This window comes from Vipera ursinii (genome assembly GCF_947247035.1).
Source record: "Vipera ursinii genome assembly, chromosome: 1".
Lineage (NCBI taxonomy): Eukaryota > Metazoa > Chordata > Lepidosauria > Squamata > Viperidae > Vipera > Vipera ursinii.
This window is the reverse complement of record NC_139512.1, coordinates 91,587,538-91,731,716: the sequence shown is the minus strand read 5'-3', so window position 1 is coordinate 91,731,716 and position 144,179 is coordinate 91,587,538. Positions and strand designations below refer to the sequence as shown.

Genomic DNA, 144,179 nt, shown 5'->3' with positions numbered 1-144,179 from the left:
TGTGTCTAATAAGGATGATGGCTTTCCAAACCACATGCTGTACATTCAAGAACCCAAGAGGTAGTAAATAAAGGTTTAAAGTAGCCCATTTAGACAAACATATGGGGACAAAATATTTTCCTTGTGGTGATGCAAAAGAAACACAATCTTCTTTAGGTGGTGGTGTGGAAAACTGGCTAAGCACATGTCTTTTTTGTGGTTACCACAATAATTTGCATTTATTATTATGTGTGAGGAAATTTCCTTTGAGACCAGATGCCATAAAAAAGACAATAGAGTCAAAATGTGGGCTTAAAAGATTATACATTGATTGTTACAAGAAGAGCATTTGGGATCAATAAATCCAATTTCCTGAGCTCCCAAGCAAGGAATTAAGAACATCTCCCTATGCAGCTCCCTGTTAAGAAGCTGTCCTCCATCCACAGTCATTCATATACATCTTGAATGAAGAAGAGTGACAAAGAGGGCAGAAGAAATCTCCTCAGCAGTCAAGAGGCCCTGATTCTGGCATTGTCTCCGAAGCCCAGAACAGCTAGTTAGGTTTTTTTTTTACTTTCCAAATATGACTGGAGGCTATAGAAAGGGATACTTCCCCACATACAGCACAGAGACTTTGTGGACTAGACTGCAAACTATGTTTAGTTGCAAATCATTATGATCAAAGGATAGTTCCAACTTGTGACTATTGTTGTTAACCATTCAGTTATGTCTGACCCTTGGTCACTCTATGGATCAGCACTCCATGCCCTTAAAGAGGAAGTGTACTAAAGTCATTGTGTAAACAAACCTATTCCTGTCCTTAGGTGATCAAGGTAGCCATAATCCTGTTAGCGTAGCTGCACGTATTCCCCTGCAACTGTCTTATGCAAACTGTCTTCTGATAAGAATGTGTACAATTTAACCGTATAAGGAACAATGTACAACCGGGAAATAGGGGGGTATAAATATGTCTGTTCGTACACCCCTCGGGGTTCAGACCCTTTGCTTTGTTTAAGCCCTCTGAACCTGCGCAATAAACCTTTCCTTTCCTGAAGAGCTGGCATGAGACTCTTCTTTCTACAACACCCTTCTGTCTCACACTGACTCCTTCAGATCTACCATGGTCATCCCGGTGTCAGCCTTTCTAGTGTACAATAGTGGGTAATAGGATGCCCATTCTACTTTTTCCCCTGATTACTCCCCGCATGATTGACTTTTCAAGCGAGTCACTCTCATGATATGACCAAAATATGACAGCCTCTGTTTGATGATCTTGACTTCAAGTGATATTTTTGGTAAAGTTTGGTCTAGGACTTCGTTTCTTATTTTTACAGTCCATGGGATGCATAATAGTCACCTCCAGCACCATAGTTCAAAGCTGTCTACACTGCTCCTATTTGCCTTTTTCAGAATCCAAGTTTTGCAGTCATAAGTAGCTATTGGAAAAATATTACATTCAGTAATCTGCATTTGGTTGCGAGGCTGATGTCTTTACTCTTTCAGGTGTTATTCATGCCATACATTGCAGTTCTTCCAAGTGCTATGTACTTTTTGATCTCAGGGCTGCAGTCACCACTTTGGTCATGCTTAGAGCCCAGGAGAATGAATTCCTTTACTGATTCAATGGTCTCATTGTTGATCTGCATTCTGCACATGTGTTTTCTCTGCAGTTGTCATTATATTTGTTTTCTTAATGTTAAGGCGCAGTTCAATTTTTTCATTTTCATCTTTGATTCTCAGGATTAGCCAAATCCAAATCCTTCTTGCTTTCCACGAGCAATGTTGCATCATCTGTATATCGGAGGTGGTTGATATTCCTACCACTGATCTTAACCCAAATTCCTCCAAATGTGTATTTCTCATAACTATTTCGGTATACATATTGAAGAGTATAGGTGACGGAATGCAACCTTGCCAAATGCCTTTTTTTCCAGTTCTGAACCAATTTGTGTCTCCATATTCCATTCTTACGGTGCCTGTCTGTAGAGTAGAATGACTGAATGAGCTGGATGTGGTGTGCTAATATTCCCAGTTCTTTGAGGCAGTTCCAGAGCTTGTCATGGTCAACACTGTTGATGGCTTTTGTGTAACCAATGAAGCACATATAGAGGTCTTCTTTTGCTTTTTCCCTCATCCAACATTGATTAGCAATATGATCACACCTTCCTCTACCTTTCTGAAATCCTTTTTGTACATCAGGCAGTTCTCTGTTGTTGGTTGGATTTAAACACTGCTGGATTATTTTCAAGAGAATTTTATTCATGTGTGGTACCAAGGCTATGATTTGGTGGTTGGAACAGTCTTCCGTATCATCTTTCTTTGGTATTGGGATAAATATTGACCTTTGCTATTCTTTTTGCCATTGACCAGACTTACATACACTTTGGCAAAGCACTATCAGTGCTTTTGCGTTCTCTGCAACTCTGCAGAAATTCTATCAATTCCTGGGGCTTTGCAGTTAGGCAAATGGTTGAGTGCACATACTACTTCCTCTGGTTCCATTTCTGATAGGTCAGCTTCTCCTCTTATGTCTTGGCCTTGTTTTTCATTTGTATAAAGGTGTTCTGCATATTCCTTCAATCTTTCACCAACTATCAGCCCTACCCAAGTGCTGCAGTAGACCAGAAGTAGTAGTCAGCTCCATGCTAGGTGGCCAAAATGGCTTCTCTTTTACACTTGCCACTTTTGCAAATTCTCTGTCCACCCCATAGGACCAGTTCTTCTATCATGTTTCCCCAAAAATAAGACCCTGGGGAGTGTCTTTTCCCCTCACCTCGTGGCTGCAGAACAACAGCCTTGCCTAGCCAGCTCACTTTTTCTGAGGCCAAAGGAGCAGCTTCATTCTGCAGCTGAGAATGGAGCTTTGGCATTTCACTGTCAGAGCCCTTTCTGGAAGGCTTCTGCAGCTGACAACCGAGCTACAGATTGAATGCATAGCTCAGTTCTTGGCTGAAGAAGCCTTCCAGAAAGGCCTCTGACTGCAAAATGCAGGCCAGGGATGCCACAGAAGAAGTGGGCCGGTGAGGAGAGACAGGTGTCAGTTCATGGGAAGCCTGGTAAGTGGGTGCAGTCCCTTAGTAAGTCCTAAGGGACCATGCACTTTTATTATAAACAAATTGAATATGAGTAGATATTTAGCTATCTAGCTATCATTATCACCATCTATATCACATAAGTAAAATGCAATAGAGGTGATAACTAGAGGGTGAGGGGTAACTAACTGAAAATTTCTTGGCTTAAACAAATAAATTAAGCCAAAGCCCCATTCAGTCCTACAGTCTGTTCAGGTATTTATAGAAAGTTCACAAACATGACATGTTTGTGTAGTATTCTCACAGTCCAGAAATGAGTACTGAGAAGTATCCTTCCCTAATCCTGGAAATAATGTAGCTGCTATGACTAATAACCAAGACATTTATTCTAGTTGGGTTTATTTAATATGTATTTTAAAAATTTGGTGAGTATTACTACATCATGCAATAACGGGGTCCATACTTTCACTAACCATTGCATAAAGCCAAAATTATGCTTCTGATATCCTGGTGGTCTGAAAGAAATGGGGAAAATGCCCCTAACTCCCATCTCAGCTGAATTGTCCAGGAACATATTGTGGTCAATAATAAAAAAAGTGGTTAAAATATATAGCAGAATCAACAGGAAAGCCAAGTCCAATAAATGCTTACACCAGAAGTGCTAGCTGAAATTAGTGGCAGCATAGGAACATACCTAAAAAGTGATGCTACAAAGTAATTTTTATTTAACACCTTTAAAATATTTAATAGAAGAGGTCAAGTAGAGTGCAAAACTAACTTAGCAGTTCTTCATGTTGCTTAGTAACCAGGTAAGAGGAAAGAATTGTGCATCATATTGTTATTTTAAAATGAGCCTCCCCCCTATTAAAAATTTTGGGAATTCCAGATAAAGATACAGTAGCAGAAAATTTATTTCATTTCTTTGGATTTTGTTGGGGTTATTATTTCTAAAGCCATGTAAAAATTAAGTAAAATTTGTTTAGTTATTCTGTATTCAATAATTATTTTAGAACATAACTAACATCTAACTCTGCTTAATTGTAGCTCCTTTCTTCAGGACAGATCTGAACTGACTTCTTTTAAAATGAAATTTTCAAGAGATACTTTGTTGCTTCTTTTCTGAAATTCTACAAATGTAAACTCAACATATACAGTATCTACAGAATTATTCTTGTGGCAGCCAGAAATTGAACTAAGGAGAGTTGTTATTTATAGTTGTTGTTGTTAGCTGCGAAGTCGTGTCCGACCCATCGCGACCCTATGGACAACATTCCTCCAGGCCTTCCTGTCCTCTACCATCTTCTGGAGTCCATTTAAGCTCATTTATAGTATTTCAGTTATATAGTCTCTATGAATAAAGATCCCCTTCATGGATTACTGCCTTGTCGTGGCGAAGGGACTTGCGTAATTCAATGAAGCTATGAGCTATGCTGTGCAGGGCCACCCAAGATGGAAAGGTCATAGCAGACAATTCTGACAAAACGTGATCTACTGGAGAAGGAAATGGCAACCCACTCCAGTATCTTTGCCATGAAAACCCTATGGACAGTACCAAAAGGCAATATGATATGATGCTGGAAGATGAGCCCCTCAGGTTGGAAGGCGTCCAATATGCTACTGGGGAAGAGCAGAGGGCTAGTACTAGTAGCACCAGAAAGAATGAAGCGACTGGGCCAAAGCCGAAAGGACGCTCAGCTGTGGATGTGTCTGGTGGTGAAAGGAAAGTCCGATGCTGTAAAGATTTTTTCTCCATAGGAACCTGGAATGTAAGATCCATAAATCAAGGAAAGCTGGATGTGGTCAAACAACAGATGACAAGACTGAACATCGACATCTTAGGTATCAGCGAACTAAAATGGACAGGAATGGGTGAATTTAATTCAGATGACCACCAGGTATACTACTGCGGGCAAGAATCCCTCAGAAGAAATGGAGTAGCCTTCATAGTCAATAAAAGAATAGGAAAAGCAATACTGGGATACAATCCCCAAAATGACAAAATGATCTCAGTTCGAATCCAAAGCAAACCATTCAATATCACAGTAGTCCAAGTCTATGCCCCAACCACCAGTGCTGAAGAGGATGAAATTGACCGGTTCTATGAAGCCCTACAGCACCTTATAGAACTAACACCAAAAAATGATGTCCTTATCATCATGGGTGATTGGAATGCTAAAGTAGGAAGCCAAAAGATAACCGGAATAACAGGCAAGTTTGGCCTTGGAGTACAAAATGAAGCAGGGCACAGGCTGATAGAATTTTGTCAAGAGAATACGATGGTCATAGCAAACACTCTTTTCCAACAACCCAAGAGACGGCTCTACACATGGACATCACCAGACGGTCAACACAGAAATCAGATTGACTATATGCTCTGCAGCCAAAGATGGAGAAGCTCTATACAGTCAGTAAAAACAAGACCAGGACCTGACTCTGGCTCAGACCAGTCACTGAAGCAGTAGGCATGAGCTTAAATGGACTCCAGAAGATGGTAGAGGACAGGAAGGCCTGGAGGAACATTGGCCATAGGGTCGTGATGGGTCGGACACGACTTCGCAGCTAACAACAACAACAATGAATAAGGATGGACACTTATATTAGCCAAGATTGTTGATGGTAAAAATGTAGATAATATGATTTATGCTGTGTATTTAATGGTATTTTTTCCAAATTTATGTTAAATTTACTGAAGTAATAAAAACTTTTTTTGACCAAATTGTATCTTGTTTCTTCCTTTCAAGCAACGATCACAAAAAGATCAAATAATGTGGGGGGTTTGGGCTCATGGTGTCTGTTAAGCCTGTCTACTGCTAATATACATATGCAAATGCTATGCAAGAGGATCAATTTCCAAAATGTAGAAGTGTTGCTTCTATTCTTATGAATAATGATGTGCCCATGACAGTTCCAGCATTTTTCTTCAGGCAACACCGATTTACCCAGCTAAATTTTAATTCAGCAGTTTTATTCTTGTTTGAATTGGTGCTATAAATGTATAATGACATTCTTTGGCAAAAACAAAAGCTCACAGAATAGATTTGGAACATATTAAAAACATAACTGGAGAGAAATATGTTATCTTAAAAAGCTGATTAGATCTTTGCTTAGATAATATTCTTATTTGCTAAATTTATGTGCCACCTATCTCAACATGGGGCTATTCTAGGCAGCTTCCAACAATAAAAAGGAAGACATGAAAAGAGTACAAACAGAACAGAAATAAAATAATGGAATATAATAAACAATGAAAGAGAACACAACAGGAGTACATCAATATGGTAACCAAAAAGATGGATGGGTGGAAAGTAGAGAGCAAGGAGAGGGGGAGGGGGAATCTGCCAGCTATCTAGCAGCCACCTCCAGCATGGAACTCCCACATTTGGTCCCCAAGCTAACCAGCAGAGGCAGATCTTCAGGCTTTTGTGGAAGGATAGGAGGATAAGGGCAGATCATATCCTAAAAGTTTTGATGTTCCAAATGGCGGATTGCTGCTGGGCATAAAGGTTAGAACTGGCTGCTAAAAAGAATAAGCATAAATTCAACCAGCATATACTCTGTGTTCTATATAATTAATATGCAGCCTTGGCTTAATGATTATGAATAAGCTTAACTTAAAAGTTTCTTGGATGAGAAGCAAAATGTCTTTACGGAAAAAAACAAACTCCAGTTGCCTTTTGAAAAAGCACCTTTAGGACAACCATGACTTGAACGACTGAGAATCTCCATAGACATTTAGCTTTGGTATAACCTTACATATCACGGCAACATAAATAATAATAACAGTTGAATGAATTTATTATGTAAATGATTGGAAAGCATAAGAAGCTCTTATTAGACATTGACTATTTCCTGAAAAATTTACTAAACCTAACTACTTCACTTGCTCATTGTCTTAGTTTAAATTGTTTTACCTCCCCCGGTGTGACTGGGTTTAGCAGGATGATATTTTTTATCATTTCTTATTGTGTTTTTGTGGCTAACAGGAATATCAATTGGACTGTTTTTCTCTCTAAACATTGTCATCTTTTCAAACAGTTTTGATCTGACTCTATTGAGCTCAACCCTGCGTCATTCAGAAAAAAATAATAATTCATATACTGTAGCTATCATCTCAAAGTGGCACTTTGACAAACCTTATTTTTCCTGCCGTATAAAGGATGAATCTAGATGTTTTATTAGCATAGTATCTAGCCAGTTTTTAATTATATATTATGGGTGCATTTTTACCTTTAACATACAGCTTTTGAACATTGCAGTTGGAAATCTTTTTTCTTTCAGACAATATTATGCAGTATTTGGGACAATAAATCAATAAAAGCAAAAAGAAAATTAGATTTAAAACAAACGCAAACATAAGCGTAAGTTTCACTTAAAAATATAAGGTTACAAAACATGAGCATCAGTGGTTCAAGTTTAACATATTGTTAAATTACTAAATTTCACTTTTAACACATATTGTTTGAGTAAAGATCTAATCTATCTCAGAATACACAAACATCAATCAACAACTTAGCTATGAGCTAAATGAATAAAGGCAGGCAAGTATTCCAATGAGCCTCATTTTTTTTATTTCTAATTCAATGCATAAAACATCTGTCAAGTTTCTTACGTAAGGGCTTTTCAAGTGACTCTGAGGCATTGTTTACCTTAAAAGTCCTTTATTCAGCCTAATACACTGGCAAATGCTTGCTCGAAGGAAGCTGAAATCTGAAATCTCCACCCCCTTGCACAATATATTAAAACCCAATTCTCCACCTTTCTAATTTTGTCATTAATCATATTCTCCTATTAATTTAAAGAATCAGTTTTCCTTCCGTCTTCTTTTATTTCAGATGGCCTTGAGGAACAATCCTCCTCTTCCCCCCTGCAATCTCTTAAAGCAATACACAAGTTTAACATATGAAATGGCTACTTCTTCATCTCTTGTCAAGCAATAACATTCGATGTTAGCAGCGTTGACAACATCTTTTAGCAGAAAATAGTAACACTTAAATTACTAATCAAGTCTTAATATATTCAAATTGATATTCTTATAACTTAAGTTTCGAAAGTGATTTATGTTAAGTGATCCATCAGAAAAGCCCAAAGTGTTTCTTCTGGAACAGTAATAGGTGAAGGGGACAGCAAAGATCTTAAAAATAAAGTTTCCAAAATAAGAAATGCAGAACAAATGATACAAAATTATAATATTAAAGATCTGCCGTTTGGTCTACTTAGAAGTAAACTTTATACACTCAATAGGATTTATTTCTTGATTGAGATGCCCAAAGTAATTCAGGGGATACAGTAACACCAGAAATACCATTTAGGGAAATCAATTTCTTTTAAAAAAAGTATTTTGATAAAAATAACATTCAAACTATATGCCTTCCATTTTTCCCTGTGGCACTATGTGAGTAGAAAAAGAATTTAAAAAATAAAGCAACAATCCACAATCCAGATAGGAATTAAGAAACTGTCAGTTGATATTAATTGAATCTCCAGGATTCTGTACTATAGATGGAACAGAAAATAAGTCAGAAGTGGAAACTATTTGAGGCAGAAAGGATTAATTCTGAAGCAGGAAACATAGAGCCTTCCCCTCACCCTGTCTCCAGCAGAGTAAGGATTTTCTTAATTTAGAGCAGTGTTTCTCAATCTCAACAAATTTAAGATGTGTGGGTTTCAACTTCCACAAAGCAGGTTGGCTTACAAATTCTGGGATTTGAAGTCCAGGCATCTCAAAGTTGCTGAGATTGAGAATGGAGAGATTTCCAAGGAAACTTACATCTCATGCCTACCGAGCAAATAGATTGGCAGATGATGCTGTTAATACGGCTCTGCGCTGCATCCTACAAGGGTCCTTTCTGTAGACTTCAGCTCAGCATTCAGTACCATCATTCCGGATATTCTTCTCACTAAACTGATCCAGCTGTAAGGGACCACACCTGTAAGTGGATCATAAGCTTTCTAACAGACAGGAAGCAGCAGGTGAAGCTAGGCAAAATCAAATCAGATACCTGTACAATTAGCACAAACACTTTTCTCAAGGCTGTGTGCTCTCTCTACTTCTTTTCTCTCTCTATACCAATGACTGCATCTCAAAGGATCCCTCTGTCAAAGTACTGAAGTTTACAACAGTAATTGGTCTCATTCGAGACAATGACAAATCTGCATACAGACAGGAAGTTGAACAACATGCCTTGTGGTGCGGCCGGAAGAATCTTGAACTGAACACACTCAAAATTGTAGAAATGATAGTAGATTTTAGGAGAAGCCCTCCTAGTCTACCACCTCTTACAATACTAGACAACACAATATCAACAGTAAAGACCTTCAAGCTTCTAGGTTCTATAATATCTCAAGACTTAAAATGGACACCTAACATCAAAAATGTCATCAAAAAAGCACAACAAAGAATGTTCTTCTTGTGCCAACTCAGATACAGTTCTACAAAGGAATTATTGAATCTGTCATTTGCACCTCTATAACTGTCTGGTCTGGTACTGCAACCAAACAAGACAGACACAGACTTCGACAGTTAGAACTGCTGGAAAAAACAATTGCTACCAGCCTGCCATCCATGGAGGACTTGTATACTACACAAGCCAGAAAGAGGGCTGTGAAAATATCTATAGATCCCTCACATCCTGAATATAAACTGTTTCAACTTCTTCCCTCAAGATGATGCTATAGGGCAAAACAACTAGACACAATGACAGTTCCTCCCCCCCATGCCATCACTCTGCTAAACAACTAATTCCCATAACACTGAAAAACTACCTAATAGGGCTTTATTACTATTATCCTTTCATTATTCCTATTACCTATTTCCTTATCTTCTTATGACTATAACTTTGTTGCTTTTATCTTATAATTTATATTGTTTTATTTAGTATCCTAGTATAATTTATGTTGATTTAGTATTCTATGACTATCACTGTGTTGTATCTTATGATTTATGATGAATGTATTTTATTTATTTATTTTTTTATTTTAATCCCATTTATATCCCGCCCTTCTCCGAAGACTCAGGGCGGCTTACAAGCTTAGCAGTAGCCTTCATTCTATGTATATCTATGTATATGCCTGCTTATTAGGGCTTTTGGGCCCCCCCAAGCGGCATTATTACAAAGTCAGCTTATTGCCCCCAACAATCTGGGTCCTTTTATGATTATGATCATTTGTTGCTTGTATGTACAGTGAGAGCTTATGCACCAGAGACAAATTCCTTGTGTGTCCAATCATACTTGGCCAATAAAGAATTCTATTTTATTCTATTCTATTTAATTTTAGATACTGTAGTTGATTTTTAGTTTGCTAATACTTCTTTCCCTAACCAAAATTTCAGAAATGGAAGTTGGTGATTATTTTTTCCATGCTTCATAATTTTTTCTCATTTTAGAACTTCTTCAGCAAAAGTGGCATTTTAAGAAACACTTAAAAAGAAAAGTAAAGGAATTTGGTCAACCAATGGATCCAGAGAAGAAAAGGATATAGCCCTTAATATAAGTAGTCCTTAAGTTATGAACAGTCCTTGCTTGGGACTTTGATTTTTTTCTGGTTAACAACCTGTGCAACTCTGGGATTACAGTAGCAACTGTGATTGCCAGGATTACCTTTGCTAAGGGGTTACTCTTTATAACCATATCACTTCGTGTTGGAAATTCAAGTTCCTATTGCCATTGTAACCCAAGGACTACGTGTAAATACTGGAATCTAATTATGGATGCTGGTATGTAGAGAAGGAATAACAAATGATTTACATTCCACCTCTATAATGGGTGACAATGTCTCCATGGATATCAAACTTGGAGCTCTGGTTTAATTATAAGATGGTTCAATTCTCCTTTATGGACTCGTTGGCTTAACAGATATTAATAAACTAGTATTCAGAAAGTTCAAATAAATGCACAAACATTTTGGTCTATAAAAACATGAGCTGCAAAGATTGCAGTAATACCCTGATTTAAGAATAACTATAAAAAAGCAACTCTTTGAAAAGTATTATAATACATCTAGTAAACTAATAGGTTTACATAGTCAAAGATTTGGGTTTTTGCGTACACTGAGGAATTCTTTGGAAATATATCCAGAGTGGAAGGATTGTTTCCGACAAGTTTATTGTGTACTATATTCTTGATACTTTTATCAAGGTGACAATTATGCTAATGAGAGCCTCTAATCTCCCAATAATTCAGGCCAAATAAAAATAGAAACAATAAATCACCTTTCATTGGTAGAAAACAGAATCTACTTTAAAATTGGAGTCACAGCTTCATAGCTTGCTTCATGCAGGCAGCTCATAAAATTGATCAAACTCTTTTCTTCTGTTTGCAATTTCTTGTTTGCCAGGATAAAATTTGGGATCCAGTTAAAATGTCATCAGAACTGAAATTGAAGAGAAGAAGAAAGAAAATCAAAGGAGATTTTATGGCTAGGGTTAAAAGATTAAGATTTACATCGATAGAAAGTGAGGGAAATGACACAGAATCATTGTCATAAGAAGCCTAGCAGTTGCAGTCATTTTGAACATATCCATTTCAAAACAACTATAAATCCACAGGGAATCAGAGGAATGGTTCATCATGTCTTTCGGACATCTGCAGAATTGTTTGATGGGATGGGAAGTGATTACTTCGATGCTCAGCATAACACAAAAATGATGACTGCCATTATGCATATAGGCCAAACATGTCAACTGCCACCATCTTAGCATATGTAAAAGCTGCTTTTTTTCATTACGGTACTTACTTTGGGTGGGTAGATTTGCTATGATGCAGCCATGTGAATCCTGACATGCATCTTGTAGTTCTTTTCTTTTGGGGAAGAAGTCAGTATAGTTCTTATCTACTTTTGTGATTAGTGCATCTTTGTCCTTGAGGTTCCTTTTTAATGCCTTTAATGTATCCACTACATGATTGCTGAAAACTGAATGCGCAGTTTACTGCCATTTTGAGGTAGAAACCCTGGAAAATCTAGTGTAAATCTTAAAATAGCAACATCACAATAAATAACATTCCCTAAGTCCACCTTCTCCACAGCACTCAGTCCCACTAAACATGTTCTAGATGTTCATGGTCACTAAAAAGTTGGTCACTCCTGCTCTAAACTTTAAATACTCTGGCCTCTCATGATTTGAAAAACTTTAGCCTCATCTGTATGTTAGGTATATTTGTGGCTGTTATATTCTTTAAAAAAACATAAATGTAGTTAATAGATACTCAATTTGAAGCAGAGGTTCTTGGTACGATGCACTTAATCATGCACTTAATTAGCAGAATAGAAATATATTATAGCAGGAGCCCAGTTCACATACTGCATATTCTCATGGTTCAATTTACAGTTTATCTGGATACCAACAAATGCAAAGAGTAGAAGACTATAACCTCATCTGGTTAAATTGTTTTAATAAACTGTTGACATGTTATGCAAGCAATAGCACAACATAGACTTGCTCCATCAAAGGGAGTGCTTCCTATCCTAGGGCAATCTCTCTGATTCCCAGGCAGGAAAACCATGTTGCCATAGTGCCACCATTTTGTTAGGGGTCTATCACAGTTTATCATTAGCCATTCAGCTCATGCTGCATTCAGGCCTGGATTGCTTGCAAAGCCTCTCCTAATATATTAAAAGATACAGACTTTACCTTAATTTAGGAAGCAAAGTTATTTGTTTCAAAGACTGGAAGGAAAAATGCATAGTAGGAGAGAGAGTCATGTCAGACAAAGAAAATGTGGGATCATTTCATCTAATCTTAGCAGTAGCTTTTCTGATCCTGAAATCAGTCAAGCTCCTAACCTAAAGAATATCCTGGGAGGCAATAAAAAAAATCCCACTATATTAGCCAGCGGATGGAGTGGCTGCTGTAAAAGAACACCGCAGTTGTGACTCACAGAACAGAATTAGTAATTCTTAACTTTGCACAACTATATTTGCTCTGCATTTGTTTCAGTCTGAGGATGATCACCACTCTCATTTCCTTTTCTTATATTATTATTTTTTTTATTGGGAATACAGGGAAAAGAAAGGGGAAATCTCTAAGTCACATTCCTGGTTTATAGCTTATTGACAATAAATAGTTCATAGTTTGATTTATGCCCTCATGATCCTATCATGTTTGTTTATAGAAGTTTCTATATCAAATAGCCTGAAAGATAATCATTTAACATTACTAATAGTATCTTATAAAATAATAGAAATTAAATTGAATCAGGAAACACACCTAAATATCCAAAGGATCCATCATACATAATCCAAAGAGATAAAGTTTTATGATTTAAGAAAGAATTTTTCTTTTATAAAAAAATAGTTTTTCATATTTCCCTTAAAGCCAGCCAAGGTTTAGAATTTGCATCTGCATCTAGAATACAGATTATCCAAATGTTGAAAACAACATATATCATTGTGCCACAAGCCCAATTCCTTCCGTGCATAATGAAATGTCATAATTTATACTAAAAAAGGGGGAGGGATGCTTCTGATGGCATATGCTGCTTTTGATTTAAGTTCCCACTCAACAGCAAAGTCCAACTACTGGTGCTGCCACTGAAAAATCCCTGGCTCTAGTTGTTTTTTTCTAGCTGGACTTTCTTTCTTGGCCCCACTCATAATAATTCCATAGAGAACAATGGAGCTCCTGTTTCTTTACATAATGGGCTAGGACTCAAGCTGTAAAATAGTTTATGTATGAATCTGGTTCAAAAAACAGTGGAAGCCAGGACAAACGAGCAGCGAGACATGCCAGACAGAAGCCCAACCACTGCATTCTGGATCAAATGCAGTTTCCTCAAAGGGACCCAATAATCTGTTTGGAAAATATGTGGATCATGGATCCAGGTCAATGTTCTCCAGGAAGGGATGAAGTTGGTAAATCAAATGCAAATGAAAGAAAGCACCCCTTGCTACCACACTAACTTTATCACTCAAGGACAGCACAGGGTTATAAAGTATCCCAGACAGCAAATCTGTCGTTTCATGGGGAGTAGACTTCATCCAGTGCTGTTAGAATTATTGCTAACTCCAAAATCCTCAGACTTGTTTCATATATGTGTTAGTCGTTTACGTTTCATTTAGACCCGAATTTGGTCTAAGCAGGGGTCAGCCATGGAATTGACACACTTGAAAAAGGTAGAAACAAACAAACAAACAAAAATAGAATTGAATTGAATTCATGTAAAGATGGCATCCAGCTTCATACACCCTGATGATCACTTTCAGGGTCTTTATGAAGCTGCTTGATGGTTGAATTTCCATCCCACAATTATTCATAGTTAACTATGGTTTATTCAGTTAACCCAATTTCTGTTTCATATGACACACTGATTTTTAAGTAGACTCACAATGCCTGGATTTGGATAGAAGGAATAGCCTTTCTTTTGATTCAGTAGCTTCTGCAAGCCCAGATGGGCTCCATCACACACTTTTTCATTCTGCACATCTGTATTTGATGTTACATACTGTAATATAACCATTCTAGAACTGTACAATTTCTCCACTATTTTTGAAAAGAGAGGAACAATTATTTATGAGATCATATAATCCACGGCAAAAGTGATGGGATGTATTCATTTTTTTTTCATCAAATGAAGGACATTGCTATCAGCAGTTATTCAGCCCAAACTAACCTGCAGGTACTCGGCTTTGTTAAAAAATCCCTAATTATTAGATTGCCATAGATCATAGACAGGGTGATGTCTCTGCTTTTTAGTGTGCTGTCTAGATTTGCCATGGCTTTCCTCCCAAGGAGCAAGCGTCTTTTAATTTCTTGGCTACAGTCCCCATCTGCAGTGATCTTGGAGCCCAGGAAAATAAAATCTGTCACTACCTCCATTTCTTCCCCATCTATTTGCCAGGAATTGAGAGGGCCAGATGCCATGATCTTGGTTTTCTTAATGTTTAGTTTCAGCCCAAGTTTTGCACTCTCCTTCTTCACTCGCAACAAGAGGCTCTTTAGTTCCTCTTCACTTTCTGCCATTAGAGTGGTGTCATCTGCATATCTTAGGTTGTTGATGTTTCTTCCGGCAATCTTAATTCCAACTTTTGATTCATCTAGCCCTGCCTTTCTCATGATGTGCTCTGCATATAAATTAAATAGGCAAGGCGACAGTATACAGCCTTGCCGGACCCCTTTCCTAATTTTGAACCAATCAGTGGTTCTGTGTCCAATTCTCACTGTTGCTTCTTGACCCGCATATAGGTTTCTCAAGAGACAAATAAGATGGTCTGGTACTCCCATCTCTTTAAGAACTTGCCACAGTTTGTTATGATCCACACAATCAAAGGCTTTAGCATAGTCAATGAAGCAGAAGTAGATGTTTTCTGGAACTCCCTAGCTTTCTCCATGATCCAGCGTATGTTGGCAATTTGATCTCTAGTTCCTCTGCCTCTTCGAAATCCTGCCTGTACTTCTGGTAGTTCTCGATCCACATACTGCTGGAGTCTAGATTGTAGGATTTTAAGCATAACTTTACTAGCATGAGAAATGAGTGCAATGGTTCGATAGTTTGAACATTCTTTGGCACTGCCTTTCTTTGGAATTGGAATGTAAACTGATCTTTTCCAATCCTGTGGCCACTGTTGAGTTTTCCAAATTTGCTGGCAAATTGAGTGTAGCACTTTTACTGCATCGTCTTTTAAGATTTTGAATAGCTCAGCTGGAATACTGTCACCTCCACTAGCTTTGTTATTGCTCAGCTTTTCTAAGGCCCACTTCACTTCACATTCTAAATAAAACAATAAAGGAGAATATTTGTAGCTCAGGGTTGAAATGAGGGGGTCCATGATGCTCTCTGAGTTTGATTGTTTTCTTGCAGATGTTTCATTATGCAAACATTTCTTTGGGTAATGAAGTGTCTGCAAGAAAAAAACCAAGCTCAGAGAACACCAAGGACCCCTCAAGAATAAAACAAAGCCAGCCTTCTCACCAGGCACTGAACCAGCTAGACTATTAGTTTCCTGACTCAATACCACATGCTAGTCCAATGCTATATAATATTTCAGGAATTGCCAAGAAGATCAACAGGATTAACTGGTGAAAAGAAAACTGAAGCCTCACCAATTTCTCAGCAACATTTGTCTGTCTCTAAGCTCTCACCATCTCCTATCAACACCTACTAACCTGTTGGCTGAAGAATCCATTTGTCAAGTGGTAGATGTCTGAGTACAAAAAAAACATCATTCACACGTCTGGGACTGCACTGAAAATGTAATGGTTTTTGAGCATAAGAGTTTTGAATAGGAATAAAGTTGTGAGGCAGGCATGCAACTCTGAGGCTTTGCAATATTTGATAGACACACACAAAAATCTTTACACAGAAACATGCTTCCACAGCATTCCATCTTTGAGAAAGGGCCATGATTTATGATGCATGAGAACACAAGTGCAAAAAGCTTGAATTCCAGTCTTTGATATTTTCTTTCCATGCATCATTGTACATTTTATATTTTGAGCTATGGAACATTTTTGCAGATGCCTTATTAACACTTAATATTTATAAACTGAGAAGTCCTTCCGGAAACAAAGCACTTGTGGTTCTGCAGCAGCGTTCTTAGGAACTGCTTTTGGACACTTCCAGGAATGATGTCCTAAGATGTGGGTATTGATGCTGGTATAGTAATTCACTGCTCACAAGAAAACACAACAAAAGGCTTCATTGGAATTGGTTTTTGTGGTATTTAAAAGTGACATAGGTTCTTGTGATTACTAAACCCTCCTGAAAGAAATAAGACATCCCAAGATCATGCCAGGCCTATAAAAATCTAAGGGAGATTTTTTTAAAAACTTTTTTTTAATCCTATCTTTTTATTTTTGTAAATAACTCAAAGTGGTGAACATGCCTAATACCCCTTTTGCTTCCTATTTTCCCCACAACAAGCTCTGTTGGGTTCAGCTGAGAGAATGACTGGCTTAAAGTCAACTAGCCAGCTTTCATGCCTAAGGCAGGACTAGAACTCACAGTCTAGTTTCTAGCCTGTTGCTTTCATGACTAGACCGAACTGGCCCTCAAATCTTTATTTTATATATGTACTTTCTTTTTTTATTTGACCAGAGATAAGTAATAAATAACTTCACTTATACTTGCATGGCAATTATAAAGTCTAATTATCAATAGATAATTCAGCCAGTTCGCAGCAGTTCGGCAGAACCGGTAGCTAATTTTTTGTTGCCCAGGCCCAGAATGGACTTCTGGAAGCAGCATCCACACAGGGAAACAGTTGTTCACATATTTGAATCCCACCACTGCGTGTAGCTAAACAGTAGCACTAAACTCTATTGAAGAATCAGTGTAAATCCAATTAAGAAAGGATGCAACCAAAGTTTAAAAAAACAAACAAACAAAGGCTTTAAAACATTATTTTTTGACACATACCCATTAACTAACATCAAGATAAGTGGGAAGCAGCACCAGTTAAACAAGACAGTTTTTTTAAAAAAAACTTCCCGAAAAGCAATCAAGGAAGAACTAATACTCCAATCAAGGCGGGTAAATAACTCATATAAAAGGCAAACAAACTGCACTCCTTCCTGAACTGAGGAAGTTGCCAAGCTTGGTGATAAAAGAACTGCAGAAAGAAAAGCATGGTCAGAAAACACTAAGAACTATACAACTCAATCCTGCGCTACATATATTTATTCTCTAATATTGTAAACAGCTAAAAGAATAACTTTGTCCATGCGTAAAGTAAATGATCGAGGAAGACCTTTTTAATCCAAACAGTTTATTAGATCAGCGAAACATCAATAGACTCTCAATAAATAAACATCAATAGAAATACCAAAGTAGTTACTATGGAGGATTTGGACAGCAAAGGCTGTGACAAGCCTATTCTGTTTCTACAATTGTGTATATCTTTGATACTAGCCAAGCAAGTGAAAGTGTGAAGGCCTTGTCTTGGTGTTTAAAGGTCTTGTCTCAGTGTTTGAAGGCTGTGTGGATTTAAATGGAAAAATATAAGCTTTAGCAAAAGTCTGCCAAGACTGTGGGTTTTGGGAGCTTCCAGAACAAGAGATTTCCATTTTTGGAAAACTTCCCCATTTAAACCTAGAGCACAATTTGGAAGTCCTGCCAGATTACTCAATGAAAAGGTGGCAGCTGTGGCCAGGAAGATCTTTCTACAACTTTATGTTTTGTACTGTACCTGTTCCTGGATTGGTAGGCCTTGCTTCCTGTCACCCATGCTATTGCCACCTTTTGACTAACACCACTACTTTGCAAGCAACAATGGCTCTGAATAAACTCCCACAGGGAATTCAAAGTGTTTGTTGTCACCTATAGAGCCCTACTTGGCACTGAGCTGTGCAATACATGGGACTGTATTGGAGCTCTCTCCAATGACATCTGCCCATCCCACAACCTATAATAGATTGGACAGCTTTTGGGTTCCTTCTTTCAACATGTACATTTTTGAAATAAAGTCTTTCTGTATTTCTGTCTGTATATATAAAAATCCACAGAAACATTAGATAGCAGCTGTCACCTAACATTTTTCAGGGTTATTTTCAACCCAGATATGATATGCCTGTAAAAGGTGAAATAGTTATATGATCTCTAATCCTGGAGAAGGTCAAATCAATAAAAGAGAGAAACAGGGACATTAATTGTCCAAAGGATATCACCAGAGCACCTGAATTCTGTTACCAAATGTTAGATAGCCTCAAGCACTGTACTGTAGGGTGTCTATACACCAACGCACAGAGTATGAGGACTAAACAGGGTGAATTAGAAATTCAAGTAAATGAGGGCAGATATATTGTTGCCATTATGGGAACTTGGTGGGATGAAACCCACAAATGGAATATACAACTAGAGGGATTTAAATTATTTAAAAGAAACAGCCCAAATAAAAGAGAAGGTGGAGTTGCACTATATAAAAGAAATAATTACATCTCTACAGAAATAGAGCAAAACAATGATGAAAACTGTCTTGAATGCATTTGGATCAATATAAAAGGGGGGGGGGGGAAATGACATTGCCATAGGCATATAGTATAGGCCACTCAACCAAATGGCAGAAATAGATGAACTTTTTGCTAGTCCATTAACCAAGTACATAGGAGGCACATCATAATAGTAATGGGGGACTTTAACTACCCTAACATCAACTGGGAGACAAATTCTGCACCAAGTGGAAGATCAAACAGGTTCCTGACAAACCTAGCAGACAACTTTGTCTCCCAAAAAGTAGAGAAGGGAACTAGGGAATCAGCCAAATTGGTCTTAATTCTCACTAACAGAGATGAAATGATAGAATGTGTTGAAGCTACAGGAGTGAACATTATTGGAATTCAACATTATGCAAGCACAAGCAATAGAACAAAGTCAAATTAGAGTCTTGGAGTTAAAGAGAACTAATTTCAGTAAACTTAGACAGAGTTTGGGAAAGATTCCATGGATGAGAATCCTCAAAGAGAAAACAATTCAAGAAGAGATTTTGGGAGATTTTGAAAAGTGAGATTGCAAAAGCCCAGTCTAACACAATACCAAAGAAGAAGAAAAATAAGAACTCTCAAAAGAAACCAGCATGGGTGCATAAAGAATTGTCTGATAAATTGAAATACAAAAAGGATAAGTATAAAAAGTGGAAAGAGGGGCATATAACTAAGGCAGAATATCAGCAAATAGCCCAAGCCTGCAAAGATGAAGTGAGGAAAGCTAAGATTCAAAGTGAACTCAAAGGTAAAAGTATGTGGGCAACTATATATATATATATATATATATATATATATATATATATAAGACTTATACAATGAATGGGACTTCACTGGGTGATGAATGTAAAATCTGCCATCAAACATGTGATGTTGCTTTTTCAGCTTTGCTCCTCCCATCTACTCCTAATCAAACAAACCATAGCATCTGAAGTCACCATTTCATAAACAAGGAAATGATAGTTATGAGCTTCAGAAGAAGCCAAGATTTTCTATTTCCAAGCATGGCTGAATAACTTGGATTTCCCTGAAGCTGGTAACCTCTATTTCCCTGTTTAAAGATGATTAGACTTTTTAATAATCTGAGGTCTGAACACAGCCCAAAGAACCAGATCTAGTTCCTTAAAGTGATGGGTAGAAGATTCCCTTTTTCTCCTTTCACAGGATATGTAGTATGCTTGGCATATCCAATAACTCTCTATCTACACTAAACCTTAAAAATGTTTCCATCTAAGAACATAATAGTTGAACAAAAGTGGTGCTCTTATTGGTGAGTCCCCCAACAGAGTTATTTGTATTGTCAAAGTCTATAAATATGCACCCCTGGGGTCTGTATTGAGTTGTTACTAATGCATTCAAAATTTAATTATACAACATTTGTGATGTTGTCATCTATCTGAAAGGGAAACTGTTGTCATTGTCTCTATTTTGTAATTCCCTTGGTACTTAGTTCATAACTGAAGCATCATCTCACTCACTGTCTCACACACTCACATACACACACACTATGGATAGAACAAGTTATATTTTTTTTCTGGATACTTCTCTTCAAATTAGTATCTTTTTGACTCAATCAAAACATATTGCCTTACATTTAGGAAAAGAAAAAGAAACCAAAGTAATTATATTTTGGCATTATTTATAAAAAAAACTTTTAAATCCTTGCCAAAGAAATCTGTGAACTACCTTTTCAAATATTGATTAAAACTGAAGATTTCACTTGATAATCAATATTTCAAGGAACAGACCTTTTTATTTAAATATAAAACCAGATTTTTTTTACTCATCTCTATGGAAAAAAATGGGCACAAACAATCTGAGGACCCAGAGTGTTGGGGGCAATAAGCTGACTTTGTAAAAAAAAATGCCGCTTGGGGCCCCCTGAAAGCCCTAATAAGCAGGCATATACATAGAATGAAGGCTATTGCTAAGCACATTGATTTGTGCTTAAAATTGTAAGCCTCCCTGAGTCTTCGGAGAAGGGCGGGATATAAATGGGATTAATAATAATAATAATAATAATAATAATAATAATAATAATAATAATAATAATAATTAATAATAATAATAATAATAATAATCATTTCTCAAGACATATTTTTGCGGCATCATATAAATATTCCCTTACCTTAAAGCCAATGATGCTTTGATTTCTCATAGATGAATACAGCCTCCACCCATTCTACACCAGATGGGGAATTATGCACTTATGTGAAGTAATCGCATATTTAGGATATGCAGTATAACATGAAATATTACACCAGCCTTAGTAGAAGAGTGTATTATGATGATGTTATCTAGGACTGATGATGTTACCTAGTCAGGTAATGAAATGTCTACAAGCAAACAGCCATGCTCAGAGAGCACCTACAATTCCACAATTAAACCAGCCCCCACATTCCAGTCTAAACAATTGAGGGGCACTAATTACAATTTTCAGCTGGAACCCTATCTCTATAAATCAGATAGGCCAGTGATGGTGAACCTTTTAGAGACTGAGTGCCCCAAAACTGCGCCCAGCCCCCAGCCCAACCCTGCTCCAACCCTGCTCCATCCCCACCCTGCCCACCCATAGGGCCACTCACTGCCTCCATGGCCTGCCACAGATCACCCCGGTAGCCCAGCAGCACCACGGTGGCCATGCCCTCTGCCCACACCCCACAGCATCAACTGCCCTTGATGGGGCATGAGGACGGAGTCTCATCCCCGTTGCCCAGCTGCCATGTTGTTGGCTATGCTGCTCCATGCAGGCCACACTTGGGGTCGACTCTCCTCCAGGGGGACTGCTGGTAAGGAGGGGGCCACGGGGGCAGAGCTGGGGCAATGGCATGCATGCCCACAGAGAGGGCTCTGAGTGCCACCTCTGGAAGGAGTGCCATAGGTTCGCCACCACTGAGATAGGTAGATATAAACGTAGAGCACAATGCAACCTAGAAAGAGGTCCTGCCAAACCACAATTTTCATCATTCTAGAATTGATATGAGATGCCATAGGAATTATGGCAATAGTAATGTCTCTTTGTCTTCTCAAACATTTGCCTCAATTCTTATCTCACTGCATTGCACACAGTAAGTAAATGAGAAGATATTTGAGCAGAACTGGTGGGACAGGAACAAGCTTTTTCTTCTTATTCCCAGACATAGATTCAAGTTTGAAACAAGATTTGGGGAAGGGGCTACAGGGTCACCAGTGTCTGAAACAAAGTTTACAATTCCTTTCTAAGCCAGGATTGGATCAACTTTCATCTCTACTACCCTTTTTTCGGGGGAAGGGGTGTCAAGTATGTATTAACTTCCACCTCAGAATCAAGCCCACATTAATATTTTGATGTAGTTTCTACTTCTGGCTTCAGCTATGAACCACATTGTCCAATTATATTTTAAAGATTTAACAGTGCTGTTGTGCTGTAGGCTTTCACAAATTGGATTGTTCTCCTGGGGATTTAGTATGTAAATGCACTTATTACATATCATTTATATGACTTAATCTCATTTAAGATTAATTGTAAATTCTAGAATTAATCCCTTAAGAGGAAGAACAGATTAAAAAAGAGGAGTGCAAATATTAATCGTCCAGAATAACAATGTATTTGGCTACTGATAATAATGCTTTCTTCTAGTTTATTAATGTTATAGGATTTGGGAACAATAGTCCAAATTGTTAATCTGTGGCTTTACTGATATTGTAGGAGAAGGTATTAATTAATATTCCTACAACAATAATCTTTAAACCTACTTTGGAAATGAAGATTCATATTTTTTTTCCTGTGGTTGATAGAGATGTGGAAGAAAACTCCACTGAATGATAGTGTTTGCATGTCAGTCTCTGACAGCTAATAAACATCATATGGAGTAACATTGCAATGTAATGGGGCACTATTTGCTAAATTCTATTAAAATAAGATGTCAGCTTCATTAGAGCAAATGTCATATATCGAAGAACAGCATTTGCAATGCAATCACCCAGCTCAAATCAGCAGATAATGTTAAGGGGGGAAAGGTAAAATAACAACTCTGGATTAGAATATGGTTGGGCCCTGAAATTGTTTTTGTAGCACGTACATATAAATATAAATACTACCGGTACTAACATGTAATTAACTTAATATGCATCCATAGGGCTGGTCTTTAAATAAGGATTTATTTTCTATGTAAATGTCCATTGTTGGACTGGGGGGGTATGTTTTCTAATTGCATACCTGATTGTTTTTATGTATTGTATAATATATAATACTGAATCACTTTCAAGATATGATAATAGGCATTTTGATGAGTCTGAACAATTTGATTATCTTTGGGTTTTGATGATTCAGAACTGGGCTCTTTGATTTTTCTTTTGTAATCACTAAAATCTTGTGTTCCAAATAAAATAGAAGCTATGTCCTCCACACAGAAACAGACTTGCTTGCATAATGGGACTTCCTTTTTTTGACTTTCTGAATTTTCTTGGAAGGTATCCCCAACCTCCACAGCAGATTTTGGGCAGCAGAGGGGAAAGGAAATCTATTCTGTTAGTAATCTTGTTTTGACTAGTGGGTAGAAACACTTGGATACAATTCTATTTTCCTTCATTAATGGTTAAAACAGAGGCAAAATCAGTCAAGATGAATGTTCATGAATACAATTATTCTTTAATTGTTCTGGCACTGATGAGTTTCCAAGATAAGGTTACAGTGATTTAAATACCTCTAATCCAGAAGAATCTAGCAACATATATTTATTAAATGTATGTTTAGCTTTCAAATAAAAATGAGCAGTATAAATTTATCCAGCATTATTAACCTTTGGGGTATTCAGAAACAGAATACATTTTCTTGTGGTTATTTTAAGTAGAGAGCATCCAATGGAGTAAAATCCAATGATAATTTCCTGAGCCACAGAAAAATCAACAGAATTATTGCCATATTTCCTCAGTCTTATCCAGCATTACTTTTAAGTTAGTATTTTAAGACTTTCTATTGTTGAGATTTCATCCCACGTTCTGTTTATATGTGCGATTCGATCTAATTTCATATCGGTTGGCACATATTCAGGTTGCAAAAAAATGAGCATTAGGCAATCTTGCTCACTATGTCCACTTTTGATTCTGGCTCTACTCTACATTAATTTGGCTCCAATTTTCCCTCTCTTACATCCCAAAGTGCCCTTCTTCTCTCAAAGATTTTTGGTGCAAAGGTTCTTAATAAATAGTTATATTTAATTTGAGTTAAGGGGGAAATTATGAGCTATGTGAGTACAGATTAATGACAAAGATATTTGGTATGAATACCTTTAAATGTAATTAAAGTAAATTTGAATTTTTGTGCCAGTATGATGCTCAGCATACCAAATTTAACATTTACTGCAAACCATTCACATCCTCAGTGAGCAACACAGCTTCACTGACATAGCTTCACTGACATGCATATTCATGTCCCTAACCTATATATGTCTAATATCACCAGAAGCATTTCTTATATATTCCTCATAAATATAGCAATTAACCTATCCCAAATCCAAGCCTTTTTCATTTGTCATAGAATTTATCTAAACCGGCATATGCATAATAAATGTTATTTCACACACTCATTTTCTTCCAAGCTTCAGAAGCAGATATGATGAGAACAAAAATATTACTCCTGTTTTTTAACATCATTGGCTACAAATCAGTCCATTTACAATCTTGTTTTACAAACAGTACATGAAAACGCAACATAGAAGATCAAAGATTAAAAAAAAACTCCCAGAGGTGTTGAAAGTGTATTTTGGAGAAGGATGGGGGGAGCCAAACAGAAATTTTGAGAAAAGTTCAAGTATATGCAGTCCTTTTTACGCTGAGAGTCAGTTTGGTCTAGTGGTTAAGACATTGTGCTAGAAATCAGAAGACAATGAGTTGTACTCTCACCTTAAGCATGAAAACTGGGCTGAGAAACTTTGGGCCAGTCACTCTTTCTTACCCAGTAGTGCAAGATCTGTGTGACAGGTCAAGTTGATTCCTGTTGCAATTAATGGTTCACTCAATTGATCTGAAAAAAATTAGAACCTGGTGGCCTAGCAGTTAAGACACTGGACTTGTTGACCCAAAGGTTGGCAGTTCGAGACCCAAGCACCATGTGATGGAATGAGCTCCTGTTCCTGCCCCAGCTCCTGCCAACCTAGCAGTCTGAAAACATCCACATGCAAATAAATAGGTACCACTTTTATGAGAAGGTAAACAGCATTCTGTGCACATTGGCATATTGTCATGCTGGCAACATGACAAGCATCTTCGGACAATGTTGGCTCCCTCAGCTAAGAAATAGAGATGAGCATCATCTCTGGAGGTTAAACCATATAAGGAACGGTTGCTGGAATTAGGTATGTCTAGTTTAATGAAGAGAAGGACAAGGGGGGACATGATAGCAGTGTTCCAATATCTCAGGGGCTGCCACAAAGAAGAGGGAATCAAGCTATTCTCCAAAGCACCTGAAGGCAGGACAAGAAGCAACGAATGGAAACTAACCAAAGAGAGAAGCAACCTAGAACTAAGGAGAAATTTCTTGACTGTTAGAACAATTAATCAGTGGAACAACCTGTCTTTAGAAGCTATGGATGCTCCAACACTGGAAGTTTTTAAGAAGAGATTGGACAGCCATTTGTCTGAAATGGTACAGGGTTTCCTGCTTGAGCAGGGGGTTGGACTAGATGACCTCCGGGTTCCCTTCCAACTTTGTCATCATCATTATTATATTATTATAAACTTTTATTCATAAAACATGAAACTCAGTCAACTGAACACTCAAATTGACTGGCACCAATGGTTGACAGGGGCTGCTGCCAGCATCCTAGGTATCAACCAGGTATCTCCTTAAAATGTAAGATGTTCCAAGTAGCGTAGTTTTTTGTAGCTTTGCTGGAGTTACTGTAGGAAGCTGCAATTTCTTGATGTATTTTGCAAAGCTTTTGGACATAGTTCCCAGTGCCCCGATGACAATGGGTATCACTTTTACATGTTTCATCCATAATCGTGCAGTTTCAATGGCCAGGTCATGGTATTTTGTAATTTTTTCCAGTTCTTTTTCTTCGACTCTGGCATCTCCTGGTACAGTGATATCAATCAACTGTACGCTTCGGTTCTCTATGACTGCAATATCTGGTGTGTTGTGTTCCAAATGACGATCTGTCTGTATTCGGAAGTCCCACAAGAGCTTCACCCTCTCATTCTTGATATTATTATTATTATTATTATTATTATTATTATTATTATTATTATTATTATTATCATTATCATCATCATCATCATCATCATCATCATCATCATCATCATCATCCCCTAAAGTTAGACACAACTGAACAGGGGAAACCTTTACCTTTGCATTTGCAGGAAAGTACTAGGAAGGCAAAAAATTCAGTTCTGTTTTTATTATTATTATATTTTATTGATTGCTTTTACAATAACAATCCTTAGTGCTTAGCAAACAGGGTTCATATATTTAAAAACAATTAATAATAATTTCTATAATTAATCAATATGTTAGTCAATGATATATTTCATTGATCTTCTCTTCTTCCAGTAGTATTTCCTCTTATTTGCATTAAACAAATATAAATCTTAATATTTTTCAATACATACAAGGTTGAGCATAAACATTTTTCTAGTATTTGTACAACTAACAATAATACCAACATATCTCCTGATCGATCGCGGACTCCGCGGTCGCCTCGGGGAGGGACCTCTGTGGGCCGCCCCGTCCCGGGTCGGTGTTCAGGCGGAGCGGACGCCTCCCCGCCTTGGCGACCGTCGCGCGGCTTCAACGGGCGCCCGGATCCTGCTCCAGGCGGGTCCGTGCCCGGCCTCCCATTACGCTCGGGCCGCGGCATTCCGTCGGCCCCGCCGCCTGGGGCGCAGCCGTCCTCCTTCCGCGGGGTGGTTGGCGCATCACCGGGCGCCCAGCCCTCCCGGGCCATGGCTCCGCCTCCGGCGTTCGCCTGCCTCTCTGAGGGTGCGACTTGGTTTTCTCTAGCGTGCGAGCGAGAACCGTCCGTCCCAGAGAGACCTCGGAGGTGAGCAGGCCTCCCCAGCCCGGCCGATCCGCCTCCCCCGCCTCCAGCGCCGCATTCCCCTCTCCAGCCCCGCCGCCCGGCGGAGAGGGTGACCCGGATCTGGGCCCCAGCCCAGCCAGCCAGCCACCCCCCGGGCCAGCTCCGATCCCGCGCAGCTTCGGCGGCTACCTGGTTGATCCTGCCAGTAGCATATGCTTGTCTCAAAGATTAAGCCATGCATGTCTAAGTACACACGGGCGTGACAGTGAAAATGCGAATGGCTCATTAAATCAGTTATGGTTCCTTTGGTCGCTCCCACCGTTACTCAGATAACTGTGGTAATTCTAGAGCTAATACATGCCGACGAACGCTGACCTCCGGGGATGCGTGCATTTATCAGACCAAAACCAACCCGGCCTCGCCCCCGGCCGCTTTGGTGACTCTAGATAACCTCGGGCCGATCGCACGCCCCCTTGGCGGCGATGACGCATTCGAACGTCTGCCCTATCAACTTTCGATGGTACTTTCTGCGCCTACCATGGTGACCACGGGTAACGGGGAATCAGGGTTCGATTCTGGAGAGGGAGCCTGAGAAACGGCTACCACATCCAAGGAAGGCAGCAGGCGTGTAAATTACCCACTCCCGACGCGGGGAGGTAGTGACGAAATACCAACATATAACATCTTTTTAATCAGCTTATATTTTAACTGTATTTATAAAAGTCATCTTATTAAGTCATTACGTGTCCTGTTTTGAAGATTCTTATTTAAGCTTAATTTCCCCACTGTATTCAAACTGCTCTTATCAGACATAATTTTCCCAAAATTAATTACCTTTAAATGGCCAAACTTTTCATTCACATACACCATCCCAATATTTTTACATTTCATGTATTGTAAAAAGTATTACACTACTTACTGTATATATCTTATCCCTCTTACTTTAGGGCCCCTTTATATCTAAACTTTATCTATTCTTTTAACCAGTGGTGGGATTCAGCTAGTTCGCACCACTTCAGCAGAACCAGTAGCTAATTTTTTGTTGCTCAGGCCCAGAATGGACTTCTGGAAGCAGCATCCACACAGAGAGCCGGTTGTTCACAGATTTGAATCCCACCGTGCTTTTAACCGTATTCAAACAAGTATTTAATCATATAGTACTCCATCTGGTAAGTCGAATCTAGCCTTCTTCTTTTGCCAGGTTGCTTTCCAATTCAGTGTTTTCAGCTTGCCAGGGGATTTTTCCTGTATTTTTGTAGATATTGTTGGGGATAAAAAAGACAAATTAAGTAGGATGTTCATTTTTTGTCTCCCAAACTTTAATGATTTTCCTGACAGCTGTTTAATCCATTTTGTTAGATCTTCTTTCTTGTCCTCATACTTGTTTTGAAGTCCTGGAAGATAAAACATCTTCTTTATTTTCTTTGTTAAAAAATACAGTTCTGCTTATATATTTACAAGTATAAATAATAAATTTATTTTATTTAATTTTATTTTAATTCCATTTATATCCCGCCCTTCTCCAAAGACTCAGGGCGGCTTACAAGCTTAGCAGTAGCCTTCATTCTAAGTATATGCCTGCTTATTAGGGCTTTCACACACCCCCAAGCGGCATTATTACCAAGTCAGCTTAATTGCCCCCAACAATCTGGGTCCTCATTTTACCTACCTCGGAAGGATGGAAGGCTGAGTCAACCTTGAGCCTGGTGGGATGCGAACCTGGTGTTAATAATAAACCTTTATTGTCAAAGTACAACATGTGTACATTGAGATTAGCTGAGCCTCCCCCTGTGCTCTCTCCCCCCAACACACAGTGACAACAAACCCTCCATCCCATCACACTATGTGAACCAACTACACCACACACCGGCCTCCCAAGTCAATTCTGCATAAGATTATGTCCCATTTAAAAGCCTAACAGCCCACGGATAAAAGCTATTTTTCAGCCTGTTGGTACGGCTGGCTATATTCCTATATCTCCTACCGGATGGTAGGAGAGTAAAGAGATACCGTCCAGGGTGTGAGTCATCCCTGAGAATCTTCCTCACTCTTCCAAGGCAACAAGCCCTGGCGATGTCATCTAGTGGTGTCAGGGAACAGCCCACAATGTCTTGTGCTGTGCTCACTACCCTCTGCAATACTTTCCTATCCGCGGCTGTCAGACCAGCATACCAAACCACAATACCATACGAGAGGACGCTCTCTATGGTAGACCGGTAAAAGAGGGTCATTAGCTGTTGTTCTACCCTGTTCTTCCGTAAGATCCTAAGAAAGTGAAGCCTCTGTTGGGCCTTTCTAGTTATTGTTATTGCTGCCAATTGTTATTGCTGCCAAAATTTATCATGTAGTGAAACCTAGAGAGAGAGAGAGAGAGAGAGAGAGTCAAACTCATTAAACTGAAGATCAAAAATCAACAATAAAAAGCAAGTCCATGAACAAATAAGGATCCTATCCTTTATTCATTTGTCATACTCTGCCTTTCAAGTAAAGAAATTCATCTTTGTTCTTGCACCTGGAAGTTGCATTGTATTGTTTGCTGCTAGGCCTAATCACAGAAGATAATCAGAGACAAGGAACAGCCTTACATAAATTCCTACAAGCTTTTTCATTTTTTTCCATCTAGGAAGTTTTCCACACTGGAAGAAGCAAGGCAGAACTATGTATGCCAATATCTCTCAGATAGATGACCATCTTGTAGACACACAATGCCTCTAGAAAATATTCTTCATGTACAGGAATTTTCAAGCTGGATAAATATTTCCACCACAGCTATGTGAATCATAACATAATCAATATATGTCTGTTTTATGTTTTCCAAAAAGTCATTTTCTAGGAGCCACTGAGTTCAAATCCAATGTCCTCTCTCAGTTCCACTGAATGAAGAAATTCTATCTGGAAAAACACCCAACTGGATTTCATTTTTTTTCCTGGGCAATACTTTTTCTATGTTATGCTGGTAATAAATGGACCTATAAATGCCCTCCAAAGATACACTGTAAAAGGAGGGCAATGTACCAAAGACTCAGCATAAATCTTGATATACTAAGTGATCATGGAAGGCAGCAATCTTGCCAGAGGTGAAAACTGGGTGCCATGCATGAAGCCCTGAAGACATTTTATGACTCATATGCATGGGGTGAGCAGTGAAAGTGATTACAAACAAATCATCTCTAAATCCAGAAGAGTGGAAGAGAGAGAAACAGTAAAATCTATTTTACAAGATAATCATGGGTTCTAAATCATGCTGATTATTGTTTGTAGTAATTTGTGGGTCTCCTGCCATGCTGTAGGTAGGCTCCAATAGACTTTTTCAGCAACCAACCTTTACTAATTTGCCTTCCAATGACAGATGGATATTTAGCCCAACTATTGCTAAATGATCAGAAAGTTTTGATACATATATTTTTTTTATCCCATTTATATCCCGCCCTTCTCCGAAGACTCAGGGCGGCTTACAGTCTAAGAAGCACAAATCAATGTGCTTAGCAATAGCCTTCATTCTATGTATATGCCTGCTTATTAGGGCTTTCGGCCATCCCCAAGCGGCATTTTTACAAAGTCAGTTTATTGCCCCCAACAATCTGGGTCCTCATTTTACCTACCTCGGAAGGATGGAAGGCTGAGTCAACCTTGAGCCTGGTGGGACTCGAACCTGCACTAATTGCAGGCAGCTGGTGTTACTTAAGAAGGCATTAGCCCACTGCTTTACCTCAATAGATTTGTTTCAATCTCATAGTGGTTGCATAGTGTTTTAAGTTCAGCACAATAAGTGAAACCACTGATGTTTCTTGCTATTTCTCCTTCTCTCTGTCAAACCTAGACAACACAATGATTTACTTTAGACTAAGGATCTCCAAGATAATATCCTTAAACTATTGGTGATACTACAGAGCCTTCCCTGGTGACTATCAGCCCTCCTGTCTCATTCTACCATTAATAAAATTACAATTTCTGGGTTCCAAAAATCCAGATCATTAGGTGGCAGGAAAAAGACACAGAAAACTCAATTAATACTTTCAGATTCATAACAGGTAGGCCATCCAACTCCTTCACAATTTTGTCTGTAAATATTTGCCAATAAAAAAGTTTAAAAATAAAGTGATGGTTAATAGTTTAGCACAGAGCAAGCAAATTCATTTGGTTTCTTTCAAATTGTGTTTTGTATCACTGACATTATTTGTAAGCTTCCTCCCCTCCCTCCATGGCAGCCATTTTTCTTTTCTTCCTTCAGTTTGAAGGCCTGTGCCTTGGATAATGTTGGTTTTGAGAACAAAAAAACTTACTTTTTCCTTCAGGGTATTACAACAACTGAAATGTTCATAATTAATAGATAGTGTAATTTCTATAACACATAGCATATGACAGAATTAATTAGGCATTGATACTATCACACAGTTATTTTAGTTCAAGATTATTTACATCTACTAAATACAGTCTTTAAACTTTACTCATCTAATCTGGTATTAGCAAAGCATGCATATATCCTAGGGCAGGGGTCAGCAACCTGAAACAGTGAAAGAGCCACTCGGAACCGGTTGCCTCACAAAAGGAAAAACTGGGGAGATAATAATGCAATATGGGAAGGTTTCTGGATTTAAAGTTAATGTACAGAAAACTAAAATTTTGGCTAAAAACATGACAGCATCGCAAAAGGCCCTTTTAGAAGGGTTAACTGGATTTGAGATTGTTAAAAGGGTTAAGTATTTGGGGGTGTTTTTGTCGCCCTCTAATACAAAATTATATAAAAATAACTATGAAAAATTATGGGGAAAAATCCAAAAAGAAATGGAGAGTTGGGAAAAACTGCAATTGTCTTTGTTGGGGCGAATTGCGGCAGTAAAAATGAATGTCCTGCCTAAATTTTTATTTTTATTTCAAATGATACCGGTTCTTAAGAAAGATTCTAATTTGGAGGAATGGCAGAGAGGTATCAATAAATTTGTTTGGGCAGGGAAAAGGCCACGAGTTAAACTTAAGATTATGCAGGATACTCGTGAAAGAGGTGGTCTTAAAATGCCTAATCTTAAATTATATTATGAAGCTGCTGCGTTAGCAGGTATAAGTGATTGGATTAATTTGACACAAGAGAGATTATTAAATCTTGAGGGCCACGACTTGCTGTTTGGCTGGCATGCATATTTGTTGTATGATAAGAAGGTAGATAATGTCTTTAGAGTGCATATTTTAAGACAGGCATTGCTGAGAGTTTGGAAGAAGTACAGACATAAGTTAGATTGTAAGATACCATTGTGGGCAATTCCAAAACACGCAATAGAAAATATACATGCTGGTTTCAAACATGATGTGACTACGTACAAGGAGATCCTAAGCTTGGAAAGAAATGAGTGGTGTCTGAAGCCATATAGTCTCTTGCGAGACGAGAAGATTGTTCAAAATTGGTTTCAATATACTCAGTTACGGGCCAGGTGGAAAGAAGACCAGAAAAATGGTTTTACAATGACTGATGAAAATCTGATAAAGCAAATTAGAAATCAGGGACCAGCACATATTAAACGGATATATCTTGCGTTGATAGAGATTGATTCAGAAACAGAACTTGTTAAGGATTGTATGATAAAATGGGCCCAAAACATCCAGGAAGTTATCACAATGGACATGTGGGAAAAGATTTGGGTGAGGAACGTAAAATTTACACAAGCTCAAAACTTAAGAGAGAACTTTTATAAAATGTTTTATAGATGGCATTTAGATCCTAAAAAGCTTGCAAGTATGTATCCGAACTATCAGCCAAAATGCTGGAGATGTGGAGATGAAGATGCAACATATTTTCATGTATGGTGGACTTGTAAAAAGATCAAGGTTTTTTGGATAAAAATTTGGTGGAATATGCAGAAGATTTTTAAGCAAAGGATAAAGTTTTGTCCGCAACTCTTCTTGTTGGGAATAATTACGGATGCTACGGTTGTGGACACTAAGTTGATGTTAAATTTAATTACGGCAGCAAGACTTTTGATAGGTCAGTATTGGAAGAAAGAGGAACTGCCGACCATAGAAGAGTGGACTTTAAAGGTCTCCGACCTGGCAGAGATGGCGAAGATTTCGGCTTATTTGAAAGATCACTCGCAAGAACGTTATATTATGGAATGGAGAAAATGGATTGAGTTTATCCAGAACAAGTATAGGGTTAAGAAGTTTCATATAGCATTTGAATAAGTCTTCTTTCTTATTTTCTTTTTCTATTTTAGTTTTTCAATATATATTTAATATTACTAAGGTTTGTCTTATCCTATATAAGCTAGAGAGTGATGGATTCTAGAGTCTATGGTTGTTAGTATATGGTTGTTTATGATTGGTTTTTTTATATATACCTTGTATTTAGCTCTGGGAAGTCGGGGGGGAGGGGGGAGGGGGGAGAGGTAGGGGGGAGGGAGAAGGGAGGGGGAGGGGGGATTGTTAAAGATAAATTGTATGTTAAAACTTTTCAATAAAAAAAAAGGAAAAACTGGGAGCCGCAAAAAATGTGTGCACATGCGCGTACATACGCGCATGCGCAGAACAGGGTTTGACTGAAGAGTGGAGCCAAGGCAAGATATGCACCTACCCTGCATATTTGAATTGATTGGTTGAACTTTTTTTAGTCCCACTTATTTTTTTTTTTTTTTGGACTGCACATGGCAGAGGACTGGGAGCCGCAGGAGACGGCTGAAAGAGCCGCATGCGGCTCCGGAGCCGCGGGTTGCAGACCTGTGTCCTAGGGCAAGAAGTCAGAATGAATGAAAATATGCCTGGATTTTGTTCTCTGTCAACATGACTGAAAGGACAATGGCTTGGGTATGAAGACTGGCATAACTAGCCAAATTTCAAAGAAGGAAACTTCTTAGCAGGCAATGAAAGAACATCATAGTCTGATCTTAATATCTGAAGGAACCACAAAGGTTTTTGTACTAAAATGTAAAAAGAACACACACAATACTTCAAAGAGAAGAAAGCTTCATGTTTCCAGAGAAGTGCATGTTATATATCCATTTGTATGAGTTCTGCCACTAAAAGTAATATGCTTTTTGCCTCTTTTTTTTCTTTTTGGCTTTTGTTTTTAAAGTTTGGTCAGGTTTTTTTTTAAATAGCTGCTCATTTGGCTTCACTCTCATTCGCCATGCAGACTTAAAAAACAAATGGTTCTGCTCCACATGTAACTTGAAAAGTCCTCATTTAAATTGTAACATTTAAATATTTTCAGTTGTTCAGGAGGGAGTCAATTGTTTATTATGAGAAAAACAAATCTATGTCTGTCCAGATGTTTTTTGTTTAGTGAGTATTATGCTTTCCCAGCTAATGCATCTACATGAAGGTCAGAAAAAGCAACTACCACCTGGGAATCATCTTTATCTGACCTATTCATATTTACTTGTGTAGCAAAACTTGCTTCTTGTCTCTCAAGCTTTGAAACCACATTAATAAAAGCTGAGTCCCGATTGCCTGCCAGGGTCCTTCATGTCTTTAGCTAAGGGTTTGTGGGAAGAGACTCAGAAAATCATGTACAAAGGAAAGGGAACCATTGTATGTAGCTGCTTAATAAAAACAAAACAAAACTCAAGGACAAATAAAATTTATGTCAGCATACTAGTTTTCAGGCCCTGTTGATGAACTTGGAGGCTTTTCATGCCGAAAGAACAAGAAAAGGAGGATATAATGGAAATAATTTTCCCCCAAATTATATAAAAGGCTAATTGGGATGGCATGAAGTTACATTACCTGCTTTTATCATAGCTTTGTATATTCCAGTCAAGCTGTTATCTAGAAATTGCCATAAGAAACTAGTTTGCAATGCTAAATTAAAACTGTTGGAGGCAGCTCTCTGTCTGAAAAGGCTATTGTAGAAGCCTGTGTTCATTGACATTCATTCATTCATTCATTCATTAAATTTTAAAGCCATCCATGTCCCTCCCAGAGGGACTCTGGGCTTTGTACAGATCAAATTATTGTAAAAAGATAAGGAATGGAGAAACATTACAAGAATATAGACACATCCATTCAACAGTTCATATAAGCATGATCTGCATGATATCCAGATAATAATAATTCTCAGAAGACAAGTTTGTTGCGTGGAAGATAAGTTAACAGTTGAACAATCAGATATTACATGTTTAAACTATATCTCTTTGTAATGGTATGTTGAAAAGACTTTGGGAGACAGGGTGAAGAAATGTTGCCTAGGGAATGGTCAGATAAAAGAGAGCATAGCCTGTATCTTGATAAGAAGGCCAAGCAAGAAACTCAGAACAGACCTTTCCTAAATTCTCAGGTTGTAGAAATGACAGTGGAAGATTTGTACTTTCAGACTTGCAAGATTCTATTAATATAGCTGTACAATAAAGTAGAATTCGCTATTCTGGTTATGTTTCCTGTCTGGTGTACCTGGTACACCATTAATCTGAGGATTGTGAATTTCAGATTAAAGGATATATCTTATTGCATCCTTCAGTTGATGGAACATCAGATTATCATCATAGAGGCAGGAAACTGTCCAGCTGAATGCTGATTTGGTGTTAGGATTGTGTGGTAGTCTACATAAGAAGCACAACCAGGGGAACTAGCTCTATATTTATGGTAATGTTATATTAAAAGAATCTTCAGGAGTTAAAAAGCCCACACTTCCCTCATTTTAGTCTCCTCTAAATTAGAGAAGGTCCCTTTTGAAATGCTTTTATCACTCCTTTGGACTCAAATTATGTTTATCAGACTGTTGTCTAGGCTGCAATTCTTCCTTGAAAACCAGGTTTTCAAGTCCCTGTGAAATGAGCGAAGGTCGGGGGCAGTCCTAAGCTCCGTGGGAAGTTGGTTTCAAAGGGCCGGCGCACCCACAGAGAACACCCTTCCCCTGGGAATAACCCGCCGGCATTCCTTGACCAGCAGTACCCTAAGAAGGCCCTCCCTGTGGGAGCGCACTGGACAAAGGGAACTTGATGCTGGCAGCAGGTGTTCCCTCAAATATCTTGGACCCTCGCCATTTAGGGCTTTATAGGTCATCACCAGCACCTTGAATCTCACCCGAAGGGCAACTGTAAGCCAATGCAGCTCGCGGAGTAGAGGTGTTACATGGGAATATCGGGAGACCCCCATCACGACTCGCGCAGCTGCATTCTGCACCAGCTGAAGCCTCCGGGTGGTCCTCAAGGGCAGCCCCATGTAGAGAGCATTGCAGTAGTCTAGCCGGGAGGTCACGAGCGCATGGGTGACTCTGCGTAGGGCATCTCGGTCCAGATAGGGCCGCAACTGGTGCACCAGACGAAGCTGGGCAAAAGCCCCCCTGGTCACGGCTCCTATATGGTCTTCAAAATTGAGCCGTGAATCCAAGAGGACGCCCAAGTTGCGAGCCCTATCGATGGGGGGTAACACCTCACCCCCCATCATTAGTGGTGGAACAACCTGGTTTATCCGAGATGCCGGTATGCACAGCCACTGAGTTTTGGCAGGATTGAGACGAAGCCTGTTTCTCCCCATCCAAACCCGGACCTCTTCCAGGCAACGGGATATCACGTCGAGTGCATCACTGGGTTGGTTCGGGGTAGAGAGAAAAAGAAATTATATTATATAATTATAATATTATAATTATAATATTATATATTATATTATATAATTATAAAAAGAATTATATGATCTTAACAATATTATATAACATAATTGTGTTGTGTTTAATTGTGTTAAAGCAGAATGAGACCATAGTACAGGCATCCCTAATCTCTGGGCTGTGGCCCACTAGTGGGCAGTGAGCTATTTGCAACCAGGCTGCAGAAACAGTGGGCAAACGTGCACACACTTACCCCTACTTGCACAAGCAATGGGCGAGCATGTGCATGCTTGCCAGCTACTTGCATGAAACCATCCTCTCTTGCCCCCCGAGTCTGCAAAGCCAGAAAGGTTAGAGAACTCTGCTATAGGGCATATCAATGCTTTGATATGTAGTGGGAAAGACTGTGACAATTCAAAGGAATTAGATTGTGGTTTTTTTATGTAATTTCAATGCCTAGGTTATGGATAACAATTCAGTTTTAGACAGAATAATTGCTGTTACAGATATTTCTTATTCATTGACCACAATTTGCACAGGCAACTTGATCATTAACTGAAGCATTGCTACATGACACTGCAATTGTGCTTATTAGCTTACTTCAGCTTTCCTTTGCTTTAACAGAACTGTGAAGGTTGTGAAAGTGAAGATGCATCATAAAGTTACCTTTTCATCATGGAAAAATGTGAATAGTTGCTAAACAAGACAGTCATGAAATAAGGACTACTTGTACAGAATTTCATATCTACAGTATAGTTAACTATGAACAACACAGCTACTTTTAGCAATGGATAAAAGCAGTATTACAATTACCTTATCTATAAATCCTCATGATTTTTGAAAATCATGTGGAGAAAAAAGGGCCAACCTTGCCATCCATTTTAAAGTTCCTCTCTTCTCGACACAACTAACTTGTTCAGAGTAACAGTAATATCATACAAAAAATGTCAGATTCAGATTGTTGTGCAATTCACACTCAGTTACCTATCAGCACAAGGAATCTGGCCAAATCAGAAAATTTCTTTAAGAACCAACATAAGCCACATACTTTCATTATTTATTTTATTAGATTTATATATTATATAAATATATAATAATATATTTATAATAATATATTATAAATATATATTATTATATTATATTATTATATTAATAATATAATATAATAATAATATTTGTATATTATTATTGACAGCTAATAGCTATTTTGCATTTAAATTAGCCAAGAGGGTAACTGTTAAATAATTTATGAACAATATTGGTGCTTTTTTTGTTTAATAAAAGCAGCCACAGCAGGATTTTGCATTTCTCCATTGCATTTTGAAAGGTAACTTTATTTCTGCATTAAAACATCTACCATCACCACCAATCAAATAAAATAATGTTTTAGATAACTAAGCCTCTTTTCTGATCAAAGTGTCTGCTTCTTCATGTCTGCTTCTGTGAATTGTTGCTTTGTTAAATGCCAATAAAAGCTTTTCCAACATAAGGTTTGATCACATGTACACATTTAGCCCAGAATTTCCCTAATTACATGAGTTGTTGATAGCAACTGAGCTTAAAAAGGTAATTAGTATGTTTTTTCTATAAAGCTAAACACAAAAGTAAACTTGCTAATGTTAAAATATGGCTTTTAATATTATGCAATCAAATCTTGATCTAAAATTGATTCCACTCAATTGCTCATGGACTTTTAAATAGAATGTACCTGATTACATCAAGATATGGTGAAGATTGGGATAATTTCAAGAAAAATTAGCATTTGGTGAAAAATGAAAAATATGGTAGGTATGGACACATAGATAGCACAATATACAAATGTGCAAGTGATTTTCTACATGGGGAAGCATCATTGGGTTTGCTACTGCTTCCTTTTTGGCATTTAATTCTGAAACTCTGGGGGTAACAACCATTGTTTTCGCTGTACAAATTCAGTGGAAAGAGATATTGGATATGAGCCAAACCACCAAGTTCATCCCTTTTATTTTACTGCATTTCCTGATTTATTTTTTTTCTGTATTGAGGAAGAAGTCTAATAATCCTTATTAACGTTCTCTGCTTTGCATGACCCTGTCTGATATTTGGCAAGGATGTTACACAAAATTAGAGCTACAATCTCAGCAACATTATTGGTTCTTTCCCAAGTTAGCAAACTTCTTTACATAAATTAAAGCTTTCTTAAAACAAAAGCATCCCTAATGGGAATAGGAGTCTTAAATTAAATAGAATTGAATATTAGAAATCTTAAATTAAAATGAACTCTATTCATGGAAAGGAAACCAGCAGTGAAGAAAAGCTTTTTAATGCAGATGTAGTAGCTTTCTATGAAAACCTACAAAGATGTTATTTATCCTGAAGTGGTATTGTCTAAGAAAGATCTTGTATGTCTTTTTTCTATAAGACTGAGTCAACTGTGAATCACATCTCAGACCTAGAACGGAGATAGGCAGCATCTAGAATATTTTAAAATTACTGTCATAGGCCAAATTAATTTAGACTCACTGAATAAGTTTGCGTAAAGGTACTGTGAGTCATATTAGTTCTTGCACTTTGAAAAAATGGATTAGTGCCAGCCAAATTAATACATTTTAAAGGGTTGGGATATTTAATAACCTCTCTGACAGAAATGTTTCTTATATATTAGGAGGGCAAATGTTAACTTACTTAAATGAGGAAATGATAGCCATAACCAAAAGGTCCATCAAGATAAAATATATGATTACTACTTTATTTAATATTGGATGATTTATTATGCCATGACACTGAATCAATTGCTTGTTTCTCTCATAATTTGATAAAGCAAACATTATTTAGTTGGTCTTCTCCAAGTTCAATAATAATACAAATGTCATCTTGAACTTAAATTCATGTTAGCCATTTGTTGTAAAAGCGCTCTTAGTAAAGGGGAATAACTGGTCCCCATGTGTGCTAGTCTTCTCTAGCACCTACTAAATGTGATGAACTAAAGCCAGTTTGGTCTAGTGTTTAAAGCAACAGGCTAGAAACTAGGAGATAGTGAGTTCTAGTCCTGCCTTACGTATGAAAGCTGCCTGGGTAACTTTGGGCCCGACATTCATTCTCACCCAATTCACCTCACCTTGTTGTTGCAAAAATAGGAGGGAGTCTTAGGTATGTTTGCCACCTTGAGTTATTTATAAAAATACTAAAGGTGGGATATAAATAAATAAACAATCTGTGATTTTCATCATACGTAATCAGTCAGAAACAGTTGGCTTACAAAAGGTGTCCTTAGATTCCCAGATCCATGACATTCTTGTGTTCCCCTACTGTATGGGAGAGCTAATTTTATAAGTAGGGAGGTACTTTTGTCAGTGGATAGATTCCCCATAGCCTGGATATTTATGACTTCACCTGCAGTCTAACTAGGAACACTGGGCGATGTGTAAAGAAAAGATATTAGATGTTTATTCAAGCTTTTGCAAAGTCTTTAATAGGGGGGTTAGATATGATAATAAAGGAGCTTACCATAAAAAATAGAAGCAAAGTGAAGATCTCAAAATCTCATAGCTGTTTTTCTGTCTTTCTTTGGATTTCATGATAACATTATTCAGTTGTACTGTGCTTATTTCAGTTGTACTGTACTTATTTTTGTGATGTAATCTATCCAGGGTCATTTGGGAGTTGAGTGGGATTTAAATCCATTATAATCATAATAGTAAAGTTGGAAGGGACCTTGGAGATCATCTAGTCCAACCCCCCTGCTCAGGCAGGAAACCCTATACCATTTCAGACAAATGGCTGTCCAGTCTCTTCTTAAAAACTTCCAGTGTTGGAGCATTCACAGCTTCTGGAGGCAGGTTGTTCCACTGGTTAATTGTTCTAACAGTCAGGAAGTTTCTCCTTAGTTCTAGGTTGCTTCTATCCTTGATTAGTTTCCATCCGTTGCTTGCTTTGGAGAGTAGCTTGACTCACTCTTCTTTGTCGCAGCTCCTGAGATATTGGAACACTGCTATCATGTGAGCCCTAGTCCTTCTCTTCATTAAACTACTAGACATACCCAATTCCAGCAACCGTTCCCTATATGTTTTAGCCTCCAGCCCCCTAACATTCTTTGTTGCCTTACCAAGGCATTGTAAAGTGATATTAATACTTCAGGTGATCTTGATTCTATCCCTCTGTTAATGCAGCCTAGCACTGTGTTGGCTTTTTTGGCAGCTGCAGCACACTGCTGGCTCATATTGAAGTGATTGTCCACTAGGACTCCGAGATCCCTCTCACAGTTACTACTATTGAGCAAGGTACCCCCTATACTATACCTGTACATTTGGTTTTTCTTGCCTAAATATAGAACCTTACTTTTTCACCATTGAATTTCATTTTGTTAGATAGCGCCCAGTGTTTAAGTCTGTCCAGATTGTCCTGTATCTTAAGCCTGTCTTCTGGAGTGTTGGATATTCCTGCCAGCTTGGTGTCGTCTGCAAATTTGATGAGTTCCCCATCTATCCCCTCATCCAAATCATTGATGAAGATGTTGAAGAGCACTGGGCCCAAAACAGAGCCCTGGGGCACCCTACTATACATTTCCCTCCATGTAGACGCAGTTCCATTGAGGACCAAACGCTGAATATGGCCAGTCAGCCAGCTTCAAATCCATCTGATGGTGATGCTGTCTAACCCACATTTTTCTATCTTATCAAAATAATAATAATAATAATAATAATAATAATAATAATAATAATAATAATGATGATGATGATGATGATGATGATGATGATGTCTTCAATGGCTGTCAAATCTAAATGTCCATAAGGAAAATTACAGTTTTACCTTTTTTTAAAAAAAATGTTTGCAATGTAAAACTAAAAAAAAAAAGTGAATGAGGTAGCAAGGATGGGGAATTGCCTCCATGCCTCCAATTATTTTAGATTACAATTTTATCATGGCCAATTGTCCTCATCGTCTGAAACTGCTGAGAACTGTAGTTTAGCAGTATCTAGAACAGTATTTCTCAACTTTGGCAATTTGTCTGAAAGTCAACTTCCAGAATCCCCCAATCAGCTCGCTCAGGGTTGAAGTCCACAAATTTCAAAGGTACTAAGATTGAAAAATGCTGATCTAGAGCACTACAGTTCCCTACCAATGAATAAAGGAACAAATAAAATAAACCAAATCTGTTAAAGCAAAATCATAATGAACTGTAGGGCTTGTATGTCTTGTACCATTAAGAGCTATAGTGGCTAGAATGCAGTATTGCAGGCTAATTCTGCCAAATGCCAATAGTTTGATCCTGACTGACTCAAGGTTGACTCAGCCTTCCATCCTTCCGAGATCAGTAAAATGAGAACCCAGATTGTTGGGGGCAATATACTGACTCTGTAAAACACTTAGAAAGAGTTGTAAAACTCTATGAAGCAGTATATACCTAAGTGCTATTGTTATTGCTATCTTGCAACTTTTTACAGACTTGGAATTTAAGTAAAGCTTTTGGCACTTGTATAAGTACAAAAGTGTAAGTGTCATATGGGTTTCCAGTTGGCTCTTAGATTTAAAAAATGACTCTGTAAAAAAAAACTTTCAGATTCCCTTTCTCCTTTTTTTATTCAAACCACCTGACATAAAGAGCATTTCTTCGGCACTTATTTTCTATTTCAAAGACACGTTCTTGATTGTAGGGAAAAGAATTCAGACCCGGGTCGATAGAGATGCTCTGAACCAGCCAGGCAGCCTCGTCTCACTCAAAAAACTCTGAGCAACTGCCCGCTGAACTTTTATTCACCTCCTTTTTCTGAATACCAAATACAACATTACATAAACCCCATCAATCTCAAAAAAATAGGATACATAGTGATAATTGGATACGTAGTGAGAACTTCTCAGGTGCCTATGAGATCATTACAAAAACAAGATACTAAAAGATGTATGTGAAAGCTCTATCATAGCGTTTCTCAAACCTCCCACATACCATCCTGTGTGAACCAGGAGAGTGTGCTCATCACTGTAATTCACGTAGAGGCTGACAAGAAACATTTGGGAAAGCTGAAGGTTGGGAGGCCAAAAACTGACCATTCCCACACTTGTTAAAGCTGGCAAAATCACTTATCAGTAGAGATGTCAAGCTTGGACAATCCCACCACTTTCTTCTGATATGTGGAACAGGCATTTGAGTGTCTAAATTGAACAACTGACTTTATTTTTATTTATTTGTACCCAACTTATATTATTTTTACAAATAACTGAAGATGCCAGACCTTACACCTTACACCTTATACCTTACACCTTCTATTTTTACCACAATCCTGTGAAGTGAGTTGGGCTGTGAGAGTGAGTGGCCCAAGAACACTCAGATAGCTTTCATGGCTAAGGTGGCATTAGAACTCACAATCTCATTTTATAGCCTGATGTCTTAACCAGAAGACCAAATGCTGCATTTTGGATTTTCATCAAGCAAAATTATCTAGATGTGTACCATCCCTGCACGAATGGTGCTGCTGAACGGGCCAACACGGCAGTGGAGCAATATCTACGCAGTTACGTCTCGTACCAGCAAGCGGATTGGGCCGACCTCCTGGCGTTTGCGGAAATCGCCCACAACAATGCGGTGCACAGTAGCACTGGTCTCCCACCGTACACAGTGGTGTCTGGCTATGATTTCCCTCCCGTTCCCGAGTGCGACCAGGGGTCACCATCCCCCTCTCAACCCCAGGAGTGGATGCTGCAAATCAGAAAGGCATGGGCAGCGACCAAAGAGGCCCTGAACAAACAAGCCAGTATCGTAAAGGCCCAAGCAGACAAGAAGCGCCAACCGTTCTACACCCCAGGGGTTGGGGATTGGGTGTACTTGTCTACAAAATACTTGCGGTTGCAAATACCTAGCAAGAAGCTGGGCCCTAAGTACCTAGGCCCCTTCCAGGTCACCCACATCATCAACCCGGTCACGGTGCGCCTCCGGCTGCCTAAATTCCTGGGCAAGGTGCATCCCGTGTTCCACGGGAGTTTGCTAAAACCAGCCCCCGTTCCTGTCCGGGGGGAGTTAGTAGGGCCGGGGCCCGTGGGTGATGGACAATATGAGATACAGGAGATTCTGGACTCCAGGATTCAGAGAGGGCGACTACAATACCTAGTGCTTTGGAAGGGATACCCGGTTACTGAGGCATCCTGGGTGGCGGAATCGAATGTTCAGGCCCCTAGGTTGGTTAAGGCGTTCCACCAAAAGCACCCTGGTAAGCCCTCGGGAGGGAGTCGAAGGGACACTACTGCTCTCCTTGGTGCATGTATAACTTCTATGTCTTGCCTTCCAGGAGGAGCCTTGGTAGGAGGGGCCGAGTGTCGAGCCCTACGGGCTCGACACTACAAGGGGGACCAGGGGAGCACTTCCAACAATGCCCGCGCAGCACCGACGGCCCATTGGCGCCCGCACCCCCCCTGTTCGGCGGGCGAACGCCAGACCCGCTGCCGCACTTACAGCTGTTCGGCGGGCGAACTCCGGACTGGCGGCTGCTCCAGCAGCTGATCGGCGGCCGGAGGAGATTGCGAGCGGCCGCAGAGGTCCCGCGGCCGCATCAACAGCTGATCGGTGGCCGGAGGAGATTGCGAGCGGCTGCAGAGGTCCCACGGCCGCATCAACAGCTGATCGGCGGCCGGAGGAGATTGCGAGCGGCTGCAGAGGTTCCGCGGCCGCATCAACAGCTGATCGGCGACCGGAGATTGTAGACGGGCGCAGAGGGTCCGCGTCGGCACAGACAGCTGATCGGCGGCTGAAGAAAACTGCGAGCAGCTGCGGAGGTTCCGCGCCGGCACAAACAGCTGAGGGGCAGCCGGGGACGTCTACCGGTGGTCACACAGCGCGATCAACTGAGCGGCAGCTAGAAACAGCCGCCGACGGTCGCACAGGCCTCACGGGACTTTTCGGGTTGGAGAGTGTGGGTGGCTGCTTCGCAGACCTGGCGGGTGTAGCAGCGTGCAAGCCTGCGGCGACACAGGGCGTTATTCAGTTGTGCCCGGACTTTGGGGACCGGCAAGGGGCCATGGGTGTAGCGCAGGGGGTTGCTGTGGTGGAGGGGAGCACAGCTGGGACTTTAGGAGGGGGGTGGGTTTGTGTCTTTTTCCACGCTGGTGCCGGTAAAGGCAGCTGGGCGTGGGTTAATGGAGTAGGGGGGTGGAGTATTTACGCAGGCCAGGCGGATGCTGGTCTGCGTGGGGGAGGGGTGGGGCCTAAGGGTGGGGCTGCTACCTAGTTATGAGCATGGAATAAAAGGCGCGTTGGAGCGTGTGGCTCTCAACGCTGACTTTGTTAAGGTTTAGAGATCCTGCTATTAAAGGTACTCTTTCCAGTCATCCGTACTTCGTCGTGATTTTTCCTGTGTGCTTGTTGCTCCGGCGAAGACGTGGAGTTGACAGTAAGTCAGCGTTCAATTAGCGCAGCGCTCCTTCTGTTGGGCTCTGATTTTTGCCTGCCTCCATGGCTGAGGGGACCCAGGGTGGTGTGCCTGTGGCAGGAGGGGAGGAGCCAGCTGGGGTTGCTGTGCCCCTTGAGGTGGGGGAATTGGCAGAGGCCCCACCTGTGGTTCGGCCTAAGGTCCGGGACCTTGGACCAGCACCAAAGGGAGCTGAGGCTTCGGAACCGGCTGTCCAGGAGAAGCCTGGGGAATGGTGGCTCAGCCCTGTTTTGAGTCAGCCACTGGCTGGACAAAACCAACCGTCTAGAGGGAAGGGGTCCCTCTGGGAGTGGAGAGAGCGTCGTGCCACCGACGAAGGCGGAGAGGAGTGGAGCTACACCACGGCTCCTGGCAGTTACACGATGGACGTCCTGAGGGACCATTTTGGAGAACCTCGGCCGTGGACCCCTAGTGACACCGACCTGGAGACCGGTAGATGGACACAAACCAGGACCGACCCGGAGCGCAGAAGCCAAACCCGGTTCCGTTTGGCGAGTCTCCGCTTCCGGGCCCCGCAGGCTCCTGGTACCCCGCAGATCCCAGGCCTTCCACCGCCGGGACCGGCGGCTGCTCCTGACTTGGGGCCCCCAGGACCTGGTGGAACAAGACCGGGGGGTGCTGTACCCGCAGGAATGCTGGGGTGGCAACAACCAGGGGTTGCACAGAGACTGGGAGGCCCGGCAGGTCCTTGGGGAGGGCCTGCGGTTTGGGGCCCACCACCGCTGCCCGTAACCTTTGACGGCAACCCTGATTGTTTGGCCCTGTTCCTCGGACAAGCCATCCACCATTTGGACCAGTATGGTCCTTTATATACATCCCAGTGGGGAATGGTGATGGCTGTCACTACGGCATTACAAGGGGAGGCAGCGGTTTGGGTGGCGAACCTCTACGGTGACCGTGACCGTGAACTGGGGGACGTCGGCCTTTTCCTCGAAGCTCTGCGTACACGATTCGAGGATGTGATGCGCACGCATCGAGCGGAGGCTGAGATCGTTGGCCTGCGGCAGAACGGCCGTCCAGCGACAGTCTATGTGCAGGACTTCCGTGAAGTGGCCGGCAGGCTCAGTTCCTGGCCAGAGAGAATGCTGGTTCACCAATTCCGGGCCGGACTGGATGATTACCTCCTACGGGCTTGTATTGTCCGGGGAATCCCTTCTAGGCTCCAAGACTGGCTGCGGGTCGCGGTCGAACTGGATGTGGCCTTACGGGGTTGTCAACGCCATGTGCGGGCCGTAGGAGACTCCCGCCAGGTCCCACCAAGGGCGCAGGGCCAGGTGCAGAAGCCGTCGCCTTCGTCGCTGGGTCCTATCGTCCAGCCCCCACGGTGCGTTCTGCGTTGCTTCAGGTGCGATCAGCCAGGGCACCGCGTGGCCGCCTGCCCAATACCTGCATCCCGGGTGGTCGCGGCAGCAACCCCGGCAAGGAGCACAACCCCCGGGCGCTTTGCAGAGCATTCCCGGGCTTCTCGGCAGGCTGTGGAGTCAACACCAGGAGGAAATGGCCAGACGGAAGGAGACAGTACCATCGATGTGGACGTGGAGTTGTACGGGCATGGGGATAGACCAGAGGAGGACCCCATGGTAAGTGCCTCGGTTAGCCCATTTGCAGTCCCGGTTACGTTAACAAACCCCGCCACGGGGGAGGTGGTGGAGGTTAAGGCTTTAATTGATTCGGGCAGCACGAGGTGTCTTATTAGCCGGAAGGTGGTGGCTAAACTGGGTGTTAGGGTGGTATGGCTGACTCCAATACGCTTCCAGCAGGTGGATGAGTCTCTTCTGGGGGGGTACCTATCACCCATGTCACAGGACTCGTGCGGCTGGATATGGGGGACCACTGGGAACGGTTACGGTTCATCGTGGTGCCCTCCGTGACGGAGGAGGTGATTCTGGGGCTAACGTGGCTGGACAGGTGGGGCCCGACCATCTGGTGGGAGGGGGGTTGTCGACGCCTCCGCTTAAGAATTGGGCCACAGCCCCCCGATCATGAGCAGCCAGGGCCGTCCAGGCCGCTAGGGAAGTCGGAGGAGAGGTGCAGGGCTGGGGCAGAAGTACACGTACCGCCAGAGTATGCCGAATTCCTCGAGGTGTTCAGTGAGCAAGAATGCGATCTCCTGCCTCCCCATTGACCGACGGACTGCGCGATCGAGCTGGAGCCGGGGGTCAAACTTCCTAAGCCCCGGATGTATGCCATGACCCCATGGGAGATGACAGAACTCCGGAATTACATCGACAAGAACCTTGCACGGGGGTTCATACAACCAGCTCGCTCGCGGATGGCAGCACCAGTTCTTTTTAGGGAAAAGAAAGACAGGGGCCTGCGTCTTTGTGTGGACTACTGGGGGGTCAACGCAGTGTGTGTTGAACATTTGTATCCACTGCCCTTAATGAAAGACATGCTGTCCCACCTGGCTAAGGGGAGGGTGTTTACCCGCTTGGATTTACGCGAGGCCTATTATCGGGTGCATATCAAGAGAGGAGATGAGTGGAAAACAGCGTTTAACTGCCCATTGGGCAGCTACCAATTTCGTGTAATGCCATTCGGACTCCAGGGGGCCCCCGCCGTGTTCATGCAACTAATAAATCAAGTTTTGCATGAGCATTTATACAGGGGGGTGCTCGTGTATCTTGACGACATCCTTATATATACGGAGACAATGGACCAACACGTTGCCCTTGTGCGCCAGGTCCTGCGGAAACTCCTAGAAGCACGATTGTACGTGAAATTATCAAAATGTGAATTTCATGCGTCTCGATTGGACTACTTAGGCTATCGGGTCTCGGCGGCCGGGGTTGCAATGGATCCAAAGAAAGTAGAGGCTATACTGCAGTGGCAAGCCCCGGGGACCAGACGGCAGCTACCGAGCTTCCTGGGGTTTGCCAATTTTTACCGCCAATTTATACCATCTTTTGCTGCAGTGGCTCTTCCGTTAACAGACTTGCTAAAAACCAAGAAGTTGGCGGTGAAACCACGGCCAGGGTTGCGTGTAACGTGGACCATAGACTGTCAACGGGCCTTCGAGACCCTAAAAGGTTTGTTCACCCGAGAGCCCATACTTCTGCAACCTGACCCGGCAGCGCCATACGTTGTGCAAGTAGATGCTAGCGACGTGGCAGTCAGAGCTGTCCTTTTGCAGCACAACAGTAAAGGCGCATTGCAACCTTGTGCTTACGCGTCCAAAAAGTTATCAACCACCGAACGTGCCTGGGCTATCTGGGAAAAGGAGGCCTACGCCGTTCGGTGGGCATTGGAGACGTGGCGGCATCTCCTAGAGGGGGCAGAAAAGCCCTTCAAAGTATGGACGGACCATAGAAATTTAGAAGCCCTGCAATCCCCACGTAAGTTGGCCCCTAAGCATGTACGGTGGGCCCTGTATTTCAGGCGGTTCAGGTTTACCCTGAAATACGTCCCAGGGGGGAAGAATTTCCTGGCGGATGCCCTCTCGCGGCTTCCGCAGTATGACAACCAGCGGGAGGAGGTGGTGCAAGCTCTTATCCCTCCTCTCGGCCCAGAGAGGGTACAGGCCGTACAGAACAGGGTTGCGGATGACCTGGTACAGCGGCTGAAAAAAGCCCTGGAGGGAGATGGCTGGCTACAGCAGCACCCGCGGCTCCTAACCCGACGGGACGACCTGGCCTGGTATGGGAGTAAGATGTATGTGCCGGAAACCCTGCGAGACATTGTGCTGTATAGGTGTCATGATGCCAAGCAGGCCGGACACCTCGGGATCCTGAAAACTCTGCACCTTGCTAGACGTCAGTTCTGGTGGCCCGGGATGAGGCGGCAGGTCAAAGAGTATGTCCAGTGTTGCCGCACTTGTGCTATCGCCAAACCCCAGCCCGGGAAACCAGCAGGGCTATTGCAAACGGTGGCGGACCCCTGCCGGCCATGGCAGGACATCGGGATGTATTTCATTGTAGACCTACCAGAGAGCCGGGGGTACACTGTCATCTGGACCGTGGTTGACCTGTTTTCCAAACAGGCCCATTTTGTCCCGTTGAGGGGCTTGCCTTCGGCCCGGCGTCTGGCCTGGCTGTTTATAACCCATGTGTGCCGCTTACACGGGCGCCTAGACGCATTATCTCGGACCGGGGAGTGCAGTTTACCGCCAAGTTTTGGCGTGAGTTCCTCCGGTTCATCGGGTCGTCCCAGGAATTAAGCTCGGGGTACCATCCCTGCACGAATGGTGCTGCTGAACGGGCCAATGCGGCAGTGGAGCAATATCTTCACAGTTACGTCTCGTACCAGCAAGCGGATTGGGCCGACCTCCTGGCGTTTGCGGAAATCGCCCACAACAATGCGGTGCACAGTAGCACTGGTCTCCCACCGTACACAGTGGTGTCTGGCTACGATTTCCCTCCCGTTCCCGAGTGCGACCAGGGGTCACCATCCCCGTCAACCCCAGGAGTGGATGCTGCAAATCAGAAAGGCATGGGCAGCGACCAAAGAGGCCCTGAACAAACAAGCCAGTATCGTAAAGGCCCAAGCAGACAAGAAGCGCCAACCGTTCTACACCCCAGGGGTTGGGGATTGGGTGTACTTGTCTACAAAATACTTGCGGTTGCAAATACCTAGCAAGAAGCTGGGCCCTAAGTACCTAGGCCCCTTCCAGGTCACCCACATCATCAACCCGGTCACGGTGCGCCTCCGGCTGCCTAAATTCCTGGGCAAGGTGCATCCCGTGTTCCACGGGAGTTTGCTAAAACCAGCCCCCGTTCCTGTCCGGGGGGAGTTAGTAGGGCCGGGGCCCGTGGGTGATGGACAATATGAGATACAGGAGATTCTGGACTCCAGGATTCAGAGAGGGCGACTACAATACCTAGTGCTTTGGAAGGGATACCCGGTTACTGAGGCATCCTGGGTGGCGGAATCGAATGTTCAGGCCCCTAGGTTGGTTAAGGCGTTCCACCAAAAGCACCCTGGTAAGCCCTCGGGAGGGAGTCGAAGGGACACTACTGCTCTCCTTGGTGCATGTATAACTTCTATGTCTTGCCTTCCAGGAGGAGCCTTGGTAGGAGGGGCCGAGTGTCGAGCCCTACGGGCTCGACACTACAAGGGGGACCAGGGGAGCACTTCCAACAATGCCCGCGCAGCACCGACGGCCCATTGGCGCCCGCACCCCCCCTGTTTGGCGGGCGAACGCCAGACCCGCTGCCGCACTTACAGCTGTTCGGCGGGCGAACTCCGGACTGGCGGCTGCTCCAGCAGCTGATCGGCGGCCGGAGGAGATTGCGAGCGGCCGCAGAGGTCCCGCGGCCACATCAACAGCTGATCGGTGGCCGGAGATTGCGAGCGGCTGCGGAGGTTCCGCGGCCGCATCAACAGCTGAGGGGCAGCCGGGGACGTCTACCGGTGGTCACACAGCGCGATCAACTGAGCGGCAGCTAGAAACAGCCGCCAACGGTCGCACAGGCCTCACGGGACTTTTCGGGTTGGAGAGTGTGGGTGGCTGCTTCGCAGACCTGGCGGGTGTAGCAGCGTGCAAGCCTGCGGCGACACAGGGCGTTATTCAGTTGTGCCCGGACTTTGGGGACCGGCAAGGGGCCATGGGTGTAGCGCAGGGGGTTGCTGTGGTGGAGGGGAGCACAGCTGGGACTTTAGGAGGGGGGTGGGTTTGTGTCTTTTTCCACGCTGGTGCCGGTAAAGGCAGCTGGGCGTGGGTTAATGGAGTAGGGGGGTGGAGTATTTACGCAGGCCAGGCGGATGCTGGTCTGCGTGGGGGAGGGGTGGGGCCTAAGGGTGGGGCTGCTACCTAGTTACGAGCATGGAATAAAAGGCGCGTTGGAGCGTGTGGCTCTCAACGCTGACTTTGTTAAGGTTTAGAGATCCTGCTATTAAAGGTACTCTTTCCAGTCATCCGTACTTCGTCGTGATTTTTCCTGTGTGCTTGATGCTCCGGCGAAGACGTGGAGTTCACACTATCTATATACTGCTTTTTGATAGAATGGAAAAGTTAGCATCTTATGGACCACTTACACTTGTATATATTTGAGAATACTCTTGCAGCCAGATTTGTTCTCTTCAAGAAAACTAAAAATATTTCCTTATTTCAATCTGCATGTGTGAACCCTAATTTCCTGTACCATTTAATTGCGTCCTTACGTTCATAGGTTTGAGTTGTTTTCTTTTTTCATCTTTCCTCTTTAGTTAGAAATAATGTGTGCTATGCAAGAGCAACAAATAGCAAAAAAGACATTTTTGTGTTCTCATCTTTAATGTAAAGCAGGGACTGGTTCTATGGACAAAGGTTTTTTTGCAGACCAGAGGGGGTGTTGTTTCATGTTCTGCCTGCATCCCGCAGATGAGGCTTTGCTTGTTTGCACGGCCCGGTTGCTGGAATGCCATGGCCCAGTACAGGTCTACAGACTGGGGGTTGGGGACCCCTGATGTAAAGGATTATTTGCTATTCATATATTGTATGAAAAAAGATAAGATCATAGCTTGATAGCTCCTCTTAGTTTCGCTGAGCGTCCCCTAGGATTGTTTTTAATTTCTGTATCCTGGGGAGTGAGCACTTTCTTTTCTATATGTTTCCATTTCAAATTACAATTTTCACTGAGCAATTCATCCTCCTCTTCTAAGAAGTCTGTTCTTGCTCTCCTGATCTTCTGCCTTACACTGAGGTTGAACCTTTCTGAAATGTCTATCCCATGCAGAAATCTTTTGACAATACGATCTTCTAAAGAATGGAAAGTAATTGCTACAAGTCTTCCCCCAGGTTTCAGAAAATGTTCAGCTGCCTTTAAACCTCCATAGAGTTCATGTAGCTCATTGTTGACAAATATGCGCAAGGCTTGAAAAGTTTTGGTAGCTATATGTGCTGGTCTTGAAAGTTTGTCTTTTCGAGCATACAAAATGGTTTCTGGAAAAGCACCTATTTAAAAAAAGAAAAAGAAACAATGAAAATGAAAATACGTTGGCATTCAAACACTTCTGAATAAATTTACAATCTTTTTAACTCTAGTAAATATCTGGAAATTGATGCCATTTTAATATTGGCTCTCGAAATTTTAACAAGCTAGTGATAATGTGTCTGAATCTCTAGGTTATTCAAACTCAATCTCATTTTTGGTAAGTGTTGACATTATGCTGGTTCAAGTTGGCAAGTTATAAAGAAATATTTTATATTATTTGAATTTATAATCAGCAAACACAACTTATTTCAATAAATTGTAGCATCCAGTTTCATATATTTTATATACACTTGAAATGAAAATTAATCTATTTTTACTTCTTCTGGAAGTCTGCAGTCATTCACATTATTCACTTGCTTTATTTGGCACCATGAAATATAATGAACATGAACATGTTCATTATATGCTGCTGTTTTCCAGCAAGTGGCTTAAAAATGTATTGCTATTTTATTTCACTTTATTTACAGTCTCGTTATTTCTCCTATCAATCTGATTCTGACTTGATGCCAGAATTTCTTACTAAAAGACTTACCAGTGGACAAACATTCCATCCTATTGCTTGAAATACATTATTAAATAATGGAAATAAGAACTAATTTTGGTTGTCTGTTAAAAGGTTACAGTTGGGTATATGCCCCATTTCCATTTCAAAATATGCAGAAATGACAAATGGATGTCTACATTTAGATACAGAAAATGTTTTGGTGTCTGCAGCAAGTCATGGCTTTTAAATATTTTTCATTTTAGATTTATAATTTAAAGCATCATATATATTTCATGTATATATGAAATTTTCCTTTGACTGGAGCTTCTTGGGGCAATTAAAATCCTTATATAAGATGCATAAAATTCATATTTAGTTAAGCCACATAATGTAATTTCTATAAGTAGTATGAGTGGGTAAAAAATCAGTAAAAATAAGACTATCGAGAGATTAATTAGATTTTAGATTTAGATTTTATTAGATTTATATACCGCCCTTTCCCGAAGGACTCAGGGCGGTTTACAGGGCATTTTAAAATCATACCAATACAAAATACAAAGTTAAAAGACAAATAAAAGATTAAATTATCCCTGAAAATAAAACCCAGTTAAAATTCTCAGCCTGGGTCAGAGAGCTCAAAGAGCCAAGTCTTTAGGTCTCGGCGGAATGAACGTAGGTCAGGGGTAGTCCTGAGCTCCATGGGCAGCTGGTTCCAGAGGGCAGGCGCACCCACAGAAAAGGCCCTCCCCCTGGGTGTTATCCGCCGGCAATCTTTTACCGGCGGCACCCTGAGAAGACCCTCTCTCTGCGAGCGCACTAGACGAAGGGAGCTTGATGCTGGCAGCAGGTGTTCCCTCAAATATCCCGGACCCAAGCCATTTAGGGCTTTATAGGTCATTACCAGCACCTTGAATCTCACCCGGAGGGCAACCGGAAGCCAATGCAGCTCACAGAGTAGAGGTGTTACATGGGAGTATCGGGAAACCCCCATCACAACTCGCGCGGCCGCATTCTGCACCAGTTGAAGCCTCCGAGTGGTCCTCAAGGGCAGCCCCATGTAGAGAGTGTTGCAGTAGTCTAAACGGGAGGTCACGAGCGCATGAGTGACTGTGTGTAGGGCATCTCGGTCCAGGTAGGGTCGCAACTGGCGCACCAGGCGAACCTTGGCAAAAGCTCCCCTGGTTACGGCTCCTATATGATGTTCAAAGTTGAGCTGTGAGTCCAGGAGGACGCCCAAGTTGCGAGCCCTATCAACGGGGGGTAACACCTCACCCCCATCATTAAAGGTGGAATAGTTTGGTTAGCCCGAGATGACGATATGTAAAGCCACTCAGTCTTGGCAGGATTGAGACGAAGACTGTTTCTCCCCATCTAGACCTGGACCGCCTCCAGGCAACGGGACATCACGGCGAGGGCATCGCTGGGTTGGTTCGGGGTGGAGAGAAAAAGTTGGGTATCATCAGCGTACTGATGATACCCCATCCCGAAACCACGAATGATCTCGCCCAGCGGCTTCATATAGATGTTGAACAGGAGGGGCGAGAGAACCAACCCCTGAGGGACTCCACAAGTGAGAGGTCTCGGGGTGGATCTCTGCCCTCCCGTCAACACCGACTGCGAGCGGCCCAAGAGATAGGAGAACCACCGTAAAATGGTGCCTCCCACTCCCATCCCCCTGAGCCGTCGCAGTAGGATACCATGGTCGATGGTATCGAAAGCCGCTGAGAGATCTAATAGGACTAGGACAGAGGAGCAACCCCTGTCCTGAGCCCGCCAGAGATCATTCACCAGCGCGACCAGTGCCGTCTCCATGCTGCGACCGGGCCTGAAACCCAATTGGTACGGGTCCAGATAATCAGTTTCCTCGAGGAAATTAATAATTAACATATTGTTTATGACAATTAACTATTATCTATTATTTTTGGTTAAATATATGAACCCAGACATTATGCTGTTTGCTAAATATTAAGAATGTTATTTGGAAAAAACCTAAACCCAACCCTAATCCTAACCTGAACCCAAATCCTAATCCGAACCCCGATCCCACCCCATCCCTAACCGTATAAAAACTAATAAAATTTATATATAAAATCAGTAGAAAAATAAATTCATCTAAGGAAACTTAGATCATTGCAGCATGGATTTATCTTCCTTAACTGGCACTTGCAAAAACTGGGAGCAATTTATAAATCCTTGATAAATTGTTCAGATTATATATTAAAATAATGTATAAAAGGTAAAGGTAAAGGTTCCCCCGCATATGCATGCTAGTCGTTTCCAACTCTAGGGGCCGGTGCTCATCTCCATTTCAAAGCCGAAGAGCCAGCGCTTGTTCGAGGATGTCTCCGTGGTCATGTGGCCGGCATGACTAGACGCCAAAGGCGCACGGAACACTGTTACCTTCCCACCGTAGTGGTCCCTATTTTTCTACTTGCATTTTTACGTGCTTTCGAACTGCTAGGTTGGCAGGAGCTGGGACGAGTAACAGGCGTTCACTCTGTTATGCGGCACTCGGGATTCGACCCGCCAAACTGCCGACCATCTGTATAGTTACCATATAAATCCAGATGTTCCAATAGAGCAACTCTCATAAGCCATAATTGTTTTAATTCAATTTATATATCACCAAAACTCTAGGGTTAATTAGAGTTCAGCAACATCTGGAGAATCATACAGTGCCTAGCTGTAACATTAAAAATGGCAGCATTGTGGCATTACAATTCAGATTGAAAATGTTACTGCAGCTAAAAATGCAGGCCTAAGAACTTGTGTACAATGTAATCAACAATTTTATTTTGACATAGCCATAATTGTTTGTGGATACTTCCAAATTAGAAAATCAAATACTCCAAGACAAATGTTCATTTAAAACCAAAGTGCAAAAAGTGAAACCCACAAGTATTTCTCTTATGGCCCCTACATTATTCCAAGAGTTGGTTCAAATTTTAACTTCCTTCCCAATTTAGTCTTTTCACTTTTTTTTCTGAACTGGGATAAGGACTTAAAAAAAAACACCCAGCTGCTGCCATTTCATATTTAACCCCCCCCACCATCAACTTCTCAGAATGGATTCTAGCACTGTCCACTTTTGAAGTACAAACCTTGAGATACAGCTTCCGAGTGTGATAAATTCCGCTGGTTGGAATTATGTCTCTCGCTTCCAAAAGACTACTGGAAAATTATATCTGGGTTTATTGTAGCAGGAGGGTTTGTAAAATATGCATGTATTTTATGCCTTAAGGACTTCATAGCCTAGGAACTATTTTTCCTGAATTTATAATACATTTTTTTAAAAAAAACATCTCAATTATTTCCAAAAATGTGAAGTATTGAAGGCATTTTCAGATGCTTAGCAAAACCTCAATTATACCAATCTGAAACTGAAAGAAAATGATAGCTAGCATAATAAATAGGACAGTGTTGCATGAAGATATGGTGAGAATCAGAAAGGAATACCCACTGTATGATTAAATACATTTCCACCCAAGAAGTATAGACAGGCATGCCTTTAAGTGGAATTGGAGCAGGAATGGCTCTAAATTATGGCATTTTTGAAATTCTGAAGTCTTCCAAATTCATCAATTGTTTTGATGTCAGTTTCTGGTGCTTTTTCATGAAGACTCTTACTCTGCAACAATCTGATTTCCAGATTCCCACATTCTCAAAAAAAAAACCTTGAAGTATTTGAGTTGGACCTGTCTGCAACTTCCAATTTTATTGACACTTTTTGGGGATACCTGTTAGGGGCTGATTTTGAGGATATAGTCCTCATAAGCTATGCCTATGAAATTATTGAAGAATTTAGTTTGAGGCAAGATGGGGTTTCTAATTTTAATTTTATGGCTTTGCATGACGTTTGTGTAGATAACGCTGAGTTTTCTTTCCTCTCTTCATGTCAATCTCTAAGCTTAAATTTAACCCTAAAACTCACTGGTGTTCTGAGTAACTGCCTGAAAGAAAGTCCCTGAATGGCTACGAGGAAGGCCAGCTGTATAGCAGTAAAACAAATGAACAGAATTTATAATTCATAAATAAGAATTTGATCTGTGTTGAACAGATTCTTATTCACTTTAAAAATGCAGTCTCACAATGGAGACTGTTGAATTTTCTATACCAACTGCCTCCATTCCTAGAAAGGTAAGAGCTAGCCGTGATAATCAATTTAGTTTACAATTTCAATTTGTCACTCACTATAAATAAAGCAGTAATTAATGAATCACGCACTAATTACCTGTATACATTATACATTAATTATATATTCACAACTTAATATATAAATTAATTACTTTGGCTTATATGCTATTATTTAGTCTTGAACATTATAAATATAGGTAGTCCTCAACTTATGACTATTTGGCAACTGTACAAAGTCACGAAGGGGCTGAAAAAGGTGACTTTTGACTGTTGTGGTGTACCCTGGTCACATGAGAAAAATTTAGGCACTTGGCAACCATCTAAAAATTACCACAATTACAGCATCCTGTGACTGCTACTTGCAATCTTCCTAGAGGGCTTCCAACAAGCAAATCAAGATGATAGGGCAGATTCGTCTAATGATTGTGTGATTTGTTTAATGACCATGGGGGAGTGCAGTCACAAGGAAGTAAACACCAGAAATCGGCAAAAGCTGCCAAAAGCCGGGATTACAAAAACCTGCAACAGTGGTAAACGTGAGCCAGTTGTCAAGCACCCAAAATGTGATATTGTGTGTGTGTGTGTGTGTAGCTGGGAACTTGAGAACTGGGTCATAAGTAGTTCTGGGGAGGTCCATCACAATTTCAAACAGTCAATAAGCAACTGATCATTAAAGCTGGGACTGCCTGTACTAGCAAAAAACCTACAAACTTTGATAAATATATATCTTAGTATTTTAATTTAATATACTATCTATTGCCATAGTTGGCTGTCTTTTAAGAAGCATCTATGAACTTCAACAAATTAGAATGTGACATCTAGGCTATTAACTGAAAAAATAAATTTGGTCCTGGAGTGAATTGATGTACCCATTTACAGTTTGTTTCTAAATAGAAATCAAAGTACTGATGGTTTCTGTCTAAGTATTTTATATTTAGACCAGAATATCTGAGGAACATTGTCTTTTATTTAGTGTAGCACTAAATAATGATGATGAACATAAAAATATTTTTAACTTTTTTTTTTTTTTTTTTATTGAAAAGTTTTAAAAAATACAATTTTCCTTTAAGAAACCCCCCTTCCCCCTCCCTCCTCCCCTCCCTACCTCCCCCCTATCTCCCCCCCTCCCCCTCTCCCTCCTCCCTCCCCTGCCTCCCCCCCTCTACTTCCCCTCCTCCCCCCCTCCCCCCCCTCCGGCTTCCCAGAGCAAAATACAAGGTATATATCTAAAAAACAATCATAAACAATCATATACTAACAATTATAAACTCTAAAATCCATCACTCTCTAGCTTATATAGAGTAAACCAATCCTTAACAATACTAAATATATATAAAAAACTAAAATAAAAGAAAACTAGCATCATTCCCATCTATGTTCTTCCACATTTCCCTATTACCTAAACATATTCTCATTTACACCTCACAAACACCTATCCCTATTAACCTCTCTAGCCAAAATAGACTATAATAGATAGTTCTTACACAAATTAACCCGCATTAACCCACAAAACTTTCTTCCTCTTCCTCTGTAATAAATTGTCCATTAATTCCAAATTAAAGATTCTGTTACCATACATATCATCCCAAAACTTTTAAAAACACAACTACCACTTGTCTATAAGTATATTGTGGAAGTTCCATAGATTTCTGCTGGTCTTATTTTTTTGTCTTTTTTGAGCGTTTTAAGGCAGCACGCGTCACCCTCTGTTCTCTAATATCATCCAAAAGAGTTGCAGCTTGAACTCCTCCTGTACCCTTCTCGTCTATCAGTCCATCTTCATCCTCTTGATGTTCTCCTTCTCCAGATCCCTCTGCAGCTTCCAGAAGTGTTGATGGGGTTACATTTAAAACATTGTTGTAAAAGTCATGCGCTTGCTTCACATTACCCAAACAGTACCTTTTGCCATCATACATGAAGCTCAGCCCAGCTGGGATCTCCCATCTGAACCTTATATCCCTTTGCTTGAGCTCTTGCACAAGAAAAATAAAATCCTTCCTTCTCTTTAAAATCTTTGGAGGAATTTCTTTTAGAACCAAAACTTCTTGACCAGCAATCACAACTTTAGTATCATAGGCAGCTTGTATAACTTCATCTCTAACTTCTCTTTTTACAAAATAAACCACCACATCTCTAGGCAACTTTCTCTGTTTAGCAATCCACGAATTCACACGAAACACTTTGTCCATACCTTGTTTTATTTCAGATGCTGGATGATTCAATACCCCCTCAAAAGCCTCAGAAACCAGCTGCTTTAAATCTTCCTTAATATTCTCTTTTAGGCCTCTAATTCTCACAGCAAACTGCATCTGGTAAAATTGGGCCAGACTCTGTTCACTATCCATTTTGTCTTTTAAATCTTCAATTTCCAAAACTTTTGCTTCTAATATAGCATTCTTTTGAGTCAAGTCTTGCACTTGGTCATCCAGCACCTCCACACATTTAGCAACTTTATGCACTGAGGACAAAATGTCTGCCTTCATCTCTCTAAGTTTCTGTTCCATCCTTTCTTCCATTCTCTGCTCCAATTTCTCCAATTTCTCCTCCATCTGTGCAAATTTAGCACCCATTGACTCCAGAATTAACTGGGTATGTTTTTCAAGATCCTTCGAAGTCAATACATCAGGAGAATGCAACGCCTGCAGTAATGATTGTTGTTGCACCGGAGAATTTCCAGCACTCCGAAAAGTTCTAGGGGGAGGTTTAGCCGCCATCTTTTACTTACAATTGTGACGCACTTTCACTTTAAGTTTTAAGCAAAGTCCATCAAGCTTGAGAGTAAAATAAAATAATCTTCTTCATCTCTTCATCTTTCCCTCTTGTACTGCTCTGCCTGCTCTTTTCCTTCCATAGTCTCTCCTTCAAGCAGGGATGGTCGCAGACGCCTGGCTCTGCTCCATAAAGTCAGGAGCAGAGACGCTAGCCAGCTGGGAGCAGCCCAGGCTACGGGGGAGTTCAATCCTTCAGCCGCCCAAGCTCCAAGCTCAGGCGGCCCCGGAGAACTCAACCCCCACCTGGGGGCTCACCCCCTCCTCTTCTCCCGAGGAGGGGGCTTCAAATTCGCCCGAACAGCTGATCGGCGCTGTTTCGGGCGAAAAATCACACAGCTGAGCTGCGGGCAGCCCGGGAAGGCTGTCTCCGGCTCCACGGAGCCACCGGAAGCCCTAAAATATTTTTAACTTTTAATAGTGATATTGTTCTTTGCTTTTGACTACTATTCAAACAAATGAAGGGGGATTCAAAGGTTGCAAAATCAAGAAGTAAAAGACCACGAGGAAGCTAGAGGAAAAAGCAAAAGAAATAATTTGGTTATATTTTCCTCCTAATCTCAGTTTAAACAAAATGAGTCCAGTCAAGAAAATGAAAATTGATAGACAGAAAGATTTCATTCTTCACCACTGGTGGCTCAGGAAAAAAAAATCTAATCTCGCTTACACCTTTGCAAAAAAAAAATGCAGGCAGAAGAAGAAAAATCTGCTTGGTAACAAGCTTTACTACAGATAATAATAGAACAGAATAGATTTCATTCATAAAAATACCATGCTTCTGGCAAGAAAAATGATTTAAAATCCCAAGGAGAAAGAAAGTATATGTTGTTTAGTTTAGTTTTTAGTTTGAAGATATTCTGATATTGCATAATGATTAAAAACCTAATAGATGTGCATGTTAAAATGCACTAAATTGTAAGCTTCTGAATGAAATTCACAAACACTGAGCTTGCCATCATGCAAGACTTCTTTGTGAGAGGGTGTGTCATGGCAGACTTTAAAAATTAATTCTTGTTAGAGGAATTTCTTGCTGAATCTGAATCATATTTAGTAAGTTTCAATGATGCAGTTTATACCATTTCATCTAAGAAGTGGTAACAGATACTGATATCCAACTGAAACTCTAGAAAATTTCAAATTATTAATTAAAATGCTGTGAATTTGGACCAACCTGAATAAAATTTATTTACCCAGTGTGAGTGTTTAAATATATAAATTAGCTTATATGTTTCAATTTCTTGACAAATTAAATTCTAAGTCAATTACTACCTCACTACTAAATCAAATAAGGAAAAAGAAAACTAAATCTTATTTTTGTTTTTGTTTTTTATCAGAAAGAACAGGAATGTCAACAAGCTTTTTTTTCATCATTACAATGGTTACTTGATGAACAATTACTTAGATTTCATGACTGAACAAAGAGATGGATTCAGTGCCAAAAATGGCTCTTTTAATTCTGCAATTCTTCCTCTGAATACACACATTGTGTCATTCTAAGAATTTAGTATAGATTGTCAAATGTTTTATATTATATGACAAATGTATTTACTGATATGAATCATGTAAAACCTAGTTTGGTATAGTAGCTAACGGCACTAGGCTGGAAACTGGGAGACTGTGAGTTCTAGCACTGCCTTAGGCACAATGGCAGTTAGGTGATTTTGAGGCCATCAGTCTCTCTCAGCCTTAGGAAGAAAGCAAGAGCATACCACTTCTAAAAATGTTGTCAACAAATTTCTTCAGGCAGATGCAGAACTCAAGCCTGGATTTGTGCGTGTGTGCAGGCACAACCACAAAAATCGTGTAAATAATGTTATCACACACCAACACATACACACCACTGGAAAAACTGCCTTGTTGTGGTTTTGTCAATGTAAATTTTCCACATGATCATGACAAAATAGATTGATAAAAATACAGTTATTGCTATTGCTAATTTAATATTGTAAACCACCTATCGATCCTATTAATTGAAAAATAAGGAATTATGAAAAATGACTACATACAAATATTTTCAGTAATCCACAAAGAGAAAAGTTGAAATAAGGGATATTAGGAATATTTGCTTTGTATGAGTCAAATAGGTTTAAATAATTTAAGGGACAAATATCACCTCTTATCCTGGGATATTTATTTGCCAGTAGGTGGCAATGTCCATTCTCCAGTAGTTTTGTATGTCAGAGTACCTTTACATGTTCAGCATCCTGAAGCTAACAAAACATTCTCATTAACTACATAATCCTTGAACAACAATATTAAAAGGATCCACTTTGACAGGAGCACTATTCTTTGCAAAAACAGTGGAGAAAGTGGAATCGCCAAATAAGAGGAAAATGTTGGAGTATAATTATGAGCCTTCTAAACGCTCACATTTTTCAAGTGTTTTGCAAGTTTTGTCCCAAAAGCTGGTAATTGGCTCAGGAGATATTTTACCTATTTGATTATAATTATTACTGTATAATTCTTGGAAAGGCTGTGTCACCTGCCTCCTTCCTGACATTAACATGGTACTGAAAGAAAAATGTCATGTCTAAATTCAGAATTATATATGTTCTATTGTATGTGTCTGGCCATTATTTAAATTATGCAAAGATATAGATTTCTAAATCTTTGAATCTCTAGTTAGTGAAACAGCCATCACTATTACCTGAGTCCCTGGAACATTGGAAAGATGTTAAAAGTCAGATTCAACCATGCTAATCTTTATGAATCAATCATCAGTATCCACAAAGGCAGGTTGATATTTGTTTTCTCAAATTTATATGGCTGCTCATCTCATGTGAAGTGATTCTGGGCTTGTACAATAAAACCTACTATTAAAGTTTACTACCAAAAAATCACTTAAAAACAATCCAAACAAGTAAAACATAGATAAAAATGCTAGAAAAGAAATGACAGAGAGAGCAAGATGAATTAATTTGAAAAAAATATATATCAGTATTTGTAAAATTATAAACTGTGGGAAACTGGCACAATTACAGTCACTATACAAAATGCATACTCCATGTTTTTGCTGAGCAGCTTTAAGATCTATTTATTTTAACATATCACATATCTAGAAAACTTCTAAGACCACAGATGATGGCTTCCCATAGGAAATTGTGAAATGGTGATCCCTCAATTATTTAATGATTAAAAACCTGCTGCATGGTGAAATCTGCCTCTTTTTTTCAAGTTCTATCTACTCATGGATCTTGGTACTTATTTGATCTTTAGGACAATAATAAATAGCAGCAACAATAGATTATACTCAATGAAAACAATTAAAGATTAAAAGTTTGGGGAGCGTTTGTGTGTATTATCCCTCCCCTACACAAGCCAGTTTTCTTTTCAACTAGCTTTTGTAAAGAAAAAAGATCATATTCAATGAATTTCCCTGGGAAGGGACTTCAAAAGGAACATGTCAGAACTCAGATCTATATCTGTTCACCAAATCCATTCAAGACTGTGGTGGTGGTGGGGATGTCAGAAAGCCCTAAACATTTTTTCCAAACATGTAGTCATATATTTTATTAAGTCCTCTTAATTTTATTAGTGTCAGTGACTGAAATATCTTACTAATCAGCCTGTCTTTACAGCCAATAGAAAGCATAAGGATAAATCACCAATCTGCCTTGTAACAAAATAAGATTGTGGAAATAAAGACAAACAAATGGTTTCATTCTGATAGGTAAAGGCTTCTTCCCTAACATTCCTTCTCTCCTTACCATCTCAGATTTCACCTTGATAGGCAAAATTATAAATGTCATCATGTAAAATCTATTATTAAACTAATCATCATTCAACAATATAAAAAGGCAGAGCATATGGGGAAAAAAATAGCTGACATCAGAGCAGGAGAGACAGGATTAGATCCTGCACGATTTCAAGTACAAATAGATCCCTCTGGGATTTGTGGATTAATATTTTTTCCCTTTCGGACACTGCACAGAATTAATGAGGATACCTGCAATAATGCTAGCAAGCTGCCGAGTTCTGGTGATGGGATAGATGCTGCGTGCCTGAACAATTGTTGAAGCTATTTTTTTGGCATGCTTCTCCTCCCCATATGTTTTCAGGATGGACGCAAGTGCCTGTTGATCTAAAGCATTCACAACATCAGCAGCAGTGGGCGTGTCAGGATACCTACGCACAAGAACAGCCAATTAGTTCACTGACGTCAGACTCCATTGACAAGGGGTGAAGCTTCACAGCATTAAGTCAAAGTCAAACACACACTTGCTGCATACAAGTACAAAGATTTTACAATAAGAAAACAGAAACAGCTTCTATCTTTAAAGTATCTTCTTAAACATTTGTATATAGGTTCATTCCCATCATAAACTTTAATATTATAAAGTTGACGAGTATAGCCATAGTTCAAATACAATTCAGAAAGACAAAATATTGCATAATACTAGGTGAATTCATTTCAAAAGCAGATATTTTTCCCAAGACATTGCATTGCCTTTTCTGTTCCCTGATCAAAAAAGAGAACCTTAATCTCTCTGACCTTTTTCCTCAAATCTAATGTTATGAAAAATAATCTACCATGAAGAAAACGTGATGTATTTAATGATCACTTAAAGGTCTCACCATTCAGAAATGGTATTTAAAAACAAAAACAAAAAAGAATTGAAATCAATCTAGTCCAATAATGTTCCTAAAATAGTGGGGGAGGGGGGAGGAAAGCAATATTTATTTTAATTTGCTTTTTAAAAGTGAGTACAAATATATATATGTATGTATGTATGTATGTATGTATGTATGTACATACACACTTCTGATTTAGAATGTTTTATGAAAGATGTTTCATAAAACATTGGGCATATCTGGCTACAATAAATATAAGCAGGGTAATTGAATACAGAAGAGCTAAGAAGAAAAAAATATAGCTATTCCAATTTCTTTGGGGAAAAAATTGTCAGAGAATCTGGTTTGCATCAACCGACCAGTTTCAATAATGTTCAAAACAATGAAAAAAAAACTTCAATAAATTCTTCAGTAGGAAACCTTGAAGGAAACAACTCCTTCAAAATTACTTGTACTGTTTTCATTTTCAAGTTACTTGAGTCAGTTTCAACTGAATGAAACCTTTTTTTCCCCAACAGAAAAACGGATTATATTTTGAAAGATGTTATCATCCACAAAGACTGGTCCAGAGCAATTTTCTCAACATAGCCACTAAAGACTCGGAAATCTTTAATTCTAGATAACAGCAGACCAAAAGGACAAAAGTAAATAAGAGGAATTTATGTATTTTCCCTTTCTTTCTGAACCTTCCACCAAATTACAGATTGACGTAGTATGTTATATAGTTGGATCATTTCCACAATTATCTAAATTCACCTTTAATTTGTAATCACAGCAGATAGCCAAGGGGATTTTAGATTTAGACAACTAAAAACTGTTTCAAATCTTTCCCATGTTAACCTCCACCACACTTTCATTTCTGTTATAACTCTCTTCATTCAAGTTGATATAGAATTGCTACAAGATCTCTACAGTGGTCTCTCTTTTGTTTAGTAATTTTATCCCTTCTGTAAGTCTATGCATTAGTAAATGACAGTTAGAAATTCTGTCAGCATTATATACTAGTTCATTGTCATGATCAGCAAAAGCTCCCATTATCCAGAATCTGGTATGAGCTACTAAGAGTCAAATGGCAATTTATTACTGTATTATGGTTGATCACACAATCAGCCATACATTTAGACTGGATTTGGCATTTTTATTCACCTATCATATCCTTCTCAAGGATCTGGGATATCTGTTCAAGATATCGTCACAGGATGTAAGCTGTTCCAAGTAAAGCTGCCTTTTGCAATTAACTGTTAGTATTTTTGTCAGTGCCGATGGTGTTCAAATGGTACTCCAGATGTTTGGTATTGAACTCAAGAAGCCCATCACTATCTTTGCTTTCTTCTGCCACAGTTGTTTTATTTCTAATTACTGTATTATTATGGTTCATTGCAAAGACAGCTAGATGTTTTACACTGTATTTCACATTTTTATCTACCTATCAAGACCTTCAAAGAGCTTGGATACACAGATATTGTTGTTTGATGATGTTAAAAGTTATCACTGCAGGATGTAAGCTGTTTCAAGTAAAACTGCCTTTTGCAATTAACTTATAGTGATTTTTTTCAATGCCAATGATGTTTAGGTTGTACACCAAATGTTTTGGGACGGCACCCAGGTGCCCATCACTTTTGGTACTATATTTGCTTTCTGTTGCTAAAATTATTCTACTTCTATTTGCACATCTTTGTATTTTGGGATGTTTTCCATTTCTTTCTCTTCTATCTCCAGATATTGTCTCATCCACTATCTAGACTTCTTTCTCTTTGTTAGTGACAATTGTTAAGTCTAAGGTGTTATGTGCCAGATGTTTGGATTTAAGTTCCAGAATGTATTAGCTTCTTTATTTTCTATTACTTCTCTATTTTATTCTCCCACCAGTTCTTGCTTGCAGGCAAATGGTATTTTTTTCAGATCTTCCAATGTACCATTGTTGCTACTTGTCATGCTTTATTGTAGTCACTCTGTGCAATCATTTCGTAGTGCCTAATTAGGGAGTAACTGTTTCTCCAGTTTCATTGCAAAGATGACATTTGCTGTCTATTGCTGTCTTCTCAGTTCTGGCTTATATGCATTTGTTCTTAAGCCCTGGTCTTGTACAGTTAGAACTGTCCCCTTTCTTCTTTCAACTTTCCTCCTCTTAACCATTGCCAGCTCTTGTTATCTTAGCTCTTGCTAATTGAGTGTGTGTGTGTGTGTGTGTGTGTGTGTGTGTGTGTGTGTGTAATGGCCATGTAGTATTTTGCTTTGCCATGTCTCTTTTCTGTTCTTCATTGGTCTTTCTTTAGGCCAGTTTGGTCTCTTTCATATTATGTAAATTTTCATGACATACTAGTTTCAGTGCATCTTTATCATTATCCCTCAAGTATTTCTTGCAATGCCCATTTTTCTTCTGCCACGTTTTACACTGATCTATGCCCCTTTATAAATAAGAGTCTGTCAACATCTTTGCATGGATGGAGGGCATGATTCACTATCATTATTTTCCTGATCTTCCTCTCAAGGGCTTCCACTTCTGCTTGAGTTCAGTCCACTATTCCATCTGGCTACCTAATGATTGGAATTGTGTTTATTGCCTTGATGGTAATTCTTCTTCTGAGTTCGTACTTCTTTATTCTTGTGATGTATTCCCTACTAACCTTCCTCTTAACTACTGTGTGCTTGACATTATCAGTTTGAAGAATGTCACGGTATTATGTTTTTTTAATTTTTGGTTGGAATATACTCAGGGTTGGTTGAAAGATGGGCTTTCTTTCTTTCCTTTCTTTCTTTCTTTCTTTCTTTCTTTCTTTCTTTCTTTCTTTCTTTCTTTCTTTCTTTCTTTCTTTCTTTTCTTTCTTTCATCTATCTATCTATCTATCTATCTATCTATCTATCTATCATCTATCTATCTATCTATCTATCTATCTATCATCTATCTATCTATCTATCTATCTATCATCTATCTATCTATCTATCTATCTATCTATCTATCTATCTATCTATCTATCTATCATCTACCTACCTATTTTCTTTATCCAGACTCTTGATGTTATTTCCTTAGGGCATCTTCATTCATTTAGGATGGTAAGGGTGGCATATTTGTCTAACCCAAACTCCATTGCAATGTCATGGCTATATAAGTAGACAGGGTTGAGTAGTGATCCTATTTCAGATGTGTTTTTGAGGTTTCATATTCATAGCCTAATTTGTTCAGTGTTATTGGCAGAGGAATTAATGAAAACAGTAGAGATGACAATGAGTATCTATGAAAGATTTCTCTCCTGATGTTAATTTCTCCCAGTCTATCATTATTGACCATCCACTGTGCTATTGATCTTTCTGATGTTTCTAGTGACTCCTGTTATTTCTAGGCCCATGACTGGCAGGGAGTAAAATACCTTCTTGTAATCAATCCAAGCTGGTCTTCTTTGTGCAATTTTAAAAAAAAATCATTTTGTCTGTTAGGAACTGATCTTGTGTTCCTCTGCTATTTGGGCAGTTTCCTTTCTGCCTGGATGGAAAGAGCTTGTTTTCAACTACATGCCATCAGCTACAACATTAATTGGCAATCTCAAAGTAGTTGGTAAGCAGTTAATTAGCATAGTTGCTTGATGTTGTCCCTTTTGTTGGGTCTCTGATTATCAGGTGCCAGATGTTAAGTAATCTTCAATTTCACCTCCTTGCAGGATATTGTTAAACTGCTTGGCAAAGAGTGGGTGTAGACCAGTCAGATGCTTTAACCAAAACCCATGCAGTTTATCTTCACTTAGTATTGACAGTATTTGATTTTCCTTGTCCTTTTCTCCCCCACTGTTCCTATTATTAGAAGTTCTTTCATTTCAGCTTTTTTAAAAAATTCTTATCCACCTCCTTTATCTAAGCTGCATTTTTGTTGCATTTCATTGGGTTGTCCTATAGCACTGTTTCTTCTTTGTCGAGTGTTGGATGGTTCATTGCAGCCATTCCATTGATGGATTAGTAAATACATTTCTGATTTGACTAAAGTTGGACTTTCTGCGTATAGTGTACAATTCTAGTTTGATATCTGCTGATTTTCTCCCCGACAACTGTTATTTTGTGCTTTATTATTTCCAGTGCTTTTTAAATTTTCCTTGGGTCTAGGAACATTCACAGCAGCTGTCAATTTTTTTAGACAGTGATGGCCTTCATATGCATCAAGATCTTCCAAGACCCTACAATGTCATAATGCATATGTGTGAATTGAAGTCGTGTGGCCTTTGTAATTGACAGGTAGAAAAACTGTCAATGCCCAAATTTTCTCAGTGCCAACCAAGATATTTGGTCTGCTATAGCCACCAGGACCCCCATGGCCAGTTTAATTATTATTTATTTATATTTATATTGAGTAATTGTCTCTAGGACTATTTTTAACAATGAATATGTTTATTGTTGGCAGATTCTATCCCAATATCACACACACATACCCACATGACTATATATAGTTTTCCAGTGAGCTACATAAAGCCAAATAAATTAAAATATTCGTCACACTGATAACGATAGACAGCAGTTATTAAAACAGATAATACTATTAATAATTGAACCAGCCTAATACAGATTTATTCTAATTCCTATAAAACAGCCTGGAATAAAATCATCATTGTCTAATTTGAAGTATCAGAAGATGGTTTCCTCTATTTAATTCCATTGTATCTATTATAATCATTCAGGACTTGTTTCAATTTTAAAAGACAGATTTAGAACCAATATCTTTATTAACATTTATAACAATTTAACTGCTGGGGAGAGGGACAGTAGGGGGAAGTAGAAGAAATAAAAAAAAGAACAACAACCTGGCACCAAATCCTGAAAGTACAGCACAGAATATTATTTTGCCAAAAGAAATAAAAACTGATTTATTATATACTGTATTATGCAGAAAGATATAGCAGGGCACTCTCAAAGGGAAATTAAATTCAGCCTGCTGTTGAGAAATTGATTAGTTTTTTTTAAAAAAAACTTTTATCAATAGATACCTGTCACCGTCCATCCTCATGTCCAACGGGCCATCCTTTTTTAGGGAAAACCCTCTTTCTGGTGTATCTAACTGCAAGGAAGAGCAACCAGCATCCAAAAGAACACCATCTAAACTTGCTGGCTGTACTCCAGAAGATGTTAATAAGGCTTCTGCTTGACTAAATGTTCCCAGAAGAGGCTGTATTTGTTGCCTATAAGAGCACAAAGGAAAAGATAAATATTTATATTTGTTATTAGTAAAGCTACATTTCACAATAACACTCTCCTTATTTTATAGGGACATAGGTGTGTTTTATTATTGTACTATTTTCTTCTTACGTTTTTAACCCTTGTTAGCTGCTTGATGACTGGAAGGCTGTATAAATTGAAGAAATAATTAAACAGATAATAATTGACAGTTTATCAAAACAACCACTACCACCATGAGAAAAAGCTATGGCAAATACCACTGTGGTCTTTCTAATATTAAAATTTAAGATTCTTGCAATCCTGGGAAAATGTTGTTTCTAAATGATGTATTGATGTGTCATTTTTCAAAACGGAATTTTTCCAGGTTGAGCAAGGTTAGATGGTAACACACACATGCAGTTTTATTCAGGAACTTGCACAACTGATTTTTTTTTCTCAATATATAGTCTTTAATAACTTTTTTTTTATAAAATCAAGTTTTGGGAAGTAAACATGAAGAAACAGAATGGCCAAAAGTGAGATTGTAGTGTTTTTATAGATTTTTCTCATAGCCAGCAAAGCCAAAATAAAAAAAAACCCAACTGTATTATGATAACATTTTTTCAACTGATGTCTTTCTTAATTATACTATCATAAATATACATTTTTAAATAAGCAACAGCATTTTGGAATCCTATGAACTTTTACAGGGAAGGTTCATTAACTGAAAAATCATTGGGGAAAATGTAGAGGTTGGAAATTATGACAATTTTGGCCAAATTACTTTTATAACTATCCAAGATGAATTCATCACTTATGCCAATTAAATGTTTATTTTACAGCAGAATAAATAAAATGAGGCATAATATTGGCTCTATACTATAAAAAAAAGAATATGGTCTAGGGAAGATTTATTATGCGTGTTCCAAAACTCATAGATATGTAAGGAGTTTTAAAGTATTCTTGGCAAGTAAAGTAAATTTAAAGTGCTATTACATCTTTGAAGTCCTCTCTGCTGCTTGATTGAAAACATAGTCTGTACATCTGCCCAGTGATTCTAACATCAAAAGAAACAATGTGTGTCCCAAATGAGTAATAGTTCCTTGAACTAATGCAGGTGTTTTGTGAAGAGCACTGAGGTAAATAAAATAATCTTCAGAAGCTGACATAGCGTTAACTATCAACAGGCAACTCATAAGTGGCTAGTCTTGACATTATTGTCAGATCAATTCCTGAATGAAACTACATAGAGACACTTTTCAACTACTTATCTGAGAAGGGCAAGCGTGAGAGGGAGGGGAGGCAAGGGAAAGGAAGGTGAGTAATTTAGAAAAATTAGATTAGAATTAAGAATGAATAGGCGAACAAATAATTTTGAATAGATATCTACTAGAAATACCCAATAACTTTCATCCACAATGTCTTTGATTATTATCACTTATTCTCTGTAGCATTTCCAGAGGCAATTTCAAAATTTTATAGCCCACTTGGTTTTATCTGTGGAATTCCAGAATAACATTTCTACAATCTTCCAGAATAGAGAAAACTGAAGTATTGCCCCAAAGCGTCCAATATTACTTTTGTTTCAAAAAAATACATTGCTGTATAAAAAGGAGCAAGCACAATAAATAATGCAAGTAAAAATAAGAAACAGGAAAAAACAGGAAACAGGAAAAAAATGAGAAAAAATCTTAGCAACTTTTTCTTTGTCACTGTCAACATTTCCAGTTGCCATTTGACAGCTCATTGCAACAACAGGTAATTCCAAAATCAAAACATTCTATCAATGTAATTTAAAGATTAATATTAGCAACTCAGAACTTGCTGCAAATAATGTTCAGAAGATGTTAAGTTAACCGAGAATCTTCTTAACAAATTTCAAAAAGGAAGACAGCTTTAGAGACAGTTCAACCCTCTCTTCAAGTGGAAATTCATGTGGACTTTCATTTGGAACAAGACTTAAACAGCTAATTTATATCAATTACTTCCAGTAATTTAAGATGGGTTCAAACGATGTTAAAACTTAGAATTCAATTTCTGACAGACCAACTGCAATTAGTACTTTATTCAATAGGATCAAGACCCTGAAAATGTCTTTAATTAGATGGTTACCCTAGAAAAGGCAGACAACATTAGACAAGTTTCCAATTAGGAATGATGGTTATATCATTTAGAAAAACAGGAGTTCTTTTTGAAGGGTGAGGGTACGAACAACATTTATGTTTATTTTCTAGAGTGAGAAGATATTGACATATATCTTGCTCATAATCTTTTTCAGCTTAAAAGGAAGTTCTGCAAAAATATCTTTGCAATATTTCCCTCTTTCCTGGTGCTGTTCATTTTTCACTCCATTAATTTAACCTGAGAAGCTAAGAAAACCCAAGGGATAAGCACAGCCCTTATAGGTAAAGTTCCCATTGAATCATGCTCCATATTTTGTAACTTCATGCACTTGTCCTTGGCATAGACAGAGTTTATTAAACCGCTGCCATCCCGTTTGCACAGCGGCCGTGTTCGTCAATGTTTGACGAACGCGGCAGGTCTCCGGACAGGACGGCGGCGGCTTGGAGAGGTGCGAGCGCACCTCTGCCCTTCGGAAAGGTGCGCGCGCACCTCTCGGAACAGGCGGTGCCACTCTCCATTTGGAGAGGTGTGCGCGCACCACTGCCCGTTCGAAGAGGTGCACATGCATCGGGTGGCTGGGAGCCGCAGGAGACGGCTCAAAGAGCCGCATGCGGCTCGAGCCACGGGTTGCTGACCCGTGGCATAGACAGAGTTTGTTATTGCCTGCTTTCAGAATATTTTTCAACTTTCCAGTGTACCCTATAAGCCTGGTATTCCCCACAAGGTCTACATTGATACCATTAACCAGGCCTGATCAGCTTCTGACCCCAGACATAGGCAGCAAGACACACCAAAACACCAAGACTGTGCTTTCTATACTAGGTTGGCACATAAATCTGGTAACAATCCATTAATAATGATGATACAAGTCATCACCAAAAGTATATGCCTATTAGGCAGGTTTTTTTTCTTGCTGCAAGTGACAGGAATAAAGGAAGAAAATGGGGAAATGGCATAAACTTTCCTTACTCCACATTTCTTCATTTGTTTTTCAGGCCTGTTTTTGAATTGTATGGAACAAAGGAAAAGGGGAGGGGCAGAGACAAAGCATTATTTCTGCTTTAATTTTTTTATTGTTTTAACATCTTTCAAATTGTTTTAACTGTTTTGAAATTTTAGAATTTTAAGCCACCCAGTCACTTGGCTCAGTTGGACAACTATAAAAGTTGAATGAATGAATGAGACCTTTTAAAACCAGTTATTCATCAAATGCCTGCATTTATGTATTTATACCTCTGCTCATTCCTCCTCCTATTATCAGTAAGTGTAAGGCAACTGTCTCAATTTGCTGTTAATTACTTTAAAAATAGTGTTAGTAAACGTGAGCTGTTTACTAAGTAATTTTATGTGTCTTATTAGTTGCATCAATGTTCAGTTGTACTCATTATTGGAAAATTATGAAGGATTAGGTGACTCTCCAAAAAGATTTTAAATAAAGTAAAAATCTCTGTTCCTTTTATAATAATTTTTAGCAGTTGGCAATTGCTCTTAGTTCTGAATGGAAATTAGACTTTCCTTAAAGCTCCAAATTAGAATATGTTAAAATAGTTGAACAACTGAAGAATCATATTTTATTTTCAACATTACTCTCATATTAGAAGTTGAAACAAAAGAAGTTTTTTGTTTGTTAGTTTTTGCTGAATCAGAATCAAAACCCCTACGGTGGGTATGAGCAAATTGTAAACAATATGGAGCTCTAGAGGCTTTTTTCCCCCTGTGGATTATAAGCACATATAGCTCTCATACCTAAATAAAAATGGGGATTCCCATTTTTATTTATTTTTATTTTGTCATACTGCAAACTTTTAAAATATTTTTCTCTGTCCCTATTTTGCAATATACACATGATCAGTATAAATTCAGAAATATTAATGTGTTCAAATAAACTATTACGAAGAAGAAACAAGCATAGAAAGAATTAAATACATTCTGTAATAATTTGATATTTACACCAATTCTATTGCTGAGATGTAACATTTTTGAAACTATATAGAAACCAGTTTTCCTTCTTTCTATATTGAGCAAGAACTCTAATTGGCCAAAAACAGTCATAAAAATTTAACTGGATTTTCGAAAACACAACTGCCAAGGGGTAATGCATCACTAATGGATTCCAGTGGAATAAATAGCAGTTCTGACGTCAAAACTTTGTTATACTCCAATAACCCCCTCACCTGGGGTTTCAGGTACAGCAAGTTATGTCAATTTTAGATAAAGAGCTAAAAATAGAATGCATGGCAAATCACACTGCCATTATTCTTTCTGACAATATAATTTGTGCTCAATAAATGTTTGGAAGTATAAAAATAACAATGTTTGCTTCAGGAAGACTCTCTCCTATCTCACTTTACAGTGTGTTTTGAGCTTTTAAATTAAACCCCTTTTCCTACAAAACACTTCCCGTTGCATTTTACATTCTCATGCGAATATAGTGAAACAAAAACAAGAAGCAGATGCTGGAAGTAAGATGTAAACGATGTACCAATTGTGCTTCAACTTCCCAGGCTGAAAAATTAATCATGCTTCTACTAACCTTGTTAGTGGGTCAAAAAGAGAAGGCACAATACTTCACGCTGCACAAAACTGATCGGCTGGTGAGAAAAATAGCTGCACATTTTCTTCTTTAGGAAGAAAGGCTTTAGTGCTGCCAGATCTCAGCTCCAATATCCAAGAATACTTTAAAAATGTTCTGGATTTCTCTACAGAAAATTTTGGAGAGTACTGCATTCAGGAGGGCAGGTAGAAGATAATCTTAGTCTAAAAGCCGAAGCCCATCTGTTTCCATGCTTTGTCCTTCAGAACCTTTCTCATATAACTTCAAAGCACTTGATCAGTTCCACTGAATTCGTCAGTGGGGGAAAAAAATCAACAGTCGTGATTACAAGCTCTTGGCAGAATTATTTCCCCAAATATTCAATCCAAGTCCAAGTCCCTTTATTTTTACTGTAATTTATATTCAAGCATCGGTTCTAGGTTAATTTGTGATTGATTATTTGCCCTAAGGTTGGTGCCAACTCTTAGTGACCACGTAAGATTTCTACAAGAGAATCGGTCTCCAATCTAGGCCCGTGGTGGCGAATCTATGGCACGCGTGCCACAGGTGGCACGCAGAGCCCGCTCGGTGGTCACGTACGCCGTCACCCCAGTCCTAGGCCTTCAGCTGGGTTTTATAAAACCTTTTTGCTTTAAGCCTCTATCACCGTGTGCAAAAAAAAAAGGTTCAATCAATCTCGCAAAGTGGAATTGATTGATTGAACTTTTTAGTCTCACCCAGTCTGCCATTACCACAGCAGCCACGGCCACCCAATGGGCCATGCCCACCCAGCACCCGACGATACATAAGTGGGTTTTGGGTTGCAGTTTGGGCACTCGGTCACTAAAAGGTTCTTCATCACTGACCTAGGCTCTTCAGCACTTCTAGCACTGAACCCATGACTGTGCTCTTCCCTTTCTTTCCACCTTTACCAGCATTATAGACTTCTCTAGAGAGCTAAGTCTTCACATGTGACTAAAGTACAATAATATGAGTGTGATAATTTGTGCCTCAAATGAAAGTTTGGGTTTGATTTGTTTGATTATCCATTTCTTTGTTTTCTTGGCTATCCATGGTATTCCCAGATGTTTACACCAAAATCAAAGTTCATTCATTTGGTCTTCTTCATATTTAACCTTAGTCCCCCCTGTTTTTTTCTTTTTTTACAGGTACCTTCTAGTACCTGTATTTCTTGACTTTCATTATTAGATTTTACAGATTATTTGCATCTTCCACTTATAAGTTGCAGTTATATTTTCCTAAACACTGATTAAAAACAACAACAACAACCACCTTCAGTCATTCTGAAATGCCATATAATTTGATTTTTGTACGATCATTTGATGTTACCATATTTGTTTATATCACTGGAGGTTAATTATGATTTTACAGACTTCACACTGGGGGTATTTTGTGAATCTAATTTGTTCAGCATTTCAGTGGCCGTAATTTACTTCATTATCTAAGTACCTTTTAACATTACAAATTATAAATTCATAATAGCATCTGTGCTCATACCAAACAATTCTACCCAAAGTTAATAATTTAAGTATTTTAAATACACTTTTTGCAGCTTGATATGAACTACCTGAATTTCTACTTTAACTAATGAAGTGAGCATAAGCAAGTTAAAGGCATTTAAAAATAATGTGGAATTAATCTGAATATTTGAGATATTATATTTATTTTTATAATCATGCTACTCGACTGAAGCTATAGGAACAAATGCATATCTGAAATTATTAAACTAAGCCAGACCATTCAGCAAATACTGCAACTAAATAAAAAATAAATCTTTTTTATTTGCTGTTCTAGGTTCTAGTTTTCTAATCATCACTATCAATTGCACCACAGGATCCCTTTGGTTATTTTCCTGATCTATTTCAAGCCCTTAGGTGATTTGTTAGCAAATTATTTGGAAAGGAAAAGTGACGCAAAAGATGTGTAACAGCCTTATTAATCATTAACTAACTTCTACCTTCAAGCCACCTGCTGTAGCCTTTAAGTTGATTATGGAGCAAAAAGACGTCAGAAGCTTGGGAATGTTGTTTTTATACAGGATGTATCATGCCTTTTACTCCAAAATACTATTCAACTGTTATCCAGGCTTAAAATGTACACATGATCTGATCTTAAAACTTAAGTTGTGCATCATGTCTGCAAATTAAAGGGTCATATGGTATACAGTTTGGTGTTTTTTTACACCAAACTCCAATCTGCAGGAATTTTAAACACATAGAAAAACATTAAAATCATTAAGTTTTACTTTTTAAAATTTTCCCAATGTAGTTTTTTTAAGCAAATGTTTAAATACATTGACATACTGTACAAATGAAACATTTCGGGGTGAATTTCCCTAGCACTTCAGAAAAGTTAATGTTGCATAATGATAACCACACACATGCATGAAGCTTAATGGGATATTTCCAGAGAGACTGGAGATTTTAGGCTTTCTGTCAATGTTCAGAATAAATTTGTGTGTGCAGTTCTCTGTGTGGATGCCGCTTCCAGAAGCCCATTCTGGGCCTGGGCAACAAAAAATTATCTACCGGTTCTGCCAAAGTGGTGCAAACCAGCTGAATGCCACCACTGTGTGTGTGTGCCCCCATGTGTATATAAACAAACCACAAATCAAATTGTAAGAGCCCAGTTGAGTCATGAGCATCTTTATCTATGCATGCAACTAATTTCTTGCTATTTAAATTGTGACAGAATGATAGTAGGAAGGAGGAAATGCTGGCGGAAATTGATGAAACATACAGGGTCCAAACTAATTATGCGAGAAGGCACAACCTCCCAAAAGAAGTACATGTAAGGTTAGTTAAAAAATCAATTCGGGATGAGCTTCTGCATAGATCTAGAGAGGAACCATTAGAATTTCGGGGCCAACCAATCACCATCCTTAAACAGATACCTAAAAGGATGAGGGATCTGAGACGCGGCTATCAATTCTTAACATCCAAACTAATAAGAGAAAATGTAAACTTTAGATGGCTAACTCCAGAGGGTATTCTAGTTACGTGGCAGGATAGAAGGCATAGACTGGACACGATAGCGAAGGCAGAAGATTTTTACAAACGCCACTTCCATAGCCAAGAGGAAGTAGATTTAGAAGATCAAGATGGAAGGGAGGTAAGAGAAAGAGATACAATACGTGTGGCAATGGATGGGAAGATCTTAGCTACAGAGGATAGAAGGAACAAATCCGGTGAGTTAACAGAGAAACATGGAACTAGAGACAAGGAAGAGAGAGAGCCCCGAATCACGAGATCCACAAAAACCAGAAATAAGTAAGATGAAGGGAGGTGAGTGTAGTATTATGTCTGTGAATATTAATGGATTGAATTCGCCAGTGAAAAGGCGGAAATTTTTTAATAGGCTTATTCACCAACAATTGGATATCGTGGCAATACAAGAAGTCCATATAAAGGAACAACAAAAATATTTGTTAGTACAACCAAGAATAGGGAACCTATTCGTTTCCTTAGACCGACACAAGAAAAAGAGAGGAGTGGCACTATATGTAAACCCAAAATTGACTGCAAAACTAATTTATAACGATAAAGAGGGTAGAATACTGATAGTCGAGGTTATAATAAATCACAGGAAGGTCATGATGGTAGAGATATATGCCCCAAACCATAACCAAGAACAATTTTTCAAAACACTTCACAATAAGATATGTAGCATTGATTATGAGGAGATTTGTTTAATAGGAGATTTTAATGCTATCCTAGATATAAATTTGGATTATATGGGAAAGACGCTTAGGAAAAAGAAGAGAAGAACTCTACCGAGATCTTTTCTTAACTTGGCTGAGGAACTAAATATCCAAGATGTCTGGAGGGAAAGAAATCGTAAGGCTAGACAATATACATATTACTCCAACCGACATAACTCATGGTCTAGAATAGACATGGTATGGATGACGAAAGAAATTAGTTCAGAAATAGACGAGGTACATATAGCGACAGGTACTTGGGCAGATCACAATCCTATTAAACTTATCTGGAAAGGTTCCAAAAAAATATCCAGATGGACGCTTCAAAGAGCAATTTTAAAAGAAGACGAATTCAAATCTAAGATGGAGAGAGAACTAAGTTTTTTCTTTAAGGAAAATAAAGCTATAGACACCTCAGTACAAAACAATTGGGATACAGCTAAGGCAATGATGAGAGGGGTAGCGAGGGCATATATGGTATATAAAAATAAGGGGAAAAGACAACAACGGGAAAGATTAGAAGAGGAATATAAGAGCTTAGAAGTTACACTCCAACAAGATCCACAAAAAGAGAATATCAAGCAATCTATGGATCTGATTAAACACAAACTTAACATTCTAGACAAAGAGAAATTGGCACAACAATTGAGAAACACGAAACAAAATTTTTTTGAAAATGCAAATAAACCGGGCCGGTGGCTCGCATACAAATTGGGAAAACAAAAGGGGAAAAACTGGATTCACGAACTACGAGATGAGGAAGGGAGAATATTCCACCAGGAGGAAAAAAAAAATTATAGCCCAGGAATTTTATGAACGTTTATACAAAGAAGATAGCCAGGCAAGTGTGGAGAAAATGGAGGAATATTTTCAAAGAGCCAAACTACCTAAGGTCACAGAAGATACCAGAAATATGTTAAACGAGGAAATTCGACTATCTGAGGTGATAAAAGCTATTAATGCACAAAATAATAATAAAGCATCGGGACCCGACGGTCTTCCATCAGAGATTTATAAAGAATTACAAAATATCCTAGCTCAACCCCTAGTGGAGGTATTTAACGCAGTATTAGAAGGCGCAAGGACGCCTAAATCTTGGCTAGAGGCAAACATAACCCTTATTCCGAAAGATAACACAGACCATACATTAATCCAAAATTACAGACCCATATCACTTCTTAACTCGGACTACAAGATATTTACATCAATTATAGCGGAACGATTGAAACGATTTCTGAATGATTTCATACACGCAGACCAAAATGGTTTTCTCGCTAAGAGACACACTAAGCACAACATTAGAATAATATTAGATACATTGGAGTACTATGAATTACATAGCGAACAACAGATGGCATTACTTTTCTTAGACGCCCAAAAGGCATTTGACAATGTTAAATGGTCTTTTTTGTGCCAACAGCTTAGCTTTATGAATATGGGAGAAAAATTTATAAATATAATTAGGGCAATTTATGACAATCAGGAAGCAAAAATAATTATTAATGGGGAAGCATCTAGCAAGTTTCAAATTCAAAAGGGAACACGGCAAGGCTGCCCCTTATCACCGTTGCTGTTTATATTGACTCTTGAAGTATTAACGAGAACTATAAGAAACGACCCAAAGATAAAAGGATTAACCATTAAAAAGGAAACCTTTAAATTGCAAGCTTTCGCAGACGATCTAGTTTTTATTATGGAGGATCCATGTCAGACGGGACCAAAGCTATTGGAAGAATTATCTAAATATGGTGAGGTTGCCGGACTGCGAATAAATAGAAATAAGACCAAGATGATTGTTAAAAATATGACCAATAAACAAAAAGGTAATCTGGCCGAAATCACGGATATAGAAATAGTCAAGAAAATAAAATATCTAGGGATTAACATTACGGCTAGATGCACTTCACTCAAAAAGGATAATTATGATAATGTAGTGAACCAAATAAAAGGTGACCTGGAAAGATGGGGAAACCTAAAACTCTCATTATTGGGAAGAATCGCTGTCATTAAGATGAATATTCTGCCTAAAATCCTGTTTCTGTTTCAGAATATCCCAATTCAACTCGACTCTAAATTTTTTCGAAATTTGGATAAATTATCACTAAATTTTATTTGGCAGGGGAAAAAACCAAGAATTAAATTGAAATATTTACAAGACACGAAGGAAAATGGGGGTTTTGGATTGCCAGACTGGGAATTATATTACCACGCCGCGGCCCTGAGCTGGATTAGAGAATGGGTAATCTTGAGAAATAGAAGACTATTAACTTTAGAGGGTCACGATTTGCAATATGGCTGGCATGCTTTCCTATGGACGGAGAAACAAGGTCTTTTCTCGCATTTTCAAAGACACCGGATCAGGCAAGCGCTACTCAATACTTGGAAAAAATTAGATCTCACAATTACACCAAAATACCGGTCTGGCTATCCACCCTTGAAGCGATAGTTTACCCAAATCTGTTTGATTTGGGTAACATAATCTCATACAAGGATATTCTGAATGAGGAGGGGGAATTGAAACTTAGGAATGAACTAGAATTACAAGGTATAAAACTCGATTGGTGGGCCTACTTACAAATCCAATCGAGATTTAGGAAGGATAAAAATGAATGGGGGATATATACCTCTGAAACAGCATTGGACAAAATATTATTGGGACCGGACTCTAAACAAATAAGGAATTTTTATAAATTACTTTTGGGATATAAGCTGTTTGAAGAGCAAGTGAAAGACCCCATGTTGACCTGGGCTAACAATTTAGGACATAACATCGACCTAGATACTTGGCAAACAATTTGGGATAGGAATAAAAGGATAACACTGGCCTCATCGTATAAAGAAAATTTATTTAAAATGTTTTACCGATGGCATCTTCCCCCAGCCCGCTTAGCAAAAATGTACACAACAGCATCTCCCAAATGTTGGAAGTGTTCTGAAGAGATAGGCACATACTTCCACACGTGGTGGTCTTGCAGTAAAACACAAAAATTTTGGAGAATGATTTGGATTTGGCTGAAAGAAATTTTGAAACAAGATCTGGAGTTTAGTCCAGAACTTTTCTTGTTGGGAATCACGAAAGAGAAATATCCTAAAGATGTGCTATACTTAACGATCCATATTATCACAGCAGCTAGAATATCATTTGCGCAAAAATGGAAAAAGAATGAGATCCCAGGACAAAAAGAGGTTATTAGGAAAATTTGGGATTGCGCTGAAATGGACAAATTAACTTTGGAATTAAAGAATAAAGATCAATCAGACTATTATAGAATTTGGAACAAATTGTATCTTTGGATGGATAAAAAGAAAGGTCTCTATTAGGTTTTACAGACTAGCTCACTGTTTTAAATATTGTGGTATCTCACCGATTTGTAATCTAAGTGTATTTAAGTGTATTTTTGATGTACATATATACAGGTATATATATATATTTAAACATTGTAGACAAAAAGGTTTGTCAGCTCGCTGGTACTGTGTCCAATGTTTTTAAATAATAAATTTAATAAAATTAAATTAAAAAAAAAAAGAATGATAGTATTAGAGGATCGGACAACACATAGCCTCACAAAAGAAAATACTTGTAGCTCAAGGTTGAAATGAGGGGTCCTGACCTGATCAGAACTTGCGGGCTCGTATCATGTGCCCTAAAGATCCATTCCCCAATGAAGAGAAGTCCTCAGTCATATACAGGATGGCATGTGAAAACTGCCATTGTAATTATATTGGGAGACTGCAAAATGACTGAGGACCAGGGTACACAAACATGAGCTCGCCATTAAAAGACAAGAACAACACTCACAGATGTGGGCACACATGGCCACAAACAATCACACCTTTAATCTGGCGGGGGTTGAGGCGATCGCCTAGGATAACACCAAGGGAAGCTTGGTTGTCTGACCACTCCTCGATCAATCGGCATATTGATCTCCCCCGTGTATCAAGCCCTCAGAGATTGGGAAGAGGAGCGGTGTGCACGATGCAAATGCAGACAAGGTGAGCACTCAGAGCACTCCGTCAAGCCAAGACCAGAACTGCATAATTACACAATCAGCCCCCACCGCAGAATGTAAAAAAGAGGAAGAACAACTATTTAGAGCCTCCAGCATGAAAACAAGAGCAATGACTATAGCTAACAGAACTGACAGTAATCCCCTTCAGACAGCAGACACTCAGAGAAAATCACACTGCATAGGAACGAATGCGAGGCGACTCGAAACTCTATGAGTGGAGTGCAGAAACGTTGATGATATAAATGCAGTCTCCCCACTCTGATGATTTCATCCTGATGACGCTGGTATTTAACCAATGAAAGCTTGATTTTTAATAAAAGTGTTTTAGTTTTTTACCTTATTCCAGTGTTCGGATGTCTTGTTCATATATATCTATATATCTATATCTACAGGGAGTGCAGAATTATTAGGCAAGTTGTATTTTTGAGGATTAATTTTATTATTGAACAACAACCATGTTCTCAATGAACCCAAAAAACTCATTAATATCAAAGCTGAATATTTTTGGAAGTAGTTTTTAGTTTGTTTTTAGTTATAGCTATTTTAGGGGGATATCTGTGTGTGCAGGTGACTATTACTGTGCATAATTATTAGGCAACTTAACAAAAAACAAATATATACCCATTTCAATTATTTATTTTTACCAGTGAAACCAATATAACATCTCAACATTCACAAATATACATTTCTGACATTCAAAAACATAACAAAAACAAATCAGTGACCAATATAGCCACCTTTCTTTGCAAGGACACTCAAAAGCCTGCCATCCATGGATTCTGTCAGTGTTTTGATCTGTTCACCATCAACATTGCGTGCAGCAGCAACCACAGCCTCCCAGACACTGTTCAGAGAGGTGTACTGTTTTCCCTCCTTGTAAATCTCACATTTGATGATGGACCACAGGTTCTCAATGGGGTTCAGATCAGGTGAACAAGGAGGCCATGTCATTAGATTTCCTGCTTTTATACCCTTTCTTGCCAGCCACGCTGTGGAGTACTTGGACGCGTGTGATGGAGCATTGTCCTGCATGAAAATCATGTTTTTCTTGAAGGATGCAGACTTCTTCCTGTACCACTGCTTGAAGAAGGTGTCTTCCAGAAACTGGCAGTAGGACTGGGAGTTGAGCTTGACTCCATCCTCAACCCGAAAAGGCCCCACAAGCTCATCTTTGATGATTCCAGCCCAAACCAGTACTCCACCTCCACCTTGCTGGCGTCTGAGTCGGACTGGAGCTCTCTGCCCTTTACCAATCCAGCCACGGGCCCATCCATCTGGCCCATCAAGACTCACTCTCATTTCATCAGTCCATAAAACCTTAGAAAAATCAGTCTTGAGATATTTCTTGGCCCAGTCTTGACGTTTCAGCTTGTGTGTCTTGTTCAGTGGTGGTCGTCTTTCAGCCTTTCTTACCTTGGCCATGTCTCTGAGTATTGCACACCTTGTGCTTTTGGGCACTCCAGTGATGTTGCAGCTCTGAAATATGGCCAAACTGGTGGCAAGTGGCATCTTGGCAGCTGCACGCTTGACTTTTCTCAGTTCATGGGCAGTTATTTTGCGCCTTGGTTTCTCCACACGCTTCTTGCGACCCTGTTGACTATTTTGAATGAAACGCTTGATTGTTCGATGATCACGCTTCAGAAGCTTTGCAATTTTAAGAGTGCTGCATCCCTCTGCAAGATATCTCACTATTTTTGACTTTTCTGAGCCTGTCAAGTCCTTCTTTTGACCCATTTTGCCAAAGGAAAGGAAGTTGCCTAATAATTATGCACACCTGATACAGGGTGTTGATGTCATTAGACCACACCCCTTCTCATTACAGAGATGCACATCACCTAATATGCTTAATTGGTAGTAGGCTTTCGAGCCTATACAGCTTGGAGTAAGACAACATGCATAAAGAGGATGATGTGGTCAAAATACTCATTTGCCTAATAATTCTGCACTCCCTGTATATCTATACCTATATCTATATCTATATCTATATATATATATCTATATCTATCTATATCTAAATATCTATATATCTATATATATATAGATATGGATCTTTGGTTATTCGGGTTTTTCCCCGCGTAGAACTAAAGGTGTAGGGGCGACGTTTCGACGGAATCCCATCCGTCATCATCAGGCTGGTGGCTTCTGCTTCCTTCTTCTGGGAGAAGCATGTGGCTGTTAGTTCCTCTTTTTTAAACTGCCAGAGGGGGTGTTATATATATATAGATATATATGAATATGATTTCTTGTTCTGATATACATCTATATGTCTTGTTTCTGATATATATAGATATATAGATATATACTGTATATATACAGTCATGGACGAAATTGTTGGCACCCCAGAATTTTTTCCAGAAAATCAAGTATTTCTCACAAAAAAGTATTGCAGGAACACATGTTTTGCTATACACAGGTTTATTCCCTTTGTGTGTATTGGAACACAACAAGAAAAGGGAGGAAAAAAGCAAATTGGACATAATGTCAAACAAAACTCCAAAAATGGGCCGGACAAAATTATTGGCACCCTTTCAAAATTGTGGGTAAACAAGATTGTTTCAAGCATGTGATGCTCCTTTAAACTCACCTGGGGCAAGTAATAGGTGTGGGCAATATAAAAATCACACCTGAAAGCAGATAAAAAGGAGAGAAGTTCACTTAGTCTTTGCATTGTGTGTCTGTGTGTGCCACGCTAAGCATGGACAACAGAAAGAGGAGAAGAGAACTGTCTGAGGACTTGAGAACCAAAATTGTGGACAAATATCAACAATCTCAAGGTTACAAGTCCATCTCCAGAGAACTAGATTTGCCTTTGTCCACAGTGTGCAACATTATCAAGAAGTTTGCAACCCATGGCACTGTAGCGAATCTCCCTGGTCGTGGACAGAAGAGAAAAAATTGATGAAAGGTTGCAACGCAGGATAGTCCAGATGGTGGATAAGCAGCCCCAAACAAGTTCCAAAGGAATGCAAGCTGTCCTGCAGGCTCAGGGAGCATCAGTGTCAGCGTGAACTATCCGTCGACATTTAAATGAAATGAAACGCTATGGCAGGAGACCCAGGAGGACCCCACTACTGACACAGAGACATAAAAAAGCAAGATTACAGTTTGCCAAAATGTACTTGAGTAAGCCAAAATCCTTCTGGGAAAACATCTTGTGGACAGATGAGACCAAGATAGAGCTTTTTGGTAAAGCACATCATTCTACTGTTTACCGAAAATGAAATGAGGCCTACAAAGAAAAGAACACAGTACCTACAGTGAAATATGGTGGAGGTTCAATGATGTTTTGGGGTTGTTTTGCTGCCTCTGGCACTGGGTGCCTTGAATGTGTGCAAGGCATCATGACATCTAAGGATTACCAAAGGATTTTGGGCCACACTGTAGAGCCCAGTGTCAGAAAGCTGGGTTTGCGTCCGAGATCTTGGGTCTTCCAGCAGGACAATGACCCCAAACATACGTCAAAAAGCACCCAGAAATGGATGGCAAGAAAGCGCTGGAGAGTTCTGAAGTGGCCAGCAATGAGTCCAGATCTGAATCCCATTGAACACCTGTGGAGAGATCTTAACATTGCTGTTGGGAAAAGGCGCCCTTCCAATAAGAGAGACCTGGAGCAGTTTGCAAAGGAAGAGTGGTCCAAAATTCTGGGTGAGAGGTGTAAGAAGCTTATTGATGGTTATAGGAAGCGACTGATTTCAGTTATTTTTTCCAAAGGGTGTGCAACCAAATATTAAGTTAAGGGTGCCAATAATTTTGTCCGGCCCATTTTTAGAGTTTTGTTTGACATTATGTCCAATTTGCTTTTTTTCCTCCCTTTTTTTGTTGTGTTCCAATACACACAAAGGGAATAAACCTGTGTATAGCAAAACATGTGTTCCTGCAATACTTTTCTGTGAGAAATACTTGATTTTCTGGAAAAATTTCTGGGGTGCCAACAATTTCGGCCATGACTGTATATGATGTCTTGTTCTGCTATATATATAGATATATATATATACTGTGTGTGTATATATATATATACGTATGTATGTATGTATGTATATCTATATCTATGTAGATCTTTGGTCATTTGGGTTTTTTCCCACGTAGAATTGGAGGTATCAGGGCGACGTTTCGACGAAATCCCATCCGTCATCCTCAGGCTGGTGGCTTCAGGCCTTCTCTGTGTGAGCGTACTGGACGATGGGAATTTGTTCCCGGCAGCAGATGGTCCTGCAAGTATCCCGGACCTAAGTACCAGCACCTTAAATCTCACCCGGAGGGCAACTGGTAGCCAATGCAGCTCACGCAGGAGGGGTGTAATATGGGAGTATCGGGGTGCTCCCATCACAACCCATGCAGCTGCATTCTGCACCAGCTGAAGCCTCCGGGTGGTCTTCAAGGGCAGCCCCATGTAGAGAGCATTACAGTAATCAATACGGGAGGTGACGAGTGCGTGGGTGACTGTACGTAGGGCATCTCGGTCCAAAAAGGGGCGCAATTGGTATATAAGACGAATCTGTGCAAATGCCTCCCTAGCCACGACTCCAATATGATCTTCAAAACTGAGTCGTGAGTCTAGGAGGACGCCCAGATTGCGTGCTCTATCAATGGGAGGTAACATCTCTCCTCCTTTTGCTTTCTTTTGCCACAGCTGTTCTACTTCTATTTACAAATCTTTGTATTTTGTGGTTTCCTCCAATTCTTTGTCTTCTATTCTGCTGTATCCTGGTTCTGCAACATTCAGAGTTTTTAATATTTTTTTATTGATGTTTAAGTCTGGGGTCTTAGGTGGCAACTGTTTGAATTCTGAAGACCCAGAAAAGTTAGCGTTTTCAGTTTCTAATACTTTGTTGACATTTTTGCTTGCAGGAAAATGGTATTGCAGATCTTCAATGCATCATTGTTACTACTTTGCTATGCCATTGTTTTTAGTCAGTCTGTGCGATCTTCTTGCAGCAGCTAATTAGGCAGTCGGCTGCTTCTTCAGCTTCTTTGCAGAGTTGGCATTTGCTGTTTGTTGCTATCTTATTGTTACTATTGTTATTATCTGTTCACAACAATGTGAAGTCACAACTGCCAGTCGTTTAGCTGGTGTTGCACTTCATACGCATCAAATTCTTCCCAAGAGCCTAGAACGCCTTAACGTACTGTTTTATATGTGCAGGTCCAAGCAGTGTGGCTTTTACGATTGAGACATAAAAATTTTGTCAATGTACAGATTTGCTAAGTGCCAACCAAAATTGTTTGGTATGACACACAATTTGCTGATAACCACTGGGATTACCATAGCTATTACCTTTCAATTTTGATTTTCAGATCTTGATAGTATTATTATTACACATTTATAATAAATTGACAGTATTAAACATTAAATACTGTACATAAATAATAAAATACAATAAAATACAATAAAATATTATGATCATTTGTTATAGTTGCCTAAGACTAAAGCACTCATGGCAGCATATAGAACCCTCCAAAATTCATAAAAATGCATAAAAAACTGGGCTACACATAAATACATCTGTTTTTATCTGCAAGAATACTTCGGCATCCTGTAAGAACCCTGCAGGTTTTCTTACAAAGGTCAGTGCTTTGAAATTATATTCAATTGCCTGGAGTGATCAAGATCAGCAGGGATTATCAGGAATATCCTGCAGATAGAAAGCTCCAGGTACTACCTGTTAGCATTCCAGTAAACTGGTGCTCTGTGAGCTGTTACTTATTGATTTTGTTCACTGCATTTATACACATTGCCTTTCATCTGTGAGCTCAAGATATAAAAATAGGGAGCAATTTCCAATTATTCTAACAGAACTCTGAAATAAGTTGGACCAAGAAAAGAATAACTCATTCAAAGGTATCCAGTGAGCATTAAAGTTGAGTAAGAATTTCAAAGCCTTAACTGCTATAGTATATGATGTGGACAATCACCCCGAAGCACCATTTTTAAAGAGAAACCACAACTTCCTAGCATTTGAATTAGGCCCACCAGCCCAAAACCTCGTATTGATTTTAGGGAATTTGTAATCTGTATGGTGGCCTCATTCTGTTCACCAAGGTGCTATCCATTGAGCTGCCACAATAGTCCAGTAGAGTTTTGTTGGATTCACAATGTGATCAAAGTTGGGTTTTCACAGTCATTAATGTTTTACTTAAATGTATAATTATCTGAGAAATTTATACCCTCTGTTTCTAAACAAGAAGCTTTCACAAAGTGTCATATATTTCAGCTAAGCCACCATAAAATTAAGTATAATAAAACTTTATGGACAGATACAAAAACGTATGCAGAATGAATGAAAATGAAAACACATTTTTTCCCTCACTGAAATTACTACGAAATCTTTGCAATGTGGAAATTAGAAATCTCTCATAACAATCCTGAACAGAAAACTAGCTATTTTCATCAGATTTTCACTAAACAATTTACAGTAGTTGTATACTGAAAAGGTAATATTCTTCAACCTACATAAACATCAGCTTCAATGACACAATAAATGGGTGTGTCTCCATGTTTGCATGTGTATTTGTATATGTGTGTGGGTGTGTACTTGTGTTTATATATTATAACATCTGCCAAACAACGTACATAGTAATCAAGAAAAGGCAACTGAGAAATGAAAAACTGTTCTCTTGATGCAGTAAAGTTTCATACCTGATTGCAACTGTTGAAATAATAGAAATTAAAATTGGCACTGGATACCCTAGAAATAAATTTATTTTTAAAAAATGTACCAATGGTGTTTAAAGCTGCAATTAAAATTAATATGAAATTAAAATGATGGATTTCAATTCCCAGAGTGGTTTTAAATCACAAAGTTATACCTTGCCAAAGTTGATGTTAAGGTTGATGCCACCAAGATTAGAGGTAATACATCTGAGATAAGACAAGGTTATTATCAAAACAAATTCCTCAACAAGGTTGAGAAACAGATGGAAAAAAGTATGTTGTCATGTAAAGGCAAGAAACAGCAATCGGGCTTAAAGTCCAGAATTGACATATGATATTAATTTGTGTACACTTGTAGATTTTACAGGAGCGGCTAATCATAAGTGTTTGTATCAGATCCGTAGAACAAATAACATAAAGCCTTGTCCTTGAATATTCTGTTGTTAGGTTCTTTGTGTCGCTAGAGAATGTATTGATATGTCCACGTTGAAGCTCTGACAGACTGTAACATTCTTGTTTTGGTCGCCTTTCATTTTCAGGAAGTAAAGCAAATGGCCTTGGCTACATGGAGGCTACATACCAAAATAAGCACTGTACACGACAGAATTGGAACCCTGATTGGTTCTATAAAACCTACAGGGAATTTGCTGTATGTCATCCAGAGCTGCCTTTGGTGAGATGGACAGGTATATAAATTTGTTTAATAAATAAATACCTACCTACCTATCTATATACATACATTTTATAGTGGATTCCCACTTTAGAAGGCAATTGATTTCCAATCCTGGAATCAATAAAGGTCATGGCCATGCTTTGTAGAGAGTACGTGTGTGTTTGGACTGAAGGAGGATGGAAAACGCACTAATACTAATTTGATGATGGAGAAGACTTCTGAGAATATCATGGATAGTCAAAAAAACAAACAAATGTATTATCAAACATGTGATTCCCAGAATTCTCGCTCAAGGTACAAACAGACTTAATTTATCTTACTTTGGACATATTACGGAAAACAGCCAACTCTCTGAAGAAGGATCTAAAGATGAGAAAATTGCAAGGAAAAAGAAAGGGACAAGCAATGAGAAGGATGAACTCAGTTAAAGTACTGATGGGCATAACAAGTTAGGGACAGATCACCATGAAAAAAATGTTTTTGTTGGTCACGAGGGGTCAACACAATAACAGTACATAATCACTCATCAAACAAAAAATAAAAATTATACTCACGGATAAGATGCAGAAAGTTGTTGAGCTAATTTATAAGCTGCGGGGTCTCTGTCGAGTGCATATATTTTGATATCCTTTGCCTTTTGTAAAATTGCCTTTGTGTGACCTCCTGCTCCAAATGTCATATCAAGAATATGCTGATAAGGAAAAAAATCTTGTTACTTATTAATAAAAACATATATTGATATCCATTTTAGTTACTTGTACATTTATCCTATTTAACAAGCAAAAACTGTTTTCTTTCAGTTGTAATCAACTGCCCCATCAATCCCTATAGGCAAACTTCATTACTCAATAAAATTTGCAATTAAACATACTTCATATTGTGTATTAACTCCCAAAAGCATCTAAAACTTATTTTCTAATGAAAAAATAGATATATAAAGGAGTTTCAAGTTGCCTCCTAGATGAGAACTTCAGAAAAGTTAAAATTTCATAGTGACATAAATTAACGCAAAATTTCCTACGATTGCGAATAGTTATTTACACATTTGGTATAATTAAATGTGAGCTGGTCTGGTGAAACAATCATGTAATCAAATCATTCCAAAGGCTAGAAGGTAAAAACTCATGTTACATGTTGCATGATGCATTTTTAAAGCTTTAATTAATAACAGTAATACAACACGATATTCTGTGATGATTTCATATATTATATAGGAACATTTTTACTTTTCAAGTCTTATGATTTAAAAGGTTTAATATGTCATAAGGGGTGGAAGAAATGAAAAAATAATCTACTAAAATTGTATTACAAATGTGGAAGACTACAGGATGTTGCACATTAGATCTCATCTCTCTTTTAACACTTAAGACGACTTCAAAAGTTTACTCATTGACCTGGGGCAAAATGCTATCAGTATAATAATGATACCTATATCGATCTCTCAATTCTACATCCAATAGATAAAAGATGCAGGGTCTAGACCAGGGATAGGCAACCTCGGCTCTTTTAATGACTCATGGACTCCAACTCCCAGAATTCCTGAGCCAGCCATGCTGAGGGGAATGGGAAAGGTTTCCAAACTGAGCGATGCTGACTCAGAAATTCTGGGAGTTGAAGTCCACGAGTCATAAAACAGCCTAGGTTGCCTACCCCTGGTCTAGACTGAAATCTGTCAGTAGTAATGGATGAGGGCCTAGAATGAGACTGAACCTGATAAGATGGAGGTGCTACCGAAGAATATTTTCAAATCTATCTGTTGAGAAGACATACAGATTCCTACTGGGTTGAACTGATACTGTAGGAGGAAGCATTTAACATGGAGTGTGGGTACATTAGAAACCAGATTTTTCACTGAACGTCTAACAGTGCTAGTTTCAACTCAGTTTGGTGTACCAGCTGGGAATTTTCCTGGACCACAGAGTGATTCATACCTTAGCTCTCATTCTTTTACAGTTACTGAAAGGACTCTACATGAAAACTGTCTTAAAGATATTTCTAAGACTTCAGCATAATATATTTTAAAATCTAAACCACTATAACTTCATTTTTAGCCGCTGGCTGCCCATTAATTGGGACATAATTCCAATCTATTAGTTATGACCTGCAAGTTTCTAAATTTGGAGCTTGTATTTGCTAGAACATTTCAGCCAATATGAACCTTTTTTTATTATATGTGCAAACTGGTGATGATTGTGGGATTCTTACCTGATTGAGGACTATTTCAAGACAAAATCTCTACAGTGAAATTCTCAAGCACATATTATTGTTCTTCTTAATAAAAGCTTCTTGGAGAAATTCCTGAATGTGTTACTGATTCACCGGCCTTTTTTGCCCCCTGGCATGTTTGCTTTTCATTGCGGTAAATAGCTCAATCATTTTCATTGCTTTATTACTATATTTTTCATTTTATTTATTGCAACACAATTTGCCATGTTTAGGTTAAGAGTAATATATAAACCAATAAATTTCAATATAGGACTGTTCAATTGATGAAAACCAAGGGAAGGAATTATGCAAGCAAGGGAAGTCGAGGGGGAGGGACATTTTTTTTTGCCTTTTTTTTCTAAAAAAGAAAGTCAGTCACTAAAATATTGAAGCAAAACAAAGGTAAAATATTCTTCAAAAGCAGGAAAAAACTACAGATCTGTCAGCTTATTACTGATGCTTGTCAAGTCCCGCAAGGCTGGCAAACTTAGGAAACAAGACCCATTTTTTGGAAGGATCTTTATTTTTAATAGGGTAATGTAACCAGTATGGTAATATATGAATTGTCAGCCAGTGAAACAGGCTGTCATGTGACATTGTAAGTTGTCTGTTGTCAGAAGTCTTCAAATAGAATCTGAATATTTACCTGTCAATGAAGCTCCAGTGTATCTAAACTAGCAGGGTTTGGGGCTTAAAGAATTGAATGAAAATTGTTTTGACTCCATAACTTTAGTTTAAATGGGTTATATTAATAAATGAAACAGGAAAAAATATCCTTGAAATGAGTTCTATTGTTAGCTGGGTTTTTTCCTCTGACATAATCACCACCATTTGCCATACACTTCTCCCAATGTTGGACACGTTTCTTAAAGTCAACAGAAAAGATATTGAAGAACATCAAGAATATGACCCACATGCTCTTGTGAAACAGCAATTTTGACAGCAATTTCCCTTGGAATGATTTGCCAATAGTCATTAATCAGTTCATCAAGCTTTCTCATGTGAAACTCATCAGTTGCTGTCAGAGGTTGGCCACTTCATTCTTGATCACACAAACCAGCTCTTCCAAGTTCACCATCTTTACATTATTATTTTTTTGGTCCAGAGATGAACATTACTCATAGCAACATACTTATCATCATATGCATATGCATTTGGTAGTGAATTTTAACTGATGGGACTTCTTTAGTACTCAAACATTCAAAAAAATGCCTAAGTGTAGTCACTGCAGGCTTCCATTTTTTTAAACAACAGTAGCACAAATCCTTTTCTCACTGCAACCTTCCTGTCAACTGAAGTGAAACAGCAGATGCTAAAGAATGTATCAGAGGTTCTACTGCATTAACTCTGCCTTCTGTTGGTGGAAATTACCTCTGGGGTCCCTGCCAATTGTATGATTTTATGAAATTAGTTGTTGCACACAAACATTCATTCACTAGGTGTGTAGGAAAAGAGAATGTATGCTCTGCTTTCATGAATAACACTAGCATGATCAATGAAAGATTTACTTCACCATAAATAATGTATATATTTAGATGTTTGGGAATTTAAGGCAGGAATCCTATACTCAGTTTCCTGGTAAGAAAGATGCACTACATTCAATTAAAATGTGAACAACATACTAATTACAAGTCATATCAAACACAAAAACAATATATCAACAATTTAATTTTTTTATTTGCATTGTACTTAAGGTTTTTTTTCCTGCCTGTACAACTAAATGACATTTTATTCCCATGGTCCCATAAATTCTAGAACAGATTATTATATGAACATTTCCTAGAATGAGTCACACTTCTATAGTTATATCCTCTCATCTTCTCAAAGGAATTTTATAATTAGTGTGTGACTGTACATTTTAGTTTTTCATTATGTGGATAGAAAAATAAATAACATTTTGCAATTCCTTATTCCTCTAATTTAGGATAGGCCTATGGATTTTTGTCTTAATTATCCAGCTTCAAGAAAATATAGCTACAGTACTGAAAGTAGATGGCAGCCGTTAGTCCACTTATACTGGTTTCAAAAAGCTAAATGGGATTGGACTTGGACTGGATATCACTAGAAAGATGAGGGTCCAGATGAGAAACTTCCTTTATTTCCAAATAAGACAACTGAAAGCCATTTTTATAGTCTATAAACACCACGGCCATTTCCATGAAATTGTCAAATCCTTGATTTGAAAGAAACTTTTACACCATGACATGCTAGACCTCTTCTAAATACCATTGTATTTTATAGAAATACGTTGCATTTATAAATGTATGGTTTTTAAATGACTTCTGCATTTTTAAAATTATTTTTCCATCTCTGAACAAAATTTGCCCCCAAAAGATTTGTTTTATAGTACTTCTAATGTAAGTTCATACTTACATACTTACATTTTTTTTCATTTTTATTTCAAATATGTAATTTAAAATTGCTTTTTATTTATGTTTCTCTTTGAATGTATCTTCAACAAGGACTTAGCTACCTTTCATCTGCCAAGCTTCAGGAGAAACAGGGTAGCTTTAGATTCTCTAAAGAGGTGATAACAAATACAATTATGCCCTTGGCCACTTTTTCAGTGTTGCCTGTTCTTTTTGCCTCAACTGGCTTTTTAACAATATTACATTCTTGCAGCCTCACAATATATGTTTTATTACTTGACATTCGTCCCGCTCCCCAAAATGCTTATGGAAGTATCTTCAAGTTCAGGGCTAAAGGCTTAGAGCCTTGGTGGAGCAGTGGGCTAATGCCTCCTTAAGTAACACCAGCTGCCTGCAATTAGTGCAGGTTCGCATCCCACCAGGCTCAAGGTTGACTCAGCCTTCCATCCTTCCGAGGTAGGTAAAATGAGGACCCAGATTGTTGGGGGCAATTAAGCTGACTTTGTAATAATGCCGCTTGGGGTGTGTGTGAAAGCCCTAATAAGCAGGCATATACATAGAATGAAGGCTACTGCTAAGCTTGTAAGCCGCCCTGAGTCGGAGAAGGGCGGGATATAAATGGAATTAAAAGAAATAAAAATAAATAAAAATAAAGAATATGATGGGTTGCACATTCATCAGTTTGCCTGCTAGTAAATGTGTATTTTGTGAGCAATTCCTCTCACTACCAGGCAGATATTTTGTGAGGTAATTTTGTAATTGGTCTGGGTAGTCCACATCTATTACCTTCCCAGGAATCTGTTTTTCCAGTTAACAAAATGTAAGGCATTTTGGCTATAAATTTTTACAAACAAATCTGTAAGTTACTAAACTAGCACAGATAAACACAGAGATAACTTAAATAATATTGGCCAAGTTGTTTTGACATTAAATATTCTGCCTGTGAGGTTTGTGGGACAAGGGCCTGGTAATAAGCTTTTAATGATATTTCGTATTTTATGCAATACTCTCTCTGTGAATATGGATAGACCCTCTTCTGTAAATATCGTGAAAGCAAGCCAAAGCAGCATTGTTTTAAGAAACATTTGGCCTTTGGAAGGATTAAATGTTGCCTTTGAAGTATTGTATTTTTTAGTACCTTGGTTTGTTTCACCTTGTCTAGAATACTTAGGATTGGGACAAGCTATAAATATTACAAAATAGATAAAAGGTTTGCTTTTCTACACCTGAACTCAATACACTGTAGTCAGAATTATGTTTTAATATTAATATCCTATCTTTTGCCTCCCAAAGCAGACCTCATGGCATCATTCCACACTCAAAATTAATCACAGTAGTAGTTAAAACGTAAGTATCTTCCATGGAAATTGAGATGCAATCTTACTACGCAAGCAGCAGGAACTATATTGGGTTTTTAGATACAATCCCAGGTGGTGGCTGTTGCATATAAAATCCTTGAGAGCTCAGGCTCTGGTTAGTTGCAGGATCACCTGTGTCTAATTACTTTTGCCCATTTGTTAAGATCTGATTGAGTGAGTATACTCTGCATCCTGTCACTTAAGCAATGTCATCTTGTGAGACCTAAGAGACATTACTTCTTTGTTGTAACTGTCCTATGTAACACTACCCTTCCTCCCTCTCCTCCCCCTCCCTCCTCCTCCATCATACCACCACCACCCTGCCCAATATTTGGATGGCACTAACTCTTCCTATTGTTTGGAAAGCTCTAAAGACCTGGCTTTCTCTCTTACAGGCATTTGAGTATCAGAAGCATAGACAAGTGCATAAGTTTATTAATGTGATCATACAATATTATATGTAACAAATGTTATCTACTCCAAGATCTTTTGAATCTTTTTTTGAATTTTGTCTGGACTGTCCTATTGCTTGTTTATTCTGACTTTATCTTTTACATCTAACAGATCAGAAAATGCCAAGGCCAATAATAAGATAAGCCAATACAAAAATGCAGAACTATCCTACTAGCACGCAAGTAGAATAAACAAGTATTATACTGCCAGACAGTGTTACACAGTTTTCTACAAAGAACTCATTCTTCTTATTTCACAAGTTTATGAAGAGAAAGACTATAAATATAAAAGGAATCTAATAAATTCATTGCTAATATTTTGTATTCTCTCCATTTTATAAAGAGCATTGGTTACAAGAATGAGTCACTCTATATCAACTCTGCAAATACTTTGTCTGTTATTGATTCTCACTGTTCAAAAATCTGTCCTTCAGAGTCAAAATTTCCTTTTGGTGGGAAAAAAACTTATTTTAAAAAACAAAAAACAAAATTAACAAAAAAATCAAGTTTTTTTATCACATACATAAATACATATAAAAAATAAAAAAAATAATCTTAAGGAACAGGAAGAACAGCTGAAATCAAGAAAACGGGCAGATAAGGGAAGTCTGAGTCTAAAGCAGGAATGTAGTTTGAGAAAGCATCTATGTTTTATTGTCTTTTGCATAAAGGTAGGGAAGGACAGGCATATTCAGACTTGCAAGATTATCTTATTATAACGTTAATAATAAAAGTAGTCTTAGCTTTCATAACTTTGATTTGTTGGTTTAGACAACCTTAAAGGGTTGACAGTTCATAGTACTTATAACAATGACCTCTCTCACTATTGCAGGTCCAATACATAATGCAGAATATACATTTGATTTGATCCACTATGGGAGATATTACTGAAGTTTCAATATCTGGGAAATTCTCTCTAAGTATGAACATGTCTGAACAGTGATGGCCAAACTACAGTCTAAATTAAGATGATGTTGTAGATGGATTTATACCCAAAGCAGAAGTTCTGTTAGGGTTCTATTTGAAGATGCTACAACTGGATTCCATGGTGTTAAAGGAATAAATGTCAAGGAATGAAATGAATCTGTCAATATTCAAGCCAGAATAGGTAATTTACTAGCACAATTAATATAACTGTTCCTAGTGACCTCTGTGGCATTCTTTTAAAGGCATCCTATGAAACATATATGAGTTATGTCAACTGAATGACAAAGCACATTAAAGTTCAGATGGAAGAAAACTCAAAATTCAATATGGTAATAAAGAACCACACACCCCATCTGAGGTTTTATGCTGCAGCAATACTGCAACAATTTCTTCTAGAATCATAATAGAGCTTGTTTTTGTTCTTGTTTCTACACATTATATAATTATAAAATATATTTGTGAATGAATGAAACTTTATTGTCAAAGCACAACCATGTACACATTAAGATTGGCTGAGCCTCCCTTCGTGCCCCCACCCCCAACTTACAGTGACACAAACCCTCCATTTTATTACACCATGTGAGCTAATTGCACAACACAACGGCCTCACAAGTCAATTATGCATAAAGTTTATAAAATTATTTCCCATTCAAAAGCCTAACAGTCCATGGATAAAAGCTGTTCTTCAGCCTATTGGTACGGCTGGCTATACTCCTATAACTCCTACCCGCTGGTAGGAGAGTAAAGAGATACCATCCAGGGTGTGAGTCATCCCTGAGAATTTTCCTCACTCTTCCAAGGCAGCAAGCCCTGGAGATGTCATCCAGTGGTGTCAGGGGACAGCCCACAATGTCTTGTGCTGTGTTCTGTAACCCTCTGTAATACTTTCCTATCCGCGGCTGTCAGACCAGCACACCAAACCACAATACAGTACGAGAGTACGCTCTCTATAGTAGACCGGTAAAAGAGGGTCATAAGCCGTTGTTCTACCCTGTTCTTCTGCAAGACCCTGAGAAAGTGAAGTCTCTGTTGGGCCTTTCTGGCCACCTGGGTTGTATTAACCTTCCAGGTCAGATCTTCACAGACGTAGACTCCCAGAAATTTAATGGAGAAAACTCTCTCCACACAGTCCTCCCCGATGTAAAGTGGGGCAGATTCCTCCTTTCTCCTCCGGAAGTCTAGCACCATCTCTTTCGTCTTGCCAATGTTCAGGTGCAAGTTGTTGTTACAACACCATATGGATAGTTTTTGTACCTCCGCCCTGTATGATGTCTCATCCCCACCTGTAATAAGACCCACCATGGTAGTATCATCTGTAAACTTAATTATCACAGTAGATGGGTCAGATGATACACAGTCATATGTGTATGAAGAGTACAGGTAGGGGCTAAGCATGCAGCCCTGTGGCGAGCCGGTGCAAAGCTTCAGGGGGGTGGACAAAGCAGACCTGACCCTCACTGTTTGTAACTGGTCCCTAAGAAAGTCTTGAATCCAATCGCAGATGGAGGGGGAAAATTTCAAGTCAGTCAGCTTCTCAATGAGTGTTCTTGGCAAAATGGTGTTGAAAGCCGAGCTATAATCAACAAAAAGCATCATGACATAGCTTCCAGATTTCTCAAGATGACTTGCTACAGAGTGTAAAGCAGTAGCTATGGCATCGTCTGTCGACCTGTTCCCCCTGTAGGCAAATTGATGTTTATCGAAATCCAGTGGGAGGCATGTCCTGAGATGTTGGAAAACCAGTCTTTCAAAGCATTTTATGACTACAGACGTTAATGCAACAGGTCTGTAGTCATTCAGGCACTCAACTGCAGTTTTCTTGGGGACTGGGACAATGGTAGCTGCTTTCAAGCACAATGGTACACATGCCGTTTGCAAGGAGATGTTAAAAATCCTTGTCAGGACCCCTGCTAATTGGCACAATTCTTAACAACTATCCCCAGCACCCCATCTGGGCCTGCGTCTTTGCTGGGATTCACAGCCTTCAATACAGTTCTCACTTGGTCTTCAGATAGGGTGAGTTGCTGAAAATCAGAAGGCTGGCCAGCAGAGGCTACGGGGTCTGGTCTTTTTACCTCGTAGCGAGTGAAGAGAATATTCAGCTCCTCAGCCAACGAGGCATCGGTGTTAACCATGCTCCTCGTATTGCCCTTGCAGTTGGTTAAGTGCTGCAGTCCCTTCCACACTTGCCTCGGATTGTTGTCTGCTAGGTGATTGTGTATACTTTATATTATAAATATATTAAATACACATAATATTTATAATATTCAATCATATATTTGAAGCTCGTGGACAACTGAATTATTTTAGATTGTGAAGGGGATGACTCATATTCTGTGTTCTCTCAAACTTTTGATTACAAACTTTGATCTTCCATATTTGTCAAACCTTTAATGAAAAAAAAAAAACGCTGAAAAAATCAAGATGTCACAATTGAGTTAAATATATGAATATTGTACAGTTCCAAGTATAAATTTCAATTTATAACACCTATAGACTTGGATGAACTCTTGGGAATGGTGTGTACCACATGTTCTCTTCATTTCTGCCTACCTTACCTTACTACTTTTAGCCAGGAAGTTATTAGGAAATTCTTAGTTCATAACGGTTTCTCTTCTGCAGGCAATCCTGCATGATGCAAACTTTCTTTACATATTTGAAACTGGCTTGAGATTATGCTAAAGTCTAGCTTCAGGCTTGACTACAGATTTCTATTGACTGTCTACAATAAAATTTAAAGATTTATGAACCCTTTTGAATTTTCAGTATTTCTGCATAAATATGATGTAAAATATGATGTTTTCCACACATCCTAAAGCTAGACAAAGATAACTTAATTAAACAAATGAGTCAAAAATATCATATTCCTTCATTTCAAAGCTATATGAGTGAGCGGCAAAAGCATGTGAAACTCTGGATTATCAATTAAGTATCTTGCACTATTCTAGGCAGAACTGTTTGAGTTGTGGAATGGTGTGGGTCAGAAATGTGCTTGTTTTTTTCCAGAACACCATGTCTGGAAAACTCAACTCATCTATGGTTTCATACAAAAGTTTCACAGAGCAACAAATACGGATACTGTCTTTTTCCTAGCTCATTGATGATGTTGATTGTGCAGCAGCTGTATAAAACTAAATTATTAGAAAAGGAAGTGAAAATATAACAACCAATACAGTAGTATCCTTATATATCTCTTTGGTAACTCTGCATCTGAAATACTGCATAGAACTTTGGTAGCCACATTTGAAAAACTAATAGCTTTACAGTCATATGAAAAGGTGAGTGCATTGAATTTATTTTTATATATTTGATCTTTATTTCCATAATATTGATAAAGATGGTATGTAATTTAAATAAATATAAATGCAAATTTTACATGATGAAAAAGTAATTATACTCCTACATTTATCACCTCAGCTATCTAAAATTAGAATCAGGTTTACCAGATAAGGTGCAAATGATAAAATATCAGTTGGGATGAAATGGGAGGAATTTGTCTTATTTAAACATTAGATATTTCATTTGCTTTTCTCTTTGTTGTTGAAGTGCGTGACATTACACTGTCTAGATTGAAAGAGCTCTCTGAACTCTTTAGAAAGAACATTATGTATGTCTATGAGTCTGGGAAGGATTTAGAAAGCTCACTGAAAAGTTAGACTTCAATCATTCCACCATCTAGAAGATCATCTACAAACAGAGATTTCAAATAACTGCTAATTTGCCAGTCCAGTCCATCCCAGCAAATTCAACTTGGGAACAGAATGTAAGATGCAAAAATAAGTTACTGAACCCCTACATTTCATCAAGTGACCTACAGATAGCTCTTGCCATTACTGATGTGAAAGTGCATGAGTCTATCATTAGAAGGAGCCCAAATTAGATCTACATGGGTAGTAAGTATGCCAAGAGGAACTTTTGCTTTCAATAAAAAATCATTAGGGCAAAATTAAGTTTGGTTATGAACACTTAGACCAGGGATCTTCAAACTTGGCCCTTTTATGACTTGTGGACTTCAACTCCCAGAATTCCTCAGCCAGCATGCCTGGCTGAGGAATTCTGGGAGTTGAAGTCCACAAGTCATAAAAGGGTCAACTCTGAAGACCCATGACGTGGACAAAGACCAGGCATTCTGGAACAATGTGGTCAGGAAAGACAAAGCAAAAATAGTTAATTGACCACAGTACTAGAAAACATGTTTGGCAAAACTAAATTCATCATTTCATCAGAAGAACCTAACACTGACTATAAAGCATTGTGGTAGAAATGTTAGCTGATTTGCTGCATCAGAGCCTAGGCAGTTCACTATTATAGAATTTACTATGAATTCTTCATAAGGTCAGAGGATGGTTGAGGCTATAAGATCATCTGTTAGATGATCTCATGGCTACATGAGAATCACCCTAAACATTCCAGTAAATCTACCAAGGAATAGCTGAGGGGGGGGGGAATTAAGAATGCTGGAATGACCAAGTCAAATTCTGCTTCTAAATCTCATCAAAATGCAGAGGGGTGATTTGACATGGGCTCTGCAAGAAAAGAAAAACAGTACAAAACTTGCACAGGTGAAAAAAGTATATATGGAGAAATGGGGAAAAAATCCCAATTGGTATCAGAGAATGGTACAGTTATAAGAAACACCCAATTGAGGTTGTTTCTGCCAAAGGTAGCAATGCCAAGCAATAGTGCCAAAGATATATTTGCTTTTTCTACTGAAGGAAATAAATCTGTTGATTTGTGTTAAACAATTGCAAAGTCATGTTTTCATCGTTTTTGTTCAATTACATCACCTTTATCTTTATATATTATATGAATTAAAGTAAAAGATTGATATGTCCACTTATGTTAAATAAGAAAAACTTTCTGTACGGTGTACTTATTTTTTACGACTTTTAGCTGTTATGAGAAAATAGAGGGGCTGTCTTATCTCATTTTCCAATGTCACCTGTTTTCCATAGTTAAAATGTTATCAAAGGAACTCTCAGAAATCCTTTTTAATTAGCACAGGATATATCTGGATTGCCCATGAAGAGCAAGGAAAAGAAAGTACTGCAATCCTTAATCCATAAAAAACCTGCCTTTCTAATCCCAAATTCCTTTGGACACAAATCTGTTTTGAAAGTATCCCACTTGTTACCTGCAAAGCTAGGCTTCAAGACAGCATTTAACAATTAATATGTAATATAAAAATAAATTATAATCACTTTTAAAACCATACCACCTGAAGGAAGTTTTCCAATAGTATCTTCAATCTCAGGAATCATTTTGCTCCTGTTTGTGTATCCTGCAAACTGCTAAACATATTCTCCTTCCCCTCATTCTGCTTGAATTGGCTTGTGTAGAAGCAAAATTATATGGTAGAAAGAGCAGAGTAAACAGTAATTCATATCTCTCATGCCTATGAATTCCTGTGTTGTGCTCATTCATAATTGCAAGCAGGCTCAGGGGGCTACAGAAGTGGCAGCTGGTACAAGGATCCTGCAGGTGCTCTTACAAGAACTGACACTCTTATTATCCCCTGAGTGTGTTGCAAGCACAACAGGGAGATGGATAACGGAGAGATGGCATACCCTTGTTCTGATTGTTTTCCCATAAGCTTTTGCTCCTTGGGAATGCTACTGCTAAAATAAAGAAATGAGCATATTTACATCTTAAGCAAGAAATAGATATCAAATCTTCTCTGGTGCTGGCCCAATCTTAAACAAGCTATTTCATTAAAAGGCTTAATCTTCATTACATCTAAAGTAACTCTACATTGGAACAGTATGTAAAATGCAGAAAAACAGCAACAATGAACATTAGCAAAAATACATACAGATGATACCAAAGACCGACCATTGATACAAGACACACAAGCTGAGTTAACTAAATTTTACTTTGAAAGTCACAATTACAGAACTTTTTTGACCAGGGCTTATGTACACTCAATTAGAAAAGAGTCACAATGCTTGGTTTTATATATGGTAATTGTAGCGAAGCTAGTATATGCTAGTATATAAGCGATGGAAAAATAGAGAGATATCAACAATGAAGAAGTGGATTACACAGATGGCAGAACTAGCTGAAATGGCCAAATTGACTTGTCTTGTAAGGGAAGAAACAATAACTACTTTTATAAAAGACTGGAAACTGTTTATGGACCTTTTGCTGAACATGGACAAAAATGAACAAATGAACTTGGGATTTACTGATTGAAAAGGGTTGTTTTTAGAAGAAGGGAGCTATGATATATAATTTGGGATACTGGAAATGGTTGTTGTGATTCAGTGTCAGCCTGTGGTTTCGGCAGCTGAGTCGGACAATTCTGAAGAGGAGGAGGAGGAGGAGGAGGAGGGTTTTGGAGAGCCTTTGGTTGCAGAGGAAAGTTCTGATGCACCGCAGAGCTCTCAGCCAGCCCCCCCCCCCATCTTGTTCCTCCTCAGACCCAGCTGTGTGAGCCTGAAAGATTGGAAGAAGACGATCCACAGCTGGCTCTGTTCAGGGACACTCGAAGCAGGAGGCAGACTAGCAGAAGTGAACAAAGAAAAGCAATGAGGCACCTCAGGAGAAGGCAAAGAGAAGCCACGCCTTGAGACTGCTTTTTAAAAGGGGAATGTGTGGGAGGTGCTGGTTGCTGAAGGCAACCGTTTGAAGAGCTTCTGATATAGTCTCAGTCTGTATTTGTTTAACTCTGTTTTGAACTGTTTCATTTAGTTTTTGCAAATAAATTTGGTTGGCTTAATTCCAGCCTATTGAATATAAAAAAGGGGTTCTCCCTGACATTCCAACAGGGCCGGTTGTAGGCTGGAACAGAACAATGGCAATAATTATGTTTCAAATTGCTGTAAAGAAAATTGGAAATCACTTTATTAATTTCTCAAATTTCAAATTAATACAAGTCATTATTTAAAATATGCAAAAAGAATGCAGCAAACAGAATCAAAAGATAATTAATTACATTGCCCCAACAATCAATTTAGTAAAAGAGGATAATTGATAAATGGGCCTTCTTGATGAAAAGTGCATATATTCTTATTATACTACATATATAATATTATACTATTATACTTCTACAAATTGTTTCAGTAGTTTATTTATTCAGTAGATTATTCAGTAGATTATTTCCAAACTTTGATAGCTATTCCTATGTCAGTTAACTGCAATAGATTGTCAACTGCAATCTATTCAACGCAAATAAATGGAAGCAGTATCATTTTTCGTCTGGGGCATATATGGAGTTTTTTTCCTGTCAACTCAAGTTTAACTCTGGACTCAATTTACAGCTCTTCTGAGTTTAATATATATATAAAACTATTGTAAAAAAAATCTCACACCCAAACAATAATACGCCATAGAAGAATTAGATCATGATTGTAAATAATAATCTTTGTAGAATGATAAAATTAATTTAAAGAGAATAAGCTACAGCAAATAATTTAGGGTCATCAATCTGTTCTTTAGAATAGTATCACATTAATTATATGAATATAATTAGAATTTCATTTTAAAGAAAATATTTAAATCATGTGAAAATAATAACATACAGCCTCAACTTTTTACTTTTATATACTTTACATGTATTAGCCATTTCTATAACAACAAACCTATCTAATCAGCAAACCCAAAGTTTCATTTATTTCCATCTCAGGTACAAAATTCAGAAGCAGTTTCCAAGTAGAAATTAACTTAATCCTTTAGCAATGTATTTCTGCTAGTGAAAAACACCGTTCTAAAGGTTTTAATCCATCAGCAGCAATTTTGTAAAACATGAAATGATGCTGATTGATAAAACAAGAAAATTCTATTATTTATGTTAATATATTGAGCACTATTGAATATTCACTCTAAGAACATTGTATCGATATATTTCTTTATATTTGAAATATCTCATTTTCTCAAAACAAAACAAAAAAGCTTCAGATTGTTTTCCTCCAGAAGCAATTAAAATTAACAGTAAAAAATCCAAGCAATGTCATGGAGCATTCCACTACTATTAAATTAAGTGGAAAACAAAAATTCATAATATTCTGTTTTACTTCAGTGGTTATATAACATACAAACTTTTCTATCAAACAATAGCCACCCAGAGCCACCTTACAGGGTAGATGGGTGGCTTAAAATTTAATAAATTAATAAAAAGATATACAAATAATGTAAGCAAGGCATCAGACGGAATATTATATTCAGCTGATTGTTTTCTAAATGTTTCATTTAAAAATCTTGAAACCTATTTTTTATAGTCCATTGTTTTCTAATATGTTTAATCTTGAAATCTTGAAACACATTTTTATATGGTCAATGAACACATTTTTAAGTAGATAAAAGTCTATTCAACATGGTGCCCAGATTTCAATGGGTTGAAAATAAGAAGAAATAGGTATTGTAACTTCAATATTTGTGTTGGTTGAATAACGTATTAACAGCTCACCCCCACTTAATGAAATAATTAATATATACATGGTTTATTGCTTCTAACAATCTTAATCTTTAATTCATCAAGTTGCTGTTGTAGGATTGGATTTCCATTCAAACTTTCTCCCATCTTAAAGATTTCTTCAAGATTTTAGAAATCTTTTTTTGTATATCCAAAAGTAAGTCCTTGCCCACAACCTTTTTTAATCTCTCGGTTTTATTATTTGTATTTCCACTCTGTCATCTGTTTTATAATCTTCAATTTCTTTATTTTCTAATATTTCTTCATCAGCTAGGATTTGTATCCTCTCTTAAACCTGTCCATCCATTAATGCTTCCATATTGTTGTCTGTCATTTTTTCTTTATAATCTTCTTCAAAAAATACATTTACAGGTACAGAGTTTATTGGCATCGAATTAGTTCTAAATTTTTATCCCAGTTTTTAAAAAATCCTTTGAAATGTCTCAAGCATAACTAACACCTTTACTATCATTTTGCTAATTTCATGTTTCTTTTTTCTGCCTGGAACTTTACTCCTCTCTAATGGCTCATTTCTATATTCATGAACTCTTGGGGTTCTTTTATTACTTTGTTTTCAACTTTTAGCCAAAGATCTCTTCCATGATAAACAATTTATGTCCCATGGAAATATTGTCTTGTTTACTCAATTTTTCAGCAATCTTACTCAAACTCCCAATGTTCCAAATTTGTCTGGTTTCATAATCTTTTTATAACTTTCTTAAATTCTTATTTAGCTTTTTTATTTATTTTATATTTTTAAGCTGCTAATTAACTTTTCTTCTATTTTGGGAAGAAGTTTTACTTAGCAAGTGATTTTTCAGATATGTTGTTTGGAAGACTTCTTTTAGCTGTTAAATAATTGTAAATCCAAAGGTGATTATAAAGTAAGATGGCTGAACCCTGTGTCTTTAAAGGCTCTGAAGCAGTTTAGAGTTGATGGCTTCCTATCTTCCCCAGTACTCAAACCCACAGGTTAACTGCTATTCTGAAATCTTCTTGTGAGAAGTAGCTGTCCAGAGTGAAAGTGGGCAAACTCTCTTATCCACTGGACCAAACTAATCAACAGACTGTTGGTTGTCACCATGTTGTCTATGCTCTTTTAGAGACCTCTAGTTTTCTATTTTTCCTCACCTTGAAGTCCCATTTTAAAAGTATCTTAAAAGAGCATTAAATAACAGTGTAAAATATAAATCAGTACTTGTTGGATTAAATGCTTATCCCTTTTTTGCAGCTTAGTGTAGACTTCATCTTCCAACAAATTTAATCATTTGTCTACTTCTGTATTACACTTACATCATCTCAGAAATTCAGATAGGTCTATTAATAAAGCAAAAAAGAATCAGATTTCAGGGTACTGAAATTATTTCTTGATTTTTAATAGCATGATACAAATGACACTCCTACTTTGAGCCCAGAAAAAAAATTGTCCAATGCATGAGAACTGAATCTTCCATACACAGGACATAACTCTGTTTTATAGGCTTTCTTCATATTTATTTTATTGTATTGTATAGGCAAATCAATCAATAAATACTGCATAGGGACGTGGTGGCTCAGTGGGTTAGGACGCTGAGCTTGTCGATCAGAAGGTCGGCAGTTTGGCGGGTCGAATCCCGAGTGCCACGTAACAGAGTGAGCGCCTGTTACTCGTCCCAGCTTCTGCCCACCTAGCAGCTCGAAAGCATGTAAAAATGCAAGTAGAAAAATAGGGACCACTACGGTGGGAAGGTAACGGCGTTCCGTGCGCCTTTGGCGTCTAGTCATGCCAGCCACATGACCACAGAGACGTCCTCGGACAAGCGCTGGCTCTTCGGCTTTGAAACAGAGATGAGCACCGGCCCCTAGAGTCGGAAACGACTAGCACGCATGTGCGGGGGAACCTTTACCTTTACTTTACCTTTATGCAGAAGATGGTAAGCTGTTTTGTTAATGCTACTGATTAACAATTTAAGAGCCACAAATCCTTGCTTACTCAAAATCTACTGGCATATTCAGATTTATTTGCTCATCTTGCTTCTTAATCAGCACTACTGCGTCTCTATAGAGGACAATCAGCAGAACTATGGAAGGAATCAGTTACAATGGCAATGGGTGCACCAGAAAGACCTGAGAGATCAGGGAGAAAATCCATCTAGTTACTAAGAGTTGATATTGACTTGATAGCACATAATCCATCAACAAATTCATGTCTCTATTTTAATTAATATGTAAAAAGAAGACATGACGGGATACAAAAGTAAGAATCTCCAAAATTAAGAAAAAGTTTTGAAACAGTATGCTTTGTAACCAAGACAATGTTGTAGGATCAGGCACCTAAACTAATCTTTCAAAAGACTTACTTCTCAGAATTATTGCATCAGTTCAAAACCAGATAGGCTAAATAACTTGTATTGATATAAACAATTGTCAACCTGTTTTCAAAGCTAAAATGGAAGGGGAAAGGAGAGCAATAATTTTAAGTTGAATAGGCAGCACCTCATCAAAGTCAAGACTATATTAAATTACTGAAGGACTGTAATGGTCAAGATAACTCTTTGGTAGAAATAAACTAACATTTTCAAGGATACCCTTCAAATGGTGCAGGAGTGTGAATGTATTTCCAGAAAAAAAATGCAGACTATAGGATTCAGGTGATCCTGAGGGCATAGGGAAATCTCCAAGTGGCCTCATCAACTCTCAGAAAGAGGGCAAACAACCACATAACTGTAAGGACTATGAATCCTTCCATTCTCCACCAGTCAGTAAGAACTGAAGAAGTTTTTTGGATGAGAAGCAAAAAAACATCTTTTAGCAAAACAAGAAAGTCCAGTTACCTTTTGAAAGAAAGCACCTTTGGGATAACCATGACCTGGATGATGAAGAACCTCCATAGACATCTAACATTCTCAAATAACACTATTCACGAAGTAATCTGTATAAATAAGCATCTATTTACATAAAATACACATTGCTCACTAAAATACAGGCTGCAAATTCATTAAAAAGAGAATCAATTGCAAAAAGATCATTTTCATAAGCGTACATATGACTATATAGATATAACATATTTAGCAGGAAAAGAATTATTTTTATTTTTAAGGTCAAGTTGGAGAAGTCCTAGAACAGAGCTCCCCAACCTTTCCTGGTTGTTGGCCTGGAGAAGAAGTTAGGAGCAGAGAAATGTGCGCACATACACAGATGGGTGTGGGCACAGCTGATGCCTGTGTGTATGCGCAGGTGGGCCGCTAGTCCCTGTGCATGTGTGCAAATGGGCCGCTACCGCCCATGTACATGCGTAAATGGGCCACTACTGCCCATGTGATGGTGATGGCGGTGCTAGCGCCCCACACATGCGTGCACTCGCCAGCCATACCCATGGCCCGGTGGTCAAAAGGCCGCAGCCCAGTACCAAGCCACGGCCCATAGCTTGGAGACCCCTGTCCTAGAAAATTAAGTTTTTTGAGGATCCTTCATATAAAATATACAGCCCTTTTTACTTTCAAGACCAAAGGTTTGAATTTTGAATAATCAAACCAGTCAATAAAACAGCAGTGTGAAAAACACAACTGATGGTTTAAGATGATATTGCCATTCAATTCTGTTTAAGTATGAGCACATAACAGAGAGAACAGGATGATGGAAAACAATAGGAAAATCAGGTAAGTTTTTAAGAATAATGAAGCATGTGTTCATAAGTATCTCACATTTGACAGAAAACCATATAAAAGTTTAAAGTAGCATGATAATCAGATACTTTTGTCACTATTCATTCACTCATTGATTCATTCTCATTGCCATGTTTTCCAAGGTATTAGAAAAGTAGCCGCACATTTAAAAATAAACAATCATGGCACTAGAGCAAACAAAGCTGCAATTAACTGAGCAGTACATATACGGTACATTTTTTCAGTTGTTAGAAATATAATGCTTCCAAACACCACCAAGAAAAGAAGATTTAATGATCTCCGGTACAGTGTAATTCAAGATGCTCATATTCTCATCTGGGATGCAGATCCAATACACTGATAAATAATTAAAGAGCACAGCTTATTGTGATTTATATTTATATAAGGACAATTGTACAAAAACGATAGTATTCCAAACTTCTAAGAAAAAACAAGATTTAATTTTTTGCACAGATTATAATATTTCTATGGAAATTAAACTTCCTTTACCAGTATACTAATACTGATTGACTTAATAATAACAAAGAATCCAATGAAAATACTGAAATCCTAAAGGACAATGAAAAATGAGGCAATGCAGGTTTTACAATACAGCAGGCAAAAAAAATATTAGAGGTGCTATGCTATAAAATATACATATTTTCAAATCCATGAACTGATTTTTTTTAAAAAAAAATTCCCAAAGGAACAGAGGTTTCTAAAATAAGACATGCAGACAAAAAGAATACACCACATAATACTTTTTTGACAGCTATTACAGAAACTCTTAAAAGACATATTAAGGAATCAGCTTTGCTTTGAAGCTAACACCTTAGATTATCACAAAACACAACTATATTTCTTTTTAACAAAGCAGCTTTATTTCAAACATAGCTGTCTGTGTAAATAGCAATAATTGAACATTTAATCTCCTTTATGTAAAAGTGTTTCTAAAGTGTATATAATAATCTTTTTCTGTAGTATAAAGATGCTATCCTATTGTTTGGTACCTTACAAACCAGAGAAAAGGAGGGAACTTACCTAGTCTTTCAATTTTATGAGGTAAGTTCTACTTCCAATATCTTATTTCACACTGATGAGATCATTTTACGTTTCTTTGTTAGGACTTGCTGGTTTGGATTAAAGGCTACAATATCTAAGGTTGGTTTAATTAAGCAAATTAAATATTCAACTGCTACACAGTAATCATTATTCAGTGTTCAGCTCACATATATTCTACTATTTTTACATTAATATATTCTTCTCTATGATAAACATAAACTCAACAGCTTCAATGCATTATAAAATACATAATGGAGAGAGAATTTCTGAAAACTTTAGTTGTAAACATTTGAATAGAATATTCTTTATCTCAAAGAAAATAAACATCCAGAGCATTAAAATATATTATATATGTTTCAAAGCCAAAATTAAAAATGAAGATGGTCATAAAATTTATCAACATGATGTATACCAAAAAGATGCATATTATTATTATTATTATTTGGATTTGTATACCGCCCCTCTCCCGAAGGACTCGGGGCGGTGTACAGGGCAATTAAAACACTATATACAACACATAATATATAAAAATTAAAACAAATTAAACAAATAGCCCTGAACAATAAAACACATTCTAAAATTTAAAATTTAAAATTTAATCTAAAATCCCAGTCCCTCAGTCCAGGCCGGCAAGTTCGAATAGCCAAGTCTTCAGGTCACAGCGGAAAGAGCTAAGGTCAGGAGCCATCCGGAGCTCAACAGGGAGCTGATTCCAGAGGGCAGGCACGCCCACAGAGAATGCTCCCCCTGGGGGCCGCCAGTCGACATTCCCTGACCGACGGCACCTGAGGAGGCCCTCTCTATGGGAGCGCACAGGACGATGGGAAGTTAACGCCGGCAAAAGGCACTCCCATAAATAACCCGGACCCATGCCATACAATCACTAGTTTTCTAGCATCATTTCTAATTTATTCCATGCAATCTTTTTCACACACTATATTGGGCAAAACTAAATAAAATTGAATATGTCATGACTAGCTGCTAACAGTCTTGCTGCTTTCAACAAGTTATTGCTACAGCTGGCTTGCATATAGATCCAACCCATGTATTTTAAATGTAAGGTATGCAATCCTTTATATTTTGTATACACTGGACAAAAAAGGTTGCAGTCTTAAGTCATAGAACCATTAAAAATTCTTGCAAAAACATCAATGCAAATAACTTTTGCAAAAATAAAAGAAACTTATGGTTTTGGTTTTAAATATTATTTTTATCAATCTTATTTATGTGATTATATAAAAAGTTACATTTTTCTTCACTACCACTATGGAAAAATCATACTGCTCTATTATTCCGCTGATTCAATTACCGGTATATTTCTATTTCTATGTTACTTGAATTGACCCATCATTCCTAAATCTAGAGAAAAATCAACTATCGTATCAATTATATGTAGCAAGTAAATTTATTGTCATTAGTTGCTTATTTATTTTGGCAAAGGTCTGTAATATACCTAGGTATAATTTGAAACTTTCCTGGAATCCAATATGAATAAAGGTAGTCCTTGGGTTATGTCAGCAACTGGTATTGGGAATAATGTTGCTAAATGATGTAGTCATAAATTACAAAATCACATGACTGCATTGCATAGTGATGGCAATTCCAGCAGTCCCCATTGTTGTCATTAAAAAAGGACTGTGTGTGTCATAAGTAAGAACCTCATGTGATTACAACTCCCAAATTCTTGCCAACTTCCCAACTCAGTTTGCTTCTGGGAAGCAGGCAGGGAACATCATACGTCATGATGTTATGACTATGGGGATACTGTGGAACTTGTAATCTAAGGACTATCTGTATGTACCATTTCTTTCCACATTCTTTTAAAGAAAATTAATGAAAACATTACATCTTTCACAGGGACAATATTACCCCTCCATTTTTCCCTTTTTTTACTGACTAGTCAGACAAAGAGTTCTAGAAAAGCTAAAAGCTAATGTCAATATTTTGTTACTCTAATGTAGATTTTAAAAATTTATTTTATGTATTGCTTGTTCATATTTATTTACATTTTGTGAATCCATTTCAAACTATCAATCATTATTTGCAATCAGTGTCTCAAAATTATTCAAGAATCTTGATATTAACATTTAGATTACAGAAAACAAATTCTGGAGATTAAAGACAGATAAATTAAAGTTAAAACATATTGTTATTGTAAAATAAAATTATTCCTTGAAAGGTAAGAGCAAAAAAAAAAGAACAAGGAGAGGAAGCTAACATACTTGGATAAAGCATAAATTTATTCAAAAATTACTGTATGCTGGCTAATATGTTACTATGATTAAACCAGTGATGGTATTCAAGTATGTGAACAACCGGTTCTCTGTGAAGATGCTGCTTCCAGCATCTGGGCAACAAAAAATTAGCTACTGGTTCTGCCAAACTGATGCGAACTGGCTGAATTCCACCACTGAATTAAACTATAATTAATCATTTTGATTTTGACAATTCCAGGCAAATGAAATTAACTGGTCGAAACAGTCAGTCAGGACTGACTGTTTGGTTTGGTTTGGATCAACAGAGGTACTATTGTTTGCTGGTAAACTACTGAAGCAGTGTCTTAACAAATCTTTTCTATCATAGATAGCATCTTCAGGATGCTTTGTTAGAATTTTTTGCATCTCTATCTAGCTTGATTGTTGGGCATGCCAACTGTGGATAATAATAATAGCAATCCAACATATCTGAAATGTGTGTCAGGGTAGAAAGGCTATCTTAACTAAACCAAAGATAAGCTATGAGAGCTTGCCAAGAGAAGAAATACCCCAAGAATCTGTGAGAGATAGCTGAAAAATTGTTTAATTCTGAAATCTTTTGGTGTCCAAGATCACAATGAGAATTTAAAGAGACAAGAAAAGATGGTATACAAATATTATTCAACTCTGTGACCTTAAGGAGGTAATTATTACGTAGAGTTTGGGTTGTTTGTTTTGGACAATTGTTGATTGATCTGCACTGATACTGTCATATAAACAAATAAAATTATATTTTGAAACAAATATCAAGTGAGATGAGAAGAGATGACATGAGATAAGATAAACTTTATGGTTATTTTTCACTGTGAGCACACTGGCACACATTAAAAAATGAAATTCCATTGCCTGTTCTCAAAAGATAGTATATATCTACCCATACCCATACATAACACATATACACATGCTATATACACACATATAAATACTTGCACCCATACACACACACACACACACACAATAATCAGTGTCAATTTTGAATACATAGCAGAAAGAAGAAACTTTAGAGTTCACAAGGTTGATACTATAGGGAACAAAACTGGCTGAATCTGGATGTTCTGCCTTGGATACCATGAAGCCTCCTTCCAGAAGGTAACAAGGAAAACAGGCTATGAAGAGGATGTGTAGCATCCCAAACAATATTGCAAATCCTGCTCAAGCATCATTTATATGCTATGTCCTGGATAGAAAGAAGTGAACAACAATAATCTTTTCGGCCATCCTCACCACTCTCTGAATCACCTTCCTGTCCAAACCAGTAATGCTTCCAAACCAGACAGTAATGCCATGACAGGATGGGATCAATTGTCCCTCTATAGAAAATGATAAGGACAGGGGAAGGAAGATATACTTCTCTCATGCGATGCAAAAAATGCAGGTGCATCTGTGCCCGCTTCACTAGTGTCTCACTGTTGAGCGACCAAGCTAGCCTACTCGTTTGCTACACACCCAGAAACCTGATGCTGGTAACCACCTCCACAAGTGAATCATTAATACACTAAGGTGTGTGGCTGTGCCTGCCTTTTCTGAAATCGACAATGATCTCTTTAGATTTCCTACATTTAAGACAAGGCTGTTTTTATTACAACAGTTCACCAAGCCCTCTAACTCCTTATGGTAAGCACCCTCAGTTGTGCTTACTGTTGAATAAGGCCTACAACTGTTCTATCATCTGCATACTTCACAATCTAGTTGGTAGCAAATCTTGCACAACAGTCATGGTCAACAGGGTGAACAACAGCAGACTTAGGACACCGCCCTGAGGAGAACCTGTGCTCAGGAAAATAGTGTTAGAAATATTAGTCCCAACTCACACATATTGGGGCCTATCAAGAAAATCAATAATCCAGTTGCACAAAGGAGTACTAAAGCTTAAATGGCCCGTTTTCTCTACTAGCTGCTGAGGAAAGATTGTATTAAACACCAAACTAAAGTCAACAAACAGTATTGGCACTTGAGTATTTCTAAGTGCGCCAAGGTCAGATGGAGAACAGAAGAAATAGCATCCTCTGTAGAGAAATTTGGACAGTAAGTGTTCTGTTCCAGCCTACGACCGGCCCTGTTTCAATGTGAGGGACAACCCCTTTTTATAGTCAACACGCTGGGAAAAACCCAACCAAATTTATTTACAAAGAGTTCAAACAAGAGTTAAACCAAAAGTTCAAACAAGAGTTAAACCAAAAGTTCAAACAAGAGTTAAACCAGAATAAAAAACCAGGACTCTAGAAGATCTTCAAACGGTTGCCTTCAGCAACCAGCACCTCCCACATCTCCCCTTTTATCAGCAGTCCCAAGGCGTGGCTTCTCATTGCCTTCTCCCGAGTTGCCTCATTGCCTTCCTCTTTTCTGCTCTGCTGGATTGCCTCCGGCTCCTAGCATCCCTGAATAGATCCAGCTGTGAATTGTCTACATCCAATACCTCGTGCTCTATTGGACCCATGTCCCTCCTGGCTGGTTTCGGCCGCCGGGGAGGTGACAGGGGGTTGGCTCCAGGAAGTTGTCGACGCTTCATTGATGGAGGGTGTCTTCCCCTCCGCCTTAAAAGAGGCGGTGGTGGGCCCCTTCTCAAGAAGCCTGCCCTGGACCCGGCCTCCTTGAATAACTATCGTCCTGTCTCCAACCTTCGCTTTCTTGAGTGTTGTGGTGCGTCAGCTCCCACAATTCCTGGATGAAGCAGACTATCTGGACCCGCACCAGTCTGGTTTCAGGCCCGGTTACAGCACGGAAACGGCATTGGTCACACTGGTAGATGATCTCTGGCGGGCCCGGGACAGGGGTTGTTCCTCTGTCCTGGTCCTACTTGACCTCTCAGCGGCTTTTGATACCATCGACCATGGTATCCTGCTGCGACGGCTCAGGGGGTTAGGAGTGGGAGGCACTGTTCTATGGTGGTTCTCCTCCTACCTCTCGGGCCGCTCACAGTTTGTATTGGCAGGGGGGCAGAGATCTACCCCATGGCCCCTCACTTGTGGGGTGCCTCAGGGGTCGGTTCTCTCCCCCCGTTTAACATCTATATGAAGCCGCTGGGTGAGATCATCTGTGGCTTTAGGGTGAGGTATCACCAATATGCGGATGATACCCAGTTGTTCATCTCCACCCCAAGCCAACCCAGTGATGCCCTTGACGTGATGTCCCAGTGCCTGGAGGTGGTGCGGGTCTGGATGGGAAAGAACAGGCTCAGGCTGAACCCCTCCAAGACTGAGTGGCTGTGGATACCGGCATCTTGTATTGTCCATGTTCCATCTCTTCTGATGGGGGGGAGGTATTACCCCCCTCAGAAAGGGCCCGCAACTTGGGTGTCCTCCTGGATTTACGGCTTAACTTGGAGGATCATCTAACTGCTGTGACCGGGGGGGCCTTCGCACAGGTTCGCCTGGTGCACCAGTTGCGCCCCTTTTTGGATCGAGATGCCCTATACACGGTCACCCACACCCTTGTCACTTCTCTCCTGGATTACTGCAGTGCTCTCTACATGGGGCTGCCCTTGAAGTGCACCCGGAGGCTTCAGCTGGTGCAGAATGCGGCCGCGCAGGTGCTTATGGGAGTTTCTCGATACTCCCATGTTCTACCACTCCTACGCAAGCTGCATTGGCTTCCAGTTGCCCTCCGGGTGCGATTCAAGGTGCTGGTAATTACCTTTAAAGCCCTACATGGCTTAGGTCCAGGGTACTTGCGAGACCACCTGCTGCCATTGTCAACCTCCCATCGCCCGGTTCACTCCCACAGAGTCGGCCTCCTCAGGGTTCTGTCAGCTAAGCAATGCCGGCTGGCGAACCCCAGGGGGAGAGCCTTCTCTGTGGGCGCGCTGACCCTCTGGAATGAGTTGCCTCCGGAGCTGCGGATGGCCCTTGACCTTCGGTCCTTCCGCTATGACCTGAAGACATGGCTGTTCCAACAATCAAGCCTGGACTGACTATAGTTTTAAATTAGATTTTATTGGGTTAATTGTTATGTATTTATTACATTTATGATTTAATTCTTTTTTAAATTTTGTATTTTATGTTTTTTTAACTTTTTATTGTTGTGAGCTGCCCTGAGTCCTTAGGGAGAAGGGCGGCATATAAATTTAATAAATTCTAATTCTAATTCTCACATGGCTGAGTCTGAGGAGGAACATTACGGGAGGGGGCAGGCTGAGAGTCCTGCAGTGCATCAGAACTTCCCTCTGATACCAAAGGCTCTCCAAACCCCTCCTCCTCCTCCTCTTCAAACTCATCACTCAGCTGCTGATATTGCAGGCTGACGCTGAGTCACAACACTATCCCGCACCGCAGGGCCCTTCCCCCAGGTCTGCCGATCCAGATGCGGTCGAGATGGGAATCATTCATGGAAGGCAGACACCAAAGCAGGAGCATGAACGGTGGTCGAGTATTCCCAGGTGAACTCCTCTGGTCCGTAGCCTTTCCATTCGATCAGGTACTGGAAACAACCTTTCAGCCAACAGGAGTCCCGAATGCTGGCGACCTCGTACTCGGGGGCACTGTCTTTGTTACGATGTTCTGGTGAGGGAGGTTCTGCTTGGCGGCGTGGAGAATCACAACAGTAAACAAAGCGAAACAAGTCAAATGCTAGAGGGCGGCTGGATACAATAATGTCCTTTTTCAGCCTTTCAAAACATTTCATAATGATGGGTGCAACTGGACAGTAATTATTAAGATCCATAATTGTAGACATTTTTTGGCAGTGACAAAATAATGACAGTCTTAAAACATGATGGGACCACTGCCTGCTGCAATGAAATATTGAAAATATCTGTAAGAACACAAGCCCACTCATCTGCATATTCCCTCAGAACACACCCAGGAATATTATCTGGATCTGCTGCTTTCCAAATGTTAATTTTCTGCAATGTCCTCTGGAAAGAGGTAACATCAAAGCTAAGCAACTTGTTGTCAGATGGAGCACAGATTTCCTTGCAGAGGTGCTATTTGATGCCTTGACTCTTCCCAAAAATATGTTCAGCTCATTTAAAGTGTCAGTATTGCCCTTACAACACAATGGGAGTCATCTTATAGTCTCTAATGACCTGGATGTCCTGCCACATACTCCTGGGGTTTGTTCGGTTCTGAACTTTCTGAAAACAGGCTTGCTTTGCTCTTTTTACAACGCTTTTCAAATTGGCTCTGGTTGTTTTAAGTGCCACCATGTCACCAGATTTAAAAGCCACATTTCGTGCTTTCAACATCTTGCGAACCTCATATGTCATCCTCATATGTCATGGCTTTTCATTAGCTCTCACAATGTTTTTAAGGACACAGACATCCTTGGAGTCATATTTATTCATTTATTTACAATGTTTGTCCCAGGCATGAAACTCTGGGTAATATACAATAAAGAGGGAACAAAAGTTCAAAGAAATATAAAAGCTAGGTTTACATAATTGAAAATATTTCCAAAGTACATACAGTGCATTAATGAGCTACTAAGCTTCATTTTGAATAAGTATCAGCTATAAGCAAAATTCTTTATAAAAATTGTTGTCAAGATGAAGTATTTACAGTTTAGTAACAACAAAGTCATGTTTCTGCAATTATTCTGACCAAAAAAAAATATGAATTAAGTGGGGGAAGGGAGAAAGTCATTGCACATTTCTGATAACTGAAATTTTATGGAAAAATCTGGGAAAGCAGGTCAGTGAACTTGCTTTTCTTTTTATCTTTTATCTTTGTGGGTGCCTGGATATTTTTTGGTAAGAAAGGTTTTGCTGGATGAGTCAGCACACTGAGTCATAGGCAGTTTGAAGCCTGTAGTGCTATAGACTAATTGGTAACAGACTCAAATTTAATTAAAATACAGTTGTCAGTTCAGATTACTGATTGACAATTCCATGGAAGTATTTCTTTAGAATTTTGTTTTAATTGTTCTGTTATATTAATGGTGTTACTGTTTTCAGATTCAAACCTTGTTAAATAAGAAAAATGCTGCCATACTTTTTCTCTTTCTTTCATTACTTTCAACTTCTTCCTAACATTCTCCAGTACTACAAGAACCATAATCCTTTTAACCATGATTAGTTTTGTAACATTACCTCATGGTCTCTTAACTTTTTGTTTGACCACATTTCTCTTTGGCTTTTCCTCAACTTGAATACTGAAATTTTATGGCTTCAGGAATGAAAGAACATGGTATTATCCATTCTAGACAATACTTTGTTGATGCTTTAGATCTACTATCTCTTTTAAGAAAGACAAAATATAGGGTCAATCATTATGTTTAAAGAATGGTGTGATTGGTATTGATAAGCAAAACAGGAAAATAGACTGAAAATGTTAATCTCATATGTTCTAGAGAAAGGAGAATTTGTAGCCCCTTCCAAACTTTTAAGGTGCAAACAAATGTAAGCATATTTGTACATAAAGTATGTGTTATGTACGCATTAAAAAGAAATAAAATGTGAAAGTATAGAGAATATGTATTTGCCACTGTAGCCATGTTCCCCAGGGGGAAACAACATAAAAGCAATATTCTCATACTGATCTTTCTCTCAGAACCTAGCATTCAAATATCATAATAATTCTGGGTCTGGAAATTACATAAAATCATAATAAGCAATAGCCTTTGCTGGATATATTTTGCTTAAATTTGCCTACTTCTGTTCAATCCCATCATAACCTGTCCAGGCATGCTGAGTACCCCATGGATGAATTGGTTATTCAAAAATAGAAGAAATACAAATACATCTGGATCCAATAGAACTAGACACTATCAGGACCTTGGAGAGTTCACCACAGGCTATTTACAGGGTCGGTTAATTTGAAGTAAAAGAATTATTGATATAGAATCCCTTTTTAGTCAATTAAACCTTTAAAAAGGATGAGAAAAGACAAATCTTTAATTCTCTCACCATGTACTCACCACATGTGTACACACACACAGAGACAGAAAGAGAGAGAGAGAGAGAGAGAGAGAGAGAGAGAGAGAGAGAGAGAGAGAGAGATGCATACACATATAGACATACACAGCTCTGTGCAAATGGGCTAATTACAGCAAAGACTAAGGAGCTGATGAATAGGCTGATTTCTTGTAACCTCTCCATATAAGGACAGCTGTTCCTTGCAAGAGTGAAAGACAAGAGTTTTCATGGGTTTGAGAACTGAGACTACGGGATCACCCGTCTTGCTTGCAACCGCTGCAGAAAGTTTTAAAGAACACTAAGTTTGCAAGCTTCACTTTGTAATCACTTTCAGAAGTGGCTTATTAACTAGGTCCATGGTGGTGAACCTGTGGCACGTGTGCCACAGGTGGCACGCAGAGCCCTCTCTGTGGGCATGCGCACCATCACCCAACTCCTAGGCCTTCAGCTAGGTTTTATAAAACCTTTTCGCTTTAGGCCTCCACCGCCGTGTGCAAAAAAAAAAAGGTTCAATGAAAAGATTCAACTTCTTGCGGGGAAAAAAAAGATCTCGCAAAGTTGGAATTGATTGATTGAACTTTTTAGTCACAACCAGTCTGCCATTACCACCGAAGCCATGGCCACCTAATGGGCCACACCCACCCAATGGGCCATGCCCACCCGGGACCCGAAGATACATAAGTGGGTTTTGGATTGCAGTTTAGGCACTCAGTCTCTAAAAGGTTCGCCATCACTGAACTAGGTTAAAACTATTGGAGACTTTGGAACAACAGGTTTGAAAAGTCTTTTATCATGTGAGTTCATTTTCAACTCTGAACAACAGAAAAATTAATTATATAAACATCAAAGAATTAAAAAATAAGTCTGATCTAAGAAAGTTATAAAGAGAATAAGGGTCCAAATTGGAATGTTGACTTTTATTATAAATTTTTGGAATTAACTATAAAAATAAATAACTTCTTGTGGGAAACCTATCTATTTTATAACAAGAAATACTTTATGATTTATGATACTAAGCAAAAACAAATGCAAGCCTAACCTTGATGTCAGGACTTACAAAATGACACAAAATGTTATAATACTGTAAACATTACAGGATATTTTTAAACAATGGAACTAGAAATTAATAATTAAAATGTCAATGCTATCTGTAATGAAGTTTAATTCCATGGATAGGTAAAGGTAAAGGTTCCCCTGCACATGCGTGCTAGTTGTTTCCAACTCTAGGGGCCAGTGCTCATCTCCGTTTCAAAGCCGAAGAGCCAGCGCTTGTCCGAGGACGTCTCCGTGGTCATGTGGCCGGCATGACTAGACACCAAAGGCGCATGGAACGCTGTTACCTTCCCACCGTAGTGGTCCCTATTTTTCTACTTGCATTTTTACGTGCTTTCGAATTGCTAGGTTGGCAGAAGCTGGGACGAGTAACAGGCGCTCACTCTGTTACACGGCACTCAGGATTCGACCCGCCAAACTGCCAACCCTCTGATCGACAATCTCAGTGTACTAAACCACAGAGCCATCACGTCCCTAATTCCATGGATAGAGTATGTCAAAAAGATGTTTATCAAGGAATGGCAGATCTGGAACAAATTTTGACAATACAGAGAAAAAACAAAAAGTGAAATTACAAATGACAGGCCAAGAAATAATCTGGGAAAGGACACTACACTGGATATATGAAAAACTCAATGAAGTTTTAAACATTAAAAGGGAAATACAAATGATAAACCAAGAGAATAACTTGGAAAATTGTTCTTATTGGATCTACAAAAGAGATTTGTTAAGTCTTGAAGAAGTCTGTGTGATGGGATAAATAAAATCAAAATGAAATCCCAAATGATATCTGATTAAATATTAAGATCATTACAAGCAGATAAAGATTAAAAATAAATAAAGATTTTTATTTATTTATTTGCAATCTTTGTGGATTTCTCCTGAAACCAGAATTGAAAAATTAATGTTTTATGGATTAGCTAATAGTTAAAAGATGGGAGAAAGAGATATATGTTTAATCTTTTTGTAGTTTAAGTGTTATTAAATTTATTTATGTTGGAAAGTTGGAAGTCTCTGCTTTATTTCCTTCCTGTTTATTATATTCTTTCTTTTCTCTTTTCTTTCTTTCCATTCTCTTCTCCTCCACTAAGTTTATTTATTTATTAAGTTTATTTGCTGCCCATATCACTGCAAAGCAAGTTGAACAATTTATAATTAAAATTACACAAAGTTTAGCTTGTATTAGTTTTTACCATTATTTATTTATTTATTTATTTATTTATTTATTTATTTATTTAACATATACCGCCCTTCTCCAGTAGGACCCAGGGCGGTTCACAAAGCAATTAAAACAACATTACAATACAAAAATTAATAACAATTAAAATAGATTAAATTTTCCTTAATTAAAATCTAAAACCCCTATGACTCTGATTAAAAATCCAATTACAATAAGTTAAAAAATTAAAAAATCCTCAGTCCTGGCCAGAAAGCTCAAAGAGCCAGGTCTTCAGGTCCTGGCGGAACGAACGAAAATCGGGGTAGTCCTAAGCTCTATGGGTAACTGGTTCCAAAGGGCAGGCGCGCCCACAGAGAAGGCCCTCCCCCTGGGTGTTGCCCGCCGGCAATCCTTTACCGGCGGCACCCTGAGAAGGCCCTCCCTGTGGGAGCGCACAGGACAAAGGGAACTTGATGCCGGCAGCAGGCATTCCCTCAGATATCCTGGACCCAAGCCATTTAGGGCTTTAAAGGTCATCACCAGCACCTTGAATCTCACCCGGAGGGCAACCGGAAGCCAATGCAGCTCGCGGAGCAGAGGTGTTATTTGGGAGTATCGGGAAGCCCCCATCACAACTCGCGCGGCTGCATTCTGCACCAGTTGAAGCCTCCGAGTGGTCCTCAAGGGCAGCCCCATGTAGAGAGCATTGCAGTAGTCTAACTGGGAGGTCACGAGCGCATGAGTGACTGTGCGCAAGGCATCTCGGTCCAGATAGGGCCGCAACTGGCACACCAGGTGAACCTGGGCAAAAGCCCCCCTGGTCACGGCTCCTATATGATCTTCAAGGCTGAGCTGCGAATCCAGGAGGACACCCAAGTTGCGAGCCCTATCGATGGAGGGTAACACCTCACCCCCCATCATTAAAGATGGAATAGAATGGTTCACTCGAGATGCGTGCACGCACAGCCACTCAGTCTTGGCAGGACTGAGTCTGAGCCCATTTCTCCCCATCCAAACCCGAACCACCTCCAGGCAACGGGACATCATGTCGAGGGCATCATTGAGTTGGTTTGGGGTAGAAAGAAAAAGTTGGGTATCATCGGCATACTTATGATACTCCACCCCAAAACCACAAATGATCTCACCCAGCGGCTTCATATAGATATTGAACAGGAGGGGAGAGAGGACCGACCCCTGAGGAACTCCACAAACAAGAGACCTCGGCGCGGACCTCTGCCCTCCCGTCAACACCGACTGCGAACGGCCCAAGAGGTAGGAGGAGAACCACTGCAAAACAATGCCCCCCACTCCCAACCCCCTGAGACGTCACAGCAGGATACCATGGTCGATGGTATCAAAAGCCGCTGACAGATCTAATAGGACTAGGACAGAGGAACAACCCCTGTCCCGAGCCCGCCAGAGATCATTCATCAGCGGGACCAATGCCGTCTCCGTGCTGTACCCGGGCCTGAAACCCGATTGGTATGGGTCAAGATAATCAGTTTCTTCCAGGAACAGAGGAAGCTGATGCGCCACCACACTCTCAACAACCTTCGCTAAAAAGCGAAGATTGGAGACTGGACGATAGTTATTCAAAATAGCTGGATCCAGGGCAGGCTTCTTGAGAAGGGGTCTCACCACCGCTTCCTTCAAGGCGGCGGGAAAGACACCCTCGCTCAAAGAAGCAGATATCACTGCCAGGAACCAGCCTCGTGTCTCCTCCTGAGCTGAATAAACCAGCCAGGAAGGGCACAGGTCCAATAAACAGGTGGTAGAGCTCAGCCTCCCCATAATCCTGTGCACCTTCTCAGGAGTCACAGGATCAAACTCAGTCCAAATAATACTCTCAAGACCACTCGATTCCTCCCCGTCAGACTCTGCCCAGTCAGAGTCCAAACCGGTCCGAATCTGAGTGATTTTGTCTGCCAGATGCTGGCTAAACTCTTCGGTCCACCCCTGCAAGGGCTCCTCCCCCACCTCCTGAGAAAGGAGGGAACGAGTTACTCTAAACAGGGTGGCCGGGAAATTATCTGCGGACGCGATGAGGGCAATGAAGTAATTAGACTTCGCCGTCCTCATCGCCGCGAGATAAGACCTAGTGAAAGATCTTATTTGCAATCGGTCAGATTCAGACTGGCTGGATCTCCAACAGCTCTCCAGACTCCGTCTCCGACGTTTCATCTCCCGTAGCTCCACAGAAAACCATGGAGCCCATCTGGATCTGCGCCGGATCAGGGGTTGCAAGGGTACAACCCGGTCAAGTGCCTCGGTGGCAGCCCTCTCCCAAGCTTCCACCAAGGCATCAGCTTTATAATTATAATTATCAGTTTTATAATTAAAACTCTTAATAAAAGTTTTATTTCACTAAAACTGAACAAATACAAAAGCTTTTGAGCATGAAGGAGTCTCTTTCAATCTATCCAGAAGTGAATAGGCAGCCAAGTGAACATGAACAGGAAGTTCCTTTGTACATAGTGCCAGAACTTGCCAAAACCTACCATGGCAATCAACCCAACTTTATGGCATTTCCTCTTGCCATGGGACTTCAAAATATATTTTTGCTGTTAAATCAATATTCCTCTAGCAGCATGGAAAAACTCTGGCATTTTTAGTTTCAAATCTTATCATGTCTTTATTTACTCTACTAGCACAAAGAAAAGTTATATTCATTCTCTAATAAAAAATATATATTTGGTATGAAACTGAAAATATTGAGAAGCGTAAATATCTTGTTTCAAAAATAATTGGACTGTGCTTATTTTTACTTTTTCCCTAACTTTATTATTATTTTCAGGCTATCACTGTGACAATTACCTCCTCTATCTTAATCTTTGTGGTAGCTGTGGCTTCATCACTCAGCTAGAGATTATGTAGTTATGGAATCACATAATGGAATCACAATACCAAGTCACAATAAGACTTCATAGAAGATAATGAGGTATAGATAATGAATGTGGTCTTATTATTTAATAAAGTAATAAATACCTCCAAAAAGAGGTATAAAAACCAACGATGAAAACAATAGTGAGATCTACTATTAAGAATGCATGCTACTCTGATGTAATTCTTACATATAAGTTCTCTTAATCTATTTCCTCTATCTGCATATTGCTTGAAAACTTGTATTTATGTAATTTTTTGCTGTTGAGATGTTTTACTACATCAATGTTATTTTCTGTACTTTTATTTTACTTTTAGAGCACCAGTTTGGTGTGGTGGTTAAGGTATCAGGTTAGAAACCAGAATACCATGAGTTCTAGTCCTGCCATAAAGGCACAAAGCCAGTTAGATGACCTTTGGCTAGTCATTTTCTCTCAACTCTAGAAAGGAGGCAATGGCAAACCACTTTGGAAAAACCTTGCCAAGAAAACTGCAAGGACTTGTCCAGGCAGTCTCCAAGGATAGAAAGAATGCTACTGAATCTGCAGAAGATAAGAAGAAACATGGTAGTTACCAATTCATTATAGCAATAGCACTCAGCCTTATATACCACTTCACAGAGCTTTACAGCCCTCTCTAAGCAGTTTATAGAGTCAGCATATTGCCTCCAAAAATCTGGGTCCTCATTTTACCGACCTTGGAAGGATGGAAGGATGAGTCAACCTCGAGTCGGTAAGAATCAAACTCCTGGCAATCATCAGAGTTAGCCTGCAATACTGCATTCTTTTAAAAAAAAAACAAAAAAAAAGTTTTATTAATTTTCTAATTTTACATCCAAAATATTTATGAAGCAATGTGGTGCGCATGACCATGATGGCTGTCTTCTGTTTCTGAGCTCCTAGGGAGGAATGGATTTCGGCTTTGTTGGGTGGCCATGGGAATTTTTTTTACCATTGTTTGGTCCCCATCCAGTCAGCTGAACTATCAGTGGAGCGTTAGCACACTCCCCCGTCGGGAAATGCCTGGAAATGGCAGAGGACGGAGGAGGAATCAGGAGGAGTAGAGAGGGCAGGTCTTGATCATACCATTTGGGGAGAGTTTGACCCTGTGACTCTGGATGATGTGGACAGGATCATGCGTAGACTGAGCACTACAAGTTGTTTACAGGACCCATGTCCCTCCTGGCTGGTTTTGGCCGCCGGGGAGGTGACAGGGGGCTGGCTCCAGGAAGTCGTCAATGCTTCTTTGATGGATGGTGTCTTTCCCCCCCGCCTTAAAAGAGGCCCCTCCTCAAGAAGCCTGCCCTGGACCCGGCCTCGTTGAATAACTACCGTCTTGTCTCCAACCTTCACTTTGTAGCGAAGGTTGTTGAGAGTGTTGTGGTGTGTCAGCTCCTGCAATTCCTGGATGAAGCGGACTATCTGGACCCGTACCAGTCTGGTTTCAGATCCGGCTACAGTACAGAAACGGCATTGGTCATCCATTGGTGGATGATCTCTGGCGGGCCCAGGACAGGGGCTGTTCCTCTGTCCTGGTCCTACTTGACTTCTCAGCGGCTTTTGATACCATCGATCATGGTATCCTGCTGCAACGGCTCGAGGAATTGGGAGTGGGAGGCACTGTTTTACGGTGGTTCTCCTACCACTCAGGCCGCTCGCAGTTTGTATTGGCAGGGGGACAGAGATCTACCCCAAGGCCCCTCACTTGTGGGGTGCCTCAGGGGTCGGTTCTCCCCCCCGTTTAATATCTATATGAAGCCGCTGGGTGAGATCATCCGTGGCTTTGGGGTGAGGTATCACCAATATGAGGATGATACCCAGTTGTTTATCTCCACCCCGAGCCAACCCAGTGATGTCCTTGACGTGATGTCCCGGTGCCTGGAGGCGATGCGGGTATGGATGGGAAGGAACAGGCTCAGGCTTAACCCCTCCAACACCGAGTGGCTGTGGATACTGGCATCTTGTATTGTCCAACAAGTTCCATCTCTTTTGATGGGGGGGAGGTATTGCCCCCCTCAGAAAGGAGTGGTGTAACATGGGAGTACCGAGATACTCCCATAAGCACCTGTGTAGCCGCATTTTGCACCAGTTGAAGCCTCCGGGTGCTGTTCAAGGCCAGCCCCATGTAAAGAGCATTGCAATAATCCAGGCGAGAAGTGATGAGGGCATGGGTAACCGTGCATAGGGCATCTCGGTCCAAAAAGGGGCGCAACTGATGCACTAGGCGAACCTGTGTGAAGGCCCCCCTGGTCAAGAATTAAACAATAAATGCAAAATTACAAGACAATTTAACCCAGTAAAAAGCCTAATTAAAAACCATAGTCAGTCCAGGCCCGCTTGTTGGAACAACCAGGTCTTCAGGTCACGGCGAAAGGACCGAAGGTCAGGGGCCATCCACAGCTCCGGGGGCAGTTCATTCCAGAGGGTCGGCGCACCCACAGAGAAGGCTCTCCCCCTGGGGGTCACCAGCTGACATTGCCTGGCCGATGGCACCCTGAGGAAGCCGACTGTGGGAGCGAACCAGGCGATGGGAGGTTGACAATGGCAGCAGGTGGTCTCGCAAGTACCCCGGGCCTAAGCAACTTGGGTGTCCTCCTGGATTCACAGCTTAATTTGGAAGATCATCTAACGGCCGTGACCAGGGGGGCCTTCACACAGGTTCGCCTAGTGCATCAGTTGCACCCCTTTTTGGACCGAGATGCCCTATGCACGGTTACCCATGCCCTCATCACTTCTCGCCTGGATTACTGCAATGCTCTTTACATGGGGCTGGCCTTGAACAGCACCCGGAGGCTTCAACTGGTGCAAAATGCGGCTACACAGGTGCTTATGGGAGTATCTCGGTACTCCCATGTTACACCACTCCTAAGCGAGCTGCATTGGCTTTGTTGTGCTTGATGGTGATTTTGGCTTTTGGCAGGGAGCGGCTTAGTGATCGGCTGATCTCTTCTTCTTCGGGCCAGAGGAGCTGCTCCGGATTAAACGGATGGCTGCCGCCCTTCTGCGATCACAAGGATGGCCTCCTCACAGTGGTCGCCCCTCCAGGGTGACTTTTGACCCTTTTCAGGGTCCTCCAAGGAAGAAAGATCAGATGGCGGGGAGAGCATTCTTCCCGCATATCCGCTGGTGCCACACGCACAGACCGGAAGCTGCAATACTGCATTCTAACCACTGCGCCACCATGGCTTTTCACAAATTATTTCACAGAAAGAAGGAAACAAGGAAAATCCATCACTAAATAAAGCAGTTGTTAGGCAAAATATCACATGTTCACACCACTTAGTGATGGCAGTATTAGTACTCCTGGTTGCGGTCATTTAGGCCAGGGCCTCAGACTTCCATTAGGCAAGGATCTCACACTTCTCCTGCCTTGCCAAACTCACCTCCTCTTCAATTCCTCCCACCAGCCAACCTCCCATTCCTGGTCATTTGGGGTAGGGGGGGGACAGCAGGGTAGGTAGCAAAGTTCAGAGATGTAATGAGTAGGGGGACAAGGGAAAAGATGCTTCTTAGGATACAATCCGACAAAAAAGGCAGGAACCCCTAATGGATTAATAGTCAGAGGAAGAAACCAAGAAAGGATGTGCCCCAATTATTCAGGTGGTTAAAAGTGGAGGTGGGAAGTTTATTCCTTAAGACTTGCAAGGTTCTGTTAATGTAGCATTACAATAAAGTATAATTAGCTCATCTTATAATGTTTATTGTTTCATTTACCTGAGAGGACTCATAAGGGTACCCAAAAGGGCAGAGATGAGGTAGGGGAAATAGATATGGGCAAGTTGCCAAGTACAGGTTGCCAAGCACCAAAACTTTGATTAGGCAACCATAGGGGCACTGCAATACCCCTAACTTTGAGCACCAGTTGTAATTAACATTTGTTCATACCATTGTACTTCAAAGAATTGCTGAATGAAGTGAGGACTATGAAAGCACAAAGCACCAATGACAAATTATGGTATTTAATACTGAAACTAAATAGCTGCCTCAAACTCTTATGCTATGAGTGACGTTGTAGGATCCTGTAATGTTGCTACAAAATTAACAATGGGAAAACAGAATAGATTTCTGGGTCTGTTTTAAAATTTGTTTTTTGTGGATATGAAAGTGTATTGTTGTTGTTTCAACAAATAAGCAGCTTCAGGTTTGTAAAACTTCTAGTAAAAGTTAGTTATATGTAATATCATGGGTATGCTTTTATCTGTTAGTGATAAATCGTTTACAGCTTTCTTTTCTATGTTTTTCTTACATTCCTGGTTACCAGTATGGCCTTTATTGATCAAGTTAAGTTTATAGTTTATAAAACTACAAACCAAGAGTATAATTCAAAATTGAAAAACTAAAATGTCCGCTATTCCTGGGTTTTCCCAACAACCATCCATAGGTTCCCTTCACTCTAGCCTGGAGCTTGGGTGAAGAGTCAGGTCCTGTTGGCCTTTCGGAAGGCTAAAAGATAAGGGTCTGCCACACTGCTGGGGTGGGGGGAATATTCCACACAATAGGGGCACTTACAGAAAGGACACATTATATCTCATTTTTCTCTGGAAGCTACATGCATATTACCACTACAATCTTCAATTTGTCCCATAATAATAAATCTGAGCAGTAGATTGAGCTAAAAGATAGGGATTGACTCAAGATCGTCATTGAGTTTAGCTGATAGTAGACTTGAATTGAGATCTCCTGGTCCTAGTTTAATATCTCAGCCACTACACCATTTGGCAAGGGCAGACAGCTTTCACACTGTTGTTGAGAAAACTTCATGGACCAGAATTCAAAATGCACTGACAGGTCGATTAAGAAAAAAATACTGACAAATTGATGACATTAAATTACCAAATTTCAAAGAAACAGAAGCCAAGTGAGATACAAAACTTGATTAAGTTGTCTCCACAATTGGTCTTTCATGAATTTAAACATTCTTTTCCATGATAAGGGAAAGGCTAAAATGCCAAATGATGTTTTTAACTGATTCCTCTTTATTTGCCAAATGTTCATTTACTCATTGTTCCACAAAAATGTCCAACCAGCAAGATATTCAGCAATGCAGGTAAAGGTGTAGTAACCTTTAATCTTCTTAAATCTGTAATCATTTGTTGTGTTCCACAAAATTCAGAATCCAGTGCTATCAGTTTTTCTTGCATTAAGACCTTTCCTTCATCTGAAAAGTTGAATTATCTACATTTGATTACATACATCAGGCTACTAAGTTTAAGAAACATGTTTTTATCATATTTATGTTATGATCACACAAATAACTTTGTATGTCGTATGAATGTATGTGTAATTAATATGTCCTTTCAGTTCAGGATTAGGTTCCAACATAGTGCAATATGTTCAATTGGTTATATTTTTCTACTATTGAATTAATTCTACTACTGCTTAATAGAAACTACTCAACTAAAGTGGCATAACTAAAGTTACTTTCATTTAACTAATGTTTTTGTCCTCCTTGGTGGAGCAGGAAATTGAAAATCTGAATCACATTGTATAAACCAATATTCAAATATTATAAAGTTGGTCAATACCAGGAAGAGTATGTAACTATTTATATCTATCCCTACTTCTGGGACCGGTGTTTGCCAAAAAAAAATAATAATAATGGCAAAGATTAATGCTTTACCACAGAAAGAAAGTGTACACAAAGTCATTTACAAGCTGAGTCACCCTAAAGTATTGCATATTAAAATATAGAATTATAAACAAGCTCTTAAAATACTATAATTTATTATGTGATACAATGTGATACCAGCAAACTAACTTAGTATCATAGAAAATGAGATCTGGTACTTAGATTAGATCCTTTATAACAGGGGTTCCCAATCCTCGGTCTGTGAAGTGGTACTGGGCCACAGCCAGTTAGGCACGCAACAATTCTACAGGGGTCTGGGCAGGGGTAGGAGAGGGGCAGGGCAGAAACGGGCTTGTTCAGTGCAAGGATTCTCTAGTGGCTGCACTTGCAAGTGGCTTGCAACATCTGAGCTCAGCGTCCTTCCTCCTCTTCCTCCTCCTGCTTCTTGTACTCTCTCTTCTTCTACCTCCTCCTCCTCCTCCTCTTCCTGCTTTTTCTTCCTCCTCTTCTTTCTCACTTTCCTCCTGTCCCTCTCCCGGCACCCAGCTGAGGCTCATGCTTCCTTCGCGCAAGTCTCCAAGTTTGCAAGGCAAGCATGCACCAGCCCAGCTTGCAACCAGGGGCTTCCCCAAAGCCTCATTGGAGGGGATTCCCCCCCCCCCCCGGTATGTGTTTGTGAGGGTGCTTTCTCAGGGTGCAAACAGGGACAAGGTGTAGCTACCATTCACTTTAAGCACTGCATCTTCAAGGGAATCTCTCTTTAGTTTGCACCTTTTCTAAGACTACTGACTTTCTTTGCTTTTGTTTTGTTGGTGCTCCAGGTGCCTCATGTTTTGGCAATTTCCTGCCTGATTTTTGTGGTTTAATTTGTTGTGTGTGTGTGTGTCCATACTCCTTTTTTTGTGCAGCTCTCAAGTTTGCAAGCCAAGCAGGCTCCTACCCAGCTTGCAATGGGGGAGGGGGGAGGGGAGAAGCTACATTTCCCCTTAAGCACTGTCTCTCCAAGGGAATCCCTCTCTCATCTACACCTTTTCCAAGGCTGCTGGGTTTGCACAGTACTCTCTAAAGAAAAAAATGTACCCAAGCAAGCTGTGGGACATTAAAGAAATTAGGGAGTGAGAAAAACACTATGAAGAATGAAGAAGAATGTCTGCTGACATTAAGCTATAGAAATGATTGCAAATTAGGTAAAAGGTAAAGGTTCCCCCGCACATGTGTGCTAGTCATTTCCGACTCTAGGGGCCAGTGCTCATCTCCGTTTCAAAGTCGAAGAGCCAGCGCTTGTCCGAGGACGTCTCCGTGGTCATGTGGCCGGCATGACTGGACACCAAAGGCACACGGAACGCTGTTACCTTCCCACCGGAGTGGTCCCTATTTTTCTACTTGCATTTTTACGTGCTTTCGAACTGCTAGGTTGGCAGAAGCTGGGACAAGTAACAGGCACTCACTCTGTTACGCGGCACTCAGGATTCGACACGCTAAACTGCTGACCTTCTGATCGACAAGCTCAGCCTCCTAACCCACTGAGCCACCGCGTCCCTTGATTGCAAATTACCACATTTTAAAATAAGGGGACATAGTTGTTGAAAGATCTTATGTATTGACTCTTTAACACAGTACTATAGAAACAAACAACATAGTGATTCAACATTTTTAGTTTCTTCCCATTTTTTCTTCTAGTCTTACAACAATGTTGGATATTTTGTCAGTTGATTTAAACTGAAGCTTCTAATATTCACAAAATATTAAAATCAATTTTAGCTTGGTACCAGATAAACTAAATAGTCTGTTAACGTCAATATTAGAACTGAAATCAAGGTTATATGATTTCAGTACAAGTATCTCCCTGTACAGGCTCTACATGGTAAGATCAGTGTTGCCAGTTCTTTTTCAGCACCAGCATGTCTGCACCTCACCATTTCCTGCATTTACTTATTTCTCTCATCTAGAAAGAAGACTTCTCCCTCCATCCTCATAACTTCATATGAGAGAGAGAGAGAGATAATTCTAGGTTCGACACAAAATTTGTACAAAACTACAACACCTTATATTGACAGTTTATATATACAACAGTATGGAGCTCTTTAACGAACTAGGAAACCTTAAAATGCTAAAAAAAGAATCCTTAGATAACATGGCATATTTATGTTGTTTTCAGAAACTAAATTTCTGCAAATTTACTGCAACAGGAACTTCACTGAAAATAAAAACAACCAAAGTGGGAATGTGACTCATTCTTACAACACACTTCAAAGAATACTACACAAAAGGAAATGGAAAGTGGAAAATATTCTAAAGTAATGGAAAAATACATAAGAGCTAACTAGACATTCATGTATGCCAATAAGACAGTTTTCCTACACGTAAAATCAAGAAGAATTGGATCCAAATCAAAATATTTCACAGGCAGATACTCTTTCATCATCCAAGCAATCCAATAAGCTTTGAGATTATTTTCGAAAAACAAACAATAAATCCATTGTCAAATTTATTATCAATTATTCAAACATTATTCTGAAATTATTTTAAGAATTATATGGCAGCTAACATTCCTGCCGTTGTCTCATTGATTTTAATCCCACTATTGATCTTTCAGGTTCAAATACCTGAAAATTGTCAGGAGTTTACAAGAACCTTTCCTGAAAGTTTCTATCTCCACCATCAACACACAGCTTCACCAAAGGTTGATTTATTAAAAATTCCATAGCATTTACAAAACTGCTACAGTATCAGTGGCTTTGAAATGTATGCTTATATGGCTTTCTACAATACTACTTGCCATTTCATTCTGGGTAAGCTCCATGAATATAGCTGAAGATACCACTTCACCACTACCTCATCAAATTACATTTCCTATTTTCACTTGTTTCCTTGTTATACCATCATACTGGTATACGATACTGTTCATACTTCTTCAGCTTTTCATTTGTGCTCTAAACATCTGATGTAGTTTACTTCTGTCAAACCATGTTCTCGACATGTTCCTAACAAACACTATGTTCCCGACAAACAAATGCAATGGGCACTTCTAATTTTTCAAGCAAATCTAATGTTTTATGCTCAAATTTACACTTTTTGTACTTACCTTTGAGGGCCTTCAATCCATGAAAGAACTGCAATCGCCAACAGTTTGAGGTTTTTTTCCTTCCCACCTTTGAAACCAACACTTCGAGTTTTCCTGTTCTCTAGTACTAAACTTACATTTTAACTTCCAACACACATCAGTTACCATATGCCAAGATGTCCAACAACATTGCACGCACAAAAGAAAAAAAACATGGACATGTGGAGATACAACCAGTGTCCGGACTACTTCAGAAATCACACTTTTTCCACTGTTTGCATAGATAAGGTATGAAGTGTGTACAATAGTATGAAGAGCAGCAAAGTAATTATCTGCTTCCATATTGCACAACTATTCCAATGACACCATAGAGTACTCTGAATATATAGCATCAAATAATTTAGCCACATAGAAGTGTAAATTAAAGTACAAAAATGCCATTCAACATTCTGAAGCAACTATGTCCCTAATCAAAAGACCGAGTGCATATCAAAAATAATTAATTTTTTCATAAAGGAAATTTTAACTTAAACAGAGGATTATTTATTCTGGATTTCAGATTAAAAAGATCATTTCCCATTTCTTTTCAGGCAGAAACATGACCTGAGCATACATCTGTATTTGCTTTGGGTGAACACTAACATTTTAATCTGCTAAGAAGCTTGAAGACATGAAGTAGACTGGAATACCACTTCAGTAAATTCAATGAATTATGTGATTACTTAATTAAAATAATAATACAATACACAAGTTCTATTACAGTATAGGTAAAGGTAAAGGTAAAGGTTCCCCCGCACATGTGTGCTAGTCGTTTCCGACTCTAGGGGCCGGTGCTCATCTCCGTTTCAAAGCCGAAGAGCCAGCGCTTGTCCGAGGACGTCTCCGTGGTCATGTGGCCGGCATGACTAGACGCCAAAGGCGCACGGAACGCTGTTACCTTCCCACTGTAGTGGTCCCTATTTTTCTACTTGCATTTTTACGTGCTTTCGAACTGCTAGGTTGGCAGAAGCTGGGACGAGTAACAGGCGCTCACTCTGTTACACGGCACTCGGGATTCGACCCGCCAAACTGCCGACATTCTGATCGACAAGCTCAGCGTCCTAACCCACTGAGCCACCGTGTCCCTCTATTACAGTATACAACTTGCCAAATCCACCATAAAAATGCAAACAATTATCAGTCCAAAGGTTAAGTAAATCAGATAAAAGAACAAAGGCCAACTCACTAATGGCAGAAACATGATCATAAGAAAATAATAATGAAATAACTGTAAAACAAGAGTAAAAAAAAGCTTGGGAAAACTACTTTACGTTGCAGTGGTAGTAACAAAAATATCTATTTTACCCCTAATTTTGACTGTTCTAATCATAGTAGATTCTGAGCAGCTATGTATATGTATTAACAGCAACTGAATCAAAAATAATAAAAATATGAACCAAAATAGTTTTCTGCATAAGGTTAATTTGAATTTCACTCTAAAAAGTACAAATAATTTCTTCCAACAAAATGTTATGAGATACACTCTGTAAGATTTAAATACTTACATTTTTTAAATGTTGCTTTTGCTGACAATAAGGCAGATCTTAGCAGAAAGTATCCCAGATAATTAGTATTTCTCTTCTGGTAGAATGCTCATTTACTTTTTCATTATCATTAGACAACACAGGGTAGGCCGGTTTTAGAACTATATTCATTTTCTCTTTGGGAAGAAGGCTATGTGCTGTGTTACAACCAACATTTACAGTAGTAGTAGTAGTAGTAGTAGTAGTAGTAGTAGTAGTAGTAGTAATTGCAATGGAGTTTGGCTTGGACAAATGTGCCACACTTACTCTCAAACAAAGAAAAGTAGTGAAAACTGAAGGAATAAAGATGCCCCACGAAAATAACATTAAGAGTCTGGATGAGGAAGATTACTACAAATACTTGGGTATCCTTCAAGCTGACATCATCAAGCACCCTGAAGTCAAGAAAAAGATTAGAGGTGAATACATCAAGAGAGTGAAGAAGATCTTAAAGTCCAAACTCAATGGAGGAAATACCGTGAAGGCAATCAACACCTGGGCAACTCCAGTCATTAGATACACAGCTGGAATAGTGGACTGGACTCAAGCAGAACTAAAAGAAATTGATAGGAAGACCAGAAAAATAATGACAATGAATCATGCCCTTCATCCACACAATGACATTGACAGACTCTATCTACCAAGGCAAATAGGTAGACGTGGAATGCTGCAAGTACATCAGATGGTTGAAGAAGAAAAAATGGCTTTGGAAGAATATCTGAAAGACAATGATGAAGATCCACTGAAATTAGTATATCAGAAAGACTTACTGACTACTGGAGAGACCAAACTGGCCTACAAGAAAAACCAAATGAAGAACAGAATAGAGGCATGGGAAGAAAAAAGCACTACATGGCCAGTACATTTAAATAATAGCTGGAAAAGCAAATAACAAGACCTAGCAATGGCTAAGAGCAGGAAAGTTGAAGAAAGAGACCGAGGGACTAATTCTAGCTGCACAAGACAAATTCTTAAGGACAAATGCATACAAAGTCAAAATTGAGAAGACAGCAACAGACAGTAAGTGCCGCCTATGCAAAGAAGCTGAAGAAACAGTGGACCACCTGGTAAGCTGCTGCAAGAAGATCGCATAGACTACAAGCAGCGGCATTACAAAGTAGCAACAATGGTACACTGAAAGATCTGCAAGAAATATAATTTGCCTGTAAGCAAAAATTGGTGGGATCATAAAATAGAGAAAGTCATAGAAAATGATAAAGTTAAACTGCTCTGGGACTTCAGAATTCAAACAGACAAGCACCTGCAAACATAACACCCCAGACTTAACAAATGTCGATAAGAAAGACAAAAAAGTCTGGATAGTGGACATGGCAGTGCCTGGAGACAGCAGAATAGACAAGAAAGAACTGGAGAAGATAACAAAATACAAAGACCTACAAATAGAAATAGAAAGACTGTGGCAAAGGCAAGCAAGGGTAGTACCAATAGTAATAGGCGCCTTGGGTGCAATCCCAAAACAACTGGAGCACCACTTGAACACCATTGGCATTTACAAATTTGCCATTAGTCAATTGCAAAAGGCGGCCTTACTAGGAACTGCTTTTATCCTGCAACGATATCTATAATACCATCAAACATCCACATCTGCCTATCCCAGGTTCTTGGTAAGGACTCGATACGTAGACAAAAATGCCAAATCCAGTCTGAATATCTGGCAGACTGCGATGATATAATAATAATAATAATAATGATAATGATAATAATAATAGTAATATTGTTGGAAGGGACCTTGGAGGTCTTCTAGTCCAACCCCCTGCTCAGGCAGGAAACCCTATGCCATTTCAGACAAATGGTTGTCCAGTCTCTTCTTAAAAACTTCCAGTGTTGGAGCATTCACAACTTCTGGAGGCAGGTTGTTCCACTGATTAATTGTTCTAATTATCAGGAAATTTCTCCTTAGTTCTAGGTTGCTTCTCTCTTTGGTTAGTTTCCATCTGTTGCTTCTTGTTCTGCCTTCAGGTGCTTTGGAGAATAGCTTGATTCCCTCTTGTTTGTGGCAGCCCCTGAGATATTGGAACACTGCTATCATGTCACCCCTAGACCTTCTGTTCATTAAACTAGATATACCCAGGGTATGATATGCTGCAGAATAGATGTAAATTTTCCTTTGATTCTTATAATACTTCCAACTTGGACACAGGACAAAGGTTACTTTGACAGATTTGATTAACTTGTTTTGAGATTCCCTACAAAGGTGATCTTGCTGGGCATTTTGACAAGTGATCATATTCTAACCCTACCTAATTTTGTAAGTAAACTTTACATTTCTTATCAGTTACAAGATACTGCTCAAAATTCAGCATACGATTGCCTCCTCTCAAGATCGTTTCAATAAGAAATGGCTATATACAACTATGCATTTCACTTATAGCAAAAAGTTACACAAATAATATAAAAAACAATCCAGTACAATACAATCTAAAATGTCAGGTTACAAAATAGAATGTATAATAATCTGCCATTTATATTTTAAAAAATGTTTTTACTTTGAAAATAAACTTCAACTTACCTGTTCTTTTTGAGGTACTAAAAATTCAATAACTTCTTCCATCATAACTGATTTATGTAATTGTTGACTATCTTCCATGTGTATTTCATCCTGTAAATTTTCACTAATACTGAAACGCAATGATTTTTTTCCTGCTTCACATTTACTTACTAACGAAGAATGTATGCATTTTACTGACATGCCCAAGCAATTCGGAATGAAAGTATGCAAAGTAAATTGATTGTAGATTTTTTGTAAACAAGGAAGCCAATGCATGTTGGAGATAAAGTTGCTTGAAGGACAGGATGTAAATACTAGTAACAAATTAGTACATATATCAATCTGAAAGAAAGCAGCAGAAATCATTAGTTTATACAATACAGTCAATAAGAAAGAAGAACCATAATTAAATTACCAAAGAGAGTGTTTACAAGGGGCTACTTAATACTACTGCTAATCCTTCTATTTAAATGTACATTCATTAAAAAACACATTGAAATAATCAGAATCAAATAATTACTGTCACAATTCTAAAGATGGATAAGGACTCTGAAATATAGTACATAATTTAATTATGGATACTTTTTGTTTATAGGAACTCTGCAGCTGTAACATTCTCTCCTTGGAGAGTTCTAGATCTCATACACTTTTGAAAACTTCTTTATTCCACAAGGTATTCTATTAACAATGTTTATGTTCTTATATATGCACGGATATTCTTCCGTTGGCTTAGTTTTTTTAGATTTATCACTTTTTATACTAGTTATTTATTATCATTTATAATCCACTTCCTACTCATAAGAGAAAAGTAATTAACAGTAAGTTTCTTAACAGCAGTCCAAATCATTATTAAAACTTGTTGTTGTTGTTGTTAGTTGCGAAGTCGTGTCCGACCCATCGCGACCCCATGGATAACATTCCTTCAGGCCTTCCTGTCCTCTACCATCTTCTGGAGTCCATTTAGGCTCACGCCTACTGCTTCAGTGACTCCATCCAGCCACCTCATTCTGTTGTCCCCTTCTTCTCTTGCCCTCAACCTTTCCCAGCATATTAAAACTACCCCTCCCCAAATCCTAAGTTCTTCCCTTAAAATGGAAAAAACCCATGAGCACTGAGTATAACCTGCCTTGGTGTTTGTTTTTTTTAAATGCTATTACAAGCTATGAATGAAATGAGATTAAGAGGTCCATATATTATATTATTGATTAAGCAGTATTGTTATGGCCAGTATAAATAATAGATGAGGAGGACCAAGAATTAGCTATATATGATACTGATTAAGCAGCTGTATAGTCATGACCACATAGGACAAGACCATAATGGTAGCCTCCACCCAATTAACCTTGCAACATATAAACATAAATTAATAGTGAGGTCAATGCAGTAGTCACTAATAAAAGTGAAGGAAAAAAGCTAATTCTTTTGTAAAATAATCCATATTAATGGTTACTTCAATCACTGTCTAATAAAAAATCCATACTTTATACCTTATTTTTTTAATCTACCTGGAATCTTCCCCCAACAAGCTTCAATGGATGACCCAAGGAAAAACTTTTCCTACACTATATATAATTTAATCAATCATTTTCAAACTTCCTCTCACTTTGCCTTAAATGCACTTAACTGATGATACGGCTTGTAATATCCCTTTCAATGAAGTTGAAAAGAAAGAGCATGCAAAAATTACAAAGTAGACAGAATCAAGGCCTTGTAAAGCAAATTCCAGCTTCCACAGAAAATTTAAACAGAGTATTTGCAATAGAGCAAATACTCAGCAATTTGTCCTATCCAAACATTCATGAAAAGGACAGGAATAAACAAATAGACGTGTAAGGGACCAATAAATAATTGTCTTGCTTTTCATGAATTCATTTTAAATGTCATCCTGTTACGTGGTCATAAAATGCATTCCAAGTGAAAGGATGCTGAAAAGATATTTGGAAAGAGTCACTTGTTGACAGAGGGAGAGGAGAAAAAAGCTGCTATCAAATGACTGAATTAAGTCATTTGAAGATGCGTATGTTTATTATCTGTTACAACTGTTGTGTCAACTGCTTTTAGCCCATAAAATACACAAGGCTCATCATCATTCAAGTCCAGGGTGACTGCCAATTGCCTCACTTCACCCATAATTAAGAAACGTGTTCGACACTTTATTAGCGCTGAAAAGGGATCCTGTGTTTGGGTTTAAGACCATTTGGGGAATTACCATTTATTAATCTACACCTCCATTATTTTTGCAGGCAGCTTTTAATTTGGCAGGTGCTTTTAAAACGCTCGACAAAAACAACGCTTTCTCGTAAATGCAGAAAACAGATCTCTGACGTTATTCACTGGAAGGAGTGGGAGAATACCGTATCTGACCATCATCGCCATTTCCTTTGCAATTAGGACTCCTAAGGGAAGGATACTTTATTGTAGGATTGCAAATGTATGCATCTGAAGGACACCACGAACCTTTTCTCCCCAAACGCTCGCTTGTCTCACCCATCCTAGGTTTTAGGAAGACATCATTCTAAGGCGGTCCTCTCGGCGTTAGATGAGGCTTCCGCCTCTTAGGTTCTCCGTTGCAGCTGGCGGAGGCAGGTGGGCTGCCAAAAGCCTTCCCCCCCTGGAACAAAGCCTCGCCGCTTTCAGTTCCACTTTCCCAAACAGCAACCAAACCAAATCAAATACTGTGCGTTTATTTATTTAGTGGCAGAAACCAAAACTTATGGGGCATTACTCGTTTCTGGCCCTTCTCTCCACGCGTGTTTGAAAAGTGCTAGATCCAGGCAAAAATACAAACGCACCTGCTTTGATTTCGCACCGGTTTTAAATTACAATTAGCCACGTGCTCTTCCATTAAGAAAAAAAACTTAATGAATTCGGCAGGACTGAATCCCAGTTAACAGGTTTACAGTAGGAGTCCACACGTTCAGCGTCTGCTAGATTGCTCTGCTCTTTCTTCATGGCATTAACTCCCTGCATTTTTTTGCGTAAGCTTCACTTATTTTTATAATGTTCCCTTATTATAACTGGCCATCCCAAATCAATATGTAAAAGGATTATCACCAGCAGATGGTACATTCTATTAGTCTTTAATATCTCTGAAACGCTATAATATATTCTATGATGTGTATGCTGGGAGAAGGGGCTGATGAAGAAAATTATTCGATATTCATGGCTGCTTGTAAATAAGTATTTTTTTCAAGGATAAAACCAAAAGGCACGAAACCTCTCCTTCTCTAATTGCCTGACCATTCATAAGCTGCAACAATATCCTGTTAGGGGCCCTCGCCGACACTTGTCATAGACAAGAACAGTTCCAATGGGTCACTCATTAACAATCAACCTATAGGCTCATCCTGCTTCAATTTCACTAATTTACTTACAATCAAACTTGTATGCTACCCAAGCTTTCTATGCCCCAATAGTTCTGCCGACTGCCTGCTAAAGAATTGTCTGTAATGGTGGGTCGCCTATTTAATTTTTGTTATACAAATCTCGTTGTAAACCCATTCACCAACTGTCTCAACCCCTCCCCCAGTTACTTACATACAAGTAGCTACTATCGCGTTAGTGTACTACACATAATCATATTCTCTCCCACTTCCTATTAACTGCTTCAGAGCGACGACTGTAATTCGAGTAATCGGAAGTGTGGTATATATTTATGCTAAGCAAATACCCCGCCCATAGTAAACTAAATGTGGGGAAGGGTATTAAGTTAGGAGCTGAAAAGCAGTGAGTAAAGAGTTAATGTACGCATCGCAGTCACAGGGCTCCTCTGTGGCTTTCCTTCCTTTTTGTAATAAATGTACCTTTCAGATTGAGCACGTGTCTGTCACACAACACATACTCTGAATTCCAGTGCTCTTGCAGAAGCTTCAGACTCCCTAACATCAAGGCTATCGGTTTTCAAATGAAAATGCACGTAATCCATCAGCAAGCCTATATACGTGTTTCAATTTAGAAACTTGTAGAGGAAACGCCCCGCCCTTCAGCACACTAGCGGGCGACCAATTCAGTCCGTAGAGAAACTGCTTAAAGTCATCTACACTTAAAGAGACACGCAGAGTAAAAAGAATTCAGTGCGGGTTGGGCCAGAACCGCATTAGGAATAATTCCCACGAAAGGCAGGCAGTATTGTTGAGTCATTATAATTAGGATACTGGGATAAACTATGCCGCTTGAACAAATTAAACAAACGATTAAGAAAGATTGGTCTTTGCTTCTTATACACTCAAGTGCATAAGGTGCTGGTAATAACCTATAAAGCCCTAAAAGGCTTGGGTCCGGGATACCTGAGGGAACACCTGCTGCCAGCATCAAGCTCCCTTCGTCCAGTGTGCTCCCACAGGGAGGGTCTTCTCAGGGTGCCGCTGGTAAAAGATTGCCGGCGGGTAACACCCAGGGGGAGGGCCTTCTCAGTGGGTGCGCCTGCCCTCTGGAACCAGCTGCCCGTGGAGCTGAGGACTGCCCCCCCACCCACCTCCATTCATTCCGCCGGGACCTGAAGACCTGGCTCTTCAAGCTCTCTGGCCCAGGCTGAGAATTTTAATTTTAATTGGGGGCTTTTACTTTTTCAGGGACTGTTGTAATTTTTTAAATCCTTTTAAACTTTTGTATTTCTTGTTTTAATTACCCTGTAAAGCGCCCTGAGTCCTTCGGGAAAGGGCGGTATACAAATCTAATTAAATATATATATATATTTGAATAATTTGCACAAATAATGAGCTGTCATAAGTTGACTAGTTCCTGTGGATAAGCCCTGAGCCGGGCCAAAACAGGAATGAAAGAGTTAATTAGCAAGGTCCATTCAAAAAGCCTTGACAAATACTTAAAACATATATATATATATATATATATATATATATATATATATATATATATATATATATATATATATATATATATATATATATATATATATATATATATATATATATATATATATATATATATATATATATATATATATATATATATATATATATATATATATATATATATATTCTATGTGATCTGTCCATCAAAAGAAAAAATAGAATGATTACATTGAAATGACAGCAATCCAAGACTTGTTTCATTCAACTTTTTCGTTTGGTTTGTTTCCCCACACACACACACACACACACACAACCACCTTCTTCAGCACCTTCATTAATCCTGCTAAAGGTGATTATTGTCCTCCCCCCCCCCCAATTCCTTGCGCAAAAACGAAAAAAAATGTCTTAAGCGACCCATTCCCGTTTTTGAAAGCACGTCTCTTCTTCCTTCCAGCTTCCCTTCCAAACTAACTTCCCCGTTCCATCCATAGAGAAAAGCAGCCCATTTTTCCCTTTCCTCGAAAGACGGCTCGAGCATGTTTTGGGCGATGGGAAAAGACGGGTCCTCTTTTAGACCAAAATTCATACTCCGTCCCGTCAGCAGCGCAACTATGACGTTTCTCAGTCCTAAACCAATCAGAAGCGACCGATCTGCAAGCCGCTTGTATTTGAATTTGGTGGCTTGCTGAACAAAAGCTGGGCGGCCGCGACACCGCCGACGCTTTAGCAAAGTTAAAAGGGCGCTTTGAGTTTGGGTGAGTAATTGCATATATACGAGAAAGTGAAGTACGATGAACCAAAATGAGCTCTAAATAATACTTTTTTTTAGTAAATATAACGTATCAGCAAAGGTAGCTGAAACTCGAGCTGTTGCTGAAGTAGGGAGGGATATGTTGAGCTCTCTGCAATCACCGGATGAGACATCTTTTTTAAACCTTCGGAGCAAGATGGCAGGTGCGTGGCAGGAAAATGGGGGGAAAAACTGCCTACCTACGAGGATTATTAATTGGAGCCTTACGCATGCTTAACCTGAGAGATAGGACTGTTCGCTTTCTAAATACGCAGGCGTGAAATTGTACCTCTCGAATGTAGTGAGACGTTTGTCGTATAGTGTGCACGAATAGGCTAGAGTCTGCACAAATAGCAAAATGGTGGTAAAGTATCTTTAAGTAAGTGGCAAGAAAGTCTACCTTACTTTCAAATTTAAAACGTATAAAACTGTAAGGACTTTGTCGGCTGTCGCCAGGAGTCAACTTGAAGATTCCCTTTCCTTCATTATGATGCTTTCAAATTTTATGCTGTTTCCGCAGTTACTGCAAATTGCTGCTTTGTTCTGTAAATAGATTTGACTAGGAAACTAGAATCTGAAGTGTCCTCAAAAATTGTTCCATTGAAGATTTTATTGCCTTGATTGCTAATGTGAGTGAAACCATAACTGTCTTCTAATATATATAGCCAGAAGTGTGTAATCTCTTGCTAAGGTTAACTTAAAGCCATATCTAGCAGTTTAAATGTTTTTTAGGAACACAAGACTTGCCTGAGAATAAATTCCATTAAATTCAATAGAACTGCACTATAGCTTGGTGAATGCCACCCGCTTCCTTAATAGTTCTGGTACTTTACAAAAACTACAATAAATTATTAAAAAAATAATTATGAATTAAGGAATGCAATATTTTCTAAGCAGTGTTTTGTTAAACTATTAAAAGCTGTGGTAGATAATAAACAAGATGCTATATCTGCTTGCACTAATTATATTTTTGTGGTTGAAGAGTATATATAAAGATATTACAGAAATAATGGTATGGTAAGTATATCTTATTCTGGAACATGGGCAGATGTGTTAGCCATTGTCCAGATAGATTCAACTCCACAGAATAGTTTTAAAATATTGATCAGGAATTCTAAGCAGTAACTGCTGTAGGTACATCTGTCACATGTTTCATATTCTGTCCATTCATGTAGTGTAAAAAGAGAATAATTTCACATATCAGCGGAGTATGATTGAAAATATCAGCAGAGCATCCTTGAGGCTGGATTACAGAAAGACTTTTACAACCTTGGCATGTAGCCAGGATATCCTGTAATAAACATTGAAGTCCCTCCCAGTGGCTAGTTAAGACATAGAACTGACCAACAACTAAACTACACTTCCCAGAGGACATCTCTTAAGGAGACAACATTTAACCCATAAAATGCTGATTGCTCTAACAACATACTCTCTTAAGGAGACAGCTTTTAACTCCTTAAATGCTCTAACAGCACACTCCCTGCCTGGAATTATAAATTTCCACTATTAACTAACTAATAACTAAGATAAACATAGCATAGCATGAAAATGCTGAACTCTTGTGGCTTCGCAATCTGGACTTCAACTTGACGAACTAGTCCATCAGAGCTGGGTAGAACTTGGTGCACAAGTCCCATGGGCCAAGAGTTCCAATGCACGTCTTGTCTCTCAGCAGGACAAGGTCTCCTTCTAAGTTAGGCTCTTTGGTCTTCCATTTGTGGCTATCCTGAAGAGTAGACAAGTATTCTTGCTTCCAGTGCTTCCAGAAAGTGTTGGCGAGCAATTGAACTTGTCTCCATTGTTGCTTATACATGTCTTTGGCAACAAAGTTCCCTGATGGCGCTGGCCATTCACCTGTCTTCTGGGTTAGCAAGGTGGCCAGGTGAGGATGGTTGGATTTTCAGGATCCAAGGAAACTGGAACCAAAGATCAAGCATTGATGATAGCTGCTACTTCTGCCACGAGGGTAATGAGGACCTCATGTGTCAGAGTGGGTGTCTTCGCCAGCATGGAATTTAAGATTTTGCAGGCTATGCAAATCATACGTTCCCATGCTCCTCCCATATGGGATACATGGGAAGGGGTAAATCTCCATACACAGTTTGGGCCTTTAGATATTTGTCAATTTCTGAATCTGTACGAATGTCTTCATCAATCTGCAGTTTCTTGCAGGATCCTACAAAGTTAGTTCCATGGTTGGATCTAAACACTTTAACTGGGCCTCTGTACACTTGGAACCTTCTTAGAGCGTTGATGAAGGAAGAAGTGTTCATAGATTTGATGACTGCAATGTGGACAGCTTGAATGCTAAGACATGTGAAAAGAACGGCCCAAAGTTTGCTGTTGGCTTGACCACCTCTGGTCCGACGAACAGACACGGACCAGGTTCCAAATACAGGTTGGTAAATGGCGGTCCTGGAATAAGACACTTGGGTGGCAGGTCAGCCATCAACTGGTGTCATGTCGCACTTCGTTGTTTATGGCAATGCAAGCATCTGTACAAAACGGCAATGCATCTTTTGGCTCCCACGATCCAGAAACCAGCCACTCTGATGGCACCTTCTGTGAAGTGCCTGCCTTGATGATGGACAGTTTCGTGATAGTGTTGGACCAGGAGGCGCGTGACATGTTGATGGGCAGGAAGGATGATAGGGTGCTTGATGTTTGAAGCTATCTCAGCCTTATCT

At 39.2% G+C, this 144,179-nt stretch overlaps 1 protein-coding gene across 3 annotated transcripts; it reads right to left on the bottom strand.

Annotated features, from left to right (window-relative positions):
- Positions 1 to 51,054: 51,054 nt before the first annotated feature.
- On the bottom strand, positions 51,055 to 139,835 carry METTL15 (methyltransferase 15, mitochondrial 12S rRNA N4-cytidine). 3 transcript variants are annotated; one of them, XM_083362421.1, is made up of 6 exons: positions 139,695 to 139,835; positions 135,913 to 136,233; positions 89,119 to 89,255; positions 68,683 to 68,874; positions 63,090 to 63,268; positions 51,055 to 51,717 (listed from the first exon to the last, which is right to left on the bottom strand). In XM_083362421.1, exons 2-6 carry the CDS (start codon positions 136,165 to 136,167, stop codon positions 51,278 to 51,280), a joined length of 1,203 nt encoding a protein of 400 aa, XP_083218547.1. In that variant the 5' UTR covers positions 136,168 to 136,233; positions 139,695 to 139,835; the 3' UTR covers positions 51,055 to 51,277. The 3 variants fall into 3 exon arrangements, with proteins under 3 accessions (XP_083218547.1, XP_083218546.1, XP_083218548.1); XM_083362420.1 differs by lacking the exon at positions 139,695 to 139,835 and adding an exon at positions 138,349 to 138,513; XM_083362422.1 differs by lacking the exon at positions 139,695 to 139,835 and adding an exon at positions 138,349 to 138,513 and having other exon boundaries at positions 136,063 to 136,233.
- Between the last annotated feature and the right edge of the window lie 4,344 nt (positions 139,836 to 144,179).

Bases quoted from the DNA above. Each gene is read 5' to 3' on its own strand.
- METTL15 (XM_083362421.1), bottom strand. From the start codon at position 136,167: ATGCATTGGCTTCCTTGTTTACAAAAAATCTACAATCAATTTACTTTG. The intron at 68,875-89,118 runs GTGAGTATAATT...GTGCTCTTATAG, and splicing joins CAACTTTCTGCATCTTATCC to GCAACAAATACAGCCTCTTC. The intron at 63,269-68,682 runs GTATCTATTGAT...TCTTGTGCGTAG, and splicing joins ATGAGGATGGACGGTGACAG to GTATCCTGACACGCCCACTG.